The sequence below is a fragment of the Rana temporaria genome, chromosome 9, assembly GCF_905171775.1.
Source record: "Rana temporaria chromosome 9, aRanTem1.1, whole genome shotgun sequence".
Lineage (NCBI taxonomy): Eukaryota > Metazoa > Chordata > Amphibia > Anura > Ranidae > Rana > Rana temporaria.
The window spans coordinates 4,765,043-4,881,048 of record NC_053497.1 but is presented as its reverse complement, the minus strand read 5'-3'; the positions used below and the strand labels follow the sequence as shown (position 1 = coordinate 4,881,048).

General features: G+C 47.9%; 1 protein-coding gene across 2 annotated transcripts; it reads right to left on the bottom strand.

The window, feature by feature from the left end:
* Positions 1–26,175: 26,175 nt before the first annotated feature.
* LOC120913038 (synaptophysin) lies at positions 26,176–95,987 on the bottom strand. Of its 2 annotated transcripts, none has more exons than XM_040322713.1 (7): positions 95,884–95,987; positions 87,700–87,765; positions 56,573–56,697; positions 44,047–44,245; positions 36,237–36,428; positions 32,256–32,583; positions 26,176–27,258 (listed from the first exon to the last, which is right to left on the bottom strand). In XM_040322713.1, the coding sequence occupies exons 1-6, from the start codon at positions 95,899–95,901 to the stop codon at positions 32,260–32,262; spliced, it is 924 nt and encodes a 307-aa protein (XP_040178647.1). In that variant the 5' UTR covers positions 95,902–95,987; the 3' UTR covers positions 26,176–27,258; positions 32,256–32,259. The 2 variants fall into 2 exon arrangements, with proteins under 2 accessions (XP_040178647.1, XP_040178646.1); XM_040322712.1 differs by having other exon boundaries at positions 26,176–27,237.
* Between the last annotated feature and the right edge of the window lie 20,019 nt (positions 95,988–116,006).

Here is a 116,006-nt window from a genome sequence, read left to right as displayed (position 1 = left end):
GGATATACACAGGGGGGACATCATATACACACCGGGATCACCGGGGGATATACACAGGGGGGACATCATATACACACCGGGATCACCGGGGGATATACACAGGGGGGGACATCATATACACACCGGGATCACCGGGGGATATACACAGGGGGGGGACATCATATACACACCGGGATCACCGGGGGATATACACAGGGGGGGGACATCATATACACACCGGGATCACCGGGGGATATACACAGGGGGGGGACATCATATACACACCGGGATCACCGGGGGATATACACAGGGGGGGGACATCATCTACACACCGGGATCACCGGGGGATATACACAGGGGGGGGACATCATATACACGCCGGGATCACCGGGGGATATACACAGGGGGGGGACATCATATACACACCGGGATCACCGGGGGAAATACACAGGGGGGACATCATATACACGCCGGGATCACCGGGGGATATACAAGGGGGGGACATCATATACACACCAGGATCACCGGGGGATATACACAGGGGGGACATCATATACACACCGGGATCACCGGGGGATATACACAGGGGGGGACATCATATACACACCGGGATCACCGGGGGATATACACAGGGGGGACATCATATACACACCGGGATCACCGGGGGATATACACAGGGGGGACATCATATACACACCGGGATCACCGGGGGATATACACAGGGGGGGACATCATATACACACCGGGATCACCGGGGAAATACACAGGGGGGACATCATATACACACCGGGATCACCGGGGGATATACACAGGGGGGACATCATATACACACCGGGATCACCGGGGGATATACACAGGGGGGACATCATATACACACCGGGATCACCGGGGGATATACACAGGGGGGACATCATATACACACCGGGATCACCGGGGGATATACACAGGGGGGACATCATATATACACGCCGGGATCACCGGGGGATATATACAGGGAGGACATCATATACACACCGGGATCACCGGGGGATATACACAGGGGGGACATCATACACACACCGGGATCACCGGGGGATATACACAGGGAGGACATCATATACACACCGGGATCACCGGGGGATATACACAGGGGGGACATCATATACACACCGGGATCACCGGGGGATATACACAGGGGGGGACATCATATACACACCGGGATCACCGGGGATATACACAGGGGGGGACATCATATACACACCGGGATCACCGGGGGATATACACAGGGGGGACATCATATACACACCGGGATCACCGGGGAAATACACAGGGGGGACATCATACACACACCGGGATCACCGGGGGATATACACAGGGGGGACATCATATACACACCGGGATCACCGGGGAAATACACAGGGGGGACATCATATACACACCGGGATCACCGGGGAAATACACAGGGGGGACATCATATACACACCGGGATCACCGGGGATATACACAGGGGGGGACATCATATACACACCGGGATCACCGGGGGATATACACAGGGGGGGGGACGTCATATACACACCGGGATCACCGGGGGATATACACAGGGGGGACATCATATACACACCGGGATCACCGGGGGATATACACAGGGGGGACATCATATACACACCGGGATCACCGGGGGATATACACAGGGGGGGGGACGTCATATACACACCGGGATCACCGGGGGGGGGGGGGACATCATATACACACCGGGATCACCGGGGGATATACACAGGGGGGACATCATCGGGATCAGAGGAGTATATAGAGAGGGATGACATCACACTCAGACGGTATATAGATACACGGGATCAGAGGAGTATATAGAGAGGGATGACATCACACTCAGGCTGTATATAGATACACGGGATCAGAGGAGTATATAGAGGGGGATGACATCACACTCGGGCTGTATATAGATACACGGGATCAGAGGGAGTATATAGAGGGGGATGACATCACACTCAGGCTGTATATAGATACACGGGATCAGAGGGAGTATATAGAGTGGGATGACATCACACTCAGGCTGTATATAGATACACGGGATCAGAGGGAGTATATATATACAGGTATGACATCACACACAGGCTGTACCCACGTGGAAGAAAAAAATATATTTTTCCCGAATATATTGACATATATTTGAAATACGACAATTTTGGCCATATTCAATATATTTGTGAATATATGCCTTTGGAAAATATATTTAAATTTTATATTTTTGGAATGCATTTACAAATATATGTTGAAATTTACTTTTTATGTGTTAAAAAAATCTGAAGAATATATTAAAAAATATATATTTTCCAATCTATGTCTTTGGAAAATTTAAATTCTATTTTTGAAATGCATTTACAATTAAAAATATATGTTTAAAAATGTTTTTTTAATTTTTTTTGATGTTCCAAAATATCTGGAATATATGTTTAAAAAAAAAATATATATATACCCATATGGAAGAAAAATATATTTCCAATATATTTATTTTAAAAAAATGATATATTTTAAAATATATTTGTACATGTATTCAAAAAATGTAAATTAAAATATATTTTCCAAAAAGGTGTGTGTGTGTGTGTGTGATATATATATATCACACACACACACCTTTTTGGAAAATATATTTTAATTTACATTTTTTGAACACATGTAAAAATATATTTTTTTAAATAAATATATTGGAAATATATTTTTCTTCCATATGGGTATATAGATACACTGGGATCACAAGGAGTATATAGAGAGGGATGACATCACACGTACAATGCAATGGATCGGCTCCTGCAGACAGTGATCGCCCCCCGGATACAATGTTGCAGGCGGAGTTTCCTCTCTGCGACATGAATTCTGTATTATCGCTCGCCCTCTGCAGGAATTTCGCTCTCTTATTTATCGGTGATTATTTGTATTCCTTATTCTGCCAGTATTAGTAAATAGATGGAAAGGGAGATTATATTTTACTTTTTTTTTTTTCTTTTTTTCTAACATTTCTTCAGTTACTTCCTGGTTTCTGGCCTAGGCCAAAATGACGTCCTACATCCCCGAGAGTCTTCATGGGAGGAGGGGCTTTCTCAGCTGAACACACCCTCGTGCCTGAGCTAGGGGCAGATGGATTCCAGGAAGTAAATGCTACATAAATCATCTGCTCCCTTACATCTTGAGCCAGAAATGCCAGGGGTGTGTATTTCAAAGTGATTTCTCAGCAAAATAAAGCATGGAGAGTGGAAGGATGGATGGAGGAGTGGAAGGATGGATGGAGACATGGATGGAGGAGTGGAAGGATGGATGGGGGAGGGGATGGATGGAGACATGAATGGAGGAGTAGAAGGATGGATGGAGAAATGGATGGAGGAGTGGAAGGATGGATGGAGAAATGGATGGAGGAGGGGAAGGATGGATGGAGAAATGGATGGATGGGGGAGGGGAAGGATGGATGGAGACATGGATGGATGGAGACATGGATGGATGGAGACATGGATGGATGGGGGAGTGGAAGGATGGATGGAGACATGGATGGATGGGAGAGTGGAGGGGTGGATGGAGACATGGATGGAGGGGTGGAAGGATGGATGGAGACATGGAAGGATGGATGGAGACATGGAAGGATGGATGGATGGAGGAGTGGAAGGATGGATGGAGACATGGATGGATGGGGGAGGGAAGGATGGATGGAGACATGGATGGATGGATGGGGGAGGGGAAGGATGGATGGAGACATGGATGGATGGGGGAGGGAAGGATGGATGGAGACATGGATGGATGGGAGAGTGGATGGATGGATGGAGGAGTGGAGGGGTGGATGGAGACATGGATGGAGGGGTGGAAGGATGGATGGAGACATGGAAGGATGGATGGAGACATGGATGGATGGAGGAGTGGAAGGATGAATGGATGGATGGATGGATGGAGGAGTGGAAGGATGGATGGGGAGTGGAAGGATGGACGGATGGATGGAGGAGTGGAAGGATGGATGGATGGAGGAGTGGAAGGATGGAGGGAGGAGTGGAAGGATGGACGGATGGATGGAGGAGTGGAAGGATGGATGGATGGAGGAGTGGAAGGATGGATGGAGGAGTGGAAGGATGGATGGGGAGTGGAAGGATGGACGGATGGATGGAGGAGTGGAAGGATGGATGGATGGAGGAGTGGAAGGATGGAGGGAGACATGGATGGATGGAGGAGTGGAAGGATGGATGGAGGAGTGGAAGGATGGAGGGAGACATGGATGGATGGAGGAGTGGAAGGATGGATGGAGGAGTGGAAGGATGGATGGAGGAGTGGAAGGATGGATGGAGACATGGATGGAGGAGGGGAAGGATGGATGGAGGAGGGGAAGGATGGATGGAGACATGGATGGATGGAGGAGTGGAAGGATGGATGGAGACATGGATGGATGGAGACATGGATGGATGGAGACATGGATGGATGGAGGAGTGGAAGGATGGATGGAGGAGTGGAAGGATGGATGGAGACATGGATGGATGGAGGAGTGGAAGGATGGATGGAGACATGGATGGATGGAGGAGTGGAAGGATGGATGGATGGATGGATGGAGGAGTGGAAGGATGGATGGAGACATGGATGGAGGAGTGGAAGGATGGATGGAGACATGGATGGAGGAGTGGAAGGATGGATGGAGACATGGATGGAGGAGGGGAAGGATGGATGGAGACATGGATGGATGGAGGAGTGGAAGGATGGATGGAGACATGGATGGAGGAGGGGAAGGATGGATGGAGACATGAATGGATGGAGGCGTGGAAGGATGGATGGAGGAGTGGAAGGATGGATGGAGACATGGATGGATGGAGACATGGATGGATGGAGGAGTGGAAGGATGGATGGAGGAGTGGAAGGATGGATGGAGACATGGATGGATGGAGGAGTGGAAGGATGGATGGAGACATGGATGGAGGAGTGGAAGGATGGATTGAGACATGGATGGGGGAGTGGAAGGATGGATGGATGGAGGAGTGGAAGGATGGGTTGGAGACGATGAATGGAGGAGTGGAAGGATGGATGGAGACATGAATGGAGGAGTGGAAGGATGGATGGAGACATGGATGGATGGGGGAGTGGAAGGATGGATGGAGACATGGATGGATGGAGGAGTGGAAGGATGGATGGAGACATGGATGGGGGAGTGGAAGGATGGATGGAGACATGGATGGATGGAGGAGTGGAAGGATGGATGGAGACATGGATGGAGGAGTGGAAGGATGGATGGATGGACGGATGGATGGGAGAGTTTGCTTTAAATATTAGAAATGAATGAGATTTGGTTGGTGGAGCTCAGACAGTTCAGTTGTGCTTCATACACACCTTTCCTGTGATCATCGGCTCCACCTAGAGGCCATAATGTGGTATTTTCCTCACTCACTTTATTATTATCCATTTAAAACATTGAAACTGGAGAAAGCCTCCTAATAACAAGTAGAAATCTGTCACACGTTGCAAACATTTCCGGTATCACTTGTGACTTTTGCGCCGCCGCCTTCGCACTTCTTATGATCGGACCCCTCAGGGATGTTCGTTTCCTCGCTGTACACAGGAGGACCGACCATCGGAACGTTTACTCTTCCCAGCCCCCATGAAGGGCGACGCCTCGTTGACTTCCCAGTTTCAGTCTCTCTAATGAAAAGTAAACACCGGACTCCGGAGCGAAGGGCTTGCAATCTAATTATTTTTTTTTTTCTACTTTTTTTTTTTGTGTTTTAGTCACTGATAATGGCCCAGATTCAGTAAGCAATTGCGCCTGCGTAACCATAGTTACGCAGCGCAATTGCTGACTTGCGCCGGCGTAACGAGTTCTCCTGATTCAGAGAACTCGTTACGCCGACTGCTGCCAAAAATCTTCGTGGCATAAGGCGCTTATGCCCGCATATCTTAGGCTGCATTCTTGCGATGACCGCTAGGGGGCGTTCCCATTGTGCTCAGCGTATAGTATGCAAATTGCACAATGTTGCGCGCCCCCTGCGTACGCAAGTTACGTCGTTTCCGTACGGCGTGTTTAGCGTAAGGCTGCCCCTTCTAATAGCAGGGGCAGCCAATGCTAAACTATACCCGGCGTTCCCGCGTCGCGACGTTCAAATTTTACGTCGTTTGCGTAAGTGAATGGCGCTGGACGCCATTCACGTTCGCTTTGAAGCAAATGACGTCCTTGCGACGTCATTTGCCGCAATGCACGTCGGGAAAGTTTCCCGACGGAGCATGCGCTCTACGCTCGGCGCGGGAGCGCTCCTAATTTAAATGATTGCCGCCCCCGGCGGGATCATTTACATTGCGCGCGCTTACGCCGGGCAATTTTGCTGGCGCGCCCTCGCAATTTACGGAGCTACTGCTCCGTGAATCGAGGGCAGCGCAAAATATTTGCGGGGGCGCAGGGCAAAATCGTTGCCCCGCGCCTCCGCAAATAGAGCGCAATTCTTTCTGAATCCGGGCCAATGTGTCTTCAGCCGCCACACACAGGAGGAGACGGGGATATAAAAAGGATACAATGGGCCAGATTCACATAGAATTACGCCGGCGTATCCGCAGATACGCCGACGTAACTCCGAATCTAAGGCCGTCGTATGTTTAAGTGTATTCTCAAACTGCGCCGTCGTATCTTGGGGTGCAATATCTATGCTGACCGCTAGGTGGCGCTTCCATTGCGGTCGGCGTAGAACATGCAAATGCCTAGTTGCGCCGATTCACGAAACGTACGCTTGCCCGTCGTAGTGATTTTACGTCGTTTCCGTAAGAGTTACGCGGCGTAGAGATAAACATGCCCCCTAGGTGGCGTACTCCATGTTAAGTATGGCCGTCGTTCCCGCGTCGCAATTTGAAAATTTTTAACGTCGTTTGCGTAAGTCGTCCGTGAATGGCGCTGGACGCCGTTAACGTCGAAACCAATGACGTACTTGCGACGTAATTTCGCACAATGCACGGTGGGAAAATTCGAGACGGAGCATGCGCAGTACGAACGGCGGCGGGAACGCGCCTAATTTTTAATGATCCACGCCCGCTACATGGATCATTTGAATTAGGCGTGCTTGCGCCGGTGGACTTTACGCTACGCCGCCGCAAGTTTACAGGCAAGTGCTTTGTAAATCAAGCACTTGCCCCGTAAAACTTGCGGCGGTGTAACGTAAAGGAGATGCGTTACGCCGCCGCAGTTATACGAGAATCTGGCCCAATGTATTCTCCTGCCTACAAGAGAAAATAAATCCTGTGTTCTGATTGGTTCTGGCAATAAAAATTATATCTTTTTTTTTTTAGAAATGATCCGTCCCATTAGGCTCCACCCACACAGGTTACCGGGGGGGGGGGGGGGGGGCGGTAAAAGCAACCACAACCATGAGCCTGCTGTTACGGCGCCGTCCAGCTCTCTGATTGGCTTCAGTACATCTAAATGTACTGAAGACAAAAAAATTATAAAATTAAATAAATAAATAAAAAAAGACAAAAAAATAAATATAATTAAATAAATAAATAAAAAAAGACAAAAAGACAAAAAATAAAAATTAAATAAATAAAAGACAAAAAAATAAATATAATTAAATAAATAAATAAATAAAAAAAGACATAAAAATAAATATAATTAAATAAAAAAAAGACAAAAAAATAAATATAATTAAATAAATAAATACAAAAAAAGACAAAAAAATAAATATAAATAAATAAAAAAAGACAAAAAAAAATATAATTAAATAAAAAAAGACAAAAAAATAAATAAAATTAAATAAATAAATAAAAAAATAAAAAAAATAAAAGACAAAAAAAAAAGTGTCGGAAGGGGCGTGGCCTTCGGTTGGTAAAAGAAAGTAGCTTGAGGGGAAAATTTGTAAAGCCTCATTTTAGTTTTGGCTGAGAAACTTGATCCTGGTTTTATTCCAGAGACCACAATGCGGCAATCCTTCATCCCACGCCATGATGTCACCGCGCTTTGTGAATACACGCTTTTGTCCCGGAGATCACAAATATTTCAACACTTTCCAATACCGGGGGGGTGGAGCTACAAAGCTGGGACCCTAAAGAGGGCCTGTCGCAGGTATGAGTCTTATGCCAATCATCTGTGGGTGTGGTCACCCTGTCGCTGTATCCTCCCCCCAGGGGTGGACTGACCATTCAGGCACTGCCCAAGGGCCCCAGGACACTAGGGGGCCCCATCAGGGTTGCCACAGACGGTATGTAAAAAAAAAAAATCCCCAAATTATAGCTGCCCCGCCTCTCCAGTACCTTTTCATTGTGTGTAATGTATACTGTGTGTGTGTGTGTGTGTGGCCCCATAATCTATTGCCTGGGGGCCCCATTAGTTGTCAGTCCAGCCCGGCCTCCCACCACAAGTTCACCACCTATCTGGGAAGCCGATATGATTTACAGGGCCAGCAGGAATGCAGCAGAGATGTATCCTTGTGTAGAAGCAGTGGTCTCTCTGCAGAGATCGGACAACTCCCCTCGCTGAGTCAGACCTAATAGCTCTCCAATCAGGGCTGTCTTAATGAGAGGGCACACCTGGGCACTGCCCAGGGGCCCCAGCTGCATGGGGAGCCCCTGCCCTTTCCCCAAAGCAGGTGGTCCTTGAGCCCGGGCTACCCCTCTACACCCCAGATATCCCCCCAGCACTCTGACCCCTCTACACCCCAGATATCCCCCCAGCACTCTGACCCCTCTACACCCCAGATATCCCCCCAGCACTCTGACCCCTCTACACCCCAGATATCCCCCCAGCACTCTGACCCCTCTGCACCCCAGATATCCCCCCAGCACTCTGACCCCTCTACACCCCAGATATCCCCCCAGCACTCTGACCCCTCTGCACCCCAGATATCCCCCCAGCACTCTGACCCCTCTACACCCCAGATATCCCCCAACACTCTGACCCCTCTACACCCCAGATATCCGCCCAGCACTCTGACCTCTCTACACCCCAGATATCCCCCCAGCACTCTGACCCCTCTACACCCCAGATATCCCCCCAGCACTCTGACCCCTCTATACACTAGATATCCCCCCCAGCACTCTGACCCCTCTACACCCCAGATATCCCCCCAGCACTCTGACCCCTCTACACCCCAGATATCCCCCAACACTCTGACCCCTCTACATCCCAGATATCCCCCAGCACTCTGACCCCTCTACACCCCAGATATCCCCCCAGCACTCTGACCCCTCTACACCCCAGATATCCCCCCAGCACTCTGACCCCTCTGCACCCCAGATATCCCCCCAACACTCTGACCCCTCTACACCCCAGATATCCCCCAGCACTCTGACCCCTCTACACCCCAGATATCCCCCAACACTCTGACCCCTCTACACCCCAGATATCCCCCCAGCACTCTGACCCCTCTACACCCCAGATATCCCCCCAGCACTCTGACCCCTCTACACCCCAGATATCCCCCCAACACTCTGACCCCTCTACACCCCAGATATCCCCCCAGCACTCTGACCCCTCTGCACCCCAGATATCCCCCCAGCACTCTGACCCCTCTGCACCCCAGATATCCCCCCAACACTCTGACCCCTCTACACCCCAGATATCCCCCAGCACTCTGACCCCTCTACACCCCAGATATCCCCCAACACTCTGACCCCTCTACATCCCAGATATCCCCCCAGCACTCTGACCCCTCTACACCCCAGATATCCCCCCAGCACTCTGACCCCTCTACACCCCAGATATCCTCCCAGCACTCTGACCCCTCTACACCCCAGATATCCCCCCAGCACTCTGACCCCTCTACACCCCAGATATCCCCCCAGCACTCTGACCCCTCTACACCCCAGATATCTCCCAGCACTCTGACCCCTCTACACCCCAGATATCCCCCCAGCACTCTGACCCCTCTACATCCCAGATATCCCCCCAGCACTCTAACCCCTCTACATCCCAGATATCCCCCCAACACTCTGACCCCTCTACACCCCAGATATCCCCCCAGCACTCTGACCCCTCTACACCCCAGATATCCCCCCAGCACTCTGACCCCTCTACACCCCAGATATCCTCCCAGCACTCTGACCCCTCTACACCCCAGATATCCCCCCAGCACTCTGACCCCTCTACACCCCAGATATCCCCCCAGCACTCTGACCCCTCTACACCCCAGATATCTCCCCAGCACTCTGACCCCTCTACACCCCAGATATCCCCCCAGCACTCTGACCCCTCTACATCCCAGATATCCCCCCAGCACTCTAACCCCTCTACATCCCAGATATCCCCCCAACACTCTGACCCCTCTACACCCCAGATATCCCCCCAGCACTCTGACCCCTCTACACCCCAGATATCCCCCCAGCACTCTGACCCCTCTACACCCCAGATATCCCCCCAGCACTCTGACCCCTCTACATCCCAGATATCCCCCCAGCACTCTGACCCCTCTACACCCCAGATATCACCCCAGCACTCTGACCCCTCTACACCCCCGATATCCTCCCAGCACTCTGACCCCTCTACGCCCCAGATATCTCCCCAGCACTCTGACCCCTCTACACCCCAGATATTCCCCCCAGCACTCTGACCCCTCTACACCCCAGATATCCCTCCAGCACTCTGACCCCTCTACACCCCAGATATCCCCCCCAGCACTCTGATCCCTCTACACCCCAGATATCCCCCCAGCACTCTGATCCCTCTACACCCCAGATATCCCCCCAGCACTCTGATCCCTCTACACCCCAGATATCCCCCCAGAACTCTGACCCCTCTACACCACAGATATCCCCCCAGCACTCTGACCCCTCTACACCCCAGATATCCCCCCAGCACTCTGACCCCTCTACACCCCAGATATCCCCCCAGCACTCTGACCCCTCTACACCCCAGATATCCCCCCAGCACTCTGACCCCTCTACACCCCAGATATCCCCCCAGCACTCTGACCCCTCTACACCCCAGATATCCCCCCAGCACTCTGACCCCTCTACACCCCAGATATCCCCCCAGCACTCTGACCCCTCTACACCCCAGATATACCCCCAGCACTCTGACCCCTCTACACCCCAGATATCCCCCCAGCACTCTGACCCCTCTACACCCCAGATATCCCCCCAGCACTCTGACCCCTCTACACCCCAGATATACCCCCAGCACTCTGACCCCTCTACACCCCAGATATCCCCCCAGCACTCTGACCCCTCTACACCCCAGAGATCCCCCCAGCACTCTGACCCCTCTACACCCCAGATATCCCCCCAGCACTCTGACCCCTCTACACCCCAGATATCCCCCCAGCACTCTGACCCCTCTACACCCCAGATATCCCCCCAGCACTCTGACCCCTCTACACCCTAGATATCCCCCCAGCACTCTGACCCCTTTACACCCCAGATATCCCCCCAACACTCTGACCCCTCTACACCCCAGATATCCCCCCAGCACTCTGACCCCTCTACATCCCAGATCTCCCCCCAGCACTCTGACCCCTCTACACCCTAGATATCCCCTACCTCCTACCTACTCGATTTCTGTTTACCTGCACTGTCTCCATTGTAGGGGCCCCAGAGCATTACTTTGCCCAGGGGCCCATGATGCTATTAAGACGGCCCTGCCTCCAATCAGTGTATCTCGAGCTGTCTGTTGATTGGAGAGGGCGTGTGTGTGAGCTGGATCTCTGCAGAGGGACCGCTGTTTACACGCAGAGAGCAAACGTCTTCCTCTGCAGCATGCTGACAGGGGGACAGGCTTTTTTACTGGAGCTGTGGCTTCTTTCTGTAAGACTTTGTGCAGCTTTCGCTTTTGGTTCAGCTGAATTGTATTGAGTGGATTTGAAAGGGGGCAAACCCTAACTGGTCTTAAAAGTTCCCTCCCCTCGCCCCTCTCCACCTACCTTTCCTGTATAAAAATGATCTGTGTACTTGCCTATTTTTAATTACATGATCCTGCAGCTTCAGCTCTCCTGTATCAGTGAGCAGCTGCTGCAGGGGAGAGGAGGAAATTGCCAACAATGGCTGGGCCCAGGGGCCGTCTTTAACCACTTACATACCGGGCCTATTCTGGCACTTCTCACCTTCATGTAAAAATCATCATTTTTTGCTAGAAAATTACTCAGAACCCCCCAAACATTATATATGTTTTTTAGCAGACACCCTAGGGAATAAAATGGCGGTCATTGCAACTTTTTATCTTGCACGGTTTTTGCGCAATTTTGTAAACGCCTTTTATTTTATTTTTTTAAAAGAAAACGGCTTCATGAATTAAAAAATAACAAAACAGTAAAGTTATCATAGAGATGACCGGTGACCATCTGGTGACGTCACGTCATAACGTCACGCCTGTGCCTCAGACGGTCATAGAGATGACTGGTGACGTCGCGTCATAACGTCACGCCTGAGCCTCCGATAGTCATAGAGATGACGGGTGACCATCTGGTGACGTTACGTCATAACGTCACGCCTGAGCCTCCGATGGTCATAGAGATGACGGGTGACCATCTGGTGACGTCACGTCATAACGTCACGCCTGAGCCTCCGATGGTCATAGAGATGACGGGTGACCATCTGGTGACGTTACGTCATAACGTCGCGCCTTTGCCTCCGACGGTCCTAGAGATGACTGGTGACGTCACGTCATAACGTCACGCCTGAGCCTCCGACGGTCATAGAGATAACGGGTGACCATCTGGTGACGTCACGTCATAACGTCGCGCCTGGGCCTCCGACGGTCATAGAGATAACGGGTGACCATCTGGTGACGTCACGTCATAACGTCGCGCCTGGGCCTCCGACGGTCATAGAGATAACGGGTGACCATCTGGTGACGTCACGTCATAACGTCGCGCCTGGGCCTCCGACGGTCATAGAGATAACGGGTGACCATCTGGTCACCGGGAATCTCTATGCTCTTCATCTGGCGGCGGACGATTAGTTATCTGGGCCTTTCCGATGGCACGGGAGAGCCCGGAGAAGCACCGGATGGCGGCGGGAGATGGGGGGGCGTCCCCTTTTGCCACCTATAAGAACGATCAAGCAGGGGAGGAACCGCCGCCATGATCGTTCTTATGGTGCGCAGAATCGCCGGCAGAAAAGAAGGATATCTGAATGATGCCTGTAGCTGCCCCCATCATTCAGATATCCTCCCCCCCCCCCCCCCTACTGAAGTCCAGGACGTCATATGACGTCCTACGGTACGAAAGCGGTTAATATCGATCGGACCCCGGGCAAACATATTCTTGGACCCTCCCGAATCCACTTATCAACTATTTGGGGGCTCAAGAGGCAGCCGTCTTGGGACCCCACAACAGTGACTGAGCCCGGGGCAGCCGCCCCCACTTATGCCCCCGGGTTAAAGACGGCCATGAGATGCCTACGGGTGAGATCACGCCCCCCGCAATTCATGGGGAGGGGCTGGAGTTGCTGAATCACATGACCTGATTGGATTAAATAAAAAGGTATGTTTTTTTTTTTGGGGGGGAGGGGGGTGTTTTTAGGAATAGTTAGACTTTGGCTTTATTACCACTTTAAGGCCTCATTATGAATGAACTTTTGGTTATATGGGTGGAGCCGTTTGCAGCCAATAGGAAATGTTCTGAAAGCTGCCTGGTGGTGCTCCTTCCCTTCACTGAGCAAATGCCTAGCAATACATCACCGCCACCTACTGGTGGAATAAAAGTACTACTGGATTTTGTAGAGGATTGATACAAAAAAAAAGTCTGTTTTAAATACTCCAGATACGTGAAATGACTCCTCCTCCACTCGGTGGAAAACACATCTGGTCCTCCATGCTTGAATGAATGGTCGCCAGGCACGGACTGGCCATAGGGCATATGCCGGTGGGCTGCGGCGGCCCGCGGGCCGCAGGTCACATCTCTGTATGGGCTGTATTGTAGAGGGGGGGGGGCTGTAATGTAGGGGGGGTCTGTATTGTAGGGAGGGGGGTCTGCACTGTAAGCAAGGTCTGTGTAACATGCAGGGGGTCCCGAACTGTAAGGGGTGTGTCTGTGTAACAAGCTGTGGGGTGCTGTGTAATGTAAGGGGCCCAGAGGTGCAGGGGGCTGTGTAATGTAAAGGGGCCCAGAGGTGCAGGGTGCTGTGTAATGTAAAGGGGTCCAGAGGTGCAGGGTGCAGTGTAATGTAAAGGGGCCCAGAGGTGCAAGGTGCTGTGTAATGTAAAGGGGTCCAGAGGTGCAGGGTGCTGTGTAATGTAAAGGGGTCCAGAGGTGCAAGGTGCTGTGTAATGTAAAGGGGGCAGTGTAATGTAAAGGGGTCCAGAGGTGCAGGGTGCTGTGTAATGTAAAGGGGTCCAGAGGTGCAAGGTGCTGTGTAATGTAAAGGGGCCCAGAGGTGCAGGGTGCTGTGTAATGTAAAGGGGTCCAGAGGTGCAGGGTGCTGTGTAATGTAAAGGGGCCCAGAGGTGCAAGGTGCTGTGTAATGTAAAGGGGGCAGTGTAATGTAAAGGGGTCCAGAGGTGCAAGGTGCTGTGTAATGTAAAGGGGTCCAGAGGTGCAAGGTGCTGTGTAATGTAAAGGGGCCCAGAGGTGCAAGGTGCTGTGTAATGTAAAGGGGCCCAGAGGTGCAGGGAGCTGTGTAATGTAAAGGGGTCCAGAGGTGCAGGGTGCTGTGTAATGTAAAGGGGTCCAGAGGTGCAGGGTGCTGTGTAATGTAAAGGGGTCCAGAGGTGCAGGGTGCTGTGTAATGTAAAGGGGTCCAGAGGTGCAGGGTGCTGTGTAATGTACAGGGGTCCAGAGGTGCAAGGTGCTGTGTAATGTAAAGGGGCCCAGAGGTGCAGGGTGCTGTGTAATGTAAAGGGGTCCAGATGTGCAAGGTGCTGGGTAATGTAAAGGGGTCCAGAGGTGCAGGGTGCTGTGTAATGTAAAGGGGTCCAGAGGTGCAGGGTGCTGTGTAATGTACAGGGGTCCAGAGGTGCAAGGTGCTGTGTAATGTAAAGGGGCCCAGAGGTGCAGGGTGCAGTGTAATGTAAAGGGGCCCAGAGGTGCAAGGTGCTGTGTAATGTAAAGGGGTCCAGATGTGCAGGGTGCTGTGTAATGTAAAGGGGTCCAGAGGTGCAAGGTGATGTGTAATGTAAAGGGGGCAGTGTAATGTAAAGGGGTCCAGAGGTGCAGGGTGCTGTGTAATGTAAAGGGGTCCAGAGGTGCAGGGTGCTGTGTAATGTAAAGGGGTCCAGAGGTGCAGGGTGCTGTGTAATGTAAAGGGTACCAGAGGTGCAGGGGGCTGTGTAATGTAAAGGGGTCCAGAGGTGCAGGGTGCTGTGTAATGTAAAGGGGTCCAGAGGTGCAGGGTGCTGTGTAATGTACAGGGGTCCAGAGGTGCAAGGTGCTGTGTAATGTAAAGGGGCCCAGAGGTGCAGGGTGCTGTGTAATGTAAAGGGGTCCAGATGTGCAAGGTGCTGGGTAATGTAAAGGGGTCCAGAGGTGCAGGGTGCTGTGTAATGTAAAGGGGTCCAGAGGTGCAGGGTGCTGTGTAATGTACAGGGGTCCAGAGGTGCAAGGTGCTGTGTAATGTAAAGGGGCCCAGAGGTGCAGGGTGCAGTGTAATGTAAAGGGGCCCAGAGGTGCAAGGTGCTGTGTAATGTAAAGGGGTCCAGATGTGCAGGGTGCTGTGTAATGTAAAGGGGTCCAGAGGTGCAAGGTGATGTGTAATGTAAAGGGGGCAGTGTAATGTAAAGGGGTCCAGAGGTGCAGGGTGCTGTGTAATGTAAAGGGGTCCAGAGGTGCAGGGTGCTGTGTAATGTAAAGGGGTCCAGAGGTGCAAGGTGCTGTGTAATGTAAAGGGGTCCAGAGGTGCAAGGTGCTGTGTAATGTAAAGGGGTCCAGAGGTGCAGGGTGCTGTGTGATGTAAAGGGGTCCAGAGGTGCAGGGTGCTGTGTAATGTAAAGGGGTCCAGAGGTGCAGGGTGCTGTGTAATGTAAAGGGGTCCAGAGGTGCAAGGTGCTGTGTAATGTAAAGGGGTCCAGAGGTGCAGGGTGCTGTGTGATGTAAAGGGGTCCAGAGGTGCAGGGTGCTGTGTAATGTAAAGGGGCCCAGAGGTGCAGGGTGCTGTGTAATGTAAAGGGGTCCAGAGGTGCAGGAGGAAAAAAAACTACTACTACTAATTAAAAAGAAGATAATAAAAAATAAATAAATCAAACAACTGAAGTAAAAGAAAAAAAAGGAAAAGAAAAGAAAAAGACCAGAAAATACAAAACAACTAAATAAAAGAAAATCAAAGAAGTAAAAGAAAAAAAACATAAATAAGTTAAAATAAATAAAATCAAACCTATCAACTAAATAAAAATCACTCACTGACACCAATTATGTTTTTGTTTTTCTCCCACTGACCACCAAGCATTTTTTACTCCCACAGAGAGATACTTTATGGCTATTATACAATGTATCCTTACAAATATAATGTATCCATCTAGGTTCAATATATATACCTGTGTGTGTGTGTGTGTGTATATATATATATATATATATCTTTATACAATGTATCCCTCCGAGTACAATGTATCCATCTCTGTCTATTTTCTCATTGAGGGAGTTCAGAAAACTATACTGCATTTTGGCCACTAGATGGCGCTGGAGACCATAGAAAGTACAGGAACGTCCATCCTGCACAGATGCTGCGACTTTCATCCTGCAGCTCAGCTGTCGCTATAAACTGACCCCCTGCGGCCGGGTCACCAAACACGTTATGCTCTGACCGTACAATTATTGTAAATCACTTTTTACATTTACAGAAACGATATAACCGGAGGACCGGCTACCTGATCCATTTGTGTCCAATCAGGCCGGTCCTTGCACTCTATGGTTGTCGGTGACCTTGTGTGATGATATTCAGCGACGATGACTTTCCGCCACAATCATTCTCTCAGCGGCTATCCCCCCCAACGTGTGCGATAAAAGTCATCTGTGTCTGGATTGGTGCTTCGCTCTCCTAAATCGCGACAGATACGCAATCCTCATCACATATCTGATTTTCTAGAAGCGCAGCACTAATCCATTCACAAATGACCTTGTGGGGTGAGACTTTGTTTTTCTTTATAAACCAGCCACAATAGGAGTAGAAAAGCCTGACCCCTGCCAGCATGCTGCAAAGAAGGAATATGTATTTCTGTAAGCAGTGGTCTCTCTGCATAACACTACCTGTTGAACCAGAGCCCTCCAATCAGCAGGGGGCATGAGTGTTGCTGATTGTAGAGCAATAGGTCTAACTCATTAAGGGAGCATGTTGGACCTATGCAGAGAGTCCTCTGCTTCCTCGTAGAGAGCAAGGGCCCTGCTGTCATAGACTCCTCCCATTCACTAATAATATGGACACCTCGGTCCAGACTCCTCCCATTCATTAATAATGGGGACTCCTTGGTCCAGACTCCTCCCATTCACTAATAATGGGGACTCCTTGGTCCAGACTCCTCCCATTCACTAATAATGGGGACTCCTCGGCCTGGACTCCTCCCATTCACTAATAATGGGGACTCCTCGGGTCTGGACTCTGCCCATCCCCTAATAATATGGACACCTCGGTCCAGACTCCTCCCATTCATTAATAATGGGGACTCCTTGGTCCAGACTCCGCCCATTCACTAATAATGGGGACTCCTCGGTCTGGACTCTGCCCATTCACTAATAATGGGGACTCCTCGGTCTGGACTCTGCCCATTCACTAATAATGGGGACTCCTTGGTCCAGACTCCTCCCATTCACTAATAATGGGGACTCCTCGGCCTGGACTCCTCCCATGAACTAATAATGGGGACTTCTCGGTCTGGACTCCTCCCATGCACTAATAATGGGGACTTCTCGGTCTGGACTCCTCCCATCCCCTAATAATATGGACACCTCGGTCCAGACTCCTCCCATTCATTAATAATGGGGACTCCTTGGTCCAGACTCCGCCCATTCACTAATAATGGGGACACCTCGGTCCAGACTCTTCCCATTTACTAATAATGGGGACACCTCGGTCCAGACTCTTCCCATTTACTAATAATGGGGACTCCTCGGTCCAGACTCCTCCCATTCACTATTAACCGCTTGTCCACGGGAGGACGTCATATGACGTCCTCGGCTTTGTGCGGTGATATCTGAATGATGGGGGCAGCTACAGGCATCATTCAGATATCACCATCTTCAGCCGACGATTCTGTGGACGATAAGAATGATCAAAGCGTTGGTTCCGCCGCTTGATCGTTCTTATAGGCAGCGGGAGGGGACGCCCCCCCCCCTCCCGCCGCCATCCGGTGGAGCGAATCGGCCTGCGTTGGCTGGAAAGCATAGAGATGACTGGTGACCAGATGGTCACCAGTCACCTCTATGACCGTCGGAGGCCCGGGTGCGACGTTATGACGTCACGCCCGGTACCCGGAAGTAAACAAAGCCGCAATCGCGGCTGTCGGCATGTGACAAGTGATTTTTTTTTCACCGATTTCATGCTTGTAAGCCTGGAGGAGAGATGTGGGGGGAGGGGAAGGTCATATTGACCCCGCATCTCTCCATAAAGAGGACCTGTCACACTGATTCCTATTACATGGGATGTTTACATTCCTTGTAATAGGAATAAAAGTGATAAAAAAAAAATGTAAAAAAAAGTGTAAAAATAAAAAAAATTAAGTAAAATAAAAATAAAATCATTTTTTTTTCAAAACGCCCCTGTCCCCGTTATCTCGCGCGCAGAAGCGAACATGCATGCAAGTCCCGCCCACATATGTAAACGCCATTCAAACCCCACATGTGAGGTATCGTCGCGTGCGTTAGAGCGTGAGCAACAATTCTAGCACTAGAGCTCCTCTGTAACTCGAAAATAGTAACCTGTAAAAAAAAAGTGTCACCGAAGTACCGAAGTTTGGCGCCATTCCATGAGTGTGCGCAATTTTAAAGCGTGACATGTTAGGTATCTATTTACTCGGTAACATCATCTTTCACATTATACAAAAAAATTGGGCTAACTTTACGGTTTTGTTATTTTTTAATTCATTGTGGTGCAGTCAGGCAGGGGAGCGCTATTTTTTGCGATTCGGCACTGCGTCGCTTTAACTGACAATTGCGCAGTCGTGCGACGTGGCTTCCAAACAAAATTGGCGTCCCTTTTTTTCCCACAAATAGCGCTTTCTTTTGGTGGTATTTGATCACCTCTGCGTTTTTTTTCTTTTGCGCTATAAACAAAAATAGAGCGACAATTTTGAAAAAAAAATACAATATTTTTAACTTTTTGCTATAATAAATATCCCCCCCCAAAAAAGTCTTCATCGGTTTAGGCCGATACGTATTCTTCTACATGTTTGGTAAAAAAATCGCAATAAGCGTTTATTGATTTGCTTGCGCAAAAGTTATAGCTCCTACAAAATAAGGCATATATTTTATGGCATTTTTATTATAATTTTTTTTTTTTAACTAGCAATGGCAGCGAAACTACGATTTTTTTAGAGGGAATGCGACATTGCGGCGGACACATCGGACACTTTTCACACTTTTTTTGGGACCATTGACATTTACACAGCGATCAGAGTTAAAATAGCCACTGATTACTGTATTGTACTGTCATTGGCAGGGAAGGGGTTAACAATAGGGGGCGATCAAGCGGTTAACACTAGGGGGCGATCAAGGAGTTAAGGGGTTAACACTAGGGGGGCAATCAAGAGGTTAACACTAGGGGGCGCTCAAGGGGTTAAATGTGTGTCCTAGAGGAGTGTTTCTAACTGTGGCGGGGTGGGACTGCCTGGAGGAGGCGACAGATCACTGTTCATTATCAGTAGCTGTACGTCGGCCGCTTTAAGACCACTAGGGGGCGCGCGACGACGAAGACGGAGCCACAATTTCCGCCGGGCACCTGCGATCGCTCCTGAGAGGGACAGAACGGAGATCTGTCAATGAAGCAGACAGATCTTTGTTTTGTCCCTCTCAGGAGCGATCGCAGGTGCCCGGCGGAAATCGTGGCTTCCATCATCGCGCGCGCCCCCTAGTGGTCTTAAAGAGGCCGACGTACAGCTAGGGCGATTCGCTAGGGGGGCAATCAAGGGGTTAACACTAGGGGGCGATCAATGGGGTTAAATGTGTGTCCTAGGGGAGTGTTTCTAACTGTGGGGGGGGTGGGACTGCCTGGAGGAGGCGACAGATCACTGTTCATTATTAGTATTTGTACGTCGGCCGCTTTAAGACCACTAGTGGGCGCGCGATGAAGACGGAGCCACGATTTCCGCCGGGCACCTGCGATCGCTCCTGAGAGGGACAGAACGGAGATCTGTCAATGTAGCAGGCAGATCTCTGTTTTGTCCCTCTCAGGAGCGATCGCAGGTGCCCAGGCGGAAATCGTGGCTTCTGTCGTAGCGCGCCCCCTAGTGGTCTTAAACCGGACGACGTACAGCTACGGCGATCCGCCCCAAAGGAGCCAACCTGCCACAGTATAACTGGTCCTTAACTGGTTAAAATAAGAGAAAACAACTCCTCATATCAAGCCAGTGTAAAATGAATTTGACGAAACGCGTAGGGGGAGCCTAGGACCTGGTGGGTTGGAAACATCTGCTAGTTTATATCACATGCCAGGCTTGTTTTAACCTTTTAAATGTGAGTATTCTGGAACCCCTTTTGGAATAAATGTTACACTGGCTTGATATATTGCACCATGAGGAGTCATTTTCTCTTATTTTAATGCAGGGTACCCGTGGACTCCCCATCCATGAGGGTTATACAAGATCCAGTATTCATGTTGCCTTAGTGAAGACTTGACCAATTTGTGGACTTACACTATGCTTGAACACCTATATCCTAGTGGCCCAACGGAACGGTGCACGCGCATGCGCACTAGCGCACGCTCAATGTGACCCTCTGGTGGGCCTATAAAAGGAACTCAGTCCAATTGCTGGTTCGTCTTCAGCTTCCTGTTGCCTTTTGACCCTGTTTCCTGTATCGGTTTGCCCGTTGTGACCCGGATTGCCTCTGACTTTCCAGGTCTTCTCCTGGACCCGACCTCGGCTTGTACTACGGACTCCACCTTGTCTCCTGTGTTTGACCCTCAGCCTGTGACCAGGATTTGCCTCTCGTCTCCTTGCCTTGACCTTCTGCTTGTGACCAGGACTTGCCTTGTAACTTCCTTAAAACACCGTACCCCGGCCGGTGACTTACCTACCTGTGTTTGACCCTCAGCCTGGTTCTGGACTTTCTCTTTGAGCTTCCTCAGCAAGTCACTTACCTGCCAGTTTGCACAGCTGCCCAAACCTCTCAAGGACCATCATTCAAGCCTGTTTGTTGGGTAGCCTGTGCCTCTTTGTGCCATCCATCCCCTGTCACACCTCCAGGGGGCAGAGTGCGCTTAGTCGCAAAGGGTGAACCGCTCATCTCGGCCTCGGTAAGTACTTGCCTGACAATGAGAGACACCAGACCCAACGATGCAGATGAGCTGAAGGCCGCTATCAAAGCAACCTGGGCTTCCATAACACCTCAGCAGGGCCTACAGGCTGATCGTCTCCATCCCACGCCGCATTGATGCCATAATTCTTGCACAAATGTTCCTGATCCAGCGAGAAAGAAGCTAAAATTGATCACAGGCATGACTCCAAGAGGCAGAGGCATGATGGGATTTGTAGTTTCACCACAGCTGGAGGGCCGAAAATTGCCTACCCCTGTACTAAGGAGTAAAATTAGCACGATATCCAAAATAACTTCAGTGTGCATAAATTATAGACGTCCACTCAGAGGTGATAATAGGACAGATGAGATCTTTAAATTCCGTCGCCGCCACGCTCACTTCCCTAACGCGGTTCGTCACCACGTCTTCCTCAGAGGGCCTCTGAGGAAGACGTGATGACGAAACGCGTCGGCGCCTGACCAAGTGGCTCTTCTAGTCTGTCAACAGCTTGCGTGTCATCCCAGCGGTCAAGTTATCCAGGAAGTAGTGAAAGAACACAGGCTGTTTGTATAGCAGCAACATCATTACATTGTCTCAATGCGAGATTGGAATTTTAATCGTGTAAGACTATTTTATCATAGGGGGGAAGTTGGAAATAAAATTGAAACAGATTTACGCTATGTCGTTTGTTATGCTATTGTGCTTTTGATGAGGATTCTTCACTTTGAGTGAGCTTTTGCCAATTAAGGAGATTGGAGATACAGTGGAACCTTGGTTTAAGAGTAACTTGGTTTGAGAGCGTTTTGATTTGCGAGCAACTTTTTTTTTTTAAATTTTAAATTCTGACTCAAGCTAAATAGGCCTGCAGTACCTCATTTGGCCTGAGGTACAGAAGCCGAGCAGAGCCGAAAATAAGCCTGCAGTACCTCATTTGGCCTGAGGTACGGGGGGGGGGGCGCATTACCCGAGAAAAGCCGAACATTGACCTGCAGTACCTCATTTGGCCTGAGGTACGGGGGCGCAGGAAACGAGCCTAAGTGTCCTCTGGCCTTTTCCGGCACTCTCTGGCGCCCCCCCACCTCTGGCCGCACTCGGTATTGCATCCCATTGAAGTCAATGTAGAACAAATTATTTTTGTTTCCATTGACTTCAATGGGAAAACTCGCTTTGATATGCGAGTACTTTGGATTACGAGCATTCTCCTGGAACAGAGTATGCTCGTAATCCAAGGTTCAACTGTACAAGGCTTATTATATTCGTGCTTATGGTGAGTTTATTACCATGGGGGAGACGCGGTGTGGCGGTGACGGAATTTGGATGCATGTTACACCATTCATCTTTCGAACTTCTATGGTTTATGCACACTGAATTACTACTAAGGAGTAAAATGAGCACAATATACAAAATAAATTCAGTGTGCATAAAATACAGCGCGCAATTCTCTCCCCTATGGTAATAAACAAGTCCAACCTATGTGTGTGATTATAGGTCAGTATTACATTGTATATCCCTGTATGTTGCGGCCTTTCAGATGCTCCCCCTTGAGACCACCGCCTGTGGAAGGGAATTCCACATCCTTGCCGCTCTTACAGTAAAGAACCCTCTACGCAGTTTAAGGTTTAAACCTCTTTTCTTCTCATTTTAGTGAGTGGCCACGTGTCTTATTAAACTCCCTTCCGCAAAAAAGTTCTATCCCTATTGTGGGGTCACCAGTACGGTAATCTTACAAGATTAAAATTCTTAACTCACATTGAATCAATCTAATGATGTTGCTACTGTACAAGCAGCCTGTGTTTCTCTCACCGCTTCCTGGATAACCTGACCGCGGTGATGCCCCGGGACGACACACAAGCTGTTGACAGACTAGAAGAGTCGTGTTGTCACGCCCTAATGCGGTTCGTCATCACGTCTTTGTCAGAAGGCCCTCTGATGAAGACGTGGTGACGAAACGCGTTAGGCGGAAGTACATGCGGTGTGGCGGTGATGGAATTTAAAGATCTCATCTGCCCTATTATAACCTTTGAGTGGATGCATGTTACACCATTCATCTTTCGAACTTCTATGATTTATGCACACTGAATTACTAGTAAGGAGTAAAATTAGCAAAATATACAAAATTAATTCAGTGTGCTTAAATTCCGTCACCGCCACACCGCTTGCACTTCCCTATGGTAATAAACTCACCAAAAGCACAAATATAATAAGCCTTGTATCTCCAATCTCCTTAATTGGCAAAAGCTCACTCAAAGTGAAGCATCCTCATCAGAAGCGCAGTAGTATAATATATAAAGAAGAGGAACAAACTGCATAGCGTATATCTGTTTAAATTTGATTTCCAACTTCCCCCATGATAAAATAGGCTTCCAAAATTCAAATTTCACAATTCGGTACAAACAGCTTGTGTTCTCTCACCGCTTCCTGGATAACCTAACCGCGATGATGCCCCGGGACGACACACAAGCTGTTGACAGACTAGAAGAGTCGCGTGGTCACGCCCTAATGCGGTTCGTCACCACGTCTTCGTCAGAAGGCCCTCTGATGAAGACGTGATGACGAAACGCATTAGGGGAAGTACATGCAGTGTGGCGGCAACGGAATTTAAAGATCTCATCTATTATCACCTCTGAGTGGATGCATGTTACACCATTCATCTTTCGTACTTCTATGATTTATGCACACTGAATTACTACTAAGGAGTAAAATGAGAAAAATATACAAAATTAATTCAGTGTGCTTGAATTCCGTCACCGCCACACCGCTTGCACTTCCCTATGGTAATAAACTCACCATAAGTACGAATATAATAAGCCTTGTATCTCCAATCTCCTTATTTGCCAAAAGCTCACTCAAAGTGAAGCATCCTCATCAAAAGCGCAATAGCATAACATGGAAAGAAGAGGGACAAACTACATAGCGTAAATCTGTTTACATTTTATTTCCAACTTCCCCCATGATAAAATAGGCTTACAAAATTAAAATTCCAAACTCGCATTGAATCAATCTAATGATGTTGCTACTGTACAAAACAGCCTGGGCTAGATTCAGGTAGATTCGCGCATTGTTACGGCGGTGTAGCGTATCGTATTTACGCTACGCCGCCGTAAGTGAGGCAAGTCCTGTATTCACAAAGCACTTGCCTCCTAAGTTACGGCGGCGCAGCGTAAATGGGGCCGGCGTAAGCGCGCCCAATTCAAATGAGGATGAGGGGGGCGTGTTTTATGTAAATGGGTGGTAAATTCTCTCTGAATCTAGCCCCCTGTGTTCTCTCACTGCTTCCTGAATAACCTGACCGCGGCGATCCCCCGGGACGACACACAAGCTGTTGACAGACTAGAAGAGTCGCGTGGTCACGCCCTAATGCGGTTCGTCATCACGTCTTTGTCAGAAGGCCCTCTGACGAAGACGTAATGCGTTAGGGAAGTACACGCAGTGTGGCGGCAACGGAATTTAAACATCTCATCTGTTCTATTATCACCTCTGAGTGGAGGCATGTTACACCATTCAACTTTCGAACTTCTATGATTTATGCACACTATATAAATTTTGTATATTGTGCTAATTTTACTCCTTAGTAGGTGCATGTTTCACCATTCATGAACTCTTGTTTAACTACTTAAGGACCGCCTAACGCCAATATACGTTGGCAGATTGGCACGGCTGGGCACAATCACGTACCTGTACGTGATAGTATAATGCCCAGCCGTGGGTCGCGGAGCTCCGTGACCGCGGCCGCGGGACTCCCCGGCCCCGATCGCTGCTGGAGTCCCGCGATCGGTGTCCGGAGCTGAAGAACGGGGAGAGTTGTGTGTAAACACAGCTTCCCCGTTCTTCACTGTGGCGCCGTGATCGATCGTGTGTTCCCTGATATAGGGAATCACAATCGATGACGTCACACCTACAGCCACACCCCCCTACAGTTAGAAACACAGATGAAGTCACACTTAACCCCTTCAGCGCCCCCTTGTGGTTAACTCCCAAACTGCAATTGTCATTTTCACAGTAATCAGTGCATTTTTAATGCATTTTTTGCTATGAAAATGACAATGGTCCCAAAAATGTGTCAAAATTGTCCGATGTGTCCGCCATAATGTCGCAGTCACGAAAAAAATCGCTGATCGCCGCCATTAGTAGTAAAAATTTTTTTTTTTATAAAAATGCAATAAAACTATCCCCTATTTTGTAAACGCTATAAATTTTGCGCAAACCAATCGATAAACGCTTATTGCGATTTTTTTTTACCAAAAATAGGTAGAAGAATACGTATCGTCCTAAACTGAGGAAAAAAAATAGTTTTTTTTATATATTTTTGGGGGATATTTATTATAGCAACAAGTAAAAAATATTGATTTTTTTTCAAAATTGTCACTCTATTTTTGTTTATAGCGCAAAAACTAAAAAACGCAGAGGTGATCAAATACCACCAAAAGAAAGCTCTATTTGTGAGGAAAAAAGGACGCCAATTTTGTTCGGGAGCCAAGTCGCACGACCGCGCAATTGTCAGTTAAAGCGACGCAGTGCCGAATCGCAAAAAGGGGCCTGGTCCTTTAGCTGCATTTTGGTCCGGGTCTTAAGTGGTTAATGCATATTGAACTAGATTAGCACACAGTGCGTATAGTACTGAGAGAGAGCGAGCGCTGGTAATACTGGAATGATTATTATATCTTTTTTTGCATATTGTGTAAGTAAAAGAAAGAAATATATCATCTATATATTGCATCTATATAGAAAAATATATGAGTTTCACTTTTTGAATTGAATTGCTGAAATGAATTCACTTTTGGATGATATTTGTATTTTTTGAGATGCACCTGTATATTTAGCCGATTTAAACTGAAGGTCAATCGGGCTTTAGACAAAGCCCCGGAAAGCCCCAGATTTATGAAGAAACGAGAGACACGGTTGGTTCCAGTCTGTCTTTATTTCCATTCAGGATTACAACACGCAACTTCAGTGTCACAAATACAATATACAGCACAAAAGGGGGGGTACCAGGCATGGGTAACTCGGAGGGGGGTGTACATCAGAAGCGGGCAGTAATGACGTCGGCTGTGGGCAAAGAGGGGGGGTCTTTAGTACCCAAAGTGCACAGGGAAGGGATTACCCTCGTCTTAGCAATATTTATCGTAAAATCCGGTCCCTCGTCCAATCGTCACCAGAGATGGCCTAACTCTTTAACGTCGGCTGCGTTACCGCCCCATCCAATCTTACCCATACAGCACAGGGCAGTTCGGCATCCTTCTAATAATTACATTCAGCATCATCAATCCCTTTTATTGTGCAGAGGACGGAGGGGTGGGGGGTTACAAATGCATTGATTGCAATGTGCAAACGTCACAGATTGCTAAAGGAAATCTAAAACTAACCAGAAGCTTAAAAACTGTGCCTTGTATTAAATGCGCTGCCAAAATCAATTTCCCTGCCAGAAGAGTCCGAGGATTCGACGTTACGTTCGGTAATAGCCCAATACTGAGTTGTGCTGGCAGGGGGGGGGGGGGGGGTGACATTGTGAAGCACTGCAGCCCTGACGCATCTGCCAGGGAAAGAGATAGACGGCAGCGATCTACGGAACTGGCGGAAAACGGCTCACACGGCAATGCTCTGCGGAGGCTCTGGATGGTGGGGGGAAGGGAGGGGGTGCACGGCAATGCTCTGCGAGCTCTGGACGGGGAGAGGGGGTAAACAGCGATGCTCTGCAGGGCTCCGGAAAAGAGAAGGAAAGGGGTTACACAGCGATGCTCTGCAGGAAGACAGTCTCTGGTAGAATGAGATGGAAATTTTCCTGTGTTTTGGTACAGATAGATATCATTAAATATATTTATATATATATTATATTATATATTATATAAACATCACAGACACAACATTCTCCCATTTATATTCACTCTGGCAGCCGGGCTGCAGCACTGCACATCGGAACATCACAACCTGAAGCTTGACCTCAATGATCATTCGTGGAGAAGCCTGCAAGCAAGAGAGGGGGGCCAGGAAGGAGGCAAAAAAAAAGAGGGAATAAAGGGCAATGATGGAGCCAAAGTGGGCAGATGAACAGGGCATGAGGTGCAGGAAAGAAGCCACAGCATGGAAGTATTTAGTGATGGATATGAAGGATGTGGCGGCCATGGCAGAGGAATGCGTAAAGTTCAGAAGGACCAACAAAGAGAAGATTTGTAGAGAACATCAGAAAAGGAGTTTCCATGTCGAGGTGTTGGTGGAGCACAGTGTGCAGGGATGGAGGAGTTTTGTAAGGGGGGACGTAGACCATCAAGTTTATATATTAAGCATAAAGGTGTAAGAGAGTTGAAATGGGATCAGGAAGCAAAAGGTTTGGTGATAAGGGTTCAAATAGATAGGAATGGAATTTTAGGAGGGAAATAGAAGGGGTAGAGGAGTAAAGATGGGAAGCCAAGAGGGAGGAAGGTGGGCACATGATGATGGACAGAAAGTAGACATTTTAGATAAGTGGGTAGCAACAGAAAACGGTAGAAGGATGACAGGTGGGCAGATAAATCGACAGTTAAGGTGGAGTGTGGAAGAGAAGGGTAGACATGTTGGGTGAAGAGTGGAATGGAAGGATGGACATGTTAGGTAAAGAGTTGAATAGAAGAGTAAACATGTTGGGTGAAGATTGGAAGAGAAGGGTGGACATGTTGGGTGAAGAGTGGAAGAGAAGAGTAAACATGTTGGGTAAAAAGTCAAAGAGAAGGGTGGACATGTTAGGTGAAGGGTGAATATGTTGGGTGAAGAGTGGAAGAGAAGGGTGGACATGTTGGGCGAGGAGTGGAAGAGAAGGGTGGAAATGTTGGGTAAAGAGTGGGAGAGAAGGGTGGATATGTTGGGTGAAGAGTGGAAGAGAAGAGTGGTCATTTTGGGTAAGGAGTGGAAGAGACGAGTGGGCATGTTGGGTATAGAGTGGAAGAGAAGGGTGTGCATGTTGGATAAAGAGAGGAAGAGAAGGATGGACATGTTGGGTGAAGAGTGGAAGAGAAGGGTGGACATGTTGGGTTAAGAGTGGAAGAGAAGGGTGGAGGGGGGTGAAGGTGAGATCATATGTAGTTGGATGGGGAGAAGGCAGGTATGAAGAAAGGTAGTTTGAATGGAATAGACATGTTGGGTGATAAGGGACAGAGAAGGATGAATATGTTGGGTGAAGAGTGGCAGAGAAGGGTGGAAACGTTGGATGCAGAGTGGAAGAGAAGGGTAGACATGTTGGGCGAAGAGTGGAATGGAAGGATGGACATGTTGGGTAAAGAGTGGAAGAGAAGAGTAAACAAGTTGGGTGAAGATTGGAAGCGAAGGGTGGGCATGTTGGGTGAAGAGTGGAATAGAAGAGTAAACATGTTGGGTAAAAAGGTCAATGAGAAGGGTGGACATGTTGGATGAAGGGTGGATATGTTGGGTGAAGAGTGGAAGAGAAGAGTGGACATGTTGGGTAAAGAGTGGAAGAAAAGGGTGGACATGTTGGATAAAGAGTGGAAGAGAATGGTGGACATGTTGGGTGAAGAGTGGAAGAGAAGGGTGGACATGTTAGATAAAGAGTGGAAGAGAAGGGTGGACATGTTGGATAAAGAGTGGAAGAGAAGGGTGGACATGTTGGATAAAGAGTGGAAGAGAAGGGTGGACATGTTGGGTAAAGAGTGGAAGAGAAGGGTGGACATGTTGGATAAAGAGTGGAAGAGAAGGGTGGACATGTTGGGTAAAGAGTGGAAGAGAAGGGTGGACATGTTGGGTGAAGAGTGAAAGAGAAGAGTGGACATGTTGGGTAAAGAGTGGAAGAGAAGGGTGGACATGTTGGGTAAAGAGGTGCAACATTAAGAGAAGGGTGGATATGTTGGGTAAAGAGTGGAAGAGAAGGGTGGACATGTTGGGTGGAGAGTGGAAGAGAAGGGTGGACATGTTGGGTAAAGAGTGGAAGAGAAGGGTGGATATGTTGGGTGAAGAGTGGAAGAGAAGGGTGGACATGTTGGGTAAAGAGTGGAAGAGAAAGGTGGATATGTTGGGTAAAGAGTGGAAGAGAATAGTGGACATGTTAGGTGAAGAGTGAAAGAGAAGAGTGGACATGTTGGGTAAAGAGTGGAAGAGAAGGGTGGACATGTTGGGTAAAGAGTGGAAGAGAAAGGTGGATATGTTGGGTAAAGAGTGGAAGAGAATGGTGGACATGTTGGGTGAAGAGTGGAAGAGCATGGTGGACATGTTGGGTGAAGAGTGGAAGAGAAGGGTGGACATGTTGGGTGAAGAGTGGAAGAGAAGGGTGGACATGTTGGGTGAAGAGTGGAAGAGAAGGGTGGACATGTTGGGTAAAGAGTGGAAGAGAAGGGTGGACATGTTGGGTAAAGAGTGGAAGAGAATGGTGGACATGTTGGGTGAAGAGTGGAAGAGAAGGGTGGACATGTTGGGTGAAGAAGGGCAGAGAAGGGTGGAAGGTTGATGAAGGTGAGGTCATAATTGGGTGGGGAGGAGGCAGAAAGGAAGGCGAGGAGTTTGAAGGGAGAAGAGTATACAGGTGCAGGAGAGCATATCAGTGGACGGTTTGGGTGGAGATGGTGGACAACGTGTATAAAGAAATTAGGGTGGAAGGACAAAGGGGAGGTTGGAAAGCAGACGAGGCAATATGGACACAGAAGGGTATGTAGAGAAGGAGGGCAAATGAGTAGGAAAGGCAGATGGAACAAATGAAAGCGCGGGTATCGGGTGGTGATGGATATAATGGAATGGGAGAGATGTGGGAGGGAAGAGAAGTGGGAGAGAAAGAGAAAAAAGTAAGGTACACAGTCTGCGAAAGAATCACAAAAAAATGTATTTATTTTTTAACTTGAGATATTATTACCATCAATTGCCCCCAAAGATGAGGTGTACCCATTGGCCCCCCAACCCAACGTGCCCGCTCCAGTAGGAGTGCCAGCTGTCAGTCTGACAACCAAGGTCTCGGTATTTTCTTCTATGTTAATACAGAGTGTAACACTTTTCAATGAATAAATACATTTTACCCATATTGTTACATTGTATTTGGTTGTTATCAGTTACCATGTAACCCTTTAGCTAACCCTGATTTGCCTTCATTAACTCCTCCCCTTAGCTTGTACCTTTGGGCCTTTTTTTAAATCTTTTGTATACAAACTTTATTTTATGTTTTGTTCATTTTTTTTTTTTTTTTTTTAGCATTGCCTTATAGAACAATGGGGAAAATGTCTAGAAAATTGGAGAACATTTGTAGAAAATGTATAGAATGCCTCAACATCACACATTCGTTGCAAATAATACCCACAATGGGCTAGATTCAGGTAGCTGCGCTTTATGTTACGGCGGCGCAGCGTATCGTATTTACGCTACGCCGCCGCAACTTACAGGAGCAAGTGCAGTATTCACAAAGCACTTGCTCCGTAAGTTGCGGCAGTGTAGCGTAAATGGGGCCGGCGTAAGCGCGCGTAATTCAAATGGGGAAGGGGGGGGGCGTGTTTTATGTAAATGTGTGATGACCTGACGTGATTGACGTGTTTTACGAACGGCGCATGTGCCGTCCGTGTACATATCCCAGTGTGCATTTCTCCCAAGTATGCCACAACAACGTATTGGTTTCGACGTGAACGTAAATTACGTCCAGCCCTATTCGCAAACGACTTACGCAAACGACGTAAAAAATTCAAATTTCGAAGCGGGAACGACGTCCATACTTAACATTGGCTGCGCCTCCTAATAGCAGGAGCAACGTTACCACGAAAACGACTTACGTAAACGACGTAAAAAACTACCGCCGGGCGCACGTACGTTTGTGAATCGACATAACTAGGTAATTTGCATTCTCTACGCCGAAAACAACGGAAGCGCCCCTAGTGGCCAACGTAATATTGCACACAATTATACTCCGCCGCATTCAAGTTATGTCGGCGGAGAAAGCCTATTTTTTGAGCGTATCTGCCTTTGAGAATCGGCGTAACGATACGCCGACGCAGATTTGAAATTATGACGGCGTATCCGGAGATACGCCGCCGTAATAGCTACCTGAATCTACCCCTACCACTGACGTTAGAATTTTTTAGACAATAAAATAATTTTTGGACATCGAAATTGCCCCTAAAACCTGATATATTTATATTTTTATATAATAATTATAATGCAGCACATCGTTTTCATATAACTGGTGTGGCGGTGATCAGGGGACACTGACTGGTAAAAGTATGTGAAAAAATAAATACGTTTTTTTTTTAATTAACATTTTTAATATTTTTTATTATTATTTTTTTTTTTTTTTACCATTTTTTTTTTTTTTTTTACATACAGTGATCAGAGCAATACAGTGTAACCATAGTCACACTGTACTACTCTGGGGAGGTGATCAGGTTTTTTTTTATTTTTATTTTTTATGATTGGTTATATACGTGAATTTTACAGTTATAAGCAACCATTTTTACTCATTCAGTGTTTACTAATGTGATTAGCTGTGATTGGCCCTGTCTGTACCGTGTGATCACTGTGACCAATCACATAGCTCATCACAATAGTAAACAATGGATGGCATGAACCAAAGCCTTTCATTACGTACAATTATCACGAGATCTGCAGTGATTGGCCACAGTGATCACATGGCACCGGCAGCGGGCAGGGATTGTGATCTGCCATCCGGTGGACAAGGCGTGTGACAGATAACGCCAGAGCACATGTGGCTCTTGGGCTGCAGGTTGGACACCAGAGATCTAAGCCAAGGGGGTCTCCAAACTTTCTAAACAAAGGGACAGTTTACTGTCCTTCATTGTTGGAGTCAGTGGTGGAATAATGCCCCATGGGCCGGATAACGGCAAGCAAAGGGCCGCAGTTTGGAAACCACTGACCTAGGCCAACATCAGTCCTTGTCTTGTCACAGCAATTTCTGACTGCCTTTAGTTTTGTGTGCGCCCCGGACGTGTCCCGTCCCCGTGGACCATGTATGACAATGTTGTCTTTCTCGGCGGTGCATGTCTACGTAGCTTACCCTGCAGGGCACTTACCAGCTCACATCTGGTTGGAGAACGAGGTTGGGACACCTTGCTGGGTATACCCGCCTTGGCTGTACCCCTGTTGGTTGTATTCAGGCTGCTGCCCATAGTAGTCAGGCTGGTAACCTCCTGGTTGTTGTGCGTATGAGTCCTGCTGAACATAACCCTGGCCCTGGACCTGGCCCTGGCCCTGGACCTGGCCCTGCCCGTAGGAATCAGGAGCTGGATGCTTCTCCTGGGCTGGTGGTGGGTACTTCATGAATGGAGCCGTCCATCCCGTCTCTTTAAACACGAACCAGATGTTTCCCAGCCAGATTATGCAGTTCAGGAAGCCGAAGGCCTGTAGGGAGGAATTTAAAAATTTGCGTCATCACATGACTGTATGGCTGAGCTGAACTCGGACTCAACGTCCAAAACCTGCACTAAAAATCTGGTAATGAATAATTTGGCCAATCAGTAATAACGTGAAATCTACGGCTACTTACCAAACATACAGTGTCTATAAATATGGGACTTTGTACTTGGCATAAAATACATTTTTTGGCGTTCATTTTGCCGCCGCAAATTAAGGTCGGGGGGCTTTGGGTGCTGACGGGAAAAAAATCGAAAATCCAAAGAAAGGGGGATGCCAGCCTGGGGACCACCGGGTCCCTTAGAGGTCGGGGGGCTTTGGGTGCTAACGAAAAAAAAAAAAAGGGGGGGATGCCATCCGGGGCACTGGGGACCACCGGGCCCCTTAGAGGTTGGGGGCTTTGGGTGCTGACCGAATTTTTTTTTTTTTTAAAAAAGGGGGATGCCATCCGGGGCACTGGTGACCACCGGGCCCCTTAGAGGTCGGGGGGCTTTGGGTGCTGACGAAATAAAAATCAAAAATCAAAAAAAAGGGGGATGCCAGTATGGGGACCACTGGGCCCCTTAGAGGTCGGGGGGCTTTGGGTGCTGACGAAAAAAAAAAAAAGGGGGGGGATGCCATCCGGGGCACTGGGGACCACCGGGCCCCTTAGAGGTTGGGGGCTTTGGGTGCTGACCGAATTTTTATTTTTTTTTTAAAAAGGGGGATGCCATCCGGGGCACTGGAGACCACCGGGCCCCTTAGAGGTCGGGAGGGCTTTGGGTGCTGACGAAAAAAAAATCAAAAATAAAAAAAAAAGGGGGATGCCAGTATGGGGACCACCGGGCCCCTTAGAGGTCGGGGGGCTTTGGGTGCTGACGAAAAAAAAAAAAGTAGGGGTAGCCATCCGGGGCACTGGGGACCACCGGGCCCCTTAGAGGTCGGGAGGGCTTTGGGTGCTGACGAAAAAAAAATTAAAAATTAAAAAAAGGGGGATGCCATCCCGGGGACTGGGGACTACCGGGCCCCTTAGAGGTCGGGGGCTTTGGGTGCTGACCGAAAAAAAACATTTTTTAAAAAAAAGGGGGATGCCATCTGGGGCACTGGGGACCACCGGGCCCCTTAGAGGTCGGGGGGGGGGCTTTGGGCGCTGACGAAAAAAAAGGGGGGATGCCATCCGGGGCACTGGGGACCACCGGGCCCCTTAGAGGGCGGGGGGGCTTTGGGTGCTGATGAAAAAAAAAAGAAAAAAGGGGGATGCCATCCGGGGCACTGGGGACCACCGGGCCCCTTAGAGGTCGGGGGGGCTTTGGGTGCTGATGAAAAAAAAAAAAAAGGGGGGGATGCCATCCGGGGCATTTGGGACCACCGGGCCCCTTAGATGTCGGGGGGGGGGGGCTTTGGGTGCTGATGAAAATAACAATATAAAAAAAAACAAATGATGCCACCGGGCCCCTTAGATGTCGGGGGGGGGGGGGGCTTTGGGTGCTGACGAAAATAAAAATATAAAAAAAAACAAAGGATGCCACCGGGCCCCTTAGATGGTGGGGGGGGGGGCTTTGGGTGCTGACGAAAATAAAAATATAAAAAAAAACAAAGGATACCACCGGGCCCCTTAGAGGTTGGGGGGGGGGGCTTTGGGTGCTGACGAAAAAAAAAAGGGGGATGCCATCCAGGGGCCCTTACAGGTGTATTGCTTGTACCCCCCTGATGGCGGCCCTGCCTGTTGGGTTATACTGCCACCTACAGGAGGATCTGGGCTGGCACTGGTGCAGCTGCCTGTAAAATACATTTAACCAAACTGAGACCTCATCGTAACCCATTCCATTCATTAACCACTTCCCTACCGGGCCTATTCTGGCACTTCTCTCCTTCATGTAAAAATCATAATTTTTTTTTGCTAGAAAATTTCTCAGAACCCCCCAAACATTATATATATGTTTTTTTTTTTAGCAGACACCCTAGGGAACAAAATGGCGGCCATTGCAACTTTTTATATAGCATGGTATTTGCACAATAATTTTTCAAACGCCTTTTTTTTGGAAAATTCGGTTCCATGAATTAAAAAATAACAAAACAGTAAAGTTGGCCCAATTATTTTTTTTGTATAATGTGAAGGATGAAGTTACGCCGAGTAAATAGATACCAAACATGTCACGCTTTAAAATTAATCACACTCATGGAATGGCGCCAAACTTCGGTTTTTAAAAAATCCCCATAGGCGATGCTTTTTTTTTTTTTTTTACAGGTTACCAGTTTAGAGATACAGAGGAGGTATAGAGCTAGAATTATTGCTCCCGCTCTAACGCACGCGGCGACACCTCACATGTGTGGTCTGAACGGCGTTTACATATGTGGGCGGGACTTACGTGCGGGTTCGCTTCTGAGCGCGAGCTACTGGGGACAGGGGCGTTTACATTTTTTTTTATTATTATTTTATTTTTTATTTTACCTAATATTTTTTATTTTTACACTTTTATTATTTTTTTTTTTTTTATTACTTTTATTCCTATTTCAAGGAATGTAAACATCCCTTGTAATAGGAATAGTGTGTGACAGGTCCTCTTTATGGAGAGAGGCGGGGTCAATAAGACCTTACACTCCCACCACATCTCTCCTCCAGGCTGGAAAGCATGAGATCGGGGGGAAAAAAATTCACAGATTTAATGCTTTCAGCCGCGATTGCGACTTTGATTACGTCCGGGGGCCTCCGACGGTCATAGAGATGACTGGAGACCATCTGGTCACCCGAAATCTCTATCCTCCTCATCCGGCGGCGGCAGATTCGTTTCTCCTGGTCTCCAATGGCACGGGAGAGCCTGGAGAAGCACCGGATGGCAGCAGGAGGGGGGGGGAACGTCCCCTCCAGCCGCCTATAAGAACGATCAAGCGGCGGAACCGCCGCTATCATTGTTCTTATGGTGCGCAGAATCGCCGACTGAAAAGAAGGAGATCTGAATGATGCCTGTAGCTGCCCCCATCATTCAGATATTCCCCCCCCCCCCCTAAAGTCCACGACGCCATATGACGGCCTACGGTAGGGAAGTGGTTAATGACCGAACGCTGCTGCTTGGGGGCTGCCCCCACCTGACCAAGAAGAGCCTGAACTGAGGAACAACGATGTCTCCAGTGGTGAGGTCCATTGTCTGCAGCAGGGGGATGCACCAGGTACCAGCACTTTGGGGGGGTTATTCTTGGGCCCTCCCGAATCCACTTATCAACTATTTGGGGGCTCAAGGGGCAGCTGTTTGGGGCCCCATAACAGTGACTGGGCCCGGGGCAGCTTCCCCTTTTGCCCCTGTGTTAAAGACGGCCCCCAGCCGGCCCCGCCCCTCGTTAGGTCTCTTCTCCTGGCATTGTACAAATTCAGCTATACTGCTGCAATACACACAATGGCCACAAGATGGCGCCACAACCTCATACAGCAAAAAATGTTTTAGTGCGCACAAACATGATACAATTCCCAATTTTTATAACAATATTTATGTTATATATATATATATATTACATATAAGGCTTGACATGTTTGCTATCTATTTACTCGATGGTAGCAATAAAAATAAAAATGAGGTTGCATCGAGTAAATAGATATCAAACATGTCATATGTAACATATATTCATACAACACATACAACAAGGGTATGAATGAATTGCCAACTCACCACGGAGGTGTTCAGCCCGGACATGACAGGATCCCGCTCTTCCTGGCACTTGTTCTCCGGGTTCTCGCAGGCCGGGATCTGCTCGATGATCAGCTCGGGATCTGTGGCCATCTTAATGTCGGACAAACCCTTGGCCCATGCGCTGGAGCAGACCAGCCACATGAAGGTAAAGACGGCCGTCACAATGCAGTCCTGCAGGGGAAGAGAGGGAGGGACAATGAGAAGAAGGCTCTGGGGTTCACCGGGCCCACGGGGGGGGGGGAGGGTCACAAGGTGGCACAAGATCTTCTGGGAGATGCTGGAATCACGGGGAACACTGGGGGTCACTAGATGACACAGGTTGCTCTAGGGGGGGCATTGGAGTCAGAAGGTGACTCAAGATCCTCTTGAGTATACTGGACTGATAGGGTTGCACTGGGGTCACTACATAACACAGGATGCTCGGGGGAACATTGGAACCATGAAGTACATAGGGGTTCACTGGAGTCATTGGGCACACAGGGGATCATTTGGAATCAATAGATGACACACTGGAGAATCTCCAACCACCTGAAGAACTCCTAACCTCCCACAGTGCCTCCCAAAATGCAGAACTTCCCATAGCGGTCCACCATGCCCCTTAACTTCCCATAGCGGTCCACCATGCCCCTTAACTTCCCATAGCGGTCCACCATGCCTCTTAACTTCCCATGGCGGTCCACCATGCCCCTCAACTTCCCATAGCGGTCCACCATGCCTCTTAACTTCCCATGGCGGTCCACAGTGCTCCTCAGCTTCCCATATCAGTCCACCATGCCCCTCAACTTCCCATAGCGGACCACCATGTCCCTCAACTTACCATATCAGTCCACCATGCCCCTTAACTTCCCATAGCGGTCCACCATGACCCTCAAATTCCCATAGCGGACCACCATGTCCCTCAACTTACCATATCAGTCCACCATGCCCCTCAACTTACCATATCAGTCCACCATGCCCCTCAATCTCCCATAGCGGTCCACCGTGCCCCTCAACTTCCCATAGCGGACCACCATGTCCCTCAACTTACCATATCAATCCACCATGCCCCTCAACTTCCCATAGCGGTCCACCATGACGCTCAAATTCCCATAGCGGACCCCAATGCCCCTCAACTTCCCATAGCGGTCCACCATGACCCTCAAATTCCCATAGCGGTCCACCATGACCCTCAAATTCCCATAGCGGACCACCATGTCCCTCAACTTCCCATAACGGTCCACCATGACCCTCAAATTCCCATAGCAGACCCCAATGCCCCTCAACTTCCCATAGCGGTCCACCATGACCCTCAAATTCCCATAGCGGTCCACCATGACCCTCAAATTCCCATAGCGGACCACCATGTCCCTCAACTTACCATATCAGTCCACCCTGCCCCTCAACTTCCCATAGCGGACCACCATGCCCCTCAACTTACCACATCAGTCCACCCTGCCCCTCAACTTCCAATAGCGTACCACCATGTCCCTCAACTTACCATATCAGTCCACCATGCCCCTCAACTTACCATATCAGTCCACCATGCCCCTCAATCCCCCATAGCGGTCCACCGTACCCCTCAACTTCCCATAGCGGACCACCATGTCCCTCAACTTACCATATCAGTCCACCGTGCCCCTCAACTTCCCATAGCGGTCCACCATGCCCCTCAACTTCCCATAGCGGACCACCATGTCCCTCAACTTACCGTATCAGTCCACCATGCCCCTCAACTTCCCATAGCGGTCCACTGTGCCCCTCAAATTCCCATAGCGGTCCACTGTCCCCCTCAACTTCTTTTTTTTAATATTTACATTTTTTTTCTTTATTTTATCAAAAATAGAGGAAGAAATGTCAACAAATATATTGCCACGTCTATCATTTATATAACAGAGAAATAAAAACTCTTTACACCCATCTTTTCCTTCTGTCCTAGTACATTTAAATCTCCTTACATTCTATCTTGATTACGCCTATACATTTGACTTAGATTCTTTGTATCTTTCTTTCGTGGTTACCCTGTACTTTGGATATTAAATCATATCCTCTCATTGTTTCTCCCTATTTATTTCCTTCCCATTCCAACCCTTTTCACACCTCTCCTCCCTCCTCCCCCCTCCCGGGGGAAAAAAAACCCACAAGATGGAGGTATTTAATCTCCTTATTCCTCCATGTGCAGGGATGTACTTCTCTTGACAATAATAACATTCTTATTGGATGACCTCACACATCTGAGGTTCCATCCAATAATCTCTTCCCCTCCTCCGAGTACATAAACAAGTCCCAGCATCTCCATGTATGGTCATATCGATCTTTCTTATTTCGGGATGAAAGGACTAGGTCTTCCATAGCCTCTATCTCCCTTACTCTATGAAGCCACATTGTAATTGAGGGAGATCTGGAATCTCTCCAATGCAGGGTAATCCCGGCTGCATTAATCATATGACATAGTATCGATCTTTTAGAAGTCTGAACCGGGATTTCCGAGCAGTGGAGAAGAAAGAAGGCCGGGTCATCTAATATCTGGATATCTGTAACCTTCCATATGATTCTCTGGATCTCCACCCAGTATTGTCTCACTTTTTTACATGCCCAAAATACGTGTAGCAATGTCCCTCGCTCTTTGCCACATCTCCAGCATTTGTCTGAGGTCTCTTTTGAAAACTTATGAAGTCGTACTGGTGTATAGTACCATTGCATCAGAAGTTTATAATTCGCTTCCTGAGTCCGTGTACAGACTGAGGAATTTAGGGTTAGAAACTTCTAATAGCAGTCCACCGTGGCCCTTAACTTTCCAAAGCAGTCAAATGGGCCCTTCAACTTCCCATAGTGGTCCATCCTGCCCCTCAACCTTCCATAGCGGTCCACCGTGCCCCTCAACCTTCCATAGCGGTCCACCGTGCCCCTCAACTTCCCATAGTGGTCCACCGTGCCCCTAAATTTCCCATAGCTGTTCACCGTGCCCCTCTACTTCAGATAGCGGTCCACCTTGCCCCTTAACTTTCCATAGCGGTCCACCGTGCCCCTTAACTTTCCATAGCGGTCCACCGTGCCTCTCAACGCCCAATAGCAGTTCATCGTGCCCCTCAACTTCCGATAGCGGTCCACATTGCCCCTCAACTTCCGATAGTGGTCTACCGTGCCCCTCAACTTCCCATAGCGGTCCACCATGCCCCTTAACTTCCCAAAGCAGTTGAATGAGCCCTTCAACTTCCCATAGTGGTCCATCATGCCCCTAAACCTTCCATAGCGGTCCACCATGTCCCTCAACTTCCCATATCAGTCCACCGTGCCCCTAAATTTCCCATAGCCGTTTACCATGCCCCTTGCGATAGCCGCCCACCTTGCCCCTTAACTTCCCATAGCGGTCCATCGTGCCTCTCAACGTCCAATAGCAGTTCACCGTGCCCCTCAACATTCGATAGTGGTCTACCGTGCCCCTCAACTTCCCATAGCGGTTCACTGTGCCCCTTAACTTCCAATAGTGGTTCACCGTGCCCCTCAACGTCCAATAGCAGTTCACCGCACCCCTTAACTTCCAATAGCAATTCACCATAGCGCTCAACTTCCCATAGTGGTCCACCATGCCCCTCAACATCCCATAGCGGCCCACTGTGCCCCTCAACTTCCCATAGCGGTCCACTGTGCCCCTCAACTTCCCATAGCGGTCCACCATGCCCCTCAACTTACGATAGTGGTTCACTGTGCCCCTCAACTTCCCATAGAGCTTGACAATTTGAAGCCATGTCAGTCAGGAAACTTGATCAAGGGAGCTTTTTCCTATCTTGACGTTGGCCAGCATGCCACAAAGGAAACCCACCCCCCAGATCCCAGAGGAGGTGAATGTGACAGATATTATGCATATTACCCAGGGAAAAAAAATGCAAGTGATGTGCTTCTCCCTGATATAGCAATACTTTGTTACCGGGGTCTGACTTTCCTGGATTTCCCATAGCTGTTCACCGTGCCCCTTCCGATAGCGTCCATCTTGCCCTTCAACTTCCGATAGCAGTCCACCTTGCCCCTTAACTTCCCATAGCGGTCCACCGTGCCTCTCAACATCCAATAGCAGTTCACCTTGCCCCTCAACTTTCGATAGTGGTCTACCGTGCCCCTCAACTTCCCATAGCGGTCCACTGTGCCCCTTAACTTCCGATAGTGGTTCACCGTGGCCCTCAACGTCCAATAGCAGTTCACCGCGCCCCTTAACTTCCAATAGCAGTTCACCGTGCCGCTCAACTTCCCATAGTGGTCCACCATGCCCCTTAACATCCCATAGCGGCCCACCGTGCCGCTCATCTTCCGATAGCGGTCCACCGTGCCCCTCAACTTCCCATAGCGGTCCACCGTGCCCCTCAATTTACAATAGTGGTTCACTGTGCCCCTCAACTTCCGATAGTGGTCCACTGTGCCCCTCAACTTCCCATAGAGCTTGACAATTTGAAGCCATGTCAGTCAGGAGACTTGATCGAGGGAGCTTTTTCCTGACTTGACGTTGGCCAGCATGCCACAAAGGAGACCCACCCCCCAGTTCCCAGAGGAGGTGAATGTGACAGATATTATGCATATTATCCAGGAAAAAAAATGCAAGTGATGTGCTTCTCCCTGATATAGCAATACTTTGTTACCGGGGTCTGACTTTCCTGGATTTCCTGGCTAACTCTTGTCAATTGATTTATAATGAGCCTCAGTAGCTCCAGTAAGCGGAAAATTGGGTTGGGACTGGTGCTGGGTCTGAAACAATCTTACTGATAGTGTACCCCTGTGACATAAGTATGGCTACTCCCAGGGCCATAGGTGCCCACCAAACCCATTGAGGGACCTCGGTTTAAAAATTTAAGTTTAGTGTCACTTAGTGCTCCATATTCCAGCATCTGGGTTTTGGCTATTGCATTCTCCTTGTTTTTGTCCACCTGCAAGGTGATTGATGTGGTCAGTCACCTGTTATAAGCAAGCCAGACGCTCACTCCCATGCTTGTGATAGTGTGTATTGTTCCTGATCAAACTCCCTGTCTGTCTGTCTGCCCGGCTCTGCTAGATTGGATTTCCCTGTGTATAATCTTGGACCGGATTTTGGACTATTTCCTGAACTCAGCCTGCCCTTTTACCTAATCTGCCATAGAACCACGCTACCTGTCTGCTTATCGCAAGTACCTGTTTGCTTTGTTTAGTTTGCCCCTGCACTGGCGTGGTGGCCAGACACTATATCATTGGGGTAGATTCAGTAACATTTGCGTTTTTCTTACGTAGGCGCAGGGCACCATTTTTGCCCTGCGCCCCCGCAAATTTTCTGCGCTACCCTCGATTCACGGAGCAGTAGCTCCGTAAATTGCGTGGGCGCTCTGGCAAAATGCCTGGGCGTAAGGCGCGCAATTTAAATGATCCCGTAGGGGGCGGGAATCATTTAAATTAGGCGCGTTCCCGCGCCGAGCGTAGTGCGCATGCTCCGTCGGGAAACTTTGCGGTAAATGACGTCGCAAGGACGTCATTTGCTTCAAAGTGAACGTGAATGGCGTCCAGCGCCATTCACGATTCACTTACGCAAACAACGTAAATTTCAAATTTCGCGACGCGGGAACGATGGGTATACTTTAGCATTGGCTGCCCCTGCTATAGAAGGGGCAGCCTTACGCAAAAAAACGACGTATGCAAACGACGTAAACTGCGTACGCAGGGCTCGCGTAACGTTGTGAATCGGCGTTAGTATGCAATTTGCATACTATACGCTGACCACAACGGGAACGCCACCTAGCGGCCTGCGTAAGAATGCAGCCTAAGATATGAGGGCATAAGAGCCTTATGCCACGCATATCTTAGGCTGCAGTCGGCGTAACGAGCTCTCTGAATCAGGAGAAGTCGTTACGCCGGGGCAAGTAAGCAATTGCGCTGCGTAACTATGGTTACGCAGGCGCAATTGCTCTTTGAATCTGGGCCAGTGTGTATAAGTCCTGGGGCAACCAAGTACCGGTAGGCCTGCTTGCTTTATGGGAAAGGGGGCTGCTATAGGTGAGGAACACAGTAGCCAGCTATAGTGTCTGACCACCTACATTGGGGTAGACGTGACATGTAGATAAAGGAGAGACCATTCGAATCAAATAGGCCATAAGGTATGGAAAAATTGCCCTTAGAGTCGATAACACACGCATTTCGTAATTCATAAGGTTATTGTGGTTTCTGTCAGATAGTCAATGGCAGCTAAAGACCGCATAGTGAAGTTAGAGGGTAGACCACATACAAGATGGCCAGCGTTTCTAATGTTCCTTGGCTAGTGGTCTCCTGAACCAAGGTAGGAGTGCTCCCCTAACCAAGGAGACCATTCCTATTGACTAGGAGGATGACAGTTGGAGCCTAGCCATGAACTCTGAGTAACACTGAACTGGCTTTTCTGAATAATAAAGGTAAGAGGCATCATGTCTACTGTTGGGCAGGACTATAAATGGAGAGAAGGTCCATGATAAATGGAGAATTCCTTTATTAATATATGTGATATATACACTTCCATGTCCCAGTCTTTCTCCTTCACTAGGACCATGGGGTGCAAACACACTGGGTGCTAAACACCAGGAAGGGGCTCATCCTATGCCTCACTAACCAAACAGATCTTGGAAAGAAGGAGAGTGGCGGCACTTTATGAGATTCAACACTGGCAAGCTTTATTGATCCAGACAAGCAATCACAGAGTCCCCGCATGGGAACCTCCTACCTGACACGTTTCACCCACAGGACCGGGCTTAATTATAGAGGGCCATATTCTCAGTAAAGTTACGATGGAGTATCCCAGGATACTCCATCGTATCTCTCTTTTTTGGCCAGTGTATCTATGCGAGTGATTCTTAGAATCATTTTCGCATAGATACGCTGAAGATCCGACATGTGTAAGTCACTTACACTGTCGGATCTTAAATGTAATTACTCCGCCGGCCGCTAGGTGGCGTTTACGTTTAGGTCTCATTTGTTTATGCAAATGAGCCTGATACGCCGATTCCCGAACGAATTTGCGTTGCGTAACCGCCGCTTACGTAGTTTGCGTAGGCGTAAGGTTACCCCTGCTATATGAGGGGTAACCTTACGCCAGTCCCACGTAGGCCATGTTAAGTATGGCGTCGGGTCCGCGTCGTGTTTTCCCGTCGGGTACGTCGTTTTACTAAGTCGTTCTTGAATACGACTTTACGTCAATGACGCACACGTCGGCGTCATTGACGTTTTACGCCGAGAACTGGAGCATGCGCACTGGGCTATTTTAAGCCCGGCGCATGCGCAGTTCGTTAGAATCGGGGGCGCGCTTAATTTATATAGAAGCCGCCCCCTTGGATTTACGCGGGGATACGCCGGGCCAAATACACTCCGCCGCCCCAAACTACGGAGCAAGTGTTTGGGGAATACAGCACTTGCTCCTGTAGGTTGGGGCGGCGGAGTGTAAATGGCTTACGCGACGCCCGCCCAAAAACTACGGGAATATGGCCCAGAGGCTGTAACTAAAGAAGATCTTGTGGGGCGAAACGCGTCAACGGAGGAGGTTGTTCCTCGACAGAGACTCTTTGCTTGCTCTTCCAGGTCAATAAAGATTGCCAATATTGAACCTTGACGAGTGTCACTGGTCTACCTCTTTCCAGGACCTTCTCATTGGCTGCTTGAAGAACCCAAATTGAATAACTTCCGTGTCTGATGAGTATGTTGGCCCTGGGTTGCCCGAACTAGGACTTTCCAGCAGTAGAAACTTAGCTCAAGAAATCCCCCCCCCCACCCCCCTTTTGTTCTCCTCCAGTCCCTGTTTGATGGCTTTCCATGGAGTCCCCAAAGGCCGACTTACAATCATTGGCCCTTTGTTGTTCTCGCGGTACTTGGTCTGTAGGAATATGTAGGTGAGGAGCGCCCCCAGCGAGTAGAGGAAAGCGAACACCGCGATTGTGACGAAAAACTCAGCTGAAGACGAGTAATCCCCGATTAAGAAAATCTTGTTTGTTGCACCTCCCCGGCATGTTGGAGCATCGAAATATTCCTGATGCAGCCTGTGGGACAGAAGGGGAAAAAAGAAAGACCTGTCACAAAGGACGCAACCATTTTCCAGACTTAATTATTGACTTACACCATGCCCATGGGGGGCACTTGATGATCTGTTACTTTTTAATAGTGATGAGCGAAATTAAATAGGTAGATTCAGAGAGAGTTAGGCCGGCTTATCAGTAGATAAGCCGACCTAACTCAGAATCTACGCCGACTTATGTTTAAGTGTATTCTCAAACAGAGATACGCTTAAACATATATAAGATACGACGGCTTGCGCCGTCCTATCTTAGATTGCAATATTTTGGATGGCCGCTAGGTGGCGCTTCTATTGCGGTCGGCGTAGAATATGTAAATGAGGAGATACGCCGATTCACGAACGTACGCCCAGCCGACGCAGTACTTTTACGCCGTTTGCGTAAGAGATAGGCCGCGTAAAGTTAGAGCTAGGCCCTATTGGAATAGTAATGTCAAGTATGGCCGCCGTTCCCGCGTCGAAATTCGAATTTTTTACGTCGTTTGCGTAAGTCGTCCGTGAATCGGGATTTACGTTGTTTACGTCCACGTCGAAATCAATAGGCCCGTGCGGCATAATTAGCCGCAATGCACACTGGGAAATGTAGGCGCCCGGCGCATGCGCAGTAAAAAAAAAACGTAGAAAACGTGAGGTCAAGCCTCATTAACATAAAACACGCCCCCCTCAAACACATTTGAATTAGGCGCCCTTACGACCGCCGATTCAGGCTACGCCGACGTAACTTAGCAGGCAAGTACATTGTGAATCATGTACTTGCCTTAATTCCTTAAGCTACGCCGCCGCAAAGTTGTGGCAACGTATTTTTGGGAGATTTCACCAAAATGCTGCCATTTTGGCAAAATGCATTGAAGTGCATTGCAACACACTTCCCTGAACCCGGCAAGGGCTTCCCTTTAAATTTGGCGTGGCTCCACCTGCACAACCATGCCGTCCAATCACAGAGAGGATACAAGCAGGGCCCGTGGATAAGGGGTTACCCACTGGCCCTCCTGTACGGGGCCCAGGCCAGCAAGGGCCAGTATGTGGGCAGGGAGGGTGATCGGCAGCTGAAAACCGCCAAGAGGTAGAGGAGACAAAGCCAGCTTCCAGCTGCCCATCACCATCCCTACCCACATATGATTCACCCTGCTGCCTGGGCGCCCCCCCCCGCTCCATACAGAGGATCCGCTCCAGTAATTTCTCCGCCGCACCGATCACACTTACTCTGCACCATATGTTTCCCCCTGTTGCCCAGGTTCGCCTGTGCACCCCCTACCCGTGCACTGAGGCCAGCTTCCCTCCTCTCCTTCCTGCCGGCAGCTGTAAGAACACAAGGGTCCAGCAATTGCCCCCTGCCGGCATCTGCAAGCACACAATAGGACCCTTCAGGATAGACAGTGGAGGAAGTGTCCAGTAATTGCCCCCCTGCCGCACCGATCACCTTCACTCTGCACCATACGTTTCCCCCTGCTGCCCCACCCCTGCAGTGTTACTGGCTTCCCTCCTCTTTTTCCTGCACACAATAGGATCCTTCAGGATAGACAGAGGAGGAAGGGTTCAGTAGTTGCCCCCCTGCAACACTGATCACCCTCTCTCTGCACCATATATCTCCCCCTGCTGCCCAGGCCCCCCTGTGTGCCCCCCTACCACTGCAGTGTTACCGGCTTCCATCCTCTCCTTCCTGACGGAAGCTGCAAGCACACAATAGGATCCTTCAGGATAGACCGTGGAGGAAGGGTCCAGTAATTGCCCCCCTGCCACACCAATCACCCTCACTCTGCACCATAAGTTTTCCCCTGCTGCCCTGCCCCCCCTTACCCCTGCAGTGCTTCCTGGGTTCCCTCATTTTTCTTAGTGGTGATGGGCTCCTCCCACAGCTCTGCTCTCTCTTATTGCAGGGTGACTGGTCTTGTCTCCGCCCCCTCCTGTAGTTTTTCTGTAGTGGGTGGAGCCTGCTGGGCTCCACCTACAGCTCTGCTCTCCCTCTCATTGTGCAGGGTGACTGGTCTTGTCTCCGCCCCCTCCTGTAGTGGTTGGAGCCTGCTGGGCTCCTCCCACAGCTCTGCTTTCTTTCTCATTGTGCAGGGGGACTGGTCTTGTCTCCGCCCCCAACCTGTAGTTTTCCTGTAGTTGGTGGAGCCTGCTCAGCTCCTTCCACAGCTCTGCTCTCTCTCTCTTATTGTAGGGTGACTGGTCTTGTCTCCGCCCCATCCTGTAGTTTTTCTGTGGTGGGTGGAGCCTGCTGGGCTCCACCTACAGCTCTGCTCTCCCTCTCCTTGTGCAGGGGGACTGGTCTTGCCTTCCGCCCCCTCCTGTCATTTTCTGCAGGCAGCCTGTAGTGGGTGGAGCCTGCCGGACCCCTCCCACAGCTCTCAGCACATGTACAGCCTAGTGATGATGTCACCGCTACTTTTACAAGGTAATAGTTGGGCGTACAAAAGCATTTAAATGAAACACAGGGTGGATTTTATATACTTTGTTGCTTTGGAAGAATATATTGAAATGTTTAAGACACTTTGTAGAATTTTGGTTGGAGGTCATTGTAGGTCTTTCAAACACGCATATACTAGTATTAGGGGAGATGATTAATAAAAGATTAGACTTTGTTTTAACTTCTATCACTACGTAGCACGATATATAATCATATGAATGAATAAAGACATACAATATTTCCATCAAGCTGAAAACGGCATATTAGAAATGCCCCTTGGGAATTGTTCCGATTCGAGGAACACTTCTTCACCCATCTGCAAAGTGCTCTTGCTTTTAGTTAAGTTGTCTCTTAAAACATAAGTCATTCACTGGCAATGGCCTCCGGGCCGTCATTAATAGGACTGCTCAGAGCACTCCCCTCCCCCCTTCATATTGTTTCTCCATAACACCCAATTACAACAAAGCGAGGGAAGCAAATGCAATTTGTTACATTACGGAAACAGTTGTCAAGGGACGACTTGCCTCTATTTTCTGAAACAACCTGGCTGGGTGACTGGGAGAGAGAGAAATGTTTAATGCTACGATGCAAATCGAATCAACTGCAATAAAGGATTGGCAGGTACGGGGAGAATGAGAGATCGGCGACATAATAAAGCCTGGGCATTGTATAACGTAGGGGCTAGATTCAGATACATTGGAGTATCTTTCTGCGGGGCGTAACGTATCTCAGATACGTTACGCCGCCGCAAATTAGGGCGCAAGTTCCGTATTCAGAAAGAACTTGCGCCCTTAGTTATGGTGGCGTAACGTATGTGGGCCGGCGTAAGCCCTGCCTAATTCAAATGGGGATGATGTGGGCGTGTTTTATTTAAATGAATGGTGACCCTGCGTATTTTACGTTTGCGCCGTTCGTGAAAGAATCCCAATGCGCATGCTCGAAATTCAGCCACAAATCATCATTGCTTTCGACGTGAACGTAAATTAAGTCCAGCCCTATTCGCGAACGACTTAAGCAAACAACGTAAATTTTTCAAAATTCGACGTGGGATCGACGTCCATACTTAACCACTTAACCCCCGAGCCTGTTTTTCAGATTCGGCGTTTACAAGACTAAAACTGTTTTTTTTTGCTAGAAAATTGCTTAAAAACCCCCAAACATTATATATATTTTTTCTAACACCCTAGAGAATAAAATGACGGTCATCGCAATACTTTTTGTCACACCGTATTTGCGCAGCGCTCTTACACGCGCACTTTTTTTGGAAAAAATTCACTTTTTTTAATTAAAAAAATAAGACAACAATAAATTTTGCCCAATTGTTTTATATATTGTAAAAGATAATGTTACGCCGAGTAAAATGATACCCAACATGTCTTGCTTAAAAATTGCGCCCGCTCGTGGCATGGCGTCAAACTTTTACCCTTAAAAATCTCGATAGGTGACGTTTAAAAAATTCTATAGGTTGCATTTTTTGAGCTACAGAGGAGGTCTGGTGCTAGAATTATTGCTCTCGCTCTAACGATCGCGGCGATACCTCACTTGTGTGGTTTTAACACCATTTTCATATGCGGGCGCTACCCGTGTATGCGCTCGCTTCTGCGCGCGAGCTCGTCGGGACGGGGCGCTTTAAAAAACATTTTTTTCTTATTTTTTTTTATTGATTTTATAATTTTTTACACTGAAATAAAAAAAAATGTATCACTTTTATTCCTATTACAAGGAATGTAAACATCCCTTGTAATAAAAAAAAGCGTGACAGGTCCTCTTAAATATGAGATCTGGGGTCAAAAAGACGTCACATCTCATATTTACACTAAATGCAAGAAAAGAAAAAAAAAATGGAAATTTTGTCATTTAAAAAAATGACAACAAAAAAATGTCTCTTTAAGACGCTGGGCGGGACGGACGTTTTGACGTCACTTCCGCCCAGCAATACTATGAGGACGGGTGGGGTCCATCTTTCCCTCACTCGCATCCTCACACAGTAGGCAGCAGCACCCGATCGCCTCCGCCGCTACTGACGGCTCCGGTAAGCGGTGGAGGGCGCAGGAGAGCGGCGGGAGGGGGGGCCTCTCCCCCCACCGATAACGGCGATCTCGCGCCAAATCCGCCGCGGAGACCGCCGTTATCGTTTACAGGCCCGCCCACTGAAGAGATGGATACCTCGGTTGTGGCAGCAGCTGCTGCCGTTACCGAGATATCCATCTTTAACCACTTGCCGCCTGCCAATGACATATTGACGGCGGCAAAGTGGTTGTAGAATCCTGACTGGATGTCATATGACGTCCTCAGGATTCTGAGCCGCTGAGTGCCCCCGGGGGCTCGCATCGCGGCGATCGTTGTTGCAGGGTGTCAGTCTGACACCCCGCAACACCGATCAAGGTAAAGAGTCTCTCACGGAGACTCTTTACCACGTGATCAGCCGTGTCCAATCACGGCTGATCACGATGTAAACAGGAAGAGCCGTTGATGGCTCTTCCTCACTCGCGTCTGACAGACACGAGTAGAGGAGAGCCGATCGGTGGCTCTCCTGACAGGGGGGGTTCGCGCTGATTGTTTATCAGCGCAGCCCCCCCTCGGATCGCCACACTGGACCACCAGGGAAGGGCAAACAAAAAAGAAAAAAGGGGGCAAAAAAAGAAAAAGTCTGGAAAAAAAAAAAAAGCATTAAAAAATAAAAAAGATGCCAATCAGTGCCCACAAATGGGCACTGACTGGCAACATGGGTAAATCATGTTGCCATCAGTGCCACCCATAAGTGCCGCCCATGAGTGCCCATCTGTGCCGCCTATGAGTGTCCAGTGCCGCCCATGAGTTCCCATCAGTGCCGCCCATGAGTGCCCATCAGTGCCGCCTATGTGTGCCCATCAGTGCCGCCTATGAGTGCCCATCAGTGCCGCATACCAGCGCCGCCAATCAGTGCCACCTCATCTGTGCCCGTCAGTACTACCTCATCGATGTCCATCAGTGCCATCTCATCGGTGCCCATCAGTGCCCGTAATTGAAAGAGAAAACTTACTTATTTACAAAAAAATTCACAGAAAAAAATAAAAACGTAATTTTTTTTCAAAATTTTCAGTCTTTTTTTAGACACCGGCGGACATCGAGCACAGTCACAGAGCTCGCAATGGCGGCGCACGCGCGCCCACACGACGGCAAATTTAAAAGGGACTTATATATACACGCCCGTTTGCCTGTCCGTGCCATTCTGCCAACGTAAATGTTGGTGCGGCGGTCGGCAAGTGGTTAAGTATAAAAATAAACAAAAGGAGGCCAAACTCATTATCAGCGCTGCCAAAGCACAGAAAGAGGAGGGAATTGCTAAATCCATTAAGAAAGGAGAGAATTTTTTTTTTAGGTACATCAGAGACAGAAGGAAAAGATACAATGGGATCACTAAAATGAAAACTGGGCACAACACTTACAGTATGCCGAGGGAGACCAGGATGTAGCAAACCATTTAAACAATTACTTGTGTTCAGTCTTCACAGAAATAAATTGCACTAACAAGTTGGGGAATCATATTAGTTCTGGTGATGATGGTTCATTTTTAGGATTTAAGTCCAATGGCGGCTGGCGCTCAAAATGTTTTGGGTGGGGCGCAAACAAACGGAAAAAAAACAAAACATCAATTGCAGCCACTGTGCCCATCAATTGACGCCAGTTTGCCCCATCAAAGCAGGAGGAAGGAGGTCCTGATTCCTCTATATAGATTTTTATATCACTAGAGGGGTCACCAGCAGGAGGAAGGAGGTCCTGATTCCTCTATATAGATCTTTATATCACTAGAGGGGTCTTTATCAGGAGGAAGGGGGTCCTGATTCCTCTATATAGATCTTTATATCACTAGAGGGATCACCAGCAGGAGGAAGGAGGTCCTGATTCCTCTATATAGATCTTTATATCACTAGAGGGGTCACCAGCAGGAGGAAGGAGGTCCTGATTCCTCTATATAGATCTTTATATCACTAGAGGGATCACCAGCAGGAGGAAGGAGGTCCTGATTCCTCTATATAGATCTTTATATCACTAGAGGGATCACCAGCAGGAGGAAGGAGGTCCTGATTCCTCTATATAGATCTTTATATCACTAGAGGGATCACCAGCAGGAGGAAGGAGGTCCTGATTCCTCTATATAGATCTTTATATCACTAGAGGGATCACCAGCAGGAGGAAGGAGGTCCTGATTCCTCTATATAGATCTTTATATCACTAGAGGGATCACCAGCAGGAGGAAGGAGGTCCTGATTCTTCTATATAGATCTTTATATCACCAGCAGGAGGAAGGAGGTCCTGATCCCTCTATATAGATCTTTATATCACTAGAGGGGTCACCAGCAGGAGGAAGGGGGTCCTGATTCCTCTATATAGATCTTTATATCACTAGAGGGATCACCAGCAGGAGGAAGGGGGTCCCGATTCCTCTATATAGATCTTTATATCACTAGAGGGGTCACCAGCGGGAGGAAGGGGGTCCTGACTCCTCTATATAGATCTTTATATCACTAGAGGGATCACCAGCGGGAGGAAGGGGGTCCTGATTCCTCTATATAGATCTTTATATCACTAGAGGGGTCACCAGCAGGAGGAAGGAGATCCTGATTCCTCTATATAGATCTTTATATCACTAGAGGGGTCACCAGCAGGGGAAGGGGGTCCTGATTCCTCTATATAGATCTTTATATCACTAGAGGGGTCTTCATCAGGAGGAAGGAGGTCCTGATTCCTCTATATAGATCTTTATATCACTAGAGGGGTCTTCATCAGGAGGAAGGAGGTCCTGATTCCTCTATATAGATCTTTATATCACTAGAGGGGTCTTCATCAGGAGGAAGGAGGTCCTGATTCCTCTATATAGATCTTTATATCACTAGAGGGGTCTTCATCAGGAGGAAGGAGGTCCTGATTCCTCTATCTTTAGTGAGACCTCATTTAGAATACTGTGTCCAGTTCTGGAGACCTCACTTACATAAAGATTAGCTAGAATGAGTCTAGAGACTAGTAACAAAAATGGTGAAAGGATTGGGGGATAAAATATATAGAGAGAGACTTCAGGAACCTAATATGTTATTATTACTCAACAAAAGATAAGATCCAGAAGATCCTGCGCATACATAGGGGCAGATCCACAAAAGAATTACGCCGGCGTATCTCTTGATACGCCAGCGTAATTTTAAATTTCCCGCGTCGTATCTTTGTTTTGTATCTACAAAACAAGATACGACTGCATCTCGGATCGATCCGACAGGCGTACGTCTTAGTACGCCGTCGGATCGTAGGTGCATTTTTCCGCCGGCCCGCTAGGTGGCGTTTCCGTCGAATTCTGCGTCTAGTTACGGCGATCCACGAACGTACGTCCGGCCGGCGCATTTTTTTTTACGTCGTTTGCGTTCGGCTTTTTCCGGCGTATAGTTACCCCTGCTATTATGAGGCGTACTCAATGTTAAGTATGGCCGTCGTTCCCGCGTCGAACTTTGAATTTTTGACATCATTTGCGTAAGTCGTTCGCGAATAGGGATTTGCGTAGGATGACGTCACCGTCGTAAGCATTGGCTTGTTCCGGTTTAATTTCGAGCATGCGCACTGGGATACCCCCACGGACGGCGCATGCACAGTTCGAAAAAAAACGTTGTTTACGTCGGGTCACGACGTATTTACATAAAACACGCCCCCATCACATCCATTTGAATTCCGTGCCCTTACGCCGCCAAAGATACACTACGCCGCCGTAACTTAAGGTGCAAATTCTCTGAAAATTCGAAAAAAAAAAAAAGTTACGGCGGCGTAGTGTATCTTAGATACGCTACGCCCGGCGGATATATGCGCCGATCTACGTGGATCTGCCCCATAGAGTCCTCTTCCTGAGTACACTTGGGTCTCCTTATCTAAATACTGAATCTGACGTCCAAATTCAAAGTTCTGAGCAGAGGCGTAACTAGAACCTTCGGGGCCTTGGTGCAAGAAACCATGAAGGCCCCCCACCCTTGATGCTGTCCTGGGGCCCTATCCCATGTTCTGCAGCAGGTCTCCTTCCTCCCGTCTTGCTGTGACCCTGGTAGTTCTGCCACTGGCCGTACTATTACTAGGGGGCATTTTGGAGGATGTAAGGGGTCACGCTGGAGGTACTAATATAGAGCCTCCAGAGTGCCCCCTTATATCCTCCAGAGTGCCCCCTTAATACCTTCAGAGTGCCCCCTTGATGCCTCAAGATTGCCCCATTTGGTGCCTCCAGAGTGGCCCCTTACATCCTTTAGAGCAGGGGTCTGCAAACTTTCTAAACAAAGGTTTACTGTCCTTCAGACGTTTGGGTGGCCATTGGGAGCAGAAAAGGTCCTGATGTCAGTGAGAAAAAACAATGCCATTTGGGGGAATTATACCTAATCGTTGGTGTCATTAGCAGGAATTGTGAGCCCAATGAAGGGGCACAATTCAGTGGGAGGGGGGGCCCTATCTCATGTTCTGCAGCAGGCCCGCTTCCTGCTGTCTTGCTGTGACCCTGGTAGTTCCGCCACTGTCCTTACTATTACTAGGGGGCATTTTGGAGGATGTAAAGGGTCACTCTGGAAGTACTAAGATAGAGCCTCCAGAGTGCCCCCTTATATCCTCCAGAGGGCCCTCTTGATGCCTCAAGAGTGACCCATTTGGTCCCTCCAGAGTTGCCCCTTACATCCTTTAGAGCGGGAGTCTGCAAACTTTCTAAACAAAGGTTTACTGTCCTTCAGACTTTGGGATGTGGCCATTGGGAGCAGAAAAGGTCCTGATGTCAGTGAGAAAAAAACAGAGCCCCATCTTTGGTGTCAGTGGGAGGAATTGTGCCCTATCGTTGGTGTCATTGGGAGGAATTGTGCCCTATCGATGATGTCATTAGTAGGAATTGTGCCCCTTCATTGGGTTCAGTGGGAGGGGGGGGGAGCTATCTCATGTTCTACAGCAGGTCCACTTCCTTCTGTCTTGCTGTGACCCTGGTAGTTCCGCCACTGACTTTACTATTACTAGGGGGCATTTTGGAGGATAGAACCTCCAGAGCACCCCTTTATATCCTCCAGCAGGCCCCCTTAATACCTTCAGAGGGCCTCCTTGATGCCTCAAGAGTGCCCTCTTACATCATCCAGAGTGCCTCTTTAGTGCCTCCAGAGTGGTCCCTTAACAACTTAACCCCCGGACCATATTGCTGGTCAAAGACCAGAGCACTTTTTGCGATTCGGCACTGCGTCACTTTAACCACTTAAGGACCAAATGACCCAAGGGGTTTTTACAATTCGGCACTGCGTCGCTTTAACTGACAATTGCGCGGTCGTGCGACGTGGCTCCCAAACAAAATTGGCGTCCTTTTTTTCCCACAAATAGAGCTTTCTTTTGGTGGTATTTGATCACCTCTGCAGTTTTTATTTTTGGCGCTATAAACAAAAATAGAACGACAATTTTGAAAAAAATTCAATATTTTTTACTTTTTGCTATAATAAGTATCCCCCAAAAATATATATAAAAACATATTTTTTTCCTCAGTTTAGGCCGATACGTATTCTTCTACATATTTTTTGTAAAAAAAAAATCGCAATAAGCGTTTATTGATTGGTTTGCGCAAATGTTATCGCGTTTACAAAATAGGGGGTATTTTTATGGCATTTTTATTCATTTTTTCTTTAGTACTAATGGTGGCGATCAGCGATTTTTTTTTCGGTACTGCGACATTATGGCGGACACTTCGGACACATTTTTGGGACCATTGGCATTTTTATAGCGATCAGTGCTATAAAAATGCATTGGATTACTATAAAAATGCCACTGGCAGTGAAGGGGTTAACACTAGGGGCGGGGAAGGGGTCAAGTATGTTCCCTGGGTGTGTTCTAACTGTAGGGGGGGTGGCATAGGTGTGCGCAGCCTATTGCATTAGGGTGTGCACCCCAAATCTCAGACTCACACTACCGATCACTCACCCCGTTCATTCAGAAAGGGAAGGGGCTGATAAATACATATTTAACGGCCCCTTTCCTCAATCCTGAAACATCTCCGCAGCAACAGCCGGAAGGAGAGGAGAGACGGGAAGCCGGAGGTGCTGCAGAGGAAAAGAGTGGGGAGCCAGGGCGGTAAGGGGTATCTGTGCTGCACACCCGGCACACCCTGTGCGCACGCCTATGGGGTGTGGCCTCACTAGGGGAAATGACAGGTCTTCTGTTCATACATTGTATGAACAGAAGATCAGCATTTCTCTCCCTGACAGGACCGGGAGCTCTGTAACGAGCGATCGCGTGTGCCCGGCGGCGATCGTGCCCACCGGGCACGCGCACGGGAGTCTAGTGGCCTGCGCGAGAGCCGACGTATAGCTACGTGCTCTCGCGCAGGGGAGCCGACCTGCCGCCCTAAAATGACGGCGGCTGGTCGGCAAGTAGTTAAATCCTTTAGAGCAGGGGTCTGCAAACTTTCTAAACAAAGGTTTACTGTCCTTCAGACTGGCCATTGGGAGCAGAAAAGGTCCTGATGTCAGTGAGAAAAAAAAACAATGCCCCATCTTTGAGGAATTGTGCCCTGTCTTTGGTGTCATTGGGAGGAGTTGTGCCCTAATGATGGTCTCACTAGGTCTTTTCGGGGGGGGGGGGGGGGGGGTTCGAGTTATGTCCCATTGTTGGATAAAATAGTGCCCCAAGGGCTGGATAAAATAAAGCAGTCTGGAGACCAGTGATATGAAGGATATAGCAACACAAAGTGACTCCCAACTCAAGAACAAGCCATCAATGGTGGCTCCCATATCTCTATCTTGACAGACCCCCTTTAAATAAAACCTGTACAAGTTGTCTGGATGCCACCAACTGTATTACTCAGGGCCGCGATCAGGAATTATGGAGTCCCTTACACAGCTTCAGGCATTGGGCCCCCTGGAGCAGAGAACCGTCTGAAATTGAGAAGCGGGGGGGGGGTGGGCCTGCCTGGACGAAAAAAAGAAGAAATAAAGAAAAATATATATAAAAAAGAGGGGGTAGGCATCCGGGGCCCTGGGGACCTCTGGTCCCTTTAATAAAAAGAAAAAAAGAAATAAAAAATATATATTAAAAATATATATTTATTATTTTAAAAAGGGGGGTTGCCATCTGGGGCCCTGGGGACCTCTGGGCCCTTTAATATTTTTTTTTTTTAATGAAAAGAAATTACAAAAAAAGGGGGGTTGCCATCCGGAACCTCTGGGCCCTTTAATAAAAAAAAAATTAAAATATATATATAAAAATAAACGGGGGTTGCCATCCAGGGCCCTGGGGACCTCTGGGTCCTTTAATAAAAAAAAATATATAAAAAAATAAACATTTATAAAAAATAAAAAAAAGGGGGTTTGCCACATGGGGCCCTGGGGACCTCTGAGCCCTTTAATAAATATATATATAAAAAAAAGAAATAAAAAGAAAAAAAAGGGGTATATATATATATATATATATATAAAAAATAAAATAAATAAAAAAATATATAAAAAAAGATTTTTTTTTATAAAAAAAAATATGAAAAAAGGGGGGTTGTCATCCGGGCAAAAAAAAAAGAAATAAAAAAAAATTGGCCCTTTAATAAAAAATAAAATAAAAATATATTTAAAAAAATATATATATATTTTTTAAAAAAATAATAAAAAAAAGGGGGTTGCCATCCGGGCCCCTTACAGGTGTACTGCCTGTACCCCCCTGATGGCGGCCCTGGTATTACTATTAAGTCAACAAATCAATATGGTGGCCAGGCACCAAGAACTTTTCAGAAGAAGAGGTTTGCGAAGGTCTCCCAACGTATTCCTCGTACCACCGGTTGCATTTATTTACCTCCATGCCAGACTTGCCGTACCAAATGCATAGGAAGCTCATGTTAAGTCATACAAAAAAGAAAATGGCGGGTGACTGCAAACTCACTTAAATGGATATTCAAAGTCCACTTTTATATTCAGCTTGCTCTCGGTTTTGTTGCTACAGTCGACGCTGAGCATGAATTGTCCGGAGTAACTTCCACATGTCGCAAAGGCAAAGATAGAGAAGAGCTGTAAAAAGAGACAAAGAGGGAGGCAGAAAAATAAGACAGGGTGAGACACCGAGATACAGAACAATGAAATCTACAAGACACGTGCAGCCAAAGTTATATCTAGAGCAGGGGGAGGCAACCTGGGGGGGGGGGGCCTCCAGCTGTTGCAGAACTACAAGTCCCATCATGCCTCTGGGAGTCATTGTAACTGCCAGCCTTGCAATGCCTCGTGGGAAATGTAGTTCCACAACCGCTGGAGGGCCGCAGGTTGCCTATCCCCCCCTGGTCTAGAGATTGGAGGGTGAAGGAAAGTGAGGATTTGAAAGGATCAAGAGGTGGGTAATTCACAATAAAACACAATAAATTCTGTTGGTCAATAAAAAATGGAGAGGCAGAAACTCTGTACTGAGCAGTTACTGAAGGCTACACTGAGGGGGCTATGGGATAGGCATGGGGTCTCCAAACTTTCTAAACAAAGGGCAAGTTTACTGTCCTTAAGACTTTAGGGGGGGCCGGACTGGGGCCAGTAGGAGTAGAAAATGTTGTGTCGACAGTGGGAGTGAACAATGCCCCATCCTTGGTGTCAGTGGGAGGAATAGTTCCCCATCGTTGGTTGGTGTCAGTGGGAGGAATATTCCCCCATCATTGGTGTCAGTGGGAGGAATAGTGCCCTATCGTTGGTGTCAGTGGGAGAATTAGTGTCCCATTATTGGTGTCAGTGGGAGGAATAGTGTCCCATCATTGGTGTCAGTGGGGGGGGGGGAGTGTCCTATCAATGGTGTTAGTGGGGGAAATAGTGTCCCATCGTTGGTGCCAGTGGGAGGAAAAATGCCCCTTCCATTGGTATCAGTGGAAGGAATAGTGTCCCATCATTGTTGTCAGTGGGAGGAATAGTGACCCATCATTGGTGTCAGTGGGAGGAATACTGTCCCATCATTGGTATCAGTGGGAGGAAAAATGCCCCATCATTGGTGCCAGTGGTAGGAATAATGTCCCATCATTGGTATCAGTGGGAGAAATGGTGCCCCATCATTGGTATCAGTGGGAGTGATAGTGTCCCATTATAGGTTTTAGTTGGAGGAATAGTGTCCTATTATTGGTGTCAGTGGGAGGAAAAATGCCCCATCATTGGTATCAGTTGGAGGAATCGTGCCCCATTTGGTATCAGTGGGAGTAATAGTGCCCCATTAAAGGTGTTAGTTGGAGGACTAGTGCCCTGTCATTGTGCCAGTGGGGGGGATAGTGTCCCATCATTGGTGTCAGTGGGAGGGGAATAGTGTCCCATCAACAGTGATGGTGGGAGGAATAGTGCCCTGTCATTGGTGTCAGTGGGAGGAATAGTGCCCCAAGGGCCGGTTAAAGACAAGCAAAGGGTCCTACCTGGGCCGCAGTTTTGAGACTACTATTCTATAGGGAACACAGCAGGTGAAGGGAGTCACAGGAAACCAGTAAAGGTTGGAAGGGATGCTTAAATGACTTGGCCCAGTTCCTCCAATTGGCAAAGTAACAGATGTCTTACATTTAACGATTGGAGAAAATGTTCCTCCGATATGGAAAAGGGGTACCAGATTCTGTGGGAGATGGTTAACAATGTTCTCTAGGTTAGGCCACCAGGGCTACCATTTGATCCCTCAAAGATATTCCCCTGTGCTGGGAGGAACACAAGGTGGGGACCATGTTCCTTCAAGAAGGTCCTATCCTATAGGGATCCCCAAGAGCCTCTTGTAGGGAAGAACGGCTACATAGTAACAGATTCATCAACCAAGTTGAGTTACATGTTTATTGAGGTTTGGTTGAGTACCTGATCTAAAGATCAAGAATGGGGCTTAGCCCCATTCCTCTACTTAGTAGAATAACAGTTGTCCTATGTTTAAGATTGGAGGAAATGAAAAAAGGGCACCAGATTTTGGGGTAAGATGGTCAATAATGTTCTCTAGGTTAGGCCATCGGGTCTATCATTTGATCTCTCAAAGAAATTCCCCTGTGCTGGGAGGAACACAAGGTGGGGATTTGTGGACCATGCTCCTTCAAGAAGGTCCTATCCTATAGGGATGCCCAAGAGCCTATTGTAGAGAAGGATTGCTACATAGTAACAGATGCCTCAACCAAGTTGAGTTACGTTGTTTATTGAGGTTCGGTTAAATACCTGGGGCCAGATTCACAAAGAAGCGCCTATCTTTAGGCGGGCGTAACGAACGGCGCATGCGTGCGCATGCTCAGTATCACGTCGAATTTTTAAAGTAAATTACGCCCGCTTAATGCTTAGTTGACGTGAACGTAACCTACGCCAAGCCCCATTCACTGACGACTTACGCAAATGAAGTAAAATACGACGCTGTTCGGACGTTTCCGACGTCCATACCTAACATGACTTACCCCTGCTTTATGAGGGGTAACTTTACGCCGGTCAGACGCCTTACGTAAACGACGTATCTTGATACGCCGGGCGCACGTACGTTCATGAATCGGCATATCCAGCTCATTTGCATATTCGATGTGGAAATCAACTAAAGCGCCACCTAGCGGCCAGCGTAAATATGCACCTAAGATACGACGGCGTAAGAGACTTACGTCAGTCGTATATTAGACAAATTCTGGCGTATCTGATTCTTTGAATCAGGCGCTGAGATACGACGCCTCACATTCAGACTCACGACGGCGTATCTGGAGATACGCCGTCGTAAGTCCTTTGTGAATCTGGGCCCTGATCTACAGGTCAAGAATGGGGCTTACCCCAGTTTCTCTACTTAGTAGAGTAACAGATGTCCTATGTTTAAGATTGGAGGAAATGGAAAAAGGGCATAGTAACAGATGCACCAACCAAGTTGAGTTACGTTGTTTATTGAGGTTTGGTTGAGTACCTAATCTACAGATCAAGAAATTAAGCTCTACATTAAGAAGGTCTTGGTAAAGGTTCTGCAGCATGAAGGAGACGTGTGACCCATGCCTCCAACGATGCCATGAAATAATATGTGGTGGGAAAAGTGAAGTAAGTTCTAGCAGGGGGATGAAAGTTGGGGGAAGACTTAAGCCGTACACACGATCGGAGTTTCCGAAAGAAAAGAGTCAGACGGATTTTTTCCATTGGAAATTCCGTGTGTATGCCCCATCGGAGTAAATCCATTGGAAATTCCGCTGAATTCCATCAGAGTTTACTTAAAGACATGTTCTCTTTTCCTACGATGGAATTACGTCAGAATTCCGATGTGAATTTGGTCGGACAAAGGTCCGATCGTGTGTACGGGGCATAAGGCCTCCCATACTAAGTACCAATGAGTGACACCAATGGGTGAAAGTTGACCTACGTATATCTGTAGACAAGGCCGTCTTTAATGTTGATTGGACCCTGGGCAAAACAATTCTTGGGGCCCCCCCAATGCAATTTTGCTCTCCACCTGCTCTGAGACATAGGCCCCGTACACACGTCCGAGAAACTCGATGGGCAAAACACATCGTTTTGCTCGTCGAGTTCCTTGTGAAGCCGCCGAGGATCTCGGCGAGCCAAGTTTCCCCATTGACTAGCGAGGAAATAGAGGACATGTTCTCTATTTGGCTCGACGAGATCCCCGTCGGTTTCCTCGGCCAAAAGTGTACACACGACCGGTTTCCTCGGCAGAATACGGCTCCCATCGAGTTTCTGGCTGAATTCTGTCGAGAAACTCGGTCGTGTGTACGGGGCCATACAATAAATATCAGCTAGACTTAAAATCAGTTTACTGTATCAGATCAGGCAGTAATTCCCATTGGTTGCCAGAAGTTACAGCATATCACCACTTACTGACTGGTTGCTAGAGGTTACAGCACACATTACGGCTCACTGATTAGTTGCTAGAGGTTACTGCACATGATTTCTTCTTGTTTGATTTGATTTTATTATTTGTAAAGTGCCAAATACAGTTCAAGAACTGCGCCTAAGCGCTAGACAGACCAAATACATATACTGACATTCAAAAAAGACATAACAGATATCACGTACAGGATAAATTAGTAATAAATAACAACTGAGAAAGCATAAGAATCATCTAAACATAGGGGGAAGAAGATTATCAGGAAGATTATTCCATAGAAATACACCAAAGACTTGGAGGAGTTTTTCCACCAGCTGCTGCAAAATTATATGGTTTAGCCATAAGGCGGTTTTGATTCGCCGAACGTAAAAAATCTTGTGGGAGTATAGTGGGAAACTATACCGGGTAGATAGATTGGACCTTGAATCCAATGTGCCTTAAAAACAAGACAGAGGGCCTTAAATTCGGCCCTTTTGGCAATAGGTAGCCAGTGAAGCTCTCGAAGGGAGCTTGTAACGTGTTCTCTGTAATCTAGTCCTTCGATCGGGCGGGCGGCATGGTTTTGAACGAACTGCAGCTCAGCAATCCATTTCTTTGAGAGATTTAATAAGGAAACATTCAAGTAATCCAACATGGAAAGTATGAATGCTTGTACTATTTTTTTCCGATTTACTTCGGTAAACAGATTTTTTAGCTTCCGAAGAAAACATAGATAGTAGCTTGCATTTTTCACAATATTTAAGACAAGTGGTATAAATGTGAGTTCTGAGTCGGACCGGACCCCTAAGTTCTTACAGTAAGAGTTAGGCAGACTTATCAGTAGATAAGCCGACCTAACTCAGAATCTACGCCGACCTATGTTTAAGTGTATTCTCAAACAGAGATACGCTTAAACATATCTAAGATACGACGGCTTGCGCCGTCCTATCTTAGATTGCAATATTTTGGATGGCCGCTAGGTGGTGCTTTCCATTGCGGTCGGCGTAGAATACGTAAATGAGGAGATACGCCGATTCACGAACGTACGCCCGGCCGACGCAGTACTTTTACGCCGTTTACGTAAGAGATAGGCCGCCCAAAGTTAGAGCTAGGCCCTATTGGAATAGTAATGTCAAGTATGGCCGCCGTTCCCGCGTCGAAATTCAAATTTTTTACGTCGTTTGCATAAGTCGTCCATGAATCGGGATTTACGTCGTTTACGTCCACGTCAAAATCAATAGGCCCGTGCGGCGTACTTAGCCGCAATGCACACTGGGAAATGTAGGCGCCCAGCGCATGCGCAGTTGAAGGAAAACGTGAAAAACTTAAGGTCAAGCACAATTAGCATACAACATGCCCCCCTAACACACATTTGAATTAGGCGCCCTTACGCCCGCCGATTTAAGCTACGCCGCCGTAACTTAGCAGGTAAGTACATTGTGAATCATGTACTTGCCTAGCTAACTTACGGCGGCGTAGCTTAAATGCCTTAAGCTACGCCGCCGCAAGTTAAGGCCATTGGGCCATATTCTCAAAGAATTTACGCCGGCGTATCAGCAGATACGCCGACGTAAGTCCGATTCTAAGGCCGTCCTATGTTTAAGTGTATTCTCAAACTGAGATACACTTAAACATGCCTAAGATACGACGGCCTGCGCCGTTGTATCTTAGGCTGCAATATCTACGCTGACCGCTAGGTGGCGTTTCCTTTGCGGTCAGCGTACAATATGCAAATGACTAGTCACGCCGATTCTCTAACGTACGCTTACCCGTCGTAGTGATTTTACGTCGTTTCTGTAAGCGATACGCGGCGTAAAGATAAACATGCCCCCTAGGTGGCGTACTCAATGTTAAGTATGGCCGTCGTTCCCGTGTCGAAATTTGAAAATTTAACGTCGTTTGCGTAAGTCGTCCGTGAATGGCGATGGACGCCATTTACGTTACCGTCAAAACAAATGACGTCCGTGAGACGTCATTTAGCGCAATGCACGTCGGGTAATTTACCCGACGGAGCATGCGCATTACGATCGGCACGGGAGCGCGCCTAATTTAAATGATCCACGCCCCCTACCAGGATCATTTGAATTAGGAGTGCTTGCGCGGGTGGACTTTACGCTACGCCACCGCAAGTTTACAGGTAAGTGGTTTGGGAATCAGGCACTTGCCAGTTAAACTTGCGGCGGAGTAACGTAAAGGACATATGTTACGCCGCCGGAGATCTCTAAGAATATGGCCCATTGTACTTGAATCTAGCTATCTATCTTTTTGGCAGGCGTTGGAATAGTGCCAAATGATATAGGCCAGTTAGAAATTGGTGATCTAGGTGTAATTTTAGCGATTAGAAGAACTTAAGTCTTAGCAGTGTTAATACCAAGCCTACCAGTAAGCATCCATTGATGTATTTCGGCTAAACAAAGTTGGAGTTTCAGTTGCATGTCTGTGCCGCTAGCCGTATCTACCAGAATTTGTGTGTCATCCACGTATATTTGAGCCCAGGGCCGATCCTAGGGTCACAGGCGCCTGGGTGCAGAAATATTTCTGGCGCCCCCACATGGGCGTCGTCGTTTTACTAACCCCTCCCCTTTACAAATGTTTCTATGGCAATGACTCAACCACAGAGATGCTCCCCCACAAAGTCTTCATTAACCTGGGATCCTTACATGATCTCTTAACAATAAACAAAATACAGGAAGAGAAGCAGAGTACTTTATTGGGACCTGGAGGGGGGCCTCTGTGATGGACACAGAGAGGGCTTCTGTTAAAGAATCTGTTAGAGCCCCCAGACATACTACAGACATGATACAAGAGATGGTCAGAGACTGCAGACATGATACAAGAGATGGTCAGAGATGGTCAGAGATGGTCAGAGACTGCAGACATGATACAGGAGATGGTCAGTGACTGCAGACATGATACAGGAGATGGTCAGAGACTGCAGACATGATACAAGAGATGGTCAGAGACTGCAGACATGATACAGGAGATGGTCAGTGACTGCAGACATGATACAGGAGATGGTCAGAGACTGCAGACATGATACAGGAGATGGTCAGTGACTGCAGACATGATACAGGAGATGGTCAGAGACTGCAGACATGATACAGGAGATGGTCAGAGACTGCAGACATAGTACAGGAGATGATCCTTTATTTGGCCGCTAGTGGGGTTAAATGTACCTCTAAAATGACAGTAAAGCGGTGCTAAAACTAGCAGCGCTTTACCGCCGATGCCCCAGCAATGTCAGTGGGAAAGGGCTCTTGGTACATCTCATTATACATCACATCCGTAGATGGACTAGGCGCAGGAATGGGCAGGGACTGTGTATCCAATGCAATCTATCATGCCATAAAACATCTAGAGCAGGGGCAGCCCAGAGCATGTGTAAAGGGATGCTGGGGATGCCATCCCCCAACACATAGCACACTGAACACTGTGACTCACCTCTGTTCTCTCTCTGTGCAGCCCGAGATAAAGATGGGAGGGGTAGGCATTCCAACTGGAGTTGGTGGAGACCAAGACTCCCAGTGTGAGGAATTCATTCCTGCACATCAGCACTCAGCAGCCACTGAAAACTAGAACTCTCGTATCAGGAGGAGGAGCGGCCCCTCCCACGAGCACTGCCAGGCTGGACGGGCTGCCCTATGCTCATACATCAGTTCTGGACGGACACACACACCTAGGCTCAGAACACTAGTTCTGGACGGACACACACCTAGGCTCAGAACACTAGTTCTGGACGGACACAAACAAGGAGAGAAGGAGGGAGGGGAGAACTCTGGCACTTTGGCGCCCCCACCTCTGCAGGCGCCTGGGTGCAATGCAACCTGCCTAGGATCGGTCCTGTTTGAGACTCCAAGCCATTTATTTTATTTTTTTTAAAGCCCATGGCGTGTGAAGTATATGGACCAACTGCTATCATAATGTCTCATCAGGTACCAAAAATCCCAGAAGTATAGTTAACTTCTAGGGGTATGGGTAAGAAGGTATGTTAGTATGCAATGTAAGATGGAGAGTAATTGTAATAGCAGTTGGTCCATATACTTCTAAAACTTTATGGTAATGTGCCGAGAGCCAATTTACCCATAACCTTTACACTCTTGGGTAGATTCACGTACGGGCGCCTAAAATTAGGACGGCCTAGCCTACTCTTTTTAGGCTACACCGCCAAATTATTTAGGTTAGAAGTGATTCTCAAACCACTTACCTTCAAATTTTCGGCGGCGTAGCCTAAAACGAGCGGGCGTAAGCGCGCCTAATTCAAATGACTGGGAGGGGGGCGTGTAGTATTGAAATGAGGCTTGACCTCACGTTTTTTGACGTTTTTTACACTGCGCATGCGCCGGGCGACTACATTTCCCAGTGCGCATTGCGGCTAAGTAGGCGGTACGGGCCTATTGATTTCGACGCGTACGTAAACGACGTAAATCCCGATACGCGGACGACTTGCGCAAACGACGTAAAAAATTCGAACCTCGCGGCGGGAACGGCGGCCATACTTAACATTGTTATTCCACCTCATAGGTGGAATAACTTTAGGCGGCCTATCGCGTACGGAAACGACGTAACTCGACGGTGTAGGCCCGGCGTACGCTTTTAAATCGTCGGGAATCAGCGTATACCCTCATTTACATAATCTTCTGTAGACAAGCCGGCCTAACTCTTTGTGAATCTACCTATCTATATATGGTCATTGATTGGGGATTCATTGCAGGTTTCCGATTCTCCCGTCCCCTGGAGGGTGTCAATCTTGTGTGGCTCCTTGTAAGCCCCTCGGGCCGGGCTCTTCCGCCGTGGGGGAATGGATGCCCTTACGGGGTCCTCCTCATCACCCAGCGATTCACAACCCATCTGGCCATGGGACCATCCACTCCACTTCAGCGGTAAATATCTCATCATGTTTGACCCCAAATGGGACTTATGATGATGTTTTCCTATATCTGAAATTATGTAATGTGTTTTATAGAGCTAATTTCCCCCTGATGATGACCCCCACAGAGGTCGAAACGCGTCGGGGATTCCACCACGTTCAGCAATCTGATATGTAACAATGGGCCGGATTCAAAGAGAATTGCGCATTATTTACGGAGGCGCAGGGCAACGTTTTTGCCCTGCACCCCCGCAAATTTGCTCTGCTGCCCTTGATTCACGGAGCAGAAGCTCCGTAAATTGCGCGGGCGCGCCGGCAAAATGCCTGGCGCAAGAGCGTGTAATTTAAATGATCCCGTAGGGGGCGGGAATCAGTTAAATTAGGCGCGTTCCCGCGCCGATCGTAGAGCGCATGCTCCGTCGGGAAACTTTCCCGACGTGCATTGCGGCAAATGACGTCGCAAGGACGTCATTTGCTTCAAAGTGAACGGCGTCCAGCGCCATTCACGATTCACTTACGCAAACTACGTAAAATTAAAATTTCGCGATGCGGGAACGACGGGTATACGCAACATGGGCTACCCCTGCTAATAGCAGGGGCAGCCTTGCGCGAAAACCGACGTACGTAAACAACGTAAATTGCGTACGCAGGCCTCGCGCAACGTTGTGAATCGGTGTTAGTATGCAATTTGCATACTATACGCTGAGCACAACGGGAACGCCACCTAGCGGCCATCGCAAGGATGCAGCCTAAGATATGCGGGCATAAGAGCCTTATGCCGCGCATATCTTAGGCTGCAGTCGGCGTAACGAGGTTCCTGAATCAGGAGCATTCGTTACGCCGGGGCAAGTAAGCAATTGCGCCTGTGTAACCTATGGTTACACAGGCGCAATTGCTTCTTGAATCTACCCCAATGTGCACAGTATTGTGTAAACTTGAATATCAGCTACATTGTGGATTATGTATTTTACCTATTGGCCAGTCTTTTAAATGTTGTAATTTCATCCATTGTGTTACCTGTATAATTATAATAAATGTACCCCTTCTTGCTATCCATTTGCAAATTTTTCAACCATATTACACTGCTGTCCAAAGCCCCACTGGGGAACCTTCCCATTCTTCTTCTACCATTTCGGGGTTCGCAGCGCTTATATCTCTCCCCCATGTGTCCTTTCCCATAACACAGCACACATTACGGCTCACTGATTAGTTGCTAGAGGTTACAGCACATGATTTCTTCTTGTTGATTGGTTGCTAGAGGTCACTATACAGTAATACTGCTCACTGATTGGTTGCTAGAGGTCACTATACAGTAATACTGCTCACTGATTGGTTGCTAGAGATTACAGTACACATTACAGCTCACTGATTAGTTGCTAGAGGTTACAGCACAAGTTTCCTTCTTGCTGATTGGTTGCGAGAGGTTACTGTACAGTAATACTGCTCACTGATTGGTTGCTAGAGGTTACAGCACATCATCTCTTCACTGTAGAGGGGCATGATATACATATGAATGCCGCTGCTGTTTACATATGAATGACGGTTATTTCCATGTAAACGCAGGGTCTGCAGGTGAGTCATCCGTACACAACAATAGGAGGGCAGAGCTGGGCAGCATTAGTAGCAGCACTCACACTGAGATATCAGGACACGGCACAGGTCTACAACTTCAAGGGACGAGGGAATTTAAACTGGGATAGTTGGCAAGTATGAGGCAGCTGTTTTGGGCCCCACAACCATGACAGGGCCCAGGGCAGCTTCCCCTTTTGCCCTGCCTTAAAGACGGCCCTGTCTGTAGAGGACGTGGCCCAAGTCTCAGACGTCTAGAGTCACTACATCCTGGATGTTCCCAGGGCTGGACTGGGACAAAAATTTGGCCCGGGACTTCATCCAGACTGGCCCACTTTGACAGGTCTCTCCCACAGCAGCCGGACAATTCCTGCACCCCCCCGGCCACCAAAGCCCCCCCTCCCCCTTCACTAGCCACTAGCCGTTTTACTTTATTAGAGTAGAACGACTGGTACTGGTACTCTTATAGGCAGTACCAGTGGGGAAGCTAGACATTATTTCACCCCGGGACAAAGAATCAGTTTGGTGCCCCCCCCCCCCTTAAGGGACAAGTACATTTTTTTTTGTGCTGAAAATGCCCCCCTCGGCTTATACTCGAGTCACCTTTTTGCGCCTGATCTCCCGAAACTTGGGGACCCGGTACCGGCTAGCCTTATTTCTTCTGGACCCCAAACTTGGCACACATGTAGCCCCACCCTTCCTCTACAAGTGTGCAAAGTTTGTTGTCTGGGGGACCTATGGCCGGGGAGCACCGATTTTTCAAAGCCGGGCACCCCTTCCATAGAATCCCATGTTAAACAGTAATTTCTCCAGTGATTTTGGGGACCCGGTACTGGCCAGCTGTAGGTCTCCTGGACCCCAACCTTGGCAAACATGTAGCCCCACTCTTCCTCTACAAGTGTACAAAGTTTGTTGTCTGGGGGACCTACAGCCGGGGAGCGCCGATTTTTCAAAGCTGGACACCCCTTCTATAGACTCCCATGTTAAATGGTAATTTCTCCAGTGAATTTGGGGACCCGGTACTGGCCGGCCGTAGGTCTCCTGAACCCTGAACTTGGCACACATGTAGCCCCATTTCTCCTTTACACGTGTACAAAGGTTTTTGTTTGGAGAACCTACGGCTGGGGAGCACTGATTTTTCAAAGCTGGGCACCCCTTCCATAGACTCCCATGTTAAACGGTAATTTCTCCAGTGATTTTGGGGACCCGGTACTGGCCGGCCGTAGGTCTCCTGGACCCTGAACTTGGCACACATGTAGCCCCATTTCTTCTTTACAAGTGTACAAAGTTTGTTGTTTGGGGAACCTACGGCTGGGGAGCACTGATTTTTCAAAGCCGGGCACCCCTTCCATAGACTCCCACGTTAAACGTCAGCCTAGTCATGGGCACAGTGAGGCATGGGCACAGTGAGGCATGGGCACGGTGAGGCATGGGCACAGGGAGGCATGGGCACAGTGAGACATGGACACAGTGAGGCATGGGCACAGTGAGGCATGGACACAGTGAGGCATGGGCACAGTGAGGCATGCACATGGACACAGTGAGGCACAGTGAGGCATGGACACAGTGAGGCATGGACACAGTGAGGCATGGGCACAGTGAGGCATGGGCACAGTGAGGCTTGGGCACAGTGAGGCATGCACATGGACACAGTAAGGCAAAGTGAGGCACAGTGAGGCATGCAGATGGACACCCTAGGCTTATACTCGAGTCAATAAGTTTTCCCAGTTTTTTGTGGTAAAATTAGGTGCCTCGGCTTATATTTGGCGTTGGCTTATACTCGAGTATATACGGTATGTTTGCAGCCAGATGCCCCACACCGAAAGCTACTTATATCACCAAGAACACCCGACGATCTATAAATAGAACAGATCTATCTTTTTACGCGTTCCGTCACTAACGTGAACAAAATGTGAAAGTCACGGGGGGGGGGGGGGGGAGAATGTGTGTAAAGTATAAATGTCAGAATAAGAAATGGCGTAAACAATTACAACGATCTTTTTACTTCTTGACAACACTTCACCAGTTTACCATGAAACAGGGGCGTGGTCGGGCCGTTAAGAAATTATTTTTTTTTGGGAGGAGAGGGGTGGGGCTTAATTTATTTTTGCAGGTGAAATTAGGTATGTCTGTAACAGATTGTTGCGCAGGCCTGTGACGGGCTCCAAGATCAGAACGATAATAATGTCATTAGTGAAATCTAGAACAAGGCCGGGCAAATCCCATGAGCCAAGGGAGCCGACGTGCTCAACAAATGACAGCTGCTACCTATTTAAAGGATAACCGCACTTTTATTAAAGCGACAGGCACTCAAACGGTTAAAGTGATTAGAGTAATACAATGCTAATGATAATGCTGTAACTTGTAGATTGGAATTAAGGGGCAGATCCACATACAAATAGATGGGCGCAGCGTATGTGAGATACGCTACGCCGCTGTAACTTACATTTGGCAGGTTTGAATCCCCAAAGAATTCACGTCGTAAGTTACGGCGGCGTAGTCTATCTCTGGCGGCGTAAGGCGCGGAATTCAAATCGGCGATTAGGGGGCGTGTTTCATTTAAACGAAGCGCGTCCCCGTGCCGAATGAACTGCGCATGCGCCGTCCCTAAATTTCCCGCCGTGCATTGCGCTAAATTGCTGCATTGCGCTTTTTTTTAACATAGACGTGAATTACGTCCATCCCGATTCACGAACGACTTGCGCAAAAAAAAAAAAAAAAAATTCTAATTAAACGCCGGAACGACGGCCATACTTAACATGGCAGGTTTAACTATACGCGACGAAATAGCAGCTTTAACTATACGCCGGAAAAAGTCGACTACGGGCGACGTAAAAAAAATGCGCCGGCCGCTCGTACGTTCGTGGATCGTCGGAAATAGCTAATTAGCATACCCGACGCGGGAAAACGACGTGAACGCCACCCAGCGGACACCGAAGAATTGCATCTTAGATCTGAAGGCGTACACCTGTCGGATCTAACCCAGAAGCCGTCGTGTCTTGGTTTGAGGATTCAAAACAAAGATACGACGCGGGAAATTTGAAAGTACGCCGGCGTATCAGTATATACGCCGGCGTACTCGCTCTGTGGATCTGCCCCAAAGTCTTTAAACCACTTCAGCCCCGGACCATTTTGCCGGTCAAAGACCAGGCCGCGTTTTGCGTCGCTTTAACTGACCATTGCGCGGTCGTGCGACGTGGCTCCCAAACAAAATTGGCGTCCTTTTTTCCCCCACAAATAGAGATTTCTTTTGGTGGTATTTGATCACCTCTGCAGTTTTTATTTTTTGCGCTATAAACAAAAAAAAGAGCGACAGTTTTGAAAAAAAATACAATATTTTTTTTATTTTTTGTTATAATCAATATCCTCCAAAAAATATATATCAAAAAACATTTTTTTTCCTCAGTTTAGGTCGATACGTATTCTTCTATCTATTTTTCTATCGCAATAATAATAATTTATTGATCGGTTTGCGCAAAAGTTATAGCGTCTACAAAATAGGGGATAGTTTTATGGCATTTTTATTAATAATTTTTTTTTTTACTAGTAATGGCGGCGACGCCGCCTTCTCTCCCGGAGTGACTTCCGGGTATCGCTGCTTCGGCGCTGTGACTGGCCCGAGCAGCGATGACATCACTCTCGCGCATGCGCCGGCAGTGACGGCATGATCGCCTGCACTCTGGTGCTTCAGTGCTCCCACCTTTGTGGCGCCTGGGTGACATGCACCCCACGTACCTGCCTAGGATCAGCCCTGGGTAAGCCTAGATTAAAGCTTTACCTGTAGGTGCAAGAAATATCTCCTTAACCTACATGGTTAAGATATTTTCCCAAAAATGGGCAACAATGTCTACGGTGCATGCGCGCCATAGACAACGGCGCAGGCGCACTGAGTTACGCTCACGTCGCTTTCATTGACAATTAGCGACGTGATTTGGAGCATGCGCACTGGGATTCAGTTGTTCGTTCGGCGCGGGGACGCGCTTGATTTAAATGATACACGCCCCCTACTCGCCGAATTTGAATTCCGCCGGGTGATTTACGCTACGCCGCCTCAACTTTACAGGCAAGTGCTTTGTGAATAAAGCACTTGCCTGAAAAACTTGCGGCATAACGTAAATGACATACGTTACGCCAATATAAAGATCCGCTCTCCTACCTGAATCAGGCCCTTAATTTGCAAAGGTCCTCAAATCAGTGGAGCACAGCTGGGGGCAGGGGTGGACCTTAGTCAAGCCTTTAGGTTAGTGGACAACCCAAACTTACCGATTGATGTCATCTTATTTGTGATGGAGTGATTATTTGTTTTATGAATAGTTACTTGGTAAATAAAGGGTTGGCGTGGTCAATTTTACATCCATATGGCTCAGTCCAATACCACCAGGGTCCCATCTGACCCAGTTTGGTCGGTTGTTGATGGTTCAGCCAAGGGCCTGGCCTTTTAGAGGAAGTCATAAAGTACTTCATTTGAAAAGGTCCTCAAGTCAGTGGAACACAGCGGTGGGGTGGATCTTAGTCACACCTTTGGGTTAGTGGACAACCCAAAGACCTTTCCTCATAACACTTGTCAACTGTTAGCATCTTATTTATGTTGAAGGGGTAAGGGTTGGCGTGGCCAATTTTACATCCATGTTGCGCAGTCCAATAGGGATGGTGCAACCTATTTTATATGCATGTTGCGCAGTCCAATAGGGATGGTGCAACCAATTTTATATCCATGTTGCGCAGTCCAATAGGGATGGTGCAACCAATTTTACATCCATGTTGCGCAGTCCAATAGGGATGGTGTAACCAATTTTACATCCATGTTGCTCAATCCAATACCACCAGGGTTCCATTTGTTTATATGGTGCTAAGATACGACCGGCGTAAGTCTTCTACGCCGTTGTATCTTAGGGTGCATATTTACCCTGGTCGCTAGGTGGCGCTTCTGTTGATTTCCGCATAAAATATGCAAATGAGCTAGATACGCGATTCAGAAACGTACGTGCACCCGGCGAATTTTTTTACGTCGTTTACGTAAGGCTTTTTCCGACGTAAAGTTACCCCTGCTATATGAGGCGTAGCCAATGTTAAGTATGGACGTCGGGACAGCGTAGAATTTTCCGTCGTTTGCGAATAGGGCTTTGCGTAAGTTACGTTCACATCGAAAGCATTGACTATTTGCGGCGTAATTAGGAGCATGCGCACTGGGATACGTTCATGGACGGCGCATGCGCCGTTCGTAAAAAGCGTCATTTACGTGGGGTCACGATGATTTTACATAAAACACACCCACATCTTACACATTTGAATTAGGTGGGCTTACGCCGGGCCAATTTACGCTACGCCGCCGCAACTTACGGAGCAAATGCTTTGTGAATACTGCACTTGCCTGTCAAAATTGCGGAGGCGTAGCGTAAATAGGATACGCTACGCCCGCACACAAATACGCGCTCCCTACCTGAATCTAGCCCCTTATTTGGAAAGGTCCTCAAGTCGGTGGAGCGCAGTTGGGGGGCCAGGGGTGGATCTTGGCTAAGCCTTTAGGTTAGTAGACAACCCAAAGACCCCCCTCCTTGTAACGCTTGTCATCTTTTTTGTGTTGGAGTGGTTATTTTTTTTTACGAATGGTTACTTGTTAAAGAAAGGGTTGGTGTGGCCAATTTTACTAAAAGCCACATGAAAAGGGCGTATTTATAAAAAAATTAAGTTTCATAGAAATTAACCCAGCAAACGTTTCGTTACTCTTTAAATAAAAGGCTGGGGTGGCCAATTTTACTTCAGTCTAATACCAAACAGTGACCCTTTTATGCTTCTATTTGGCCAATCGTTGAGGGTTCAGCCAGTGGCGGGACAAGGTCATCAAGCGCCCAGGGCAAAGATGCCAAACTGCGCCCCCCCTTTGCCTTAGGGTCAGGGAGACCCCCCCCCCCAATCCCTGCAATAAACCATTGCACCAGGGGCAGCTGCCCCTCCTGCCTGGCCCTGGGTTCAGCCATGGGTTTGGTCTTTTGGAGGAATTCAGAAATACCAAACCAACAGATGGGTCACTGTTTGGTATTAGACTGAGCAACATGGATGTAAAATTGGCCAACGCAGCCCTTTATTCAAAGAGTAACGAAACGTTCGCAGGGATACTTGCTATGAATTTTTTTTATTATTATAAATACCCCCCTTTTGGGGTTGTTTTTAGTGAAACTCGTCTCTATTTTTTTGCGTGTTTCGTCATACGGCTTACCTTGAATACCTCAAGTTCTCGTTCGGTTTACTTTAATGCAGCGAATCCAAACCAGAGCGTTTATACAAATCATATGTAAATGAATCGCAGATAAAACATGTCAACCTCTTGTGTTGCCAAATGTCGCTGGGGAGTGGGTGGCATAATTTGAGCTGCTGGGTACGCTCCAGAGCTGGCAGCTTTTTGAATGATCTGCTTAATAAATACTTAGGATTGCATCCTGCGTTCAACGCTGGAACCCCCGCAGAGCGAGGAAATTGAGGGGTTAATAACCACATAGGGGTGTATATCATGCCTGTTATATAAATATTGTATTCTGGTAACTGCAGATGAATAATGCATTCAGAATAGTTATGATATACACCCTGTTGTGGTTATTAACCCCTTTCCTGCACAGCCCTGGCGTCCCTTTAACTGGGCTATTACACCCGGGGGGAGAAAGGGGGGTGTCTGTCCGATCACATGACCACTGTAATTGGCTATCACAGTGGTCACATGATCGAGTGCCGGACCCCTCAGCTCCCGATCGTTACTAGAGACCAAGAGGTGATGAGACTGGCACCTGATCATGTGACCACGGTGAGAACCAATGGCGGTGGTCATGTAATCAGACATGTGATCACATGCCTGACGAAGGGGGTCCCGCGCGACTCCAAAACGTTGCACCTTTGTGATGTGATTTTTTTTGTTATTAAAGCTTTTGTGGACGTAGTTTGGCGATCCTTGGTGTGGCGGCGAATATGTACGCTTGCTTATGTAATCAGACGGACCTTCCCACCCTCCTTGGGGAGTAATAGCCCAATAAAAGGGACACCAGGTCTGGGCAGGAAGGGGGTCTTTGGGTTGGCCACTAACCCAAAGGTTTGACTAAGACCCACCCCTGGCCCCCCCAGGTACTTTATGACTTCCTACAAAAGGCCAAGCCCCTGGCTGAACCCATAAAAGCACCATACCAACAGATGGGTCGCTGGTGGTATTAGACTGAGGCACATGGATAGAAAATTGGCCACACCATCCCTATTGGACTAAGCAACATAGATGTAAAATTGGCCATGCCAATGCTTACCCCCCTTAAACCTAAATAAGATTACTACACTCAGCAAGTGTTATGGGGAGGGGTCTTTGGGTTGTCCACTAACCCAAAGGATTGAGTAAGATCCACCCCTGGCCCCCAGCTGTGCTCCACTGACTTGAGGACAAATGAAGTACTTTATGACTTACTCCAAAAGGCCAAGCCCTTGGCTGGACCGTCAACAACCGACCAAATAGAAGCACCATAACAACAGATGGGTGGCTGGTAGTATTAGACTGAGGCACATGGATAGAAAATTGGCCACACCATCCCTATTGGTCTGAGCAACATACATGTAAAATTGGCCATGCCAACCCTTACCCCTTCAACATAAATAAGATGATAACAGTCGGCAAGTGTTACGAGCAGAGGGTCTTTGGGTTGTCCATAACCCAAAGGTTTGACTAAGACCAACCCCTGGCCCCCCCAAGCTCCGCTCCACTGAATCGAGGACCTTTCCAAATGAAGTACTTTCTGACTTCCACCAAAAGGCCAAGCCCTTGGCTGAACCCTCAACGATCGGCCAAATAAAAGCACCATACCAACAGATGGGTGGCTGGTGGTATTAGACTGAGGCACATGGATAGAAAATTGGCCACACCATCCCTATTGGACTGAGCAACATGGATGTAAAATTGGCCACGCCCAACCCTTACCCCTTCAACATAAATAAGATGATAACATACGGCAAGTGTTACGTGGAGAGGTCTTTTGGTAGTCCATAAATCAAAGGTTTGACTAAGACCCACCCCTGCCCCCCCAAGATCCGCTCCACTGACTCGAGGACCTTTCCAAATTAAGTACTTTATGACTTCCTCCAAAAGGCCAAGCCCCTGGCTGGACCCTCAACAACTGACCAAATAGAAGCACCATACCAACAGATGGGTGGCTGGTGGTATTAGACTGAGGCACATGGATAGAAAATTGGCCACACGATCCCTATTGGACTGAGCAACATGGATGTAAAATTGGCCACGCCCAACCCTTACCCCTTCAACATAAATAAGATGATAACAGTTGGCAAGTGTTACGAGCAGAGGGTCTTTGGGTTGTCCATAACCCAAAGGTTTGATAAGACCCACCCCTGGCCCCCCCAGCTGCGCTCCACTGACTCGAGGACCTTTCCAAATGAAGTACTTTGTGACTTCCTCCAAAAGGCCAAGCCCTTGGCTGAACCCTCAACGATCCGCCAAATAAAAGCACCATACCAAAAGACGGGACCCTGGTGGTATTGGGGTGAGCCACATGGATGTAAAATTGGCCACAACAGCCCTTTATTTATTTATTTATTTTTTGGTGGAGAATGCGGGCACCCATAACAGCTCTTTATTTATTTTTGGGTGGAGAATGCGGGCACCGATAACAGCCCTTTAATTATTTATTTATTTATTTATTGGTGGAGAATGCGGGCACCCATAACAGCCCTTTATTTATTTATTTATTGGTGGAGAATGCGGGCACCCATAACAGCCCTTTATTTATTTTTTGGTGGAGAATGCAAGCACCCATAACAGCCCTTTATTTATTTTTTGGTGGAGAATGCGAGCACCCATAACAGCCCTTTATTTATTTATTTTTTGGTGGAGAATGCGGGCACCCATAACAGACCTTTATTTATTTTTTTGGTGGAGAATGCGGGCACCCATAACAGCCCTTTATTTATTTATTTATTTTTTAGTGGAGAATGCGGGCACCCATAACAGCCCTTTATTTATTTATTGGTGGAGAATGCGGGCACCCATAACAGCCCTTTATTTATTTATTGGTGGAGAATGCGGGCACCCATAACAGCCCTTTATTTAAAGAGACACAGTTAAAAAAAAAAAATAATAATCCCTTCAACATCATTGACCTTAATATGGCCAGGAGGCCTTATCCAAATATCCCGAATTATCCAAATATGGCCACATAGACAATGCTGCTCTTGTGGTACTGGATATGGTCTCGTGGTTCATTTTGGGTCCTAGATCCATATGGATCCTTCTACCCAGTATACACCATTCCCCCTTTTTTTTCGGGACCTGATAAAGGAGGGGAATTTTTAGGCCCCTGAAACACGTTGGCCTCCTCTTTTATCATAATTCCTATTAGAATAAATGTATACCCGGATGGTTGATTCTTGATCTTAGATCCATATGGATCATTCCATCCAGTGTACATCATTCCCCATTTTTTGAGTCCTGATGAGAGGGGGGGGGAAAGCAATTTTGAGGCCCCCGAAACACGTTGGCTCCCTTCTTTATCCTAATTCTTATTGGAATAGACATGGGGTCACCAAACTTTATAAAAAAAAGGGCAAGTTTACTGTCCTTCAGGCCAGTGGGAGTAGAAAATGTTCTGGTGTCAGTGAGAGTAAACAATGGCTCATTAATTGGTGTCGGTGGGAGGAATAGTGTCCCATCATTGGTGTCATTGGGAGGAACTGTGCCCCATCATTGGTGTCATTGGGAGAAATAGTGTCCCATCATTGGTGTCATTGTGAGGAATAGTGTCCCATCATTGGTGTCATTGGGAGAAATAGTGTCCCATCATTGGTGTCATTGGGAGGAATTGTGCCCCATCATTGGTGTCATTGGGAGAAATAGTGTCCCATCATTGGTGTCATTGGGAGAAATAGTGTCCCATCATTGGTGTCATTGGGAGGAATTGTGCCCCATCATTGGTGTCATTAGGAGGAACTGTGCCCCATTGTTGGTGTCAGTGGGAGGAATTGTGCCCCTTCAGTTAGTGTCAGTGGGAAGACATATGACCAACTGTTGGTTTCAGTGGAAGGAATAGTGCCCCATAGTTGGTGTTAGTGAGAAGAATTTTGCCCCGTTGTTGGTGTCATTGGGAGGAATAGTGCCCCTTTATTGGTTTCATTGGAAGGACATGTGCCCCATCATTGGTATCAGTGGGAGGAATAGTGTCCCATCATTGATATCAGTGTGAGGAATAGTGTCCCATCATTGGTATCAGTGGGAGAAATAGTGTCCCATCATTGGTGTCATTGTGAGGAATAGTGTCCCATCATTGGTGTCATTGGGAGAAATAGTGTCCCATCATTGGTGTCATTGGGAGGAATTGTGCCCCATCATTGGTGTCATTGGGAGAAATAGTGTCCCATCATTGGTGTCATTGGGAGAAATAGTGTCCCATCATTGGTGTCATTGGGAGGAATTGTGCCCCATCATTGGTGTCATTAGGAGGAACTGTGCCCCATTGTTGGTGTCAGTGGGAGGAATTGTGCCCCTTCAGTTAGTGTCAGTGGGAAGACATATGACCAACTGTTGATTTCAGTGGAAGGAATAGTGCCCCATAGTTGGTGTTAGTGAGAAGAATTTTGCCCCGTTGTTGGTGTCATTGGGAGGAATAGTGCCCCTTTATTGGTTTCATTGGAAGGACATGTGCCCCATCATTGGTATCAGTGGGAGGAATAGTGTCCCATCATTGATATCAGTGTGAGGAATAGTGTCCCATCATTGGTATCAGTGGGAGGAATAGTGTCCCATCATTGGGATCAGTGGGGGGGGGGAGTGACCCATCATTGGTATCAGTGGGAGGAATAGTGTCCCATCATTGGGATCAGTGGGAGGAATGGTGTCCCATCATTTATATCAGTGTGAGGAATAGTGTCCCATCATTGGTATCAGTGGGAGGAATAGTGTCCCATCATTGGTATCAGTGGGAGGAATAGTGTCCCATCATTGGTGTCAGTGGGAGGAATAGTGCCCCATCATTGGTATCAGTGAGAGGAATAGTGTCCCATCATTGGTATCAGTAGGAGGAATAGTGTCCCATCATTGGTGTCATTAGGAGAAACTCTGCCCCATCATTGGAAGGGATAGTGCCCCATCATTGGTGTTAGTTGGAAGAATCTTGCCCCATTGTTGGTGTCATCGGGAGGAATTGTGCCCCTTCATTGGTGTCAGTGGGAAGACATATGACCAACTGTTGGTGTCAGTGGACGGGATAGTGCCCCATTGTTGGTGTCATTGGAAGGAATTGTGCCCCTTTATTGGTGTCATTGGAAGGACACATGACCAATTATTGGTCTCAATAGGAGGACACGTGCCCAATTGTTGGTGTCAGTGGGAGGAATAGTTCCCCAAGGGCCAAATAAAAGCAAGCACAGGGCCACATCTGCCCCCCCCCCCCCGGGCTGCAGTTTAAAGACCATCAGACTTATACCCAGATAGTATATTCTCTGTCTTGGATCGGTATGGACCACTCCCCGGGTTCGCTGCACAGAATGGCGCTCACATGCAAGGAGGACCGCCCACCTCCAAGGACCCGGCTCATCACATGACTAACCTTCTCCTGGAAGTACGTTTTTTTAGGGGGGGCTTTAGAACCTGGAGTTGGGCTTTCTTACTTTTGGGGGTATATTTGTAAAAAAACAACGAAAAAATAGCATAGTTGTTCGACCCTCAAAACTCTTTTTGTGCTGAGTGTTCCCTGACTCTACTCTCCGCAGCGCAAAAGTGCGAATGTGGAAAATACCACCTACTGGCCACTAGATGGAGCTGAGGAGCCTGTGGTTTTATTATGATACTCGGTGCCCTCTAGTGGCCATAATGCGGTAGTTTCTCACATTTTCAATCAGAAAATTCGATTTTGCCGCATTCGTTACATGCAATTTCGATTGGATAACCAGGTATGCGTCTTTTTAATCAAATACACCCCCTGGTGTCCCGAAGCTGTGGTATAGTCCAGCATAAAGCGGCCTATGGTGGGTGGAGCCTGATTTGGCTCCTCCCACAGCCCTGGTCTCTTTTGTGTGTGCAGGGTGACGAGTGGTCTCGTCTCCGCCCCCCTCTTGTAGTTTTCTGTGGGCAGCCTATAGTGGGTGGAGCCTGTTTTGGCTCCTCCCACAGCCCTGGTCTCTTTTTTGTGTGCAGGATGACTGGTCTCGTCTCCGCCCCCTCCTGACGTTTTCTGCAGCAGGTGGAGCTTGCTGAGCTCCTCCTACAGCTCCGTTCTCTCACCTTGTGCAGGGTGACTGGTCTCGTCTCCGCCCCCCTCTTGTAGTTTTCTGCAGGCAGCCTATAGTGGGTGGAGCCTGTTTTGGCTCATCCCACAGCTCATCCCTCTTTTTTGTGTGCAGGGTGACTGGTCTCGTCTCCGCCCCCTCCTGTAGTTTTCTGCAGTGGGTGGTGCTTGCTGAGCTCCTCCCACAGCTCTGCTCTCTCCTTGTGCAGGGTGACTGGTCTTGTCTCAGCCCCTCCTGTCATTTTCAGCAGACAGCTTATAGTGGGTGGAGCCTGTTTTGGCCCCTCCTACAGCTCTGCTGTCTGCACTGTGCAGGAGTTCCTAAACTAAAGACCGCTCACTGCTGCCCTCTCTCCTTGAGCAGGGTGACTGGTCTAGTCTCCTCCCCCTTCTGTATTCTTCTACAGCCAGCCTGTTTTTAGGCAGGGCCTGATGGGCCCCTCCCACAGCTCTGCTCTCCTTCTAGTGCAGAGTGACTGGTCTTGTCTCCGCCCCTTCTGTCATTTTCTGCATGCAGCTTCTAGTGGGTGGAGCCTGCTTGGCTCCTCCCACAGCTCTGCTCAGCCTGTAGTGGGCGGAGACTGCTGGGCCCCTCCCACAGCTCTGCTCTCTTTCTAGTGCAGAGTGACTGGTCTTGTCTCCGCCCCCTTCTGTAGTTTTCTGCATGCAGCTTCTAGTGGGTGGAGCCTGCTGGGCTCCTCCCACAGCTCTGCTCTCTCTCCCCTTGTGCAGAGTGACTGGTCGTGTCTCCGCCCCTTCTGTATTTTTCCACAGCCAGCCTGTAGTGGGCGGAGCCTGATGGGCTCCTCCCACAGCTCTGCTCTCTCTCTTGTCTCTGCCCCCTTCTTTAGTTTTCTGAAGGCAGCTTCTAGTGGGTGGAGCCTGCTGGGCTCCTCCCACAGCTCTGCTCTCTCGTCTCTGCCCCCTTCTGTAGTTTTCTGAAGGCAGCTTCTAGTGGGTGGAGCCTGCTGGGCTCCTCCCACAGCTCTGCTCTCTCTCTTGTCTCTGCCCCCTTCTGTAGTTTTCTGAAGGCAGCTTCTAGTGGGTGGAGCCTGTTGGGCTCCTCCCACAGCTCTGCTCTCTCTATCTCTTTGTGCAGAGTGACTGGTCTTGTCTCCGCCCCCTTCTGTAGTTTTCCGCAGCCAGCCTGTAGTGGGCGGAGACTGCTGGGCTCCTCCCACAGCTCTGCTCTCTTGTCTCTGCCCCCTTCTGCAGTTTTCTGAAGGCAGCTTCTAGTGGGTGGAGCCTGTTGGGCTCCTCCCACAGCTCTGCTCTCTCTATCTCTTTGTGCAGAGTGACTGGTCTTGTCTCCGCCCCCTTCTGTAGTTTTCCGCAGCCAGCCTGTAGTGGGTGGAGCCTGCTAGGCCCCTCCCACAGTTCTGCTCTCTGCACAGGCTATTGATGATGTCACTGCTACTGCTAAAGTAAAATCTGGGTTTGCAAAGCCATTTGGTGCATTTTGTATCTTTTGTGACTATTAAAGAGTCATTTTTTTGGGCCATAAATGGTGACTGTACAGAGCCACGGTTTACCCCCATCCCCCGTCACTGTTATTTTTTTCTGGACAGCTTGGCCCGTAGGAGTGTAGAGCAATATATGAATGTGAAATAATAATACAAAAAAAAAAGCGATATGGTAAATACCATCATCTTGCCGTTCTTAGAACATTTTTCTCAGTACCGGCCCTTTAATAAGCAGTGGGCGGGGAATTAAAGGCAAAGCGCTGTCATTGCTGAGCGGATCTCGCACATTTCTGCCTTCTTCGTGTGAATGATGATGATGATGATGTTCTGCATTAAAGGTAGAGGAAGGAGTCTGCAGAGCAATGTGTCCTCTCGTTCTGCGTGCAAATTCCCAGCGAGCGGGGGATGGGGGGAGCGGCGTGCTGTGCCTACGCTCTCTCTCTGTCATGCCAGTTCACACTGGGCAGCCTGGGCAGGATTTATTCTGGTGGTAATCCAGATTGTGACCTCCCGAATCTCCGCAGAGACCGAGGATTATTTTTAGAGCATCGGCCATTTCCAACAGTAAAGAGGATTACAGTGTAACCCGGGGTGTGAGGATGAACAAGTCCGAGCGCCGGAGGAGGGCAGACAGCGGTGCAGGGCCCCTTTAAGGTCTAAAGGGGGGGAGGGGGCTATAGTAAAATAATAGGGTCACTTACAAGGGGTCCCCACCATCCCTGTGCTGAGTTCCCGGGTCTGTACACCCGCTGTGCCCCATTATGAGGGGTTCTCACCCTCCCTGTGCTGAGTTCCCGGGTCTGTACACCCGCTGTGCCCATTATGAGGGGTTCCCACCATCCCTGTGCTGAGTTCTCGGGTCTGTACCCCCGCTGTGTCCATTATGAGGGGTTCCCACCATCCCTGTGCTGAGTTCCCGGGTCTGTACACCCGCTATGCCCACTATGAGGGGTTCCCACCATCCCTGTGCTGAGTTCCCGGGTCTGTACACCCGCTGTGCCCCATTATGAGGGGTTCCCACCATCCCTGTGCTGAGTTCCCGGGTCTGTACACCCGCTATGCCCACTATGAGGGGTTCTCACCCTCCCTGTGCTGAGTTCCCGGGTCTGTACACCCGCTGTGCCCATTATGAGGGGTTCCCACCATCCCTGTGCTGAGTTCCCGGGTCTGTACACCCGCTGTGCCCCATTATGAGGGGTTCCCACCATCCCTGTGCTGAGTTCCCGGGTATGTACACCCGCTGTGCCCATTATGAGGTGCTCCCACCATCCCTGTGCTGAGTTCCAGGGTATGTACACCCGCTGTGCCCATTATGAGGGGTTCCCACCATCCCTGTGCTGAGTTCCCGGGTCTGTACACCTGCTGTGCCCATTATGAGGGGTTCTCACCATCCCTGTGCTGAGTTCCCGAGTCTGTACACCTGCTGTGCCCATTATGAGGGGTCCCCACCATCCCTGTGCTGAGTTCCCGGGTCTGTACACCCACTGTGCCCATTATGAGGGGTTCCCACCATCCCTGTGCTGAGTTCCCCGGTCTGTACACCCGCTGTGCCCATTATGAGGGGTTCCCACCATCCCTGTGCTGAGTTTCTGGGTCTGTTTACCCGCTGTGACCATTATGAGGGGTTCCCGCCACCCCTGTGTTGAGTTCCCAGGTCTGTACACCCGCTGTGCCCATTATGAGGGGTTCCCGCCATCCCTGTGCTGAGTTCCCGGGTCTGTACACCCGCTGTGCCCATTATGAGGGGTTCCCCCCATCCCTGTGATGAGTTTCTGGGTCTGTACCCCTGCTGTGCCTATTATGAGGGGTTCCCACCATCCCTGTGCGGACCAAGACAAAGGGCTCAGCCAGAGGGGGGAGCCACAGGACCAAAGAAGGGCTCTGCTAGGGGGGACTCTACAACACAGAGGAAGGACTCTGCAAGAGGAGAGCCACAAGACCAAGGAAGGGCTCTGCTAGAGGGGAATCTACAAAACAAAGTAAGGGCTCTGCCAGAGGAGAGCCTCAGGACTAAAGAAGGACTCTGCCAGAGGAGAGCCTCAGGACTTTAAGAGGGGAATCCACAAGACCAAGGAAGGGCTCTGCTAGAGGGGAATCTACAAAACGAAGTAAGGTTTCTGCCAGAGGAGATTCCACAAGACCAAGGAAGGACTCTGCCAGAGGAGAGCCTCAGGACTAAAGAAGGACTCTACCACAGGGAAATCCACAAGACCAAGGAAGGACTCTGCTAGAGGGGAAATGACAAGACCAAGGAAGGACTCTGCTAGAGGGGACTCCACAACACCAAGGAAGGACACTGCCAGAGAAGAACCACAGGACTAAAGAAGGACTCTACCACAGGGAGATCCACAACACCAACGAAGGGCTCTGCGAGAGGAGAGCCTCAGGACTAAAGAAGGACTCTACCACAGGGAAATCCACAAGACCAAGGAAGGACTCTGCTAGAGGGGACTCCACAAGACCAAGGAAGGATACTGCCAGAGAAGAGCCACAGGACTAAAGAAGGACTCTACCACAGGGAGATCCACAAGACCAAGGAAGGACTCTGCGAGAGGGGACTCTACAAGACCATGGATTGACTCTGCCAGAGCGGAATCCACAAGACCAAGGAACGATTCTGCTAGAGGAGATTCCATAAGACCAAGGAAGGACTCTGCCAGAGGAGAGCCTTGAGACTAAAGAAGGATTCTACCACAGGGAGATCCACAAGACCAAGGAAGGGCTCTGCAAGAGGGGAATCTACAAGATCTAAGAAGGACTCTGCCAGAGGGGATTTCAAAAGACCAAGGAAAGACTCTGCCAGAAGGAAGGAAGGACTGTGCTAGAGGGGACTTTACCAGACCAAGGAAGGACTCTACTAGAGGAGACTCCACAGAACCAAAGAAGGACTCTGCCAGAGGGGATAACACCAGAAGCCACACTACAAGAAATAATACCATTGAGATGCACTTAGTCCTGTTTGCTATGGAATTGGCGGATCAGGTATAACAGAAGCAAAGTGACCTTAGTTCATCCCTATAGCATACAGACTCGTAAAAAACAAGAAAAACAAGGAAGGACTCTGCCAGAGGAGAGCCCCAGGACTAAAGAAGGACTCTACCACAGGGAGATCCACAAGACCAAGGAAGGGCTCTGCCAGAGAAGAGCCACAGGACTAAAGAATGACTCTACCACAGGGAGATCCACAAGACCAAGGAAGGACTCTGCGAAAGGGGAATTCACAAGACCAAGGAAGGACTCTGCTAGAGGGGACTCCACAAGACCAAGGAAGGACTCTGCTAGAGGGGACTCCACAAGACCAAGGAAGGATACTGCCAGAGAAGAGCCACAGGACTAAAGAAGGACTCTACCACAGGGAGATCCACAAGACCAAGGAAGGACTCTGCGAGAGGGGACTCTACAAGACCATGGAATGACTCTGCCAGAGCGGAATCCACAAGACCAAGGAACGATTCTGCTAGAGGAGATTCCATAAGACCAAGGAAGGACTCTGCCAGAGGAGAGCCTTGAGACTAAAGAAGGACTCTACCACAGGGAGATCCACAAGACCAAGGAAGGGCTCTGCAAGAGGGGAATCTACAAGATCTAAGAAGGACTCTGCCAGAGGGGATTTCAAAAGACCAAGGAAAGACTCTGCCAGAAGGAAGGAAGGACTGTGCTAGAGGGGACTTTACCAGACCAAGGAAGGATTTTACTAGAGGAGACTCCACAGAACCAAAGAAGGACTCTGCCAGAGGGGATAACACCAGAAGCCACACTACAAGAAATAATACCATTGAGATGCACTTAGTCCTGTTTGCTATGGAAATGGCGGATCAGGTATAACAGAAGCAAAGTGACCTTAGTTCATCCCTATAGCATACAGACTCGAAAAAAAACAAGGAAGGACTCTGCTAGAAGGGACTCTACAGAACCAAAGAAGGACTCTGCTAGAGAGGATAATACAATTGCCATTGCTTGAGATGCACTTAGTCCTGTTTGCTATGGAAATCACGGACCAAGCATAACATAAGTGACCTTAGTGTATCCCTATAGCATACAGCCCACTGTCAGTGTTCATACCCTAGGAAGGTTAGGTAGCGTGTGCACGTGTGGAGCACTCTGTATAAGGTTAGGTAGCGTGTGCACGTGTGGAGCACTCTGTATAAGGTTAGGTAGCGTGTGCACGTGTGGAGCACTCTGTATATCCTATAGCTTGGCTTAACTGAAAGAATTAGACAAACAGCAACAGTTGGGATTTGCATCCGAAAATGCTTATCCAGGGAACGTACGGGGGGTGCGTTCCTTGGATAAGGCTGACGGCCGTCTCAGCCAATCAGGTTTACCGATTCTAGTTATCGGTAACCTGATTGGCTGAAGCGTCATCGAGAGTGGGAGAAGACATAGAGGGACGTGGAAGCAGAAAGGTAAGTGCATTTTACAGGGCACAGCGGCGACAATGGGCACAGAGGCGACAAAGGGCACAGTAGCATCAATGGGCACAGTGGTGACAAAATGCACAGTGGCGACAATTAAAGGGCACAGTGACATGCACAGTGGCAACAATGGCCACAGTGGCGACAATTAAAGGGCACAGTGACATGCACAGTGGCAACAATGGGCACAGTGGCAACAATGGGCACAGTGGCGACAATTAAAGGGCACAGTGACATGCACAGTGGCAACAATGGGCACAGTGGCGACAATTAAAGGGCACAGTGACATGCACAGTGGCATCAATGGGCACAGTGGTGACAATGGGCACAGTGGCAACAATTAAAGGGCACAGTGGTGACAATTGGCACAGTGGCGACAATTGAGGGGGTACAGTGGCTGCATTTGATGGCATGGCACAGTGGTGACAATTGATGGCACAGTGGCTGTGTTTGATGGCATGGCACAGTGGCTGCGTTTGATGGCATGGCACAGTGACTGCGTTTGATGGCATGGCACAGTGGTGCGTATTGATGGCATAGTGACTGCATTTGATGGTATGGTACAGTGGTGATAATTGATGGCACAGTGGCTGCGTTTGATGGCATGGCACATTGGTGACTATTGATGGCACAGTGGCTGCGTTTGATGGCATGGTACAGTGGTGATAATTGATGGCACAGTGGCTGCGTTTGATGGCATGGCACAGTGGTGACAATTGATGGCACAGTGGCTACGTTTGATGGCATGGCACAGTGGCTGCGTTTGATGGCATGGCACAGTGGCTGCGTTTGATGGCATGGCACAGTGGTGACAATTGATGGCACAGTGGCTGCGTTTGATGGCATGGCACAGTGGTGACAATTGATGGCACAGTGGCTGCGTTTGATGGCATGGCACAGTGGCTGCGTTTGATGGCATGGCACAGTGGCTGCGTTTTATGGCATGGCACAGTGGTGACAAATGATGGCACAGTGGCTGTGTTTGATGGCATGGCACAGTGGTGACAATTGATGGCACAGTGGCTGCGTTTGATGGCATGGCACAGTGGTGACAATTGATGGCACAGCGGCTGCGTTTGATGGCATGGCACAGTGGTGACAATTGATGGCACAGTGGCTGCATTTGATAGGCACAGTGAGGCTGCAATTTTTTTATTTTTTTTCGTTTGCGCCTCCCCAAAAATTTTGAGCACCAGCTGCCACTGTACACTACTGACCTCTGCACTCTGCATTACTTACTACTGATCCCTGCGAACTAACGACCCCTGAACTGTGCATTACATACTACTGACCTCTGCCCTCTGTGTTACTTACCACAGAACTCTGCATTACATATTACAGACCTCTGAACTCTGTGTTACATACTACTGACCCCTGCACTCTGCATTACACACTAATGACCTCTAAACTGACCTCTAAACTATGTATTACTTACTAACGACCTCTGGACTCTGTGTTATTTTCTACTGACCCCTGCACTCTGTGGCCCAGATTCACAACCGAGATACGACGGCGTATCTCCAGATACGCCGTCGTATCTCTGCGTTGCGCCGTCGTATCTATGCGTCTGATTCTTAGAAGCAGTTACGCATAGATATCCATTAGATCTGAGAGGCGTAAGTCTCTTACGCCGTCAGATCTTAACTGCTTTTTTTTTTTCCCGGCTAGGTGGCGCTTCCGTCAAATTTCGCGTTGAGTATGCAAATTAGCTAGATACGCGAATTCCCGAACGTACGCGCGGCCGACGCAGTAAAGTTACGACGTTTACGTTAGGCTTTTCCCGGCGTAAAGTTGCCCCTGCTATATGAGGCGCAGCCAATGTTAAGTATGGCCGTCGTTCCCACGTCGAAATTTGAAAAAGTTACGTTGTTTGCGTAAGTCGTCCGTGAATGGGGCTGGACGTCATTTACATTCACGTCGAAACCAATGACGTCCTTGCGGCGTACTTTGGGGCAATGCACACTGGGAAATTCCACGGACGGCGCATGCGCCGTTCCCGCAAAAACGTCAATCACGTCGGGTCACAGTAGTTTAACATAAAACACGCCCCCCCTGATCCAAATTTGAATTAGGCGGGCTTACGTCGGCCGATTTACGCTACGCCGCCGCAACTTACGGAGCAAGTGCTTTGAGAATACAGCACTTGCCCGTGTAAGTTGCGGAGGCGTAACGTAAATCAGATTCGTTACGCCAGCACAATTTTACGGGGCTCTACGTGAATCCGGGCCTGTGTTGCCTACTACTGACCTCTGAACTATGCCTTAGTACTGACCACTGAATTCTACAAAAACTTAGAAATAAAACTTACTTACATAAAAAGAAAGGAAAAGAAAGAAAGAATACAAAGGGAAAAGATAGAAAGAAAAAAAAAAGGAAAAGAAAGAAAATAAAGGAAAAGAAAGAAAGAAAGTAAAAGAAAGGAAAAGAAAGAAAAGAAAGGAAAAGAAAGTAAAAGAAAGGAAAAGAAAGAAAATAAAGAAAACGAAAGAAAGAAAGTAAAAGAAAGAAAAAGAAAGAAAAGAAAGGAAAAGAAAGAAAAAGAAAGAAAAGAAAGGAAAAGAAAGAAAAGAAAAAAAAGAAGGTAAGGAAAAGAAAGACATAATAGAAGGAAGCAAAAGAAAGGAAAAGAAAGAACGAATGAAAATAGGATATAGATCGATAGACCGATAAAGTGACTTACCCATTGCAGAACTTTCATGAAGCCCAGAGGTTCCTTCACTATACGGAATTGCCCCCCTGCCACCATCTGCAGGACAGAAGAGAGAGATCAGCGCATGCAGAATAATACAGAGAGGATAATGTGGACAGCTCTGTCCATGGTGCTGAACCTTCACCAATAGGGATGTATGTGGCCCTTATGACCCATGATTGTCAGTGTATGGAGGTGGTAGGGGCCCCTGTCCACGGTACCGATCCTCTACCTGTATAGATGTGTGTGGCTCTTCTGATCCATGATTGTCAATGTAGTATGGAGGAGATACGGGCCCCTATCCATGGTGCTGAACCTTCACCTCTAGGGATGTATGTGGCCCTTATGACCCACTATTGTCAATGTAGTATGGAGGAGATAAGGGCCCCTGCCCATGGTACTGATCCTCTACCTGTATGTGGGCCCTTATGACCCATGATTGTCAGTGTATGTAGGTCCCAACGGCCCCTATCCATTATACTGATCCTCTACCTCTAGAGATGTATGTGGCCCTTATGACCCGTGATTGTCAATGTATGGAGGATATAAGGGTCCCTGTCCATGGTGCTGAACCTTCACCTCTAGGGATGTATGTGGCCCTTGTGACCTACGATTGTCAATGTAGTATGGAGGAGATAAGGGCCCCTGCCCATGGTACTGATCTTCTACCTGTATAGAGATGTATGTGGCCCTTATGACCCATGATTGTCAGTGTATGGAGGAGATACGGGTCCCTGTCCATGGTGCTGAACCTTCACCTCTAGAGATGTATGTGGCCCTTGTGACCCATAATTGTCAGTGTATGGAGGTAATAAGGGCCCCTGTCCATGGTACCGATCCTCTACCTGTATGTGGGCCTATATGACCCATGATTGTCAGTGTATGGAGGAGCTAGGGGCCCCTCCAGGATGTGATGTGATCCAGCTCACATGACAGATCAGCAGACGTTGCCATCATCTGGCGGATCTTTTCTTCGGAATAACAATGAAATGTGCCATGACAGACGCTGCATGGAGTGTGCTCAGCCCCCCTCCCCCCCTCCCAAACCCCCCGTTCATGGTGCTGATACTCTACCTATATAGATGTATGTGGCCCTTAAAATTCCATGATTGTCAATGTATGGAGGTGCTGAGCGCCCCTGTCCATGGTGCTGAACCTCTACCTGTATATATGTGTGTGGGCCCTTATGAAGGAGATAAGGGCCCCAGTCCATGGTGCTGAACCTTCACCTATAGGGATGTATGTGGCCTTTATGACTCATGATTGTCAGTGTATGGAGGTGCTAAGGGCCCCTGTCCATGGTGCTGGTCCTCTACCTGTATAGATGTGTATGTGGGCCCTTATGAAGGAAATAAGGGCCCCTGACCATGGTGCTGAACCTTCATCTTTTTGCATGTATGTGGCCCTTATGACCAATGACTGTTAGTGTATGGAGGTGCTGAGGGCCCCTGTCAATGGTACTGATCATTTACCTGTATAGATGTATGTGACCCTTATAATCCATGATTGTCAATGTATGGAGGAGATAAGGGCCCCTGTCCATGGTGCTGAACCTCTACCTGTATAGATGTGTGTGGGCCCTTAATGGAGGTGATAAGGGCCCCTGTCCATGGTGCTGAACCTTCACCTTTAGGGATGTATGTGGCCCTTATGACCCATGACTGACAGTGTATGGAGGCGCTAAGGGCCCCTGTCCATGGTATTGATCCTCTGCCTGTATAGATGTGTGTGGGCCCTTAATGGAGGCGATAAGGGCCCCAGTCCATGGTGCTGAACCTTCACCTATAGGGATGTATGTGGCCTTTATGACTCATGATTGTCAGTGTATGGAGGTGCTAAGGGCCCCTGTCCATGGTGCTGGTCCTCTACCTGTATAGATGTGTATGTGGGCCCTTATGAAGGAAATAAGGGCCCCTGACCATGGTGCTGAACCTTCATCTTTTTGCATGTATGTGGCCCTTATGACCAATGACTGTTAGTGTATGGAGGTGCTGAGGGCCCCTGTCAATGGTACTGATCATTTACCTGTATAGATGTATGTGGCCCTTATGATCCAGGGATTGTCAATGTATGGAGGAGATACGGACTCCTGCCTATGGTGCTGATCCTCTACCTGTATAGATGTATGTGACCCTTATAATCCATGATTGTCAATGTATGGAGGAGATAAGGGCCCCTGTCCATTATACTGATCCTCTACCTGTAGAGATGTATGTGGCCCTTAATGGAGGTGATAAGGGCCCCTGTCCATGGTGCTGAACCTTCACCTTTAGGGATGTATGTGGCCCTTATGACCCATGACTGACAGTGTATGGAGGCGCTAAGGGCCCCTGTCCATGGTATTGATCCTCTGCCTGTATAGATGTGTGTGGGCCCTTAATGGAGGCGATAAGGGCCCCTGTCCATGGTACTGATCCTCTACCTGTATAGATGTGTGTGGGCCCTTAATGGAGGCGATAAGGGCCCATGTCCATGGTGCTGATCCTCTATTTGCATAAATGTATGTGGTCCTTATGACCCATTACGGTCAGTGTATGGGGGTGCTAAGGGCCCCTATCCATTATACTGATCCTCTACCTGTAGAGATGTATGTGGCCCTTATAATCCATGATTGTCAATGTATGGAGGTGCTGAGCGCCCCTGTCCATGGTGCTGAACCTCTACCTGTATATATGTGTGTGGGCTCTTATGAAGGAGATAAGGGCCCCTGTCCATGGTGCTGAACCTCCACCTATAGGGATGTATGTGGCCCTTATGGCCCATGATTGTCAGTGTAAGGAGGTGCTAAGAGCCCCTGTCTATGGTGCTGGTCCTCTACCTGTATAGATGTGTATGTGGGCCCTTATGGAGGAGATAAGGGCCCCTGACCATGGTGCTGAACCTTCATCTTTTTGCATGTATGTGGCCCTTATGACCAATGACTGTTAGTGTATGGAGGTGCTGAGGGCCCCTGTCAATGGTACTGATCATTTACCTGTATAGATGTATGTGACCCTTATAATCCATGATTGTCCATGTATGGAGGAGATAAGGGCCCCTGTCCATGGTGCTGAACCTTCACCTCTAGAAATGTATGTGGCCCTTGTGACCCATAATTGTCAGTGTATGGAGGTGATAAGGGCCCCTGTCCATGGTGCTGAACCTTCACCTTTAGGGATGTATGTGGTCCTTATGACCCATTACGGTCAGTGTATGGGGTGCTAAGGGCCCCTATCCATTATACTGATCCTCTACCTGTAGAGATGTATGTGGCCCTTATAATCAATGATTGTCAATGTATGGAGGAGATACGGGCCCCTGTCCATGGTGCTGAACCTCTACCTGTATATATGTGTGTTGGCCCTTATGAAGGAGATAAGGGTCCCTGACCATGGTGCTAAACCTCCACCTATAGGGATGTATGTGGCCCTTATGACCCATGATTGTCAGTGTATGGAGGAGATACGGGCCCCTCCAGGATGTGATGTGATCCAGCTCACATGACAGATCAGCAGACGTTGCCATCATCTGGCGGATATTTTCTTCAGAATAACAATGAAATGTGCCATGACAGACGCTGCATGGAGTGTGCTCAGCCCCGGCCCCCCCTCCCCACCGCCCGGGCCCCCCCGTTCATGGTGAAGGAGATAAGGGCCCCTGTCCATGGTGATGAACCTCCACCTATAGGGATGTATCTGGCCCTTATGACCCATGATTGTCAGTGTATGGAGGTGCTAAGGGCCCCTGTCCATGGTGCTGAACCTCCACCTATAGGGATGTATCTGGCCCTTATGACCCATGATTGTCAGTGTATGGAGGTGCTAAGGGCCCCTGTCCATGATGCTGGTCCTCTACCTGTATAGATGTGTATGTGGGCCCTTATAGAGGAGATAAGGGCCCCTGACCATGGTGCTGAACCTTCATCTTTATGGATGTATGTGGCCCTTATGACCAATGACTGTTAGTGTATGGAGGTGCTGAGGGCCCCTGTCAATGGTACCGATCATTTACCTGTATATATGTATGTGGCCCTTATGATCCATTACGGTCAGTGTATGGGGGTGCTAAGGGCCCATATCCATTATACTGATCCTCTACCTGTAGAGATGTATGTGGCCCTTATAATCCATGATTGTCAATGTATGGAGAAGATACAAGCCCCTGTCCATGGTGCTGAACCTTCACCTCTAGGGATGTATATGGCCCTTGTCCATGGTACTGATCCTCTACCTGTATAGTTGTATGTGGCCCTTGTGACCCATGATTGTCAGTGTATGGAGGAGCTAGGGGCCCCTGTCCATGGTACTGATCCTCTACCTGTATAGATGTATGTGGGCCCTTATGACCCATGATTGTCAGTGTATGGAGGAGCTAGGGGCCCCTGTCCATGGTACTGATCCTCTCCCTGTATAGATGTATGTGGCCCTTGTGACCCATGAGTGTCAGTGTATGGAGGAGCTAGGGGCCCCTGTCCATGGTACTGATCCTCTACCTGTATAGATGTCTGAGGCCCTTGTGACCCATGATTGTCAGTGTGTGAAGGAGCTAGGGGCCCCTGTCCATGGTACTGATCCTCTACCTGTATAGATGTATGTGGCCCTTATGACCCATGATTGTCAGTGTATGGAGGAGCTAGGGGCCCCTGTCCATGGTACTGATCCTCTACCTGTATAGCTGTCTGTGGCCCTTGTGACCCATGATTGTCAGTGTATGGAGGAGTTAAGGGCCCCTGTCCATGGTACTGATCCTCTACCTGTATAGATGTCTGAGGCCCTTGTGACCCATGATTGTCAGTGTATGGAGGAGATACGGGCCCCTCCAGGATGTGATGTGATCCAGCTCACATGACAGATCAGCAGACGTTGCCATCATCTGGCGGATCTTTTCTTCAGAATAACAATGAAATGTGCCATGACAGACGCTGCATGGAGTGTGCTCAGCCCCGGGCCCCCCCCTCCCCACACCCTGGCCCCCCCTCCCCACCCCCCGATTCCCGCTCCCCGGTTTTGTTCTGCAGCCATCACACTATAATGATGACTAATGTGATAACGAGACACCCCTCCGAGGATTTCCATGCTGCCGACCAAAAGCAAAATTTCCTATTTCCTTTCATCTGCACCTGATGGGGTGTTCGCCGGCGTCATCACGTGATTGGATGATATTCACACCATTTGTCGGGTGAAGATCCTCCACTCCTTCAGTAAATCAGCTTTGATGCATCTAAAGCACATCTCTCATATATTCCAACCTGATCTCTGGGGGGGGGGGGGGGGGGGGGGGGCCCATGAGTCATCAGATCTGGTGAAAATATCATTGTCCTTCTTATATTCCACGGATGGATGAGGACGGCGGGATGTCCTTGTGTGGCCATAATAGTACACCGAGACCACCGAGCCGGTGAATGACGAGACCCCCCCCCCGAGACTTACTGTATAAAGATTTATAACACTAGACTATGAGCCCTTCCCCCACACTCTGCATTCACCAATGACAATGTAAGAAATACAGAGACGTCGGTTATATCGATGACATACTCCAAGCTTAACCTAGAATCTATATATACATCATATACAGGATATACATAAAGGACCGATCTATCCATCTCTAAAGGTCTCTGTGTAGTAAATATAATATACCAGCAAGACAAATCATAGAAATATATATTACTATACTCTGAGGCCTTGGGCCCTTCCCCCACACTCTGTATTCATCAATGACAATGTAACAAAATCTAACAAATACAATACTAAGAATTTAGTGGCCTGAGATCTACATGTGTCTATTTGTTTCTATAATATGTAGCTCTGTGTTTATATATTGGGCATCTCTATGTTTTTATATTATGTTTCTCTATCTTTCTATATTGTGTATTTTTATGTTTCTCTATTAGGTATCTCTATGTTTCAATATTATGTATGTTTAGGTTTCTCTATATTTTTATATTGTTTCTCTATGTTTCCTTAATATGTATCTCTATATTTTCATGTTATGTATTTTTAGGTTTCCATATTAGGTTTCTCTGTGTTTATATATTGGTCATCTCTATGTTTTTATATTATGTATTTTTATGTTTCTATATTATGTTTCTCTATTTCTTTATATTGTTTCTCTATGTTTCTATAATATGTATCTCTAAGTTTTTATATTATGTATTTTTTTATGTTTCTATATTATGTATTTTTATTTTCTATATTATGTATTTTTTTATGTTTCTATATTATGTTTCTCTATATTTTAATAATATGTATCTTTAAGTTTTTATGTTATGTATTTTTATTTTTATATATTATGTATTTTTATGTTTATATATTATGTATTTTTATTTTCTATATTAGGTATCGCTATGTTTATATATTATGTATTTTTATGTTTCTCTATATTTTCATATTGTTTCTCTAAGTTTCTATAATATGTATCTCTATGTTTTTATATAATGTATTTTTATGTTTATATATTATGATTTTTTTTTATGTTTCTTTATTAGGTTTCTCTATGTTTTTATATTGTTTCTCTAGGTTTTTATAATATGTATCTCTAAGTTTATATAGAAAATAAAAATACATAATATTGAAAATAAATATACATAATATAGAAAATAAAAATACATTTTATATCATGTATTTTTATTTTCTATATAATGTATTTTTATTTTCTATATTACTTATTTTTATTTTATACATATTATAGAAACCTTGAGAAACAATATAAAAACATAGAGAAACCTAATAAAGAAACATAAAAAATCATAATATATAAACATAAAAATACATTATATAAAAACTTAGAGATACATATTATAGTTTTCTATAATATGTATTTTTTTTTTATATTATGTATTTTTATGTTTCTATATTTGCCATCTCTATGTTTATATATTATGATTTTTTATGTTTCTTTATTAGGTTTCTCTATGTTTTTATATCGTTTCTCTAGGTTTCTATAATATGCATCTCTAAGTTTTTACATAATGTATTTTTATTTTCTATATTCGGTATCTCTATGTTTTTTTATATTATGTATTTTTAGGTTTCTCTATATTTTTAGATTGTTTCTCTAGCTTTCTATAGAATGTTTCTCTAAAGTTTCTATATTAGGTATTTTTATGTTTATATATTATGATTTTTTTGATGTTTCTCTATATTTTTAGATTGTTTCTATAATGTGTACTTTTATGTTTCTATGATATCTCTGTATACATAGGAGTGTATTCCGTAGAGGAGATTCTCAGCCTGGAATAGATGAACTGTACTTGGCAAAGGACATTCTTGGCCTGGAACCTTTATTATCCATCACCTGATATCTATCTAATTCTTATTCTTATTTATATTAGTATTATTATTATTAGTCTGTATGGACCCCCCACCCCCCCCCCCCATTATCGGCCTCTGTATGGGACACACAATCAAGACAAATCACAGATTTTATATTACTATACTGTAGACCTGGAGCCCTTCCCCCACACTCTGTATTCATCATCAATGACAATGTAACACATACATAGAAGTGGATTTAGTAAATCTCATCTCGGGGAATGTATGTGTGTGTAGTATATATATATATATATATATATCTTCTGTACATTATATAACAGATGGATATTATGTAGGTGAACCTCTAATAAATCTATAGGTGAGATCTGCTATAGATGTGAATAAATCTGTACCCCCCCCCTATATATTGGGAGTTCTGATCTCCCCTCCAATATATAATAAATGAATACAATGTAACAATGTATCTTATAGGTATCCCCCCTCCCCCCCCTCTCTATATATAGATGGTGAGGTCCGGTATATAGATGTATATGATGGACGATCTGAATGTTCTGATCTCCCCTCCAATATATAATAAATAAATACAATGTAACAATGTATCTTATAGGTATCCCCCCCCCTCCCCCTCTCTCTATATATAGATGTATATGATGGGCGATCTGTATGTTCTGATCTCTCTTCCAATATATAATAAATAAATACAATGTATCGATCCTCCTCCCCCTTCCTATATATATATATACAGTATATAGAAGGAGGTGAGGTGTGGTATATAGATGTATATATATCCCCCCCTCCATCTGTTTCTCTCTCTCCATCACCTTCCCCCTCCATCCCTCTGCCCCCCACATTCCCTGTCCCCCCCTTCTCAGTGTCCCCCCCTAGATGTCCCCCCTGTGTCCCCCCCTGTCCCCCCGGGTCTCACCTGGTTGATCACCTCCATGTCTGCAGGATGCTGGTGAATCGCGGCAGCGCGGAGGGCGGGGCGGTTTTATGGGGAAGAGCCGAGCAGTGGTGGGGGGAGGAGAGTGTCTAGAAGAGCTGTCAGAGGAGCGGCCAATGGGAAGCCGGGACAGGGGGGGGCGGTGCTGGGTGACGTCAGGGGGCTCCATCTTAACTGAGGGCAAAGCTGCTATAAATAGAGCTGGGGGAGCAGAGATGAGTCCTTCCAGCCTGGCTGTTACCCAGTGTGCCAGCAGCCAGGTGCATGGGCCTCTTCTAGCCAGACCACCCCACCTCCCCACTGCAGCCAGGTGCATGGGCTTCTTCTAGCCAGACCTCCCCACTGCAAATAGGTGCATGAGCCTCTCCAGCCATGCAACCCCACTGCAGCCAGATGCATGAGCCTCTTCTAGCCAGGCCACCCCCCCCCCAAATGCAGTCAGGTGCATTGGCCTCTTCTAGCCAGGCCACCACACCCCCCCCCCCCCCCACCACCACCACACACTGCAGCCAGGTGCATTAGACTATTCTAGCCAGACCACCCCACCCCAAATGCAGCCAGGTGTATGAGCCTCTTCTAGCCAGACCACCCACCTCCCCTGGAACCAGGTGCATGGATTTCTTCTAGCCCTACCCCCCCACTGCAGCCAGGTGCATGAGCCTAGCCATGCAACCCAACTGCAACCAGGTGCACTGGCCTCTTCTAGCCAGACCACCCCCCCCCCCACTGCAGCCAGGTGCATGAACCTTTTCCAACCAGACTACCCCCAGTACAGTCAGGTGCATTGGCCTCTTCCAACTAGACTACCCCCCCAGTGCAGCCAGGTGCATAGGTCTCTCCCAACCAGCCCACCCCTCCCAGTGCAGCCAGGAACATGGGCCTCTTCTAGCCATGCCACCCCTCCTCTCACTGCACCCAGGTGCATAAGCCTCTTCTAGCCAGGTCACCCCCCCCCCCCCCCAGTGCAGCCAGGGGCATGGGCCTCTTCTAGCCAGGCTATTCCCCAGTGCATCTAACAGTGTGCATGGGCCTTATTCAGCCTGCCCCCCCACTGCAGCCAGGTGCATGGGCCTTCTCCAACCTGGCTGCTATCCAGTGTGCCCAGCAGTCTTCAGCCAGTGCATGGGCCTCTTCTAACAATGCTACTACCCAGTGCAGCCAGGTGCATGGGCCTCTCCCAGACAGGCTGCTTCCCAGTGTGCAGCCATGTCCCCATTACAACCAGTCTACCCCCCACCGAAGCCAGTTGCATGGGCCTCTTCCAGCCAGGTTACCCTCCCCCACAGGAGTCACATGACAGTCGCATCCTAATGTCAGCCCCGCCCACCGATGTGACTTCTCATGTGATTGGACAGATCAAAGTTGCATAACAAAGTCCTATCCGGACCATCAGAAGACACGCCCCCAGAAACGCCATCACTGGAACAAGAGAAAAAGTATTCATACCCCTCTATATACAGAGCCTGGAAAAAGCAATTTTCAGGTCTTGCCACAGATTCTCAATGGGATTTAGGTCTGGACTGTGACTGGGCCATTCATGAATAGGCTTCGATCTAAACCAGGGGTCTTCAAACTACGGCCCTCCAGTTGTTCAGGAACTACAATTCCCATCATGTCTAGTCATGTCTGTGAATGTCAGAGTTTTACAATGCCTCATGGGATGTGTAGTTCCGCAACAGCTGGAGGGCCGTAGTTTGAGGATCCCTGATCTAAACCATTCCATTGTAGCTCTGGCTGTACTTTAGGGTCGTTGTCCTGCTGGAAGGTGAACCCCCCCCCCCCCCAGTCTCAAGTCTTTTGCAGACTCTAACAGGTTTTCTTCTAAGATTGTCCTGTATTTGTCTCCATCCATCTTCCCATCAACTCTGAGCAGCTTCCCTGTCCCTGCTGAAGAAAAGCATCCCCACCACATGATGCTGCCACCACCATGTTTCACGGTGGGGATGGTGTGTTCAGGGTGATGTGCAGTGTTAGTTTTCCCCCCCACACATAGCGTTTTGGTTTTAGGCCCAAAAGTTCAATTTTGGTCTCATGTGACCAGAGCACCTTCTTCCACATGTTTGCTGTGTCCCCTCCCCCACATGTTTGCTGTGTCCCCTCCCCCACATGTTTGCTGTGTCCCCTCCCCCACATGTTTGCTGTGTCCCCTCCCCCACATGTTTGCTGTGTCCCCTCCCCCACATGTTTGCTGCGTCCCCTCCCCCACATGTTTGCTGCGTCCCCTCCCCCACATGTTTGCTGTGTCCCCTCCCCCACATGTTTGCTGTGTCCCCTCCCCCACATGTTTGCTGTGTCCCCTCCCCCACATGGCTTCTCACAAACTACAAACAGGACTTCTTATGTCTTTCTTCCTCCAATGTCTTTCTTCTTGTCACTCTTCCATAAAGGGCAGATTTGTGGAGAGACCACTAATAGTTGTCCTGTGGACAGATTCTCCCCCCTGAGCTGTGCAGCTCCTCCAGAGTTACCATGGGCCTCTTGGCTGCTTCTCTGATGAATGCTCTCCTTGCCCGGCCCGGTCAGTTTAGGTGGACGGCCGTGTCTTGGTAGGTTTGCAGTTGTGCCATACTCTTTCCATTTTCCGATGATGGATTGAACAGAAGCTCCGTGAGATCTTCAAAGCTTGGGAGATTTTTTTATAACCTAACCCTGCTTTATACTTCTCCACAACTTTATCCCTGACCTGTCTGGTGTGTTCCTCGGCCTTCATGATGCTGTTTGTTCACTAAGGTTCTCTAACAAACCTCTGAGGGCTTCACAGAACAGCTGTATTTATACTGAGATTACACGACACACAGGTGGACTCTATTTACTAAATTAGGTGACTTCTGAAGACAATTGGTTCCTCTAGATTTTAGTTAGGGGTATCAGAGTAAAGGGGGCGCCATACAAATGCCCCTCCCCCCCACACTTTTCACATATTTATTTGTATCATTTTCCTTTCACTTCACAATTATGTGACACTTTGTGTCTCTCACATAAAATCCCAATAAAATACATTTATGTTTTTGGATGTAACATGAGAAGATGTGGGGAATTTCAAGGGGTATGAATACTTTATCAAGGCACTGTATGTGTATTTATGGACAGAAAGTATTTATTTATTTATTCATGGACAGGAAGTAGAAATGTATAATGCTACATAGGAAGTGTTTATTTATTTATGGACAGGAAGTACATATATATTTATGGACAGGAAGTAGATAGATAAATAAGAAGGGCCAGATTCAGAAAGATGAACGCATCTTTCTTCCGGCGTAACGTATCTCCGATACGTTACGCCGCTGTAACTTTGGGCGCAAGTTCTGTATTCAGAAAGAACTTGCGCCCTTAGTTACGGCGGCGTAGCGTATGTGTGGCGGCGTAAGCCCGCCTAATTCAAATGGGGATGTTGGGGGCGTGTTTTATTTAAATTTCGCTTGACCCTGCGTTTTTGACATTTTTTTTAAAATATCCCAGTGTGCATTGCTCCAAAGTACGCCGCAAGGACGTATTGGATTCGACGTGAAGGTAAATGACGTACAGCCCTATTCGGGAACGACTTACGCAAACGACGTAAAATTTCAAAACTCGGCGCGGGAACGACGGCCATACTTAACATTAGCTACGCCTCATATAGCAGGGGTAACTATACGCCGAAAAAAGCCGAACGTAAACAACATAAAAAAATTTGCCGGCGGGGCGTACGTTTCTGAATCGGCGTAAACACCTAATTAGCATATTCCTTGCGTAACTATACGGAAGCGCCACCTAGCGGCCAGCGTGAATATGCAGCCTAAGATACGACGGTGTAAGACACTTACGCCAGTCGCATCTTAGGGATATCTATGCGTAACTGATTCTCTGAATCAGGCGCATAGATACGACCGGCCGGACTCAGAGATACGACCGAGCGCACTCAGAGATACGACGGCGTATCTTGTATCTGAATCTGGCCCGAAGTGTTTATTTATAGACAGGAAGTATATATTTATGGACAGGACAGATATACCGTATTTATCGGCGTATACCGCGCACTTTTTTGCCCTGAAAATCAGGGCAAAATCGTGGGTGCGCGATATACGCCGATACCCGCTTTCCCGCGCCGAGTTTTGAATACTGCGCCGGGATATACCGAGCACAGTACACTCGTGTATAGTCGGGCAGTCTCGGCTCCTCTCGCGCTCACGTCCTGGACGTACAGGACGTGAGCGCGACAGTAGCCGAGCCTGCCCGACTATACACGAGTGTACTGCGCTCGGTATATGCTGGCGCAGTATTCAAACTCGGCGCGGGAAAGCGGGAAACGAGTGGGGAGGACGCCGCAGAAGGACGCCGGACCCGACGAAGAGGACACCCGAAGCCGCAGACGGACGCCGGACCCGACGAGGCCGCCGATGGACGCCGCGCAAGACACCAAAACTGTAAGTACAAAAATCTTTTTTTCCACAGGAATTTCTGGGCAACTTTAGGGGTGCGCGCTATACGCGAGAGCGCGCTATACCCCAATAAATACGGTATATAGATATATAGGAAGTGTTTATTTATTTATAGATATGAAGTATATATTTATGGACAGGAAGTAGATAGATAGATAGATAGATAGATAGATAGATAGATAGATAGATAGATAGATAGATAGATAGATAGATAGATATTGTTTATTTATTGACTGGAAATATATATTTATGGACAGGAAGTAAAAAAATATATTTATAAACAGTAAGTATAAATATATTTATAAACAGGAAGTATAATTTTATGGGCAGGAAGTAGAAATATATATAGATAGATAGGAAGTGTTTATTTATAGACAGGAAATATATATTTATGGGCAGGAAGTAGAAATATATTTATAAACAGGAAGTATATATTTATAGACAGGAAGTGGCTGCAAACAGACTTTAGGGGGTCACCAGCACTGAACTGAGACAAAAAGAAAGGAAATAAAAAATTAAAGCTTGGCTTTTATTTTAAAAAAATATGATTTCTTGTATGTGTGTTTTCACGAGCCTCCCTTGCAGGGCACACTCCCCTCAGGGCTCATTGCGGGAGGTGAGTGGGGAGGAGGACAAGGGACAGGCTGGTATTCTTTGTTGCGTGGCTCAGGGCTCTTGCCCTCAGTTAAGATGGCGCCCGCTGCACGCAGCAGCTGTTGCCATGGTAACCCGGTAATCACGGCGCAGTAATGAAGGCAGGGAGAGTTCTAATATGTGCCCAGCTATGTGTGGGCGGTGGAGGGGGGGACGGAGAGTCCGGCGGGTGGAACTTTTTATTGTCATTTCATTGCTGCACCGATTTTACACGCAGCCCTGTCATAAGATGGGCTCCTGTCATAAAATGGCTGCCCGTGACGTCGCCGGAAGTGCGCCTTGCCATCTTGGCGGGGGGGGGGCGGTAGGGATGACACCACAACAATAAAAAATAAATAAAGTAAAAATAGTAAGAAAATAAAAGAAGAAAAAATTATATTTGTATATATTACCAATTCAAAATCTCAAATATAATTGTCAGTTTAATAACACGCTCATATATTAAATATAGGGCTTGTTTACACTAGTGGTTGGGGGCGGGGCGGTAAAACCCATGGTGGCACTTGCACTGTGTTCTTATAGCCCCTCTTCCTTTCGCTGGAAAGGCGGGGGGTGTACAAATTCTGCAGCAGAGACTTTACCCCGTGTCGGGGCACCTATCGAACGCGACCCATTCAAGTGAATAGGGCTGTACCTCAACCACCCATCGCGTGCGATTGCAGTCCAGTAAACTGCCATCTACGGGGTTAAACCAGGCGGCGAGGAGACGATAGAATAGAACGCCGCCTCACCACCTGTAACTTGTTCTATGAAGAGCGACCCAAACACGGATAGTTTATCAGAGAGCAACACAAGTGTAAACAAGGCCTTCATATCATCTGTTGTTGCGTCTAATCACGGCACATTCACACTTTAGTGCGATTTCAGGATTTTTTTTGGCGCATTTTTGCACTTTTTTTTAGCCTTGAGGGTGTTTGTTTTTTAGCCCATGAGAATCCAGTTACTAGGGGGGAGGAGACATTGTTAGGCGTAAAATTGTGTAGAAAAAGGCACGTTTTTAGGCACTTTTCAGGCGCTCCCATTGGTCTGCTGGGGCCGGCCCCTCTCCACAGAATTGCCCCCTATGAAGCCGGACATTACAAAGGGGGCGTCTTCTTCCAGGCACAAATGAATGCATCCCTGTAATCATTAATATTTTATTATTATTATTATTATACAGGATTTATAGCGCCAACAGTACATTTTTTTTTAAGTAAAAGCAGTGTAAGGACCTGCGTCTGACCCGAGATCAGCCTCTTGTAATACCTGTACAGCAGATCTCAGACTGGAAAAGGGAAAAGCAGCACGAGGAGTCAGTTAGCTGTGCTGCAGTGCTCATATACTAACAAGCAGCATGCTGATAGGAGGGGAAAGCGGAGTGACAGGGAGATGAGTTCATTGGTGTGCAGCTTCTCCTTTGGACTCGGTTCACACTATAGCTCATGCTCTCAAAAGCAATACACTGTACGGCACATACTGCAAAAAAAAACTGCGCTATAGTACAAGTACAAATGCTCTCTGCCTTAGGGAGAGCGATTGGAGAGAGGGAAGGATCACTGGTATATGGAAGAAAGAAAGGAGGGATCACTATGGTACATAGAAAGCAGGAAGGATCACTATGACACATGGAAGGCAGGAAGGATCACATGACACATGGAAGGCAGGAAGGATCACATGACACATGGAAGGCAGGAAGGATCAGTATGACACATGGAAGGCAGGAAGGATCACAATGGCACATGGAAGGCAGGAAGGATCACTATGACACATGGAAGGCAGGAAGGATCACTATGACACATGGAAGGCAGGAAGGATCACATGACACATGGAAGGCAGAAAGGATCACATGACACATGGAAGACAGAAAGGATCACTATGACACATGGAAGGCAGAAAGGATCACTATGACACATGGAAGGCAGGAAGGATCACTATGACACATGGAAGGCAGGAAGGATCACTATGACACATGAAAGGCAGGAAGGATCACATGACACATGGAAGGCAGAAAGGATCACAATGACACATGGAAGGATCACTATCGCACATGGAAGGCAGAAATGATCACAATGACACATGGAAGGCAGGAAGGATCACAATGACACATGGAAGGATCACTATCGCAAATGGAAGGCAGAAAGGATCACAATGACACATGGAAGGCAGGAAGGATCAGTATGACACATGAAAGGCAGGAAGGATCACTATGACACATGAAAGGCAGGAAGGATCACATGACACATGGAAGGCAGAAAGGATCACATGACACATGGAAGGCAAAAAGGATCAGCATGACACATGAAAGACAGAAAGGATCACAATGGCACATGGAAGGCAGGAAGGATCACTATGGCACATGAAAGGCAGGAAGGATCACATGACACATGGAAGGCAGAAAGCATCACATGACACATGGAAGGCAGAAAGGATCAGTATGACACATGGAAGGGAGGAAGGATCACATGACACATGGAAGGCAGAAAGGATCACTATCGCACATGGAAGGCAGGAAGGATCACTATGACACATGGAAGGCAGGAGGGATCACATGACACATGGAAGGCAGAAAGGATCACAATGACACATGGAAGGCAGGAAGGATCACTATCGCACATGGAAGGCAGAAAGGATCACCATGGCACATGGAAGGCAGAAAGGATCACTATGGCACATGGAAGGCAGAAAGGATCACAATGACACATGGAAGGCAGGAAGGATCACTATCGCACATGGAAGGCAGGAAGGATCACTATCGCACATGGAAGGCAGAAAGGATCAGTATGACACATGGAAGGCAGAAAGGATCACTATGACACATGGAAGGCAGAAAGGATCACTATGGTACATAGAAAGCAGGAAGGATCACTATGACACATGGAAGGCAGAAAGGATCACTATGACACATGGAAGGCAGAAAGGATCACAATGACACATGGAAGGATCACTATCGCACATGGAAGGCAGAAAGGATCACAATGACACATGGAAGGCAGGAAGGATCACAATGACACATGGAAGGATCACTATCGCACATGGAAGGCAGAAAGGATCACAATGACACATGGAAGGCAGGAAGGATCAGTATGACACATGAAAGGCAGGAAGGATCACATGACACATGGAAGGCAGAAAGGATCACATGACACATGGAAGGCAGGAAGAATCACAATGACACATGGAAGGATCACTATCACTATCGCACATGGAAGGCAGAAAAGAACACAATGACACATGGAAGGCAGGAAAGGATCACTATCGCACATGGAAGGCAGGAAGGATCACTATGGCACATGGAAGGCAGAAAGGATCACAATGACACATGGAAGGCAGGAAGGATCACATGACACATGGAAGGCAGGAAGGATCAGTATGGCACATTGAAGGCAGGAAGGATCACTATGACACATGGAAGGAAGAGAGAGAGGGGTGGGTTCAGTCACAGACTTTCACTCACCCAAGGCTCGGGCACGGCTTTATTAGGATTGGCTGTACGCCGGGGTGTGTCGGCGGACACAGGGGGAAATGGGGAGGAGGTGGAGCCTCCCACCTCTCCCTTTCTGTAGAGCGGGTGGACGGGCAGGCGGGCAGGTGTGTGTGGGCGGTGGAGGTTGGGGGACTGTGCTGGCTGGGCACTGCACGGCACACACTGACAGGCGGAGTCAAGCTGGGCTCCGGCCCAGAATCGCAGGTTTTACTTGAGACCCCGGGACGGTCCCTGCGAATTCGGGACGGTTGGGCGGTATGGGCGGGAACCATTTCCTGTGTCTGTACCACTCACTGCCACCCCAGATAGGAACATAACAGGGTTCGGCGTCTCCTTTCAGATGCAGAAGTCCCTTCAGTTTGTAGAACTAATGCATTCATAGAATCAGCGCAAAGATTTTTTAACCTCTTGGCGCCGGCAGTACGCATATATTTGGCCTCTCATGGGGGGGGGACTTAACGCCGAGCGGCTGCATATATGTGGCTCTGTGTAAACAATAGGGTTGCACCGATACAAATACTAATACCGGGGCCAATATTTGCACAAGTACTGGTACGCTGAGGAGGCTCTGGGGGAGGTTTAGACCCCCCTATCCCCCCCCCCCTTTATCTACGCCCCTTGGTGCCCCTTGGTGTTCAATAAGAGGTCTCCACCCCACACACTTTAGGATTGGTCAGACCTCAAACGGTTGGGGGAACATTTAGGATCCTATCGGCAGAGAAGGGCGCGATTGATGTACGTAGCGTATTGTAGGGAAGCACCATCTGAGAATGTTCTGTACAACCTTCCGACTCCGGCCCCAAACGCGGGACGGAACAGCTGCACCCACACAGACGGCTCATTCATAAATGAGGACTTGGCTCAGCAACATCCTGCTGTGTTCTTATCCTCTGTAGAGGTCATTCAAGCCTCCTTTGAAGAAAATCCATTGGGACTTGAAAACCAAAACCTTGCCCGAGAAAACTGCAAGTGCTGAAGTCATGACAGTGTTTCGGCTCGCTCAAGTCTAGATGCGACCGCTGGGGAAAACCGAAATCATTTTCCTCAACATCAAAGGGAAACAATACCAACAGCTACATACACAGATGAAATACACATACACTTGTAGCGCCTGGTTAAACACACAGGCCCAGATTCAGTAAGCAATTGCGCCTGCGTAACCATAGTTACGCAGCGCAATTGCTTACTTGCGCCGGCGTAACGAATGCTCCTGATTCAGGAACCTCGTTACGCCGACTGCAGCCTAAGATATGCGTGGCATAAGGCTCTTATGTCCGCATATCTAAGGCTGCATTCTTGCAATGGCCGCTAGGTGGCGTTCCCGTTGTGCTCAGTGTATAGTATGCAAATTGCATACTAACGCCGATTCACAACGTTACGCGAGCCCTGCGTACGCAGTTTACGTCGTTTCCGTACGTCGTGTTTAGCGTAAGGCTGCTCCTGCTAATAGCAGGCGCAGCCAATGCTAAAGATACCCGTCAATCCCGTGTCGCGAAATTTGAAATTTACGTAGTTTGCGTAAGTGAATCGTGAATGGCGCTGGACGCCATTCACGTTCACTTTGAAGCAAATGACGTCTTTGCGACGTCATTTGCCGCAATGCACGTCGGGAAGGTTTCCCAACGGAGCATGCGCTCTACGCTCGGCGCGGGAACGCGCCTAATTTAAATGATTGCCATTTAAATTGCGCGCGCTTACGCCGGGCATTTTGACGGAGCGCCCACGCAATTTACGGAGCTACTGCTCCGTGAATCGCGGGTAGCGCAGAAAATTTGCGGGGGCGCAGGGCAAAAACGTTGCCCTGCGCCTCCGTAAAAAATGTGCAAAAGGTACCTGAATCTGGGCCACAGGCCCGGATTCACGTACGAGTTACGCCGGCGTATCTCCAGATACGCCGTCGTATCTCTGAGTCCGAGCCGTCGTATCTATACGCCTGATTCTTAGAATCAGTTACGCATAGATTTGTATTAGATCCGACCGGCGTAAGTCTCCTACGCCGTCGTATCTTAACTGCATATTTACGCTGGCCGCTAGGGGCGTGTACGCTGATTTACGCCTAGAATATGTAAATCAGCTAGATACGCAAATTCACGTACGCCCAGCCGACGCAGTACAGATACGCCGTTTACGTTAGGCTTTTCCCGGCGTAAAGTTACCCCTGCTATATGAGGCGTACCAATGTTAAGTATGAACGTCGTTCCCGCATCGAATTTAGAAAATTTTACGTTGCTTGCGTAAGTCGTTCGCGAATAGGGCTGTACGTAAGTTACGTTCACGTCTAAAGCATAGACGATTTGCGGCGTAATTTCGAGCATGTGCACTGGGATTCTTTAACGAACGGCGCATGCGCCGGTCGTAAAAAACGTCAAATACGTGGGTCGGGGTCACATGTAATTTACATAAAACACGCCCACATCTTCCACATTTGAATTAGGCGGGCTTACGCCGGCCGATTTACGCTACGCCGCCGCAACTTTGGTTTGAGAATACGGCACTTGCCTGTCAAAGTTGCAGAGGCAATAAGATACGCACAAAGATACGCGCGTCTACGTGAATCCGGGCCTAAGGCTGCATTCACACCTGAGCGTAGTGTTTTGCCGTGATTTTGCGGCGTTTTTTACCGCGTTTTGTCGCCATATTTGCAGCGTTTTTTACCGCGATTTGCCGCGATTTTTGCAGCGTTTTTTTTTTTAGCGTTTTGTCGCAAATTTGGACAGGTCTAGGGTCACCAATGTTAAAAACAGAAAAACGCCCAAATACGGTCAATTCGAGTGACAAAAAAGAGTCCAGAACTTTTTTGAGCTTCAGGCGTTTGGCGTCAGGCGTTTTGGAGTGGAGATGTGAACCATCTCCATTGAGAATAATGTATTTTTTCCCCTCTAGCGTTTTGGAGCTTCATGCTTCAGGCGACAAAACGCTCAGGTGTGAATGCAGCCTAAGTATAGTGTGAAACGCGTCAGCTCTGCCGGTGTGCTGTGACATGTAGTGCTGTTTTTCTATTTGGATTTACAATAAAGGCAATTTTTATTTGGAGTGCGGCTGTCCAGAAGAATCTGTTCTTTTGTTTCGCAATCTCATATGCATTGCCTGCACCCGTGGTTCTGGGAGAAGCAATTATTTAGAAGATTTCCACACCTGAGCGGCATCGTTCTCTTTGGTTACTTCCAAGTACCGGTGCTATTGAAATTTAGCGGGTGATCAGAGTACTAATGACTCTGATCCGAATTATAATGTTCAAATTGGGTCTCTGTTTCAGCTTGGCTGTGCTGTGGGCACGTTCTGTTGTTGCTGGGGTGCTATCCCACCCCAGGGCGACAGGTGGCAGCAGCACGGTCGAGACTTGGGTGTTCTTTTCCAGCAGCCAATCAGGAGGGAGTGTGCTCGCTGGGCATGCTGGGAGAGGGTAAGTGAGTGAGTGAGTGAGAAACTTGTAAAGCGCAACCTCTGGGCGCTGTATCCATTTCATGGGTAAGGAAACCCCTTGACCTCAGAAGAGATGGGTTTTAATCTTTCTCCTGAAGGCCAAGTGGTCCGAGGGTACTTATGGGACAGACGCCATTGAGTCTGGGTCTTCTTCCAGTGTGGCACCCACCTTTAGGGTGACCACATCACGGCGCCCCGGCGTTATGGCCTACCTGGCCGGGGCGCGCGTGCCACGCGGTGTTCCTGGTTCCGGGACCATGTTGGTCCGGAACATTTGAGCAACGGCGGGGACCCAGTGATCGACTGGGTTCCCACTTTTGAAGATCCCAAGCGGTAGAGCTGTTCGGTGCGGAGTGCGTCGGAGGAGCGCCATTGAGAGGTTGGCGGTCCAAAAGGATTTCGACAAACCATCGGGGATCAAGGTAGCCGGACACTGAAGGATTAATCACCTGTCAGTCGGTACCTGGGCGACGTTAAGAAGGAGATCCAGGCGTAATTCTTTAACCAGTTCCCGACCCCCGCATGTACATATACGTCCACAATATGGCACGTACAGGCACATGGGCGTACACGTACGTCCTCGCCTATTAGCGGGTGGGGGGTCCGATCGGGACCCCCCCCGCTACATGCGGAGGTCGGGTCCGCTCGGGGAGCGATCCGGGACCACGGCGCGGCTATTTGTTTATAGCCGCTCCGTCGCGATCGCTCCCCGGAGCTGAAGAACGGGGAGAGCCGTATGTAAACACGGCTTCCCCGTCCTTCACTATGGCGGCGCATCGATCGCGTCATTCCCTTTATAGGGAAGACACGATCGATGACGTCATTCCTACAGCCACACCCCCCTACAGTTGTAAACACACACTAGGTGAACCCTAACTCCTACAGCGCCACCTGTGGTTAACTCCCAAACTGCAACTGTCATTTTCACAATAAAGAATGCAATTTAAATGCATTTTTTGCTGTGAAAATTACAATGGTCCCAAAAATGTGTCAAAATTGTCCGAAGTGTCCGCCATAATGTCGCAGTCACGAAAAAAATCACTGATCGCCGCCATTAGTAGTAAAAAAAAAAAAATTTATAAAAATGCAATAAAACTATCCCCTATTTTGTAAACACTATAAATTTTGCGCAAACCAATCGATAAACGCTTATTGCGATTTTTTTTACTAAAAATAGGTAGAAGAATACGTATCGGCCTAAACTGAGGAAAAAAAATGTTTTTATATATGTTTTTGTGGATATTTATTATAGCAAAAAGTAAAAAATATTGATTTTTTTTCAAAATTGTCGCTCTATTTTTGTTTATAGCGCAAAAACTAAAAACCGCAGATGTGATCAAATACCACCAAAAGAAAGCTCTATTTGTGGGGGGAAAAAGGACGCCAATTTTGTTTGGGAGCCACGTCGCACGACCGCGCAATTGTCTGTTAAAGCGACGCAGTCCCGAACTGTAAAAACACCTTGGGTCTTTAGGCTGCATATTGGTCCGGGGCTTAAGTGGTTAAGGAGGATTGTCTCCTTATTTTCAATCAGAGAGGGCCTGTGGCAGAGGTGTCTCCCTAAAGTTCATTCCAGGAGGGTCTGTGGCAGAGACTTTTAGGTAGATTCAGGTACGTTGGCGTAACTTTGCAGCGTAGCTTAAAGCGGTGGTTCCCCTAAAAATAAAATGTTAACATTGCCTTTCCCAAATAAATTACAATTAGAATCGGCCGGTTTTATTAAAAAAAAAAGCTCCGTACATACCGTTTGTTAGATTCGTTCCCACCGCCACTTCCGGGTACGATGCTGGCGGTGGGCATTCCTATTTGATTGACAGGCATCCGACCGACGCATACATCGCGTCACGAGATGCCGAAAGAAGCCGAACGTCGGTGCGCATGCGCCGTATAGAGCCGCACCGACGTTCGGCTTCTTTCGGCATCTTGTGACGCGATGTATGCGTCGGTCGGATGCCTGTCAATCAAATAGGAATGCCCACCGCCAGCATCGTACCCGGAAGTGGCGGTGGGAACGAATCTAACAAACGGTATGTACGGAGCTTTTTTTTTTAATAAAACCGGCCGATTCTAATCGTAATTTATTTGGGAAAGGCAATGTTAACATTTTATTTTTAGGGGAACCACCGCTTTAAGGAATTTAAGCTACACTGCCGTAAGTTAGCGAGGCAAGTACATGATTCATAATGTACTTGCCTGCTAAGTTACGTCGGCGTAGCCTGAATCGGCGGGCGTAAGGGCGCCTAATTCAAATGTGTTTGACGGGGGAGTGTTTTATGTTAATGGCGCTTGACCTCAAGTTTTTTTACGTTTTCTTTTACTGCGCATGCGCCGGGCGCCTACATTTCCCAGTGCGCATTGCGGCCAAGTACGCCGCGCGGGCCTATTGATTTCGACGTGGACGTAAACGACGTAATTCCCGATTCGCGGACGACTTACGCAAACGACGTAAAAAATTCTAACCTCACGGCGGGAACGGCGGCCATACTTTAACATTGTTATTCCACCTCATAGGCTTCACATTCTCCACCTCCTCCAATCAGAGAATGCTTTACATTCACAGAGAAAACACAAAGCATTCTCAGAATGGCACCCATGCCCAGCAGCCAACCTCCTGTAAATAGTAAGCAGCAGGCAGATGCTTGGCTTAGGACCCTGAAATTAATGGAAATCGATGTAGTAGTGGTGTAGTAGCGGTATCTACTACAGCAATTTTCAGATTCTAGAGGGAATGCACGGGTATGGTGTATGCATAGACCAATGTAACCATGTAAAATATTTGTACCTGGAATTCTTCCTTAACCCCTTCCCACCTCCTGACCCTTTAAGGGTTCTAAAAGCCTGGAGGCAGGCATTCGGGTCATGTGACCACTGTGATTGGCTGTCACAATGGTCACATGATCGGAAAGCTCTCGATCACTAGTATGCATCATGAGCTTTCCGGTAAACCCGATGGCTACCATGCTGGCAATGTGCTCTAGAATGGTAAGTGGTTTACACAAGGTGGCATATATATGTGCGGCCGGCATCAAGGGCTGAATGTGGAATTCCAGCTTACACCTGACTAGCCTTAAAACGTTCCCCGCAGCCCTCTCTAGTCTGGTCATGTGGTCAGCCAGTGGCAGCTGCAGGGGAAAGGAGTGAGTGCTCCAACAATTGCTGGTAAAGCCTGTAGCAGTGATATCACCCATTGGCTTCATCAGCCCATTCATCATTGGCGCTACCTCCTCTCCCCTGCAGCTGAAGCTGGTTGTCAAAGAGGAGCTAGATCATGTGACTGGACCAGAGTGGCCTGAAAATAGGTAGGTCTTTCTTACACAGGGTAGTAAATGAGTTGTCGCCAACAAGATCACTAGCCGTCAACAGTATACTCTGTCCGTGTTGTTGGTCTCCTGGGTTTTCCTTGACAATCCCATGACCACCACTGCCACCTCACATGGCTGTCTGAGAAATGGGGTGAAGAAGAAGAGAACTGCTTATGTTACTGCTGCATGGCACAATTGTCACAAGCAAGGCATAACCACCGATATAGAGACAGACCTTAAAGCCTCAATTTTTTTAAATAGGTAGCCAGGCATTTCCAAAAATATCCCTCTCTGGCAAACTCGCCTTCTCCCCGGCGCTGTACCCTGAGGGTTCACCACTACTGACATTACTGCTGGTCCTCCTTCAAGGTGATTGATGGTGAGCTTCCTGTGGGTCTTGGGTATCATGGCCATGCCCCCTGGGGGGCACATCATCACGTAACACTCGGTTCACAGCACAATAATGCACGCCTCAGTTCTTAGTAGTTTTCCTGTGATCCGAGATCCTGCCTCATGACTGCAGACTCCTGTTACTGACCGGCTTGTTCTTTGACCCATCTTTGACTTCAGTAGTCAGTAGAAGGTCTGCTGTTTTAGAAATAGTAGGAGGTGGGGCTAAGTACTGGGAGGACTGGGTCTTCTTCATATAGAGGCCTAAGACAAAGCACTGGGAAGACTGGGTCTTCTTCACGTAGAGGCCTAAGACAAAGTACTGGGAGGACTGTGTCTTCTTCACGTAGAGGCCTAAGACAAAGCACTGGGAAGACTGGGTCTTCTTTACCTAGAGGCCTAAGGCCCCGTACACACGACAGAGTTTCTCGGCAGAATTCACCGAGAAACTCGGTCAAAACCCGGATTCTGCCGAGAAACTCTGTCGTCTGTACAGTTTTGGCTCGATGGAGCCGCCGAGGAGCTGGACGAGAAAATAGAGAACATGTTCTCTATTTTCTCGTTGTTCTATGGGAGAAGGCGGCCCGCCGAGCTCCTCGGCGGCTTCATCCCAGAACTCGACGAGGAACTCGACGTGCTTGGCACGTCGAGTTCCTCGGCCATGTGTACGGGGCCTGAGACAAAGTACTGGGAGGACTGGGTCTTCTTCACGTAGAGGCCTAAGACAAAGCACTGAGAAGACTGGGTCTTCTTTACGTAGAGGCCTAAGACAAAGCACTGAGAGGACTGGGTCTTCTTCACGTAGAGGCCTAAGACAAAGCACTGAGAGGACTGGGTCTTCTTTACGTAGAGGCCTAAGACAAAGCACTGGGAAGACTGGGTCTTCTTCACGTAGAGGCCTAAGACAAAGTACTGGGAGGACTGGGTCTTCTTCACGTAGAGGCCTAAGACAAAGTACTGGGAGGTACTTCGTAACTTCTTCGTGGATCTGGCCCCTGAAGTTTATTTTTAAGGGTTCCTCTGGGGTAAAAAGGTTGGGAAAGGCTGATCTAGAGCTCATTAATTGCAGAACCAACGCCACATGGCAGAGCCAGCTACAGAGCACCAACAATGTTTTTTGTGGTCTTAAAGAGTAGCATTCTGACCACCACTGAAGGTGGGGCATTCTCTGTACTGGGCACCAATCAATTGGTTTTAGGAGGTGTTCCCGGAGACCTGAAGTTTATTTCAAGGCTGTTCCTCTGGGGTAAAAACGTTGGGAAAGGCTGATCTAGAGCTCATTAGTTGTAGAACTAATTCCACTTATTAGAACCAGCTACAGGGCACCAACAATCTTTTTTGTGGTCTTCAAGATTAGTATTCTGACCACCACTATAGGAGGGGCATTCTTCCTACTGGCCATATTGAACTGGTTTTAGGAGATGTTCATGGAGACCTGAAGTTTATTTCAAGCATTTGGGGTTGAGAACGGCTGATCTAGAGCTCATTCTTTGCAGAAACAACACCACTTGGCAGAGCCAGCTACAGGGCACCAACAGTTTTCAAGAGTACCATTCTGACCACAACTATAGGAGGGGCATTCTTCTTACTGGCCAGTCAGTGGCCACCATGGAATTGGTTTTAACAGGTGTTCCTAGAGGAATTTATTTCAAGGGTTCCTCTGGGGTAAGAAGGTTGGAAAAGGCTCATTAGTTTCAGAACAATAGCCACTTGGTAGAGCCAGCTACATGACACCAACAATCTTTTTTTGTGGTCTTCAGGAGTGGCATTCTGACAACCACTGTAAGAGAAGCATTCTTCATTCTGGCCAAAGCTGATATACAGCTCATTAGTTGTAGAGCCAACACCACTTCACAGAGCAAGCTACAGGGAACCAACAATATTTTTTTGTGGTATTCAAGAGTGGAATTCTGACCACCACTGTAGGAGGGGCATTTTTTCTTCTGGCCACCAATGAATTGGTTTTAACAGATGTTCCTAGAGAAAAAACATGTAAGGGTTCCTCTGGGGTAAAAAGGTTGGGAATGGCTGATCTAGAGCTCATTAATTGCAGAACCAACACCACTTGGCCAGCTACAGGACACCAACAATCTTTTTTGTGGTCTTCAAGAGTAGCATTCTGACCACCACTGAAGGAGGAGCATTCTTTGTACTGGCCACCAATCAATTGGTTTTAGGAGGTGTTCCCGGAGACCTGAAGTTTATTTCAAGGCTGTTCCTCTGGGGTAAAAACGTTGGGAAAGGCTGATCTAGAGCTCATTAGTTGTAAAACCAATGCCACTTAGTAGAACCAGCTACAAGGCACCAACAATCTTTTTTTGTGATCTTAAAAATTAGTATTCTGACCACCACTGTAGGAGGGGCATTCTTCCTACTGGCCAAGAGTGGACTGGTTTTAGGAGATGTTCATGGAGACCTGAAATGTATTTCAAGTGTTCCTCTGGGGTTGAGAACGGCTGATCTAGAGGTAATTTTTTGCAGAACCAACATCACGTGGCAGAGCCAGCTACAGGGCACCAACCATCTTTTTTACAATTTTCAAATGTGCCATTCTGACCACCACTATAGGAGGGGCATTCTTCTTACTGCCCAGTGTCCACAATTTAATTGGTTTTAGCAGGTGGGTGTTCCTAGAGGAATTGATTTCAAGGGCTCCTCTGGGGTAAGAAGGTTGAGAAAGACTGATCTCAGCCCTGGTTCACACTGGGCTGCGGGAGTGAAGCCGTGCGAGTTCAGCTGAACTCGCACAATTTCACTCCCGCTGGCAGTCCCGATTTCGGCCGCGATTTAAGAGACATCTGTGCAGGACATCTGTGCAGGTCTATGTAAATCGCGGCCCTAAACAGGAACTACTTTTTGAAATCGGTGCAGCGCCGCAGATGCGGCGTCGCACCGATTAGGACAGTGGCCCAGATTCAGAGAGCAATTGCGCCTGCGTAACCATAGTTACGCAGCGCAATTGCTGACTTGCTCCGGCGTTACGAATGCTCCTGATTCAGGAACATCGTAACGCAGACTGCAGCCTAAAATCTGCGTGGCATGAGGCTCTTATGCCACGCAGATTTTAGGCTGCATTCTTGCGATGACCGCTAGGGGGCGCTCCCATTGTGCCCAGTGTATAGTATGCAAATTGCATACTAACACCGATTCACAATGTTGCGCGGGCCCTGCGTACGCAAGTTACGGAGTTTCCGTACGGCATCTTTAGCGTAAGGCTGCCCCTTCTAATAGTAGGGGCAGCCAATGCTAAAGTATACCCGCCGTTCCCGCGTCGTGAAATTAGAATTTCACGTTGTTTGCGTAAGTGATTTGTGAATGGCGCTGGACTCCATTCACGTTCACTTTGAAGCAAATGACGTCCTTGCGACGTCATTTGCCGCAATGCACGTCGGGAAAGTTTCCAGACGGCGCATGCGATTTACGATCGGCGCAAAATCATTTACTGCTCCGTGAATCGAGGGCAGCGGCGCAAATTTGCGGGGGCGCAGGGCAAAATCGTTGCCCTGTGCCTCCGTAATTTATGCGCAAATCTTAGTGAATCCGGGCCACTGTCTTTGCCGACAATTGCGGGCAAATGCCGCCGATTTGAGATGCGATTTCACAAGTGAAATCGCATCTCAAATTGAAGCAAATCGTACCCAGTATGAACCTGGGCTCAAAGCTCATTAGTTGCAGAACAATAGCCACTTGGTAGAGCCAGCTACAGGACACCAACAATCTTATTTTGTGGTCTTCAGGAGTGGCATTCTGACAACCACTGTAAGAGAAGCATTCTTCATTCTGGCCATCAATTAATTAGATTTAGCAGGTGTTACTGGAGACCTGACGTTTATTTCAAGGGTTCCTCTGGTGTAAAAAAAATTGGGGAAAAGCCGATATACCGCTCATTAGTTGTAGAACCTAAACCACTTCACAGAGCCAGCTACAGGGTACCAACAATCTTTTTTTGTGGTCTTTAAGAGTGGCATTCTGACCACCACTGTATGAGGAGCATTCTTTCTTCTGGCCGCCAATTAATTGGTTTTAGGAGATATTCCTAAAGAAAAAATGTTAAGGGTTCCTCTGGGGTAAAAGGGTTGGAAAATTCTGATCTAGAGCTTATTCTAAAAATTTTCCACAACCAATTTCAATATAAACATCACCCAAGAAGCAAAGAGCTAGAAAAGCAATTCCATCTGTATGTAGATATAAAGAAGAGACAGACAATACCAGGTTCATTTTAATTTTTTTTATTTATTTTTTTAATAAATGAAAATTCCTATTTACAGTTTTAAAAAAATTATAAAATAGATAAACATCAAAAATCAATAATTACCAAAACTGTCTGCATTATCATTGCAGGAATATTAACTCCTAAGTAAACCTGTTTTTTCACTGCATTGTAGGAAAGCTAAAGACTGCATAGAATTTTTTTTTGTATGTTTACAAGTAGATGTGTTTAGGTAATAATAGGAA

Coding starts and splice junctions, on each gene's coding strand:
- LOC120913038 (XM_040322713.1), bottom strand. Junction 44,246..56,572: donor GACTTTGAATATCCATTTAA/GTGAGTTTGCAG, acceptor TCTGTCCCACAG/GCTGCATCAGGAATATTTCG. Junction 36,429..44,046: donor ACAACAAAGGGCCAATGATT/GTAAGTCGGCCT, acceptor CTTCCCCTGCAG/GACTGCATTGTGACGGCCGT.